This window comes from Anomalospiza imberbis, chromosome 3, assembly GCF_031753505.1.
Source record: "Anomalospiza imberbis isolate Cuckoo-Finch-1a 21T00152 chromosome 3, ASM3175350v1, whole genome shotgun sequence".
Lineage (NCBI taxonomy): Eukaryota > Metazoa > Chordata > Aves > Passeriformes > Viduidae > Anomalospiza > Anomalospiza imberbis.
The window spans coordinates 6,832,157-6,976,335 of NC_089683.1; the positions used below are offsets into that span (position 1 = coordinate 6,832,157).

Here is a 144,179-nt window from a genome sequence, read left to right on the forward strand (position 1 = left end):
ATTTAATGCTCAGTGGTAACTAATATTGGGAAATGCTGGAGCACAGGAACAGAAAACGAGGAATTTTCTGTTTGAAATGTACACTAGACATCACCCTTTGCAATGCATTTGCTGAGAAAGCAGAACCTTTCACTGATTCATACTGTATATTTGCATCTGCACAGACCATGAACTAAACTCTGGGTCATGAGCTAGTAAAATTTATCATTTGATTACAAACATTTTTTTAATGTATTACACACACATAAATTAATAATTTATTTACATTTAGCAATAAAACATGAGGTTGATCATCCATTATTTATCCCTGCAGTGGAAAACAAGAATGGGGATGCAAAATTTCACTGAAACTTTTTTTGCTTGTGCTGTACAACATTTTGTTCTGAACTAGAATCTCTTGAGTCTCTTCTTCCTTAAATTTGGATCCAGAGCAATAAGCAAAACTTCTGCACAGATGGGGAAACACATGGGACTCCTTGCCCAGCCTTTCAAGCAGAGAAGAAATGGCATTTTGCTCCTTTATTTTTGCTATCTTTTTGGGTGTTCTTTGTTTTATTTTTATTGAGAATAATCTAATTTCACCTGCCACAAGAGAAAATCTAAGATAATTATGAAAGTAAGAGGAAGATATGAGGGCTGAATCCCTGCTTATTTTTGGCACAATACATCCATTGCTCTTAAATCCAAAACTGTTAAATTTTACCAAGAGCAGAGCAATATCACATAAGTAAGATAGTGTAGGAATTTTCATAGGCAGCTATTATCAGGACTTTCTCATTGGTTTTCTGACCTAAATTTGTGTGTCTTTTCCCACCTCCTCTCCCAAGAGCTTTAACTGCCTTGGTGCAATCTTTGAGTATTTTTGTTTCAAGAGACCCCTGTGAGTTCTGCCCTGTCCTTGTCCTTGGAAAGTGCTGTTTTATCAACACTCGCTTTTCTTACAAATGGCATGAAAAGTTGGGTTTTACTATTGGTTTTGACTATTTAGTAATTATTATCATTCATTATTAATTTTATTCCTAAATCCTGAAAGAGATGGATTTTTAAATTATTCATTTCCATGTGTTTGAAATGGAATCAAGTATATCAATATTTTTCCTGCAAATATTATGTTTTGTTTGTTGAACTTAAATTCCTTCAGTCCTTGTCCTTGGGACATAAAACTATATTTCCCTGTCATTGCCTCACTGTCTCCTCTTAGGCATTATAGTTTCAGCATCCTGACTTCCTCAAAGCTGGGCTACCTCTCAATGCCAATGCAATTTCCATGGGATTCAATGCTCCCACGGCCCCTTTCTTAGGGAGATTTATAAATTCCCCTACCTTGGCAGCCCATGGGAGGAGCTATTTGGCTGTAGAGCCTGACCAATACATGGTGCAGAGATAGAACATTGTACAACAGCTCCTCAAAGTACTGAAAGTCATCAGCAGCTGGGGTTTAACGAGCTGATGCTGAGGAGTCAGTTTATGGCACGTGATTTGGGAAATCTTGCCAGCTCATGGTTAACAGCCTCGAGGGGTGCAGAAACTCCACTGCTGCCTTGAGAACTTGACATCTCAACCACTTTTTCCACCTTTGGTTACTCAGCTGCTTGAAATTTTTTTCAAAATTTACATATAGAAAACTTGATAGGTTTTGTTGCCGAGTGCAAATGGGATCCTAGAATGGCTTGGGTTGGAAGGGACATGATAATAACCCTATCATACACAAAAACTTTAGCTCTCAGCACCTCTTTACACAAAGAATTGACTTTGATCATGTGCAAACACACATGCAAAACATTTACATGCCCCTCTCAGGACAAGAGATATCCACACTGCCAGCAGGTAAATAACTGCATCTTTCTATGCAGGAAAAGAATTTTCCATGGGTACCGAAGCAAACATGCTTTGTCCAGGAGAAGCTTGTTTCAGAGTTAGGCAGAGTATTCATGTACTTACAGCCATGCAAAAGCTTTCACACAAAGATAACACCATGGGCAAGGTGTAAGAGCAGAGGGATGTGCACTCTGAGGAGCACATGAATATCTTTCAGTCATAATCTCTGACAGGACAAAATATTTCTGTGTGCTTTAGCACAACAACTTACAGCCCCTTCAAGAAGCTGTTCATGCAGATTAACACATTAACATTGTCCTCTTATTCTATTCTTATCTACTGTATCTCCCTTCACCTCCTCAATACACTCTTCACTGTGTTATCTTGCATTTCACACTTTATCTCTCTCTCTCTCTTGTCAAGGAATTATGTTTCTAGGAATATCAGTCTGACAGCTACTAAGATGACATAAAAAGGAATTTCTGATATGCTGTTATTTAAAGCCTCAGATCTGGCTCCTCACACACTCTAGAAATTTTGAAATATTGTGTTCTTGTTGATCTTAGAGAAATTAATTGTGTCTGGACATAGTAATCCAAGAGTAATATGCCACATAGCAAGTTTTCTCTCTGTCACTCCTGACGACACCATGAATGTATTTATTGTGGCACCAAATTTCTCTGTTCCATGTGGTCTGCACAGTCCCCTCATTTTTCAAAGGCTTTCATTTAGGATGTTAATTATACCAGAGATGCCAGTAAAAATATCTTCTTGACAATGGCCCTTGGTATAAAAATATTTTGTCTCTTCTGCCTGCTTTATCTAATTAAAAAGTTCCCATTTTGCTTTGCTCTACTTAAAGTTTATTGAGTTTTGGGTCACAGTGAAAAACTTGCTCCATTTCTTGGCTTATCAGCTAAAAGGTACTCAGTGACTTGACAATCATTGTTCTGCTCTTATTTATGTAGTTTTCAGCTCCTGATGAAAAGTGTTCAGGTACAGCTGTTCCCAAACCTCCAAACAGAAGGCAGAGGTACAAACCATATGAGGGCATGATTTTACACCAAATCCCAAATGCTGGGAGTGAAACCAAATTCCCGGGTCCAGACTGTGTCCACTTGGGAATGACCTAAAATGACAGTATGTCCACAAATAATTTCTCAGATAACGAACTTTGTAATTTCAAGGTGCAATCCAAAGATTATGGCTCATGCTGAATGCTCTCAAGTCAGCAGTGAGATCTTTGAAACAATTCCAGATGACCTGAGACACATCAGGACAGTGCTGGCCACCTGCAGAACAGCGGGGAGGAGGGCAATATGCTGCCTCAATGTTAAAAATCTCTTGTCTGTAAAGGTTCTCTGCTTCATTTACAGCTGTGCATTGTCCCTTGCCTCTGTTCCACCTACATCCAATTTCCACAGAACTGTCCAGCACTTTTCCCAAAATGTTTTCTTTTTGAGCACTTAAACTGTGATGTAATTAGGATTTATTTTTGGTTGGATTTATCTCCCAGAATGTAGACTTATTGTTTTTGAGGAGCTGATCATGCAAGTGGGTCAGCTTGGGGAGGGCTCTATGCAATGTGACTGATTTCACTGAGTCTCTGTCTGGATCTAGGGAACAGAATTGAGCTTTTCCTTCCTGTTGATGAAAGTTGATGGTTGAGACATCAAAGGGATTCTGTCAGGATTTTGGCAAAAGCTGCTTCAAGTTGACTTTACCTGCATGAATAATGGAAACTATACCTTACATTATTAAAATTTAATGACTTTTAAAATGATTAATGCATTTTAACTGGCTTTGGTTCCCATTTCCTTCTGCAATACACTCTTCAAAAGCAGTGAAATTTATATGCTCTATTTCAGTTTTATTTCTAGGCAATTTCACATTTTTGGGTTCTCCCATTAACACTAGGATGGACAGGATATTTGATCACATCTAAGGTTTTTTGAGTCCTTGATTAGATATCCCTTACTGGGTACAAAAGTGATGAAAGTACAAGCTCAGAAAAATGGGCTTAAAGTTCTCTGTCTGGGGAGCTCCACTAACAAGGCAATCTCAAAGCTGCTGTACAGCCAGGCTTTTCAAAGCCTTTGCAATGATAAAAGTACATCTCAACCAGATTAAAAAAAACACCTAAGCACTGAGTCTCAATGGGAGCCAGGCACCAGCTTTAGGAATCTCTTAAAAATTCTACCTTGTTTCCTGACTTTTGTAGACATTGGCCACCCTGGGTCATTAATGCTTTGTGGAAGCTGCTTATATTTTTGGCAGTGTTTCAAGGGGGTTTCTGTTACATTGGAACTTTTATTTTGGTTCAGCCATATCTATTTTTAGCAAGTCAGCACATGAATCACATTTTTCAGGAGCCAGCTGTCAAGGGACTTCTTGTTAGATTTTATGAGCAGGAGATCCCTTACAGTTCTGAGGTCTTAAAAGAGCTATTCCTCTGGGAATTCCTCTGAACAATTAAAAATAGAAAGTTGTCTGATTGAGAACATAAGTGCAAATTTATGCTGAGGAGCTATTTATAACAGGATGGCCAAACTGATGTGGTAAAACTATTTAGAGAACTTGCTGTATAATGTCATAATGAAATCTCAGGGGAAAACACCATTGTTTGAATGTCAGGGATTGAATTAAATGCTTGAAAAAAGAAAGAATAATAACATACAGAAATACACAAAATTTATATGCTGCCAAGCTGTCAGTTGCTACCAACTACATTTCTTTAAACTGAAGCTTTTCCATTATAGGGATGTCAAAAAAGTGATGATGAGATAACCTGATTTGTATTCCATCCAAATACTAATTCATTTGGGGAAGAGTTTTAATGTTACAGTGCAGAAATGGATAAATTTCTATTTAGAAAGGTGTCTGTCATCTCTGTGGCTGAATATAGATAGAGAATTTGTGCCAGTGTAGCTGCATTTTCATGATCATAGTTATAATCTTAATTTACAGCAAAGGCTGAAACATTGCTGATAGCAGGAAAAAGGGTTTCAGTGAATGACTAATTATTTTGCTCAGTGGATGTAGCACAATACTTGGTCTGAACTGCCTGCAAATATAAAAACATGAATTTAGCTTCATTTGGAGCTCTCAGAGATCAAACCCTGCTGTCCATTGATTTAAAAGACAAGGGCAGTGTGGCTGAGCACAAGCATCACTGATGACAGCATTGGAAGTGCTGTCTGCCATTGGATCTGCTGCTGGTGCTGCCTTTCTTACCCCCAGTCATATTTCAGAACTGTCTTTAGAAAGAAATTCTTGGCAGGGAGGATGGTGAGGCCCTGGCTTACCCTCAGGTTGCCCAGAGAAGCTGTGGCTGCCCCATCCCTGGAATGTTCAAGGCTGGGTTGGATGGGGCTTGGAGCAGCCTGGGATAGTAGAAGATGTCCCTGATGATGGCAGGAGACTGGAACTGGGTGATCTTTAAGGTCCCTTCCAACACAAACCGTTTCTCTCACTTTCACTTGGAGAGAAAGTGCCCTTTCTCTCCAAGGCACTCCAGGAGGTGCCTTGGGAGAAAGGGAAAAAGAAGAGTGAGAGAGGTAAATATGCAGCTTCACCTCTCCCTCCATCACAGGCCTGTGGTGTTATCCAGAGCGTGTGGGGTCCATGTGGGAAAGGGTGACTCGATAAGTTTGGGGTGCTTGAACCTCTGAGTCAGAAGGAGCGGTAAGAAGGATGTAGAAGACACCAGGAAAGTGGAGATGTAAAAATCCACACTACAGCCAGAGTGGGAACATAGTTCTGAAAATTCCTGTGGGAGAATTTTGGTTTGAACCTAGGGAGAAGAGGGGACTTTCTTTAGCCAGAGAAGCTGCTCCCTCCTGCCTGGAGGCTGTGCTTCGTAGGTGAAAGAAGAGGATGCTGAAGAAATAGCTGAATTCTTTATTGATTTCTCCTGCCAACAGAAATTACTGCAACCTCCAAAATATGGATATGTGCCAGGAAGGGAAAGAAAAAAAAATTAAGCTCTAAAAATAGATCTATTCCTATCTCAATTTCTATTAGCCTTTTTTTTTTTTTTTTTTTTTTTTTGACTGGTGTTAGACAATATAAATGTAGTAGGGGAGTGAATTTTCCCTTGCCTTCTGTTGCTGCAGATTTACTTGTAATCCAAGGGCTGCGGACTCCTTCAGAAATGCTCTCTTTTAAGATGTACTCTGAGAAAATGAGTAGGACTGCGAACTTCCCATTATTTATTAAGAAATATATGCAAGTATCTTTGAAAAAAATTCTGTATAACTCTGAAACTATTCTGAAAACACTGGAGCCTGGAGAGGTTTTCTAGAATAGAATTCTGTATCGCCACAGGTGCACAGTTTATTGGGTAGTCCTAAAAAACATATGTTTAGCAGTATTTTTCAGGGCTGTGTTTCAAAGCTGTTTCTGCTTACCTCTGCTGACACCATTACCTTCCCAAAATCTCATGCTGCTTTGACCAAAAACTAAAGAAATCAGGAAAAATTTCAGCTGGTCCACACACACTCAAGGGACTATATTTTGTCAGCTACTTAGAAGAGACTATGATCTGTACAGCACAACAGAGCAGAGAGATATGAGCCATATTTACCTTATCTGAAGATAGAAGAAATAACAGCCTTATCTATATAATCAGTCATAAATCATAAGCTTCAAATTTACAGTCACCAAGACTCATTCATTATATCGGACATTATTTCTGAAGCAAAAAAACCACCATAGATACAAATTTTCAAGTCTATTTGAAGTTCTGGTAAAACAGGCTACAGAATCATGTGGGCTGAAAAGATGGAACTTTAACAAACAGAAACATTTAGTCTTCTGACAAGAAGCCAAGAAGAAGTAACAGCATGGTTATGTTATGGCAGCTTCTCTGCACCACCAAATTTAATTTTTAGCTTTGTAGTTTCTTTTCCTCAACCAAGAACAAAGAAAATCCCATTTGCAACTGGTCTTTCTTCCTGCCTTAGAAGGGATTAAACACCCAGCTAATTACAGTTCAATAAAGTCTTCAAATCCTGTGTGAACAAAATGAGCAAAGCTCATGAGCACACGTTCTCTCCACAGACACCAGTGGGATGGGAGGATGTGCCTGGAAGTTTTGGGTGAAAGTGGGAATATCTGTGCTTGTAAAGCTATTCCAGGCTATGGATAGCAGGGTTAGTTGCAGAGGATCTGAGCAAAGGTGCTGGTGTGATTTTGAAAATGCTATGGTTGTGCTGGTGTATGTTACTTGACAGCCTTGTTTCAACACAGGAAGGACAAGCTCCAGCACGGGGCTGTGCTGACACAGCTCTGCATCTGTGCTTGCAAACTGCTGTCTCCTCACCACCACAGCACTACTCAGTGTAGAAAATCCCTCTGCAAGGCTGTAGGTTGGCACAGATTGGTAATTCAGTAAGTAAATTCCCTTGCACACTATAGAATGAATCCAAGTAAACTATGCTTATGTCAATCAGTGAAGTTTCTTCTGCTTTATGCCCTGATTTTTCTATTTACAGCATTTTCAAACTTGCACCAAAAGCCAAGGGACTGCAACTAGAGTGATAAGTAGCAAACCCATGGCCATGAAGCAAAGAGGATGTTTTGGGACTTTGCTGTCAAGCCTTGAACTGTTCAGAGTTACTCCAGGGAAGTGTCAGCTCTGGAAAGCCCCTGAGAACATCTGCAGAAACCTTCACCTTCACAAAGTGGTGGGGAAAAGCTGCTGTGGGCTGTGATAGAGCACTGACTGCAAGCAGCAGTGACTGTTTGATGAGACTGAGCTCTTCTTGCTCCTCCAGCTCAAGGGAGCCTTGAAAATCTCAGGGGAAGACTTTCCACTCTGCATCAGTGATTATGCTCTTAAAATGCCATGGATTTGGACACAGAGAAGCAATGATGAGAGGAATGTGGTGCCTTGGCTTCTTTCTTCCTGCACCTCAGTTCCTGCATATCCAGTTCTCCCAAATCACACAGAGCAAGGGCATCTCTAGGATGAAAGAAAAAGGATTGTGCCCTGGATCCTGAACTCAGTATTTCTGTCTTCCTTTGGAATCAGATGGATGCTGAATGTCTTCAGTTGAAGAGTAGAAGAAATTGCAATTGTTCTGAATGAAAATGGCCAATGACAGCACAGTATCACACAGTGGATAACTTCCAGAATAGAGATGACCTCCTTGTCTATCATAGAGCAAGAAGGATTATGGGATTCCAATTTAATGTGATAAAATGTCATCACAAACATGAAATTTTAAAACCATCATTCAATAATTATAATTAGCCTATGTCAAACTGCTCTGAATACTAAAGCAACTATAAAAGGTGAAAATTGTCTTAATTAGCAAAGATGCAGAAAATGTGTGAGACTGACTCACGTCAGGGAAGGCTCCAATTAACCTGGCCCAGATTGAGATAATTAAGAGGGCAGCTCTGATTGTGTAAAGAATGAAAAACTTCTGGTGTGGTATGAGGTCTTGTATTTTTCCATTCCTGGGCTTGTTCTTCAGTGATACCTTCAGGCACATCATCTGTTTACATAAAATTGTTTCCTGAGCTGGCTGCTGAAAACCAGACCTACATCCAGCAAGCCCTGAGGATACTCTTCAAACCCTTTTGGTTATTAACTCTTTCAGAGAGTATTATCTGTTCAGCAAGCTTTCTGCCTGGATACCACACACACCCGTTGAAGCTCTTGTTCAATACTTTTGGGGAAGTCTAGACCAGAAGGATTGGTAAAATTACTACCCCAGACTAACAAAAAGCAAGAAACCATTTCATTCTATATAGGGGAATCTTGTGGACACACCACCTCACAGTGGGGCTCTGGTCATTGCATTGCAACAGAAAAACTGCTCAGCCTGGACTCATCTACACCTAAAAAATTCTGTGGCTTCTTCTCATTGAAGAAGTGAATGGTCTTTGAACTGTCAGTCGTGGTTAAACTGTCAATTGCCAAAGGAAGATCGTGCAAACGCCTTCAGGTCCAGATCACAGGAATTCTGTTCTGACCTGTCCTGCTGATCACTGTACAAACCCAGGGTGCTGCAATGGATCTGGGAAACAAAGGTTCATTTAGTTTTAAGAGAAATAGAAAAGCTACCACTGATAATGAGGGCAACAGGGGTTTCTGCACAAGCCATTCACTCAGGCACTTAGCTTCTCATAAATATTTTGCTTGTATCCCATACTCTAAAACTCAGAAATGTCTGTGTGACCTGCAGCCATATATCTGAGATACATGCTAGAAAAAGCACAAAGTAAAGGAGAAACAGAGAAAAAGCAACCAGCACCGCTGCATCATTCCCAAGTGAAATGTAAATTGCAGCTAGAAATCCAAAAGTGGTCATGAATGCAATGGCAGAGAAAAATATGCTCAAACTTTTCCACTCTCTCATATTTCTACAGGTTGTGCAATCAGCCAAAATACAGGTCAGTTCTTGGCAGGTGATGGGTTCTTACAGCACCAATAATACCTCTGCAACACTCAATTTGCTGTGAGAAGCTGTGCCAATCCTTTGAGTTGAGGAACATACATTTCTTTTGTTGCACCATGAGCTCATAGAAGCTTCAATGCTACCAGTCCTTTGTCTGCCTTTGTGCTGCCAGGAAGGTGCCACCTGACTTTCACACTATTCAGGGATTTCAGACATGCATGGGAGAGAACCAGGAACTCAGAACAGATCTAAGATCCATCCATCAAAACACCACCAAAAGTCAGTACTGAGAGTACAAGGGAGATGTTTGCATAATAAAAGCAATGAACATGGAGTTTTTTTGGCAGAACTAAAACTAAAATGTCAATCTGTATTAAAAAAAATGACTTAATTGAAACCCTTAACTGTGATACTTTAGTAGGTCCAAAGTTATATATTTGTGTGTTTTTTTCATATTTAAATCCATGCTACTTATTTTATTTCTCACATGAAACTGATCTACATTTGCTTTTAGTTTTAAAGAAAACTACAAATAAAATTAACTGGAACTATACTATTATTACTTTTAGACAAGAATTTGCTAAAATTCTGGAATGAGAACTGCAGTTTTAAGTGTAAATTGAGCAGACCAGAAATAAAATGCTACAGAAATCTGGAATACAGGCTGGAACAACTGTCTTTATCACTGGAGGGCAGCACAAGTACCAATATAAGCTGAAATAGTAAAACCCCAGTATTTTCAGCAGTTACTTTGTATGCCAGAACAGTAATTGCTGCTTCTTTATAGTGGCTAGTGACAAACAAGAGATGCTGCAGCCAGCAGGTCCGACCTTCCTCTGAAAGACAGATTTGTTGTCATTAATTTTACTTTATTGTTGTAATTTCCTAGACCAAACCCAGGTTGGGGGGGAAAGAGAAATTTGTTTGCAAAACTCATATTAAAGCTTTTCCCCCACTCCTAATTTTAATAGCAAATATATTTGCCAAAGCTCTCATATTATGGCTGCTACCAAACCTGCATTCAGTGTCAACCCTTTGGGATCTCTCTCTTACAGCCAGACATAGATTACCCTGTTTCTAGGAGCTCAGCAGGTTTAGGGCCTTGCTGGTTGAAATGAGTTTCTAATTGTTTTATTTGCAACATGCACAGAAAACTTGGTCAATGTTTTCTGTGTCCTTGGCAACGAAGAGGAGAAATTCATGCCACAGTTCTAAGCTATCTTTTCTTATTCATAACAATTTAGGGAGTTTTTGAGCTATTCCTTAGAATACAGTGAAATAACCCTTTTCCTTCTTTAGGGTACTTCTGTAACTTTGGATCAAATCTGCATCCTCTCTCATGAAAATGAAACTAGCACAGAATCAACACAAGGAGAAATGGCAGGACCTAGCTCAGGCAAGAAGAAATAGAATTACTGAATCACGGAATGGTTTGGGTGGGAGTGACCTTAAAAATCACCTAGTTCCACCCTCCCTGCCATGGTCAGGGACACCTTTCACTAGAACAGGCTGCTTCAAGCCCCATCTAATCTGGCCTTGAGGCATCACTGCCTCTCTGCTTCATTCACCTTGGCAGGCGTCAACACCTTCTCCCAAATAAAGCTTAGTAGCTATGATGTAATAGGGGAAAATTCTTTTTCCCCTTGAAATAAATCTATTAGAAGAAGAATAGAGATTTTCTACTTCTTACCCACCTAGCTAAATGAAACAAAAATGGTTCAGGTTGGAAAGGACAACTGGAGGGTATCTAGTCCAACTCCCCTCAATCAGGGTCCCGTAAAGCATATTAGTCAGGATTGTGTTCAGATGACTTTGAAGTATCTCCAGACAAAGAGATTCCAAAACCTCTCTTGGCAGTCTGTTCCAGTGCCCAATCACCCTTACAGCTAATAAGTTCTTCCTCACATTCAGGTGAAAATTGCTGTGTTGTGTTTTCTGCCTGTTTTCATTTGAAAGGAAACCAGTCACATAATCTTAGTCCAGTATGTTCCCTCTAGATGGGGTGCCACAGACCAGGACTTCAGGATGCAGACAGAGACTTGAAGGCAAAGCCCAAATATTCCCATCTGCACTGGATGGAGGAATGTGAGTGAATGTGTGAATGATTTAAAGAAGCTTGCTGTAAACTGCGGGGTCTGAGGGATGCTCATGCTGGTGCCTGCACTATTGAGAGCAAGAGAAGAGGTAGCCCAGAGGCAGGGACAGATCTCTGAGCCATGGGGCAGCCCTGGGTGCAATGTGGGCAGATCTCCTTGGTCTTCCCAGAGATGGTCAAGAAATCCTGGGAAGGATTGCTCCATGCCTTTGACTTGGAAGGTCTTGAAATTCCAACTCTAGCACTGTGGGAAGAGGAGCTGAGAGCTGCTGGGGGTGTGAGGAGAGGGGAGAAGGCTGAACGAGAAAGCAGGAGGAAACTTGGTGAGCAAGGATCCACTGGCAGGAGTGTTTGGTGAGGAATGGAACTGGCTTGTGTTCTGTGGATGCCATTGTGTAGCCAGCTCTGTCTGGGAAATTGAAACATTTGGTTGCATTTCACACAGCTCCAGGGCACCTGTAAATTGCCTATCTGCAGATAATCAGTGAGGGACCATATGCCAGCTCAGGGCTGCCAATTCCCTGGCTCTGACCCACTCTTCCCAAGTCCTGAAATGCCCTGTAACTCTTGTGAGGACAGAGGTGCCAGTTCCTGCTGCTGCCCAACATCTTAGCTCCACATTTGCTCTTAAAAGAGCCCTGTTCGTTTCCTCTAAATCTAAATGTAAGGCAACAGGCACCTGACAAAACGGTACTGTAATATGGATTAATACTGAATATCTTTCTGTTGAAGAAAGGGGAAATCCTAATACTTATGAGTAACATATTTTATTGAAGATTTCAGTCTTTAAAAGACAGAAGTATTTTAAGCTCAGTAAAAGGCTGTTATACAAATATGGTCATGGTTGAATCTTGAAAAATGTTAACAGTTTTTGGCAACAAGGGAGCTTTACAAGGGAGGAAAATCAATATTGACTTATGCTATTTATCCGTAGCATAGTAAAGTTGCCTACACCTGAGAAATCCCAGTAATTAAACATCTAATTTACATTCATACAGGAAAAAAAAAAAAGGTTAAGCACATTCTGCAACTTAAAGGGAGGTAGAAAATCTGACCATTATGGACTTAAAAAAAACCCAAAAAACAAGCTTTGTGTTAAAAGAAGGGGCAAATGGAAATAAACAATGGAAAAAATGTCCTGTATTTTCCTTACAGAACCTGCTTAATTCAGCCCCTGTTTTAGTAACTCTTGGCTGCTCACAGCTGCCTTGTTTGTGCTGCTCCAGTCTCTGAGCTGCCCTCATGGAGCCCTAATGGCCCACCCTAACCCCCACCAAAGAAAGAGAACAGTCAAACTGGTTACTGCCCATCACCCCAAAGCTCCTTCTCAGCGTTTTCATTGCAGTTACAATGAACAGAGATGCCTCAGAGGCATTAGCCTGACCCCATTTTATGCATGCGCCCTCAAGTTTATGAACTGCTTATCCCAGACTATTCCCCAGCTCTGGCAGCTGCTGCCAGACTCATGCAGGGGCCCTCATCCTAAAGGATCCATCTGAGCTCAAGGACTTGCAGTGCATGTTTCTCTCCTTTGACTGTAGCCTGGGAGGAGACACCTCTAATATCTGATTTTTGCACGTTCCTTTCCATCTGGTCACATGCTTCCACAAAGAATCGTCTACAGGCATCCCAGGGGAGGAGTTACTTCATGGTTTTCATTACACTCTTAAATGCTTATGGAGCCTGTGTACTGACTGAGTTTATGTTTTCAGGCAAAGATTTTCCAAAAGCTTTGCTCCTGGAAGAGACAGAGAATAGTTACACTGAACCTTTCTAAGGGTTTTGAGGAAATGTCTGGCCCAAGGAGTTCTGTTTCCTTTTCAGATTAGAATATCAGTTTACCCCAGTCCTCAGACTGACAAAGACTTATGTGCATATCTTCATATGCATCCTGGTGGCTCCACTGAAGCCAATGGGATTATTTACCATGCTTATAGCTTGGCAGTTGCATTTGCTTTTCCACAAATGGGGACTTGATTTCTCTTCTCAGTGTATATAAGTGCTCCTTACCAGATGCAGCCCTAGGACATGTGATTCTCCACTTCTGTCCTATTTATGTCACCTTTCATATTTAATTTAATTAAAAAGCAATAGATGATGCCATGACAAATTTTACACTAGGCACAAAACCAGCAGTCTTTTTTTTTTTTTTTTTTTTTTTTTAATGGGGGGTGTTATTATAATTTTATTGGCAACAATGAATTTAACTTCATTGAGCAATCCTTGTCTTATTCATAATAAAGGCATATCCAGCACTTCTCTAGTGTATTACTTGAAAGAAATAATGAATTACATTAAATGAAAAGTTTCATTTTTTCTTTTAGAAATGAGCTTTAACATCACAAGATACTGTATTCTCACACTGAGTCAAATATCTTGCTATTTTTTTTCCAGAAAAAGTGCTCAGCAAGGCTTTGTTCTTGCTTGAGTGTTGTATGACTGTAACAAATCACTAAAATGTCCCTGAGATGTCTTACATCAGGGAAATTGAAACCCTGAAAAATATATGTGCTTGGCACGATTTTTCTACATATTGAGAAATTGCTACTATAATTGTAGAATTTAGGATGTTATGGGAAAAAAAGCCTTTTCTTTTAAAGCCTCTATTTCTGCAAAGCTCCTATTTAACTTGAAGCACAGAGATAAGTGCATCCTTATTTACCTCAGTATTTAAACATATGCTTAAATTTAAAGATGTCCCAGTCCATGAGACTTTATAATTTGATTAAACTAAATCATTGACTTGAGTACTTTACCAGATGAAGATCTTCAGATGTAAAAATACCACTATGAACATAGGCTGCATTGCTGTCTAAAGTTATAAACTTTGAGAATCAGTCAAGCAATGTCAGGATTGCTCAGCAGCCGTGAAGGAGGCTGATGTGGTCTGTCATTGTCCATACTATGAAACAGTCTTGTAGTCTAAAAACTCGGTGTCTGTAACTAAATTGTCTGGTGGGACTTGTCCCCGGGCCATGCCAGCAACCCAGACTGTGCCAGGGTTGCTGCGGAGAGAGCTAGTTTTCTGGAGCAAAGCTGTGCCAGGGAATTCTCTAGATATTTAGTAGCTTTGAAGATTGCATTCCAACACCTGTGTCATAACAAAACCTGGGATGACCTGGTATTAAGAAGATGCACCCTAAGTTCTGTGCTTCAACTTTATCATACCTGGGACTTAGGACAGGCTCCATGATGCTGTTGAGGAGCAGTGTGGCTCTCTGAGGTAGTGAGTAAAGAACAAATTCTTGTTCAGGGCATGATACTGTCCCTATTTAAGCTTTCACAGCTGGATGAGCCCTCTTTGAAATTTTCACACAGGTACAGTAATAGCAAGGCTGACTCCTTGACCACTCTTTGCTTTTCCACCGATGGTGAATTCAGAGCTGAATTTTGCAATGACCTCTTCTTTTTCTGTAGAGGCAAAATCACACATCCTACTAATCCTACATATTTAGTATTTGGATCTGCATGTTGGGAATGAGGGCTTATGCCTGGGGAGGTACATACTAACCACTGCTGTCCAAATCCTGCAAAATCTCCCTTGACATGGAGCTGAAGCCAATGGGATTTCCTCCAAGAGAATGTCTGCTTCTGGCATACAGGATGTTTTTGTAGGTCAGGGGTTATCTTCAATGTGGTAAGTGGGCAAAAGTTCAGTCCTTATTGATGAAAGAAAATAAGATCAGAGAAATATCAAGTCAGGACTGCAAGATGTTGTGGACTCAGATTTCTCTATTTCATTGACAACTCTTTTCAAATTCTCATGTAAAAAATGTTTATCCATGACTAAATCTAAAATATTTCACATGCTCTTCTCAAACAGCTTGTGTAAAGAAAAGTGATTCTTCTTGTCCTTTACAGAGGAGCTCAGCCCAATATCCAACACACAGATGTGAAACTGAGAAGCAGTCTCAGAGTAGAGGCCTGCCACTCTGCCTTACCCTGGGATATTTCCCTTCTCCAGAAAAAGCTGGGCTGATCTGTTCATGATTTTGCTGTGTAAGCAGGATAGACTTTGATGTGCTGATCTTGCCCCCATGGTGAAGGAGATGATTATCAATCCATGTAAGGAATACTGCCTGGAGTATCCAGCAGGCTGATGCAGTGGGGTTGGAATTAAGCAGGACACTGTTGAAGTACCAGTCATTTTTCTGTAGTTAAGGCTATATCAACATTTCCACTAGAATACTTGTTTCCAGTGTTGTTTACAATTAAACCTGGAAAGTGTGCTCTGGACAGAAATTTGATGAAAAGGTTGTTCCATGCAGGGGCAATAATTTCTTTTAGAGGTCATGAAGAAATGTCCATTTATTTTTCTTGCTGAGACAGAAAAGCAGAGAAAAACTAGGCATTTCTATGATAAAAGTGTGCTGAAAAATAAATGCCTAAAGTAAAGGAATTGAAAGTAGAAGTTTATGACATAAAAACCTCATAAAAATGGAAATTTAGACTTAATTTTTTCTCGAGTTTTCTTACAGACATTTTTCTGTCTGAAGAAAGTATTTTGCTGTTTGGGCTTTATTGTAAATTAGTTAGGTCTGTATCATAGGCTATACTTTGAAGCATAGAAACATCTATTTATTTCAACAGAGTTATGCTCTCAGACTTTTCAAAAATACATAGGGAAATTTTGAAGAGGTTGAGAGCACCCAGAGAAGAATAAAGTGTGAAATAAGTTGACCTGCAAAAAGAAGATAGCTTTAGGGAGCAGGAAAGAGAAACTCTGTTTTAATGAGGAAGCAGGAAAAAAATGAGTTAGTTTTGTGGACACACTGGTATGTCAGAGAGGAAATAAAGAGAGCTAGGAAAGATGAACTGCTTCACATTTACTTGTTTTCAGCAGGATTTCGACTGCCAGTGTGGTCAAGAAAGCCTGATCCTTGTGTTTGACCTGAACATCCATAGCCCACCTCAAATTTGAGCAAAATGATGTTTTTTGTGGCTATGGGTAGGATGAGCATCCAAATTTCACATTGGATCCTTTGCTTTTAAACCATGAAGGAGGTAGAAAGAGATGAGGAAATGGTTGTATTTGGGAAAAGCCTCTAGGATTAAAAAGAAAAGCTTCCAGAAAATTCTTTTACCTGACTGCCATATCAGAAGAAGGATTTACACCACCCCAGTGTTGGGCAAGTGAGGTGTTGTATGGGGCTCTGTAGTACACAACTGGGAATCTCTCAAAGAACATCTCTAAAAAAAGTCCTTAAAGTCTTCTTGGTCAGAGATGTATCAGCTTGTGTCAGCCTGTGAGCTGCTGTGGTCACAAATTCCAAGTTACTTCTGGGGAAGTTATGAATTCCTGCACTCAGCATTGGGTTGGTACCAGGGGTTGATGGTATTGCTGCTCTTGAGAAGGCAAAGAGAGAGCAAGTGGAGCATGAAATACCTCTGCTTGCATCTTTCAGCTCTCACCCACACACAGCTCTGTCAGGTAAGGAAGCAGTTCTCAATCTCCTCCCCAAAGGTTTGTGAAAACAAACATGGAATCCCTCCTTTGCTGTCCATGGAAAACAGGCCATGGAGAGGCCCATGCTGAGGTGGAACAACCAGTACTAACCTGGTATGTGACATTGTTTATACAAGACTTCGGTGAAAAGAATCATTTTAGGTGATGGACGAGGTGCTTTCCATATCCAATTTCCTTTCCTGTTCAAATGCCTTTTGCCTATGTAAGAAGTTATGAAAGAAGAATCAAAGCTTTATCTGTCTATAATAATTTGGTTACATTCCAAACAATGTTTCATTTGGTTTCCACTTCACCTTAATTTTCTCAGATATCCTGAGTATCACTGTTTGTTTAAAGCCTTGTTGGAGGAGACGCTGCCTCTTTGAGAAGAGTCCCATTTCCCCAACACCACAACATGTCTCTTGCTCACTGACTGCCTAACTTTGCTTCCTTACAGTGTTTCCTAGGAGATCAAATGGGAGCTTGAAGTACTCAAAAACCTAGTGTTGCAATGAAAAATAACTTATTAAAGTTTATAATTACTGAAAAATTAATCAGAGACTTAGCATGGTACTTGCATAAAGACAATAAGCCAAGCTCTTGTCATAGTGAAATATGGAATAACTACGTTGAAATAAATCTTAATTATGCTAGAGTTGCTACTCAGTGTGACTTAATTAGGAGTAGAGCAGTGAAAGCCTTTGGGGAAAAAAAGAATGCTGATTACACAACCACTTAACTGCATATTCTTCCTTCCCCCCTGGTTCTTTTCCTTCCCATCAGAGAAAATTTCAAAACTAGAGTTGTTCAAGGAACTTGAATAGACTTTGACATGTGGCAGGTTACATTCTAAATAGGAATTGTTTGAAGTAAAAAGTTGAGAATAATAACCCTGAAGATAAACTCTTTAAATTATGCATGCAAGGTGCCATGCATCCATATCTACCTTGACCTTAAAAAGTGCATTGCTTTGTTAGGCAATAAATTTATGAGACATAGAATGGTTTAAGTTGGAAGGGACCTTAAAGGCCATCTAGTCCTGCAATGGGCAGCACTCCTCCAAGCCCTGTCCAGCTTGGCCTGGAACACAACCAGGGATGGGGCAGCCACAGCTTCTCTGGGCAACCTGTGCCAAGGCCTCCCTACCTTCACAGTAATTAATTTATTCCTAAAATCTAATTTAAAACTACATCAAGTACTGGACTACAGAGGTGAAGATTTAACTCTAATTAAAAAAAAAAAAAAAAAAAAAAAAGAAGATTAAAATACCCCACAGAGCAAAGTGTAAAGAAATAGATCTTCACTGCAGCCCCCGAGTGCAGCATGCAACTATGGCTATAGAGTATAGACAGATATATTGTTCAACAAGCACACCAACAATGTAAGAGGCTTATTTGTCATGGTATCACTTCTTACCAGATAGAAGACATGCAAAGTCAAATATATCATGGCAATAAATCTGTTGACTTCAACAGAGTTATCTCAACAATGAATTCAAAGCAATTTACTTTGAGGGAACGAAACCAAACCAAGCAGGAGATGCACACAGGGTTTTTGGAAGATTATCTAGACCATATATGAAATCAGACATTAAAGAAATATGCACAGTATTGCAGGGGATTTATGGTGACTGGGGAAAAAGCTGTGTAATGAAGATCCAGTATGCAGCATGTTATCAGAGTGTCAAATTGCTTGGCATGAGCTATGTGCTTTCTTCACAGGTGCTTATGCAGCTTCAGTTAAGCTGAAAAGGTGCTGTAGAAAAAGGTATAAAGTACTGAAAAATGGAAAGAAAAATAAGCAAAAACAAGTAGAAAGAATTAAAAAATACAAACTCTGCATCCCAAAATTATTCCAGTTTTCCTTGTTCCACAGAGACTGATGTCTTTGCAGAAGTAATGGCTGCACTGGTATTTTTTTTGGTGGATGTGGAAATTGGTTGGAAAAAATAACAAAATTACATCTATAGAAGGTGTGGTTTGTTTTTTGCTCATTCCTGCATTGACAGAGAAATAAAAACCTTCTAGTCCCAGTGGGTGATCTATATATTTGGTACCTGTCATACAAGTGCTCCTGCACATGCAATACACTGAGAGGAGATGGTTTGACACCTCATCAAATTCTTTTTCATTTGTGTGAGCCCACCTTTAATGTCAACATTTTCTGGTGTCTTGGCTTACTATACTCTGCTATGGGAATTCCAGTTTTTCAAAGAATTTGTTGTGCATAAAACTTCATAAGCAAAACATAAAATTTGGGCTGAGTTACTCCTGGGATTTATCCATAAAATTGAACCTTGGGAGGCATGTTTATATATTTTCTCTTTCTCTTGATATTTTGTCATTTAAATGGGGGTTAATCTTCCCAAGCCTGGATGAGTCTGCATTGCTGATGTCTGTGTTTGAACCAATTGCTGAGCTTCCTTGATCACCAATGGACAGAAATCTGCATTTTAAAAAATGTGATTCATTTACTCCTAATATACAGCTGTAAAATGGATCAGAAGTGTCTGTCACTCTCTTATGGCCATAAAGGAAGTTCTGATATAAATATCTACATTGCTAATATCTGAAGTTAGATGAGATGAATCCTGGATTTGATGGCTTTGGAAAGTGCTATTTCCCTCAACACAATGCATGACAGACATCCCTGGGATACATCTGGCCAGTACAAGAAAAGACCAGGAATTTCCCAGGTGACACCTCCAGAAGTGATAACCAAGGGTCACAGTGCTGCAACAATCTAGGTTTTGTGTGGGCAATGGAGAAAATCTAAAAAGATTGGGAAGCTTGACATTCACAATGGACTGTTCAAAATAGGATGGATATTGCACAATGTCATCAAGATGCAAATCAAGGTCAGTAAAAACTTCCCAATTATAGACACATCTGACCCATAACCCAACATTAAAACATCCCCTGCAAACCTTACTGAACTATTTAGATCTCAGTTCTGTGTCTGACCCTTGAATATTTTGGGTCAAACCACTAACCTTGATCTAGCTACCTCTGAAGTTTAGATCTAGATTCAATCTTTGGAAGCTTTGCCTGTCTAGAAAGTTTCTCCCTCTCTAAGACATGTTGCACTCAAAAGTTTCCTTGAACAATCAAGAGCTGTGACCACTCCTAAAACACAGAGGTCATTTTTGGCAAATGATAATGGCAAAGTACAGAAAATATAGAGAAGGGGTGAAATTGCATTCCTCGGAAACAGAAGCAGCTCATGAACATTAGAACTGGCATTCAAATGGCTTTTTTTTTTTTTTTTTTTTTTTTTTTTTTTTTTTTTGTGTACTGCAGGTGATTTTTTCTGTCTCTCCCTAACCATAAAACAGTAGGAAGAGGTGAGACATGTCACATAGCACATAGCAAAGAATTAACATCTTGCAGAGAGCTTTTTAGTAAGACATATGTACACTTCCTCATTAGCAAACTCTGCAGGTCTGAGACTGAGTTATCAGCCATAAATAGACATGTATACATATTTTGGAAGGCAAACAGCTTCCATATTATCTTTTAAAGGTACCCACAAGTAATACAAAGTAGACATAGACACTTCATATAGAGTTATCTTTACATAGTGTCCTCATGGATACTATAGGTTCAGGAAGACATTGCTCATGGAGGTGATGCTATACCATATTCCAGAAAGTAAAAAGCAAGCCCTTTTAAAATACTGAAAGGAGAGATTGACATGTCAAGCTCCAGTACAGAACTGGGCTGAGAGCAAACTGAAATGGCTAGATCTCTTTTCATCCCTTCCCTTGGGCTACTATGCTGAATAGTTTACAAAGCAGAAAAAGTCATTCATAGTCCTTTACAGTACAATTTCTAGTGCCGCATAGTAACTGAGGATTTACTGCACTCTCCTGTGAAATTTCAACTGCCATAACAAAGCTTTATGTTGCAGATGATCAACACTCAAATATTTAGGAATAATAATAACAGTAAAAAAGACATTTCACACTCCCCTCCCCTTCCCACAGGGGACCAATCTGTCTTCTTACAACTAGGGGTTGATCCAGCCCCATGCAAACGTTTACAAGGTGTTTTTTTCAGCGTGGCAAGTATTTTGTAAAATGATTTGCTTAAAGAAGGGGAAAATCCCACTTCCTGCAGCATATTGCAGGGACCAGCAAACATATCCCTTCGTTCCTTGGACCAAATATATAATGATAAGACTGTGCAGGTGCTCCAGAGCTGACTCAGCTGCCACATGGTCACATTGTGCCTGTGAAATGCAATCCATCATTACATTTGTAGCGCCTGCTTGATTAATATTCAGTATTTAATGTCAACACTGATAAATTAGGATTCAGAAGTGTTACACTGCAGGAACTGCAAACAGTGCTGCAGTGAAGATGGCCTGGGTTAGTTTTGTGAGATCTGTTATTTCAAGGGGAAATTCATAATTACCAAAATAGGTGTATGGTATTAACTACCAGCTGTGAGCTCTTGGGATAACAGTGATATGTCACATTTAAAGGAACTACGTGTTAGATTTCCAAATGGCTATGATTATTTCTTCTCCGGGATGAATAGTACCTTTATCCCGTTGCCATCCATTTTTGCAATAATGCTCTAATTGTGGTGTTACAGATATACAAGGTATATTGGATTTGGGAAGTACTTTGGCTTAGATAGTTTTAAACATTTACTTCCCAAGTGCATAGGTTTCATCTTAACTAACTTGCTCAAGAAAATAAAAAATTACCATGGCATTTTCAATCTCTCCTGGTCTTGTAACCTTTTCTCATTTGAAATATTGTTTAATTCTCTTCCATGGACAATTTTTTCAAACAAATCTGCCTTTTTCCCTAGTGTTTACTTAATGGTAACTCTTTTTTTCACCTTAGCTTTAGTTCTACATATGACATATTAAGCAATTCCCATTAGAGCTACAGTTTGAGACTCAGGAACACTTAATGGCCAACAGACTCTTTCCTGGTGGAGAATGAGGATTCAAAGGAAACATTTGAGACTATTTCACTTTCATTATTTTTGTTTAAAAAAGTTTGCACCTTGAGGTGTCATGAATACCCCTTCTTGATCTTCCTTTGCTTTGTCAGACCTGGCCAGCACAAGCAGCTGAGATCTTTGCTCTATTTTCTCTGCATCTCTGTGCAACGCTTTTTTAAAAAGAGAATATACTATTATATTTTTCTAAGCCTTTCAGACTGCTGTAACATGATCAGGATTCTCCTGAATCTCTATGCATTCGATCTCTTCTCGTTCCTTCCTTTTGGCCCGTTTCTTTTTCTTGTGGTGCTTTTTGGAAGGTGGGAAAAAGGTTAGAAAGACGGGCAAAATAACAAAACAGTGCAGAAGTGTGCAACTGCCGGCAAGCAGCAAGCATTTGAACAGTGTGAAGGTCAAGTTTGAAGGCACAAAGAGAAGGGGGACCAACCCGATAAGAAAGGAAGAAACGTTCTGCAAAATGGCTGTCCCATGCTCTTGGAGGGAGTTCTTTATACACTGAGTTCGGGTGTGCTCAGTAGCTAATACAAATGTATAAAGCAGGGGTGCACAGTGATCTATGGCAAAATTCAAAGTGTAGATAAGGCACAGTATAGAAATGCAATCCATGTCTACATTCCATAAGGTCATCAAGCCAAGGACACCCAGTTCTATTGAGGTGACACTGAGGATTAACCAGAAATTTCCCAGAGGGTGGATAACCAGAAAAAAGGTCAGTATTAACACCAGCAGGATGCCAAAACCAGAAATCAGGACAGGCATAGTTACTGATAAACCATAGTGGTCCATGAAAACAAAAGTCGGGTTGAACACAATGAACTTGATGCTCTGTATAAGAGAAAGTGGCCTCAGCTTCTCCAGCAGTTCCACCGCTTCCCTCTGTGTGTTTTCACTAGTCCTGGCCACAAGGTACAGACGAGAAGCAATTATGTTGTTCTCATCTCCAGCTTTGGAGAAAATGATGTCATTTTTGAAGTGCTGGAATTCTGGCTTTTTTAAAAAGGAGCTCTGCAGGATGCTGATAAAGTCACTTTTGTTGGTTGCACTGATGTTACCCACTCGAAGGTATTGGTAATACTGTTCAATCCAGGACACGGTGTTGAACCCCTGGCTGAGTGTTTTTAGGTCTTCTTGCACAGTACCATTCCAGTACTCCAGAGGTTCGTAGATGTAGAAGCCTATCACAGGGCTGTAGTTGCTGAAATACTTTTGCTGTATGAGGGCATAGGAGACGCTTGGGGACTCACTGGCAAGAAGGTTGATGATGTTGGCTCCGTCATTAATCTGTAAGCACCCCATAAAGGAGAAAGACGCATAGATGAGATACAGTATCACCACAAATGGCTTGACGTAGATGTTGGTAATCCACTCATTGTAGTGCTCTCGGAGGAAATGCTGGATAAAGTGGTGCTGGTACGGGTTGGTCTCGTGGTGGGAACTGTGCTGATGGCCATCGTTCATCATGGTCTGGAACCACACAGGCTTCCGGTCCAGATATTCTGCCGAGGGGATTTTACAGCAGAAGATGCTGTGGTACCGGTTCTGCTCCAGCTGGCCAGCAAAGACCAGGCAGGAGCCAAAGAAAGAGAAGATGTAGAAGTAGTTCAACAGGATGGAGACACACATGTTCTGGCAGAAGACTTTTACAGCTTCGATGTTGGTGAAGGGGCTTGCCCCCATGCCGAAGGCTATGAAATACAAGGAGCTTGTCATCGTGTAGGAGACCATGACATCTGAGTAGGCATCTGCTACTCGGTCCTTGAATGGCAGATTCTCCCTGGTCCGACGCCATCCTGAAAGGAGTTCAAACACTCCCTTGGTTCCGTGACCTGCAATGAGAAAAAAAAGTTTATATTTATGCGTGTATATAGGGGGTCCAATCATCCCCCTGGTGTTTTATCCTCCAGCATTAAAAAAAATTTGTCAGATAAATTTTGTTATGTTCTTGTCACCAGTGAAACAAATGGAAAACTCTTAAATGCCTGTCTAAAGCTAAATACCATGTTCACCTGCAGGTGCTTAAATTAACAGCCCTGACATTCTAAGACTCTTCATCCTCAGAAAAAAATGAAGACACAAATTGATTTAATGGACATTGAATTACTTCCCAATGGACTGCAAATACAGGTGAATGTGAAGTTTGATTCAAGTCTGGGGTTCATTTTAAAAATTCCTCTTGTCATCCTATTACATCGTTCAAGGTTTAAGGGATTCAGCTTGAAAAACTTAAAAAATACAAGTAACATTTTCTTCTGAAGAGTACAAATTAAAGAGATTATTTGAGAAATAAGTGGTTGTGACCAAGAATGGGATACCTTGTTTCTTTATACATGATAAAGGAAAATGATGCTGTAAGTACAAATAACCAGAGTAATTTGTATAATGATTCTCTGCATACTGAGTGAAATTGGAACTCTCAATGATAGCACACAAGTTTGCAGACAAAATTGACATGCTGGTAGTATTGATGGAGAGTAGTGTACTGGCTAAGCCATTGGTCCACATTAATTGTCTAGAAAACAAATGGGTTTATTTTCTGTGATTATATCTGTGTCTCTCTGCTATCCAGAGCTCCTCCTGGTGACAAGGAGTTCTCTTAGCTCATGTGAGAGGACATTCAGAAAAGTCAGATATGGTCAGTATTCCATGACCAGGTTTTGACTTTGCATTCCATTTCTAATGTTTTAGGGGTATGATATTTTAATAAACTAAAATTTAATACAGACTAACTTTACTTGTCACAGTCACAGTCTAGGAAGTCTACAGCTATTAAATTTTGTGACAGAATGGTAAAGCTGAAGCTGATCTTATGGAAAAGTTTAACAAATAAATTATGCATCATATATTTATATTCATATAATGTATATGTTGAAAAGAATGTATACACACATACACATTCTTTTTTTTTTTTGCCTTTAGAGAATTTCAACTTGAGGGAAAATGCAAAAGCCAATATTCAAAAAACCCATCCAAAATGGTTTGGCTTTCAAATAACAATTACATTTGGCTTTCAAATAATAATTAAAACAATTAAAACAATTTAAAAATAATTATAACCACAGATTTGAATTTTGATTAGAAACTGGAAAGTTCTAAACTTTGAATGTAGCCCTGAGAAAATTCTGGCCAATGTAAGGAGACACACTACTGAGCAAAAAAAGAAGTAGGACTACATTGCAGATGTTTCTGCCTCTGTTTGTGGACCTTCACTCTCTGTAGCAGAAGAATTGCATGAACCAAAGCAGGCACAAATGAAATTTTCTTGTTTCAAGCCCAGAAATATGACAACAGGAGATTTGCAAATAACCAAGTGTGTACCACGAAAGCTCTGTTGAGTTTGTCTTTAGATTTAAATTGTTTGGATTCATACAGCTGCTTATGTTGTCCAAAGCAGACTCCTGACAGCCATTCTAGACAGGGAAAATTACAGCATAAACTGTCAGGTTCTGTGAATGTTACCTGCTCATCTGCAGATCAGTGTCCCCAGTGAAAGATAAACATACAGTAGTACAGAAGTCTTGCAGTTAGCAAAAAGCCTGTGTGGAAATGCTGCTCTCTTATGAACCAGCATCTCAGTTCAGGAGGGACCTTGAATTCCCTGGTAAGTTTAGGGTGAGTTGTTCAAATTCTCAAGGCATGGCTGCCTTTCTGACTGTCATTTTTGGGCCATCAAGCAGAAAGGATTTCTCCTTCAGCTGAATAAATCTGCAGAATCAAGTGACCTGAATGCAATTGTTATATGACTGTAGCAACAGTTTAAGTCTCCTGCAGGTTGTGGACCAGGCTGGCTGGTCACCACTTCAAGGTCCCATGTTCTGGAGTTGCTTATTTAATGGTACAGAAACCACAGAAGCATTTAGGTTGAAAGTGACTTTTAAAATCATCAAGTCCAACCATTAACCCAGTACTGTCAAGCCCAGCACTAAACCATGGCCCTCAGTGCCCCATCTGCATCTTCTAAAAGCCTTCAGGGATGGTGATTCCACCACTTCCCTGGGCACTCTGTTCCAATGCTTGACAACCCTTTCAGTGAAGGAAAATTTTCCTAATATTCAACCTAAACTTCCCCTGGAGCAACTCCAGGCCATTTCCCCTGCTCCTATTGCTTATCACCTGAGAGAAGAAAGAAACCTCCCACCTGTCTGTGCCCTCCAGTCAGGGAGTTGTGCAGAGCCAGAATATTCTCCCTGAGCCTTCTTTTTTCCAGGATGAGCCCCTTTCCCAGCTCCCTCAGCTCCTCCTCATCAGACCTGTGCTCCAGACCCTTCCACAACTGTACTGTCTTTCTCTGGATGCACTCCAACACTGGAATGAGTGAAGCAATGCTCTACCAGCTCTATCAGCAATTAAAAATAATATGGACTTTTCTCTCCTTATTCCAAAATGTCACTTACCTGCCCCCCTGCAAATTTGTGTTCACAGTTGCATCTTTACCATGTTTTTATTGTTATTAATTTATAAGTGTTAACATATCAGATTCTCAGAGATGAGTACATGGATGCATGTAACCTTGGGGTAGCTACACAATAAATAATAGAGAGGGGTTTTATTGTCAAACACATGTGAAGAACTATGCAAGAGTATGCACTAATGAGTGTGCCAAACTTGTGATAATGTTCAAAATTACAACACTGCAATTAAACTCTAGGCTTTTTTTGCAAATAGAACAAATATTATCTTAAGGAAAAAAAAAAGTATTGATATTTGTAGCTTCTTTAAGTATCAAAATTGGCACTGATTTTCTTATGATTCTTATTGTACAAAAGTTAAATTTCCACTTATTCCCCTTTTACAAGTATCTTCAGTTCTAGCACACAAACACAGGTACTGGGGAATACAGAGCAGTAATTCCCTTGCTGACACAGGAGGAAATCTTTGCCTGACTGGTTTGCCCATGTCATTACTCGGATACCAAGCTTTCCAGACAGCCTCTGTTGCTCTCCCCAGACAAGCTGGCCTATTCCCTTCTCCCAACAAGGATACAAATCCATTTTTCCTGAACATTTTCTGACAGTTCTCAAGATTCAGACAACGTAGTCACTCTATAAAATTCTGTTCCTTCAGCTTCATTCCTAATGCCACAACAACTGAGACAGTGGACTGAAGTTCACGGAACAGTTCTAAGAAGGTTCAGAGGGTCTCTGGCTCTGGGTCAAAACTGCCAAATTTCTCTGGTGCTAACATGACATGAATGAAGTACAGCAATTTTTTATTTGCTGGACAGGCAATGGCCTGTTACTTCTTTAAAGGAAAGAAGACAAGAAATTTTTATTCCATTATTTGTGAGGGTAGGAGAGCAAGAAACGGAGGCCACAAAGAAGATGACAATAAATAATGCATTCTCTGCCTGAAATTTAAAAGGAAAATATTAATTATGAACAGATATTTAAATATGTTGGAAGAGAATAGGGATAGAAACAAAAAGAGTGAAATGAGAGATTAAAGACCACTTGATTGAGTTAAATTCAATCAACCTGGAGAAATGAATCAGTTAAAAGTTAAGCCAAAGCAATCCCTGAACAATTAGAAATCATCTCAGGGGATAAATGTAGATGGGATTGTCCAAGAAGGATGGAAAGAAGAAGCAAAGTATCCACCTTCAAAAAGAAGGACTGGAGCGCTGTTTTGAAATGAGGCATGATTTTTTTTTTTATTGAATCATAGAAAGATTTGGTTTGGAAAGGACCTTTAAAATCACCTAGTTCTAGACCTCTGCTGTGGATGGCATTTTAAAAAAAATTGAAAAAATGGGCTGCATGTCCTGGAGAATAAAACCAGCAAACAGTAGCCTGTTATTTATACATGAAAATCAAAGAGAAACTGAGTGAGTTGGATTTTTTTTCCCCCTCATAGACTGGATTGCCAGTGAGGACTCAACAACATTCGACATAAAAAAGGTATAAGGACAACAATAAAGTCTTTCTAATTTCTACTTGGAGAAGGAGAAGAAGTCATTGGTTTCATCTGGGAAAAAATCCCCGAAAACCATTAAATTAGATATCAGAAAAAACAAAGCTTTCTTTCTTTAAGCTTCATTAAACTCTGGAACACACAATATAAGGAGGTGATAAAGTCTTCTTCGTTGCAAGTCTAAAGGTTAGATTAATAAATGTTAATGTAGGTGCTGGGTACATCTTGTCAGTGCTGGGAGGCAGATTCTGTTCACATTTCTGAGGTCTCTTACTATTGTACCATCATACCTAACTCTGCCTTGACATGCTTAAGATTTTTAAGCATGAAAAACAATCTGTCTTCAGTGTTTTCTTAACCAAAGCATGCCCATTCAGCATTTAGCTGTTGCTTCTGCCACAATCAGTCAGCTTCTTTGGACAGGAGTTTGATCTGCATTTATCACTCCTCAAAATAGCCACTGATACCCCAGTCTGAGGCCATGAGGCTCTGCTGCAAGGAGAACTGCTGGCTGCTGCCGGCATTTGAAAACTTTCTAGGAAGGGAGATCAGGGTGACTCTGCACTTTTTACGGAACCAAGGCATAAAGAAGATTATTTGCTGCAATAGGTGACAGCAGTCAGTGTGGTGATAACCTTGGTTCCTACATTCTATTTCAAACAAACAAACAAACAAACAAACAAAAAAGCAAAAGTCTTAGAAGGGCCATGGCACAGATTACTCTGCATTTCTGCACTGAGAAATCCAAGTATTGTACTCACTTTTCATTAACAGCCACACATGTAACTTGTAATGTATACAAAGGATGAGGAGGCAGCTTTCTTTGAAATCATAGTGGTGAGTAAGAAACATATTTTTGCATTATAATTCTTTGCTGTGATCCAATGGAAATAAACTTTACATTATTTTATCTGGGGGGAAACACCCTTTTTTTTTTTTTTTTTTTCCCAGGGGATAGGCAATTCATGTCCTAGAAAAACTTGTCTAGTTTTACCTAATATATGCCCCATAATAGCAGGGGCCATGATCATTAGGAGCATATTGAAGTGCAGAATCACTGAATCATCAAATGGCTTGGGTTGAACGGGACATGAAATACCATTTAATTCCAGCTCTATGCCATGGACAGGGACACCTTCTACTAGATCAGGTTGCTGGCTCTTTGGACTCTCCTGTCCAGGTTTATTGATTCGAAAATACACCCCATTTACTGAGTTTAGGTTCACATCATCATTTTTTCTACAGAGGAATAACTTTGCATCTCAAAATATTGCAGTGTAGGATGCATTTGTTCTTCTGCTAAATCACTAATATTAGTATCATTAATATTGGTGTCCCCACTTACATTTAAAAACTGAAACACAGAGATCAAGAAAATTAATCACAGTCACCAAGGACTCTCAGCATCGCTGGGAGGGAAGAAGGAATAGAAAAAATTATTAAACCACTTTTTTATGAAGAATCACTAAATCCTTAGGGATTTTGATGTAGAAGGCAGAGAAAATTTGAAGCTTGGTCATACTTTAGGTAGCAGTAGGAAATGTGTACCTTAATCTAGATCCCATTCCTAAAGGTAAATCTCAGCACAATGCATCCAGCTAAGTGGACCCTAACCACAACACTGAGTAAAGTAATTCCCAGCTTGATTAAGGAGAAGGAAAAGATAGAGAATATGTTTTCAAACTAATCTAAAATGTAACTAGGAAAAAAATGGTTTTAATTTTACATCTCTCTAGGTACTTGTGAAGTGATTGTAATTGATTTGTTCACATAGTTGGGTTGTTGACCATTTCTTCTTTCCTTTGTTTTGCCTTGGCTGTTGTGCTGCTTTAGTGGTAACTGGGAGGGTGTGATGAGGCAGCTGAGGAACTAAGCCACTCTCACCATAGTTACTGGTTTACCTTTCCTCCAGAATCTCCGACTAGAGGTGAAGTCAGACCTCATCCTGCCCGTAAAATGCCTGGGATGGTTCAGACTTTAGGGATAGAGGGTCTAACTGCGGCAGTGATGGACTGTTGAGTAGCACAGTCCAAAGCAAGGAGTGTCCTTGAGCAATAGGAGTTTTCTGTGGTATCACAGTATTTACATCTTCTGGATGTCACAGAGCTTACAGCAACTGCAGCAAAATATGAAGTTCAATCAAGATCTCCTGCTGAAGCTCCTGCAGAAATTTTGTTTTCACTAAACCTGTACTTCTTTATTTCATTTACAGTACGTGGCATTTGATGATATTTAAAAGCATTTAAAGAGAGAAATTAAATCCTTTCTAGGTCCATTCTCCTGTGAGGTCACTACATGCACAATTTCTTCTCTAACGAGATTATGTAGAAATGCTGACAGAGAGGTTGTACACTCTGCTGTGACTTTGTCTTGAAAAGTATTCAGGGTAGAATTCTTCTTTTAAATAACAGATCTCTATCATAATAAATTGTCTAATTTAAAAAGCTGGTTTTATAGAAAGAATATTTAACCAAGTGCAACGAAACCTCAGCCAGCTGAGCCATCATCTTTAGTGACAGGGACCTCATGGAAATCTCCAGTGCTTCACAAGAAATTTCATTATTGCTACATTTTAGCACATCTGATAAACACAGAAAATGCACTTAAATCCACAACAAATATCAACAGCAAAGTCAGTTATATATAATAGATAATTTGATTTCCTTAAAAATATTTCTGCCAGACTACAGCCACTTTGCCATAGGCCTGAACGTATCAATACTTCCTGCTCCCAAGTTTTGGTATATTCCCATTACAATATGAACCTCATTTGAAAAGTACCAGTGCATCATAGGGCACTCCTGTTAAATATACACACTATTCCTTCATGTCTACTCAGTGATTGCATTTGTTTCTGCTTGCATGAGCACTTCTGAAAGCCTTTTAAATAATTCTGAGGTATTTTGGGGGAGACTGGCAGACAGAAACTCCATGATTGTTTGAGGCTGAGGAGCAGTGAGGAGAGAGGAAAACATTTGATTCTGTCTGCAGTTAGCTGTATAATTGCATTTCAGAAAAGATCAGTATCAGCCTAACACTTATCCCATGAAATTCTGCCAACTTCTCAACCACAGCCGCAGCTGTAGACACCTGTACAGGAAGAAAATTGTGTAAGGATGTAGCAGTCACAGCTGTAGTTCCTCCCTTGCCTTCCAACCTCCTAAGAAACACCAACCTATAAATTAGATTAACACCAGTCTGTTGGAAATACAGATTACAAGTGGTGGTTCATGCTCTTTTAGTCTTCTTTCTGATATGTTCCTTCTTCAAGTAATTCATTCCACAGGCCTTGACAGCCCCCTCATTCTACCCTTTCCAATCCAAATCAAAATAAATGTCCCAGACTACACACAGAAGCCCAAACATAAGAAAGCAACTATGGGAACTGAGCTAAATCACATGGAGATAATTTACTTACACATCACATCTCTCTGGCACATCCTTGATCTTTCATCAATTTCTGTCTCTCATTTTGGAGGCTCTCAAGGCAAACACTGTTATCCCTGTTTACACAGAGACCACCACAGTGGGACCTTGATCTTGATTTAAATTAGGAATAATTAATGCTAACAAGAAATTGGCATCTCTGATTTTGAATCTTATCCAGTTTTGGATCTTTCTTATTCAAAAGACATTTCCAGAGCTTCTCCATAAGCATCCCTGGGTAGGAGCCCAGGATAAGCCCTGGAGATAAGCCAAAGACCTGCTAGTCCAGACACAAACATGTTTCTAACTAAACTGCAATGATGCTTCTTTGTATTCAAGGTTGCTACAGTTAATTTTAAGGTAGAATTTTATGAGTTTTCATGCCTAGATTCTTCTTTTTCGAAGGAACAGAAATATTAAATAGCACCCTCCTGGACTGAAATAGAGCTGAACATGGGGAATGTTTCAGTGGATGTGATTAATAATCGGGCTGCACACCTCATTAAGGGAAATTTACGTTTGAGAGCAAATGCATATGTCTTGCAAATTGTACATAAAGTTGGAATCCTGCTTAGTTTTCTGCTGTGCTTAGCAATGAATTAAAATGCTTTTCCTGTTTTTCATTTAAGCCTTTTAATGAACATTGTAGGCAAGAACTGCACATATGGAAACTGTTATTTATTGATGAGAGTTTAAGTGACATATAGAAGACAAGATAATGAATTTAGATCAAGTCTTAAATGGATTTATTATACACTTATTTAGGCTAAAAGCATTGGATGAATTTATGACACTAATCAGAAGATTTTATCACCTGGATTTGATAATACAGTAACATCCAAGAGAATAAGGTACTAGTGAGACTCAAGAAAGGAAAATGTTTCAATCAAGTGTAGATTCTGGCATCCAGCAAAAATAATTTGTACTTGAATCATTATAGGAACAATGTTTGGTCATTTTCTGCTTTCTGGCAAAGACAGAGCAATAATAGATTCTTCAAAGGAAAAATTATTAAATAGCTGGAGAAGTAAATAGACGTAAAAGAATAAATGTCCAAAAAATGACCAGTGTCTTTGTAAGTTCGAGCAAATGAAGAGAGTGAAGCACTGTTTGAAGGGAGTGGGACAAATTCCTGGAGTTTTATCCATGAGGCAAGTGTATAATGTTTCAGTGGTGGGACCCAATTGTGAAAGGAGAAAACTTTTACCTTTCAGTGACAAGATCAATTTGCCTGCACAATCTGAAGTCTCTGAACTGCAAGATTCCAGACATAACAAGCAATGAGCAGAAAAGGTTCATTCTTCAACTTTCCCCAGTGAAATTATTCATAGTAACAACCAACGTCCCCTTCCTGGAACAGATGGAAAATCACCTGGGAAAAGCTTTGTGGGGATTTACCCCCTTTTCAAAGGGATACGGTCACTCTGATCACGAGTGATTTTCCATATATCCCCAAAATCTAAAGGGGCACCATCTTTTCACTGACTGTAGAGCTGGTGCTGGGGTTAGTTTGGTTTGAAACACACTAAAGAGAGTGAGTGCTGCATCTTGGCTGAAGTACCTCATTTTCAATTGCTACCCTAGGGACAAATTCCAGCTGAGTAAAGCAGGGCTAGTCTCTACCTTGATAGTTACTGGGTCAAATCCTGTCAAATTCCTACACTAATAATTCCTACTTGGAAATTACTCCAGGTGGAGACACTGTGGTGCAGAGCACATTTCTGAACACTGAGATTTCCACCTAGACTGCTTATCTTGATGTAACACCACACCTTTACTGCAATGAAGAGAGAACTTCAGACAAAGAGAATGAACCTGTCTGCTGACAGGGTGGTATTTCTAACAGTGTTGTTAGTGCAGGATTTGCTGACATTTGTTTACTCCAGAAAAGGGATAGGAAGGCAGAGTGGAAAGCAACACAGGCCTTTTGCTTCTCTTTGCTGGGAGTGAAGGAAATACAGGGACTGACTCAGCAACTTGAAAAATAGGTATTAAATCTCCCTTTCCCTTCCTAAAAAGCCCCATTCCTGCACTGCACAGGAACATGGGAGAAGGCGGCTCCACTGCCCTTGTCAAGACTGGGACAGCATTGGGATCACTGCAGCACCAGGGCTCTGGCTCAGGACGTCCCACCAGTGGGACTGCTCAGGCTGGGAAGCATCCTCACATCCCCACATCCTCACATCCCCACATCCTCACATCCCCACATCCTCACCTCCCCACCTCCCCACATCCTCACCTCTGTCTGCTCCAGATCACAGGCAGCTGCCAAGCAGCTGATGCAGCAACGTGGCTGCTGCCCTGCTCTGTGAAACACGAACTGAGCTGCTCATACAGCAACGCTCCGGGGCAGCAGCAGCCCTCTCCCATATTCCCAGTGTGTCCCTATAAATTTGGCCAGGTTGCCAATACAGGATGTGTAAGTTACATATATACTATTTATCAGACAGCAGTGACAGGCAAAGCTGTAGATGCAGGAATTCATTCAGACAAGCTACCAAACGGTTATAGAGGTGCTCAGCATGCCTCTTCACAGCCAAAAACCTTTCCTTGGACCAAAGGGTTTCCTCTCATTAGACAGGGGGTTAAAAGCAAAGACAGAAGAAATGGCTTATCTGATGACTGGAATAAAATCATTCTCCTTAAATTTCTTTATGCAGTTTTATTGAAAAATGAAAACTGCAAGACATATTGATGCTCTGCCTGCTGCTCCACAGCTTGCAGCTACTCTTGTATCAAATTGGTTCAAACCCTTGTAACACTAATATGGACCATTCAGCAAGTTAAAAGAACTTGCACACATTCATGGAGGAAAATTGCACAGAAAGGGTCATTAAAGTCAGAGATAACACATTTGGATGCACAAGTCAATGAGCCAAGAAGCAGCAGGAGCCTTGGGAGTGTTTTGGGAGACTATGCCTTGATGCCTGACCTGTTGAAATCCCCATTTTTAAAGCACTTGCCATTGGTTGCTATCAGAAATAGGATGCTGAGCTAGATAAACCCTTTGGCCTGAGTCAGTCTGAAAGATTTTATTTTCTTTTGTATTCATGGGGCTGACTGCATTAAAATCCAAATGCACAAGAAGCATGACTTAAAGTTGTGCAGCTTATCAGGCCCTTAAATCTGGCATTTAAGTTGTTTACTAATTTTAGTATTGTAGCAATACCATCTAGAAACCTAGCTTTGGACTGATGCAAATACTTGCCTCTTTCAATTCTTGGTCTCAGGTCCCCTTTACCCTTGGCACCTGTGCACAGCAATGATTAAAAATTGATTATTTTGCTGTAGGATGATATAGCAGTGCATGCATTGATTCCCTCATGCACTATATATATGAATGAATATCATGACCTCTGTGAGATTGCTGTGGGTATTACACCATTTCATGGCAGGGAAACTGAGGCAAAAGGAAATCTAGTTTTAATCTATCTAGCTTTAAACTGTCTAGTTTTGAACCATCAGAAGGATCCACCAGCAAGCCCATGGCATTGCTCAGCCTTGCTGTTCTCATGTAGCACAGGATTTTTATTGCTATTTACATGCTTAAAACCTAATATCAATCAATCAATCAATCAATCAATCAATCAATGTATATGTCTTACTTTGGAAATTCATACCTTGGGTGTTAGACCAAAACACAGAAGAAGTAAACCATGCAAACTTATAGACATTTATTAAAATGTGTTGCTTTCCTAATTTTTAAGATAGCATATGACTGCTACTATTCCTGCGAGCCCTTGACTCCTTCCTACGTTGTTTTTTAGCCTTTCCAAGAGTCAGGGCTGTCATCAGTGAAGGACTCCTACCCTACATGGCTCTGATTCATTCCCCAGATCACTCACCAGAGGACTCCATGATGAGATGGAATTAGACCAAAAATGTCTTTCTCAATTTTGTAGGGCATGGTCTCACCTTCAAGATGCTTCTCATAAACTCTGCTGAAATGGTTGTAAATAAAGCACAAGAAGAGCTTTCACTTCATGGCAAGACTCCCACAGCCATCTGATATCTCAGTGTTGCCATCAAAAACATGAGTGGGTTGGCTTGTGCAGGACTTAAAAAAGCCTCTTCCAGTTAGCAGCATTTAGCAGCTCATTAATGTATCTGAAACCTGACCTTTAGCAGAATGGTAACAGGAACTGGGGAGATGATCTCTCTTTCCATCTGATACACTGCTCCAGCTATCCTTCCTCTCTAAAAAGTCTGATTGCCCCTTAAAGGAAGCTCAACACTGTGAAAGAAAAAGGGGGAATGAGGAAATTGCTGGATCAAATTACTTCAAACCCTTATTTTTTAGTGCCTTTGATACATTTCAAATGTTGCATTGTCAGTCATTGCAATGGGAGTAAGGCAGAAATAACCCAAACCCAGACCACAAATCTCTTTTAATAGCTTGGTATGTGTAACTGAGAGATGCAAAAAATCTGGAAAGAAGCAGACTCGTAAGTCTGTTACCAAAAGAAGGTTTTGTTTGCAAAGCTCAGAAGAAAGAAAATTATAATCTATGCCAGGAGCAAGGTGCTGGCTGTTCCCAATGAATCACTGATCTTATGGAATGCTTAGTTTTATTAATTTTATGTCAGCAAAGCATTGTGAGAAGCACTTCACTATGTGCTCTCAGTACCCTGAATTTACTCAGAAAGGAAAATAACAATAAATATAAAATGAACTATATTTGTAAATCACTGCAATTTAAGTATGGGACAGAATGGAAAGTTATGTTTTGTTTTAGAAAGAGATTTTAAGATTGCTTGCCTCCTACAGGAACCTATATATCAGTTTATTTTAGTTGATTGCTTCTGAGAATGTTTCCCATTCATCCCAGCAATGACATAGCAAATTGCTCTTTCCCTTCAGTTTTAAAGAACTAAAAATGATTTTAGATATTGTCATGAGTTATCATTATAAGACTGAGCCAGAAATTTGTACCGTTTCAGACTATATCTCTCAAGCTGATAAATGGTTGTTATAATGGTCCTTTCATTCATAAGGCTCCAACTGCAAGCTTAAAAGATTGCTAAATACAAACCAGAACACTCTGGCAAAATACAAAAATGTATCAGCAAGGAATATTAAAATTCCATTTCTTAAAACAGTTTTAGCTGTGGTCTGTAAAATATCTCCTGGGTGGAAAGTAGAAGGTGCCCCTGCCCATGTCAGGGGGTTGGAACTAGCTGATCTTTAAGGTTCCTTCTATCCCAAACCATTCCATGTTTCTACAATTTTGAAATTTATTTTTTCAAGAAAATCAGTAATGAAGACAGAAAATGTTCCCATAAAGTGTTCCTACTAAAAAATTGCTGCACAATCTGCATGTTTGTAACCTCATTTTAGATTTAATGTTATTTCATATGAAATGGTAATGATAAGTATCTTTTAATTTTAAATGGGAAGATGAAAGCTTCACATAGCCATGAACATGGAGTTCTGCTGCTCTAGCACCAGATCACTGCAGTCCTGTGCTGTTTCCTCAGGCAGAAATGCTGCTGAGTACCTCAGTCTTCTCCTGGCCTGGTGTTACCAGTTTGCCAGCATTTTTTGTCAGGGGGTTATGCCTTCTTTGACCTTCTTTTTCTGGCCAACATGTTTCTGGAAGCCTTTCCTGTTAGTCTTTGTGTCACTAGCCAAGTTCAGCACCAGGTGTCCCTTGGTCTTCCTCACCCCATCCTTACACAACTGAGTGTGTCCTATAATCTTTCCAGGATTCTTGTCCCTGCTCCCACTGCCCATACATTTTCTTCTTGCTTTTTAGTTTGACCCCACTCAGCCATGCAGGTCTCTTGCTTTCCTTTTCTAATTTCTTGATCCTGGGGATTGCCAGGTCTTTTGCTCTGTGGCAGATATCCTTAAAGACCTTCCAGCTCTGTTCTGCTTCCTAAGGATGGTTTCCTGTGGGGTTGTATGGACTAGCTTCTTGAAGAGCTGGAAGTTTATTTGCCTAAACTTTAGGGGCTTATCTTGTCTCTTCACCTGACCCACATCTCCTCCATCTCTGCTTCCTCCCCTGTCTCTTCTAAACAACCTTTAGCCACTGAGAGACATGCTCTGGTCATGGGATTCATCCCACCAAGTTTCAGGAATGGCTTCTAGGTCACAGCTTTCTGACAGCTTCCAATTTCTCTGTTTTGTTACTTATGTTGGATGTAAAGGCATTCATGTAGAGGCACTTCAGCTGGGCTTCCTAAGGGAACACCTCTTAATTCCTTAGAAATATTTCCCTGGTGTTTCCCTTTTTGGCATCTGTTAACTCAGGAGACACTGGCTTGTTTCTGTAAGATTTCAGATTTCTGTAAGTGTTCTCCAGTGTACTCAGCTTATCTCAGAGCAAGAAGCTGAGGGTCCTGGATAGCACTGAATCCCTCTAATCCTGGAGTACCATCCCTTGTCATGTGCAGGGCAGGTATTATCCCCCTTGCCCTTCAAATCTAGAACAACCTTAGATAGCTTGTCTATCTGGAAATCTACAGGTGTCTGTCTCCTTCCACTGACCCAGAGGAAGCTCAAGGAGACAGAGCTTCAGATGGTGACAACTCATTTATGCCAGGTGGGATCAATCCAGGTGTGTGTAAATAAAGACCACAATTATCTTTGAGGAACTGGCTCCTTTGGTGAGGTAGGGATTTGTACTGCATCCAAGGAAGTGGTTGGCAAAGCTGAATTTCCACATCATGAAGTGATCAAGCAGATGGTCACATTTTGGCTGCACTGTGTTGGGATTGTCTCCATGGAGTGTTCTGAGACAATATGTGCCCATATAGACAGAAAGATGTTGTGGAATTATTACTGTTACGAGGTCTGCCTTCTGCATGCCAACAACAGCTACAAGAGATGCCCTTGCACAGTAGAGAGAGCAATATCTGATTAGCAGGGAATAAAACTGTGGCATCAGCAGATCATACAAATGTTATGGTTGCAAACTGCCAAGAAGCCTGCTGTCAATTAATTTTCTCACAAACAATTTGCAGAAAATTCTTCTTTGCCATTATCACTAACAGAACGATGATGATGGCAGATTTTATTACTTCTGGAACAGCAGACTGGGAGGTGGTGTGTCCAGGCAGACTTGTCAGCAGCCCAGATGTAGGCAGGATGGGTTCATATATCTCCTCTCTGTTTTCTGAGCTCCCAGGTATGAACTAAATAGACCAAGACCCAAAATGCTCGTTCTCCTATATTGACTTTTTTTCTCCTTTTTTTCCTTTAGCACAGGTGGTTAACAGACCTTTCTCAATTTCTTTTTGCAGATTTGTTTTTTCAGGTGTAATTTGCTTCTTCTCCAGGGTCCAATCCCTAGTTGAAGGGTGGCCCCTGGCACTTGGTGACTTCCCCTGGTTCTTGAAGCTTGTCAGAAAACCCAATCCAGCTTTGCTGTGAATGATCTTACTTCTTCTGTGACCCCTATTTGCCTCCAAGAGCAAAATAATTAATACTGGTCAATTAGTCCAGAGCTTACTTTAAACAGAAGGCAAGCTTCTATGGAAATCACGTTTTCATTCAAATAAAGTAGTGATTTTAAGATCTTGGACCACAAGAATGAAGAATCTAAACTAAAAAATAAGGATACAGAAGATACTTAAGTCAAGGATCCTTTTTAGCCTGTTCTCTCAGGTTACTTAGCTAGGGTGCTTGTTCACACTTTCACACCACAAACACTATACCTTGAAAAAAGTCTCTTTGGAGAGACTCTAACCTGCACAGGCACCATTTGACTTGAATATTGACTCAAAGAAGCAGATAATCAAAATTATATAACTGCAAACCTTTTTATTGTAGTTATATGCATCAATTTCTATCACTGCTGGTCATGCCTCCTTCCCACCTACCTGTCTTTTTATATTAAAGTGAAAGAATTTCTTTAGCCTTGTTGGTAAGTATTCAGTATTAAAAAGACTGTCTTACTCTTACGTGAGAGTAGATAATAGAACAATGAAAAATCTTGGTGGGATTTTCTTTTATCTTTGTTCTTTCAGGACTGAATTGTTGCCTTTACATCTGACTCTGGAATAACAGAATTGTTAAGGTTGGGAAAGACATCTCAAATCATCCAACCATTAAATCAGCACTGCAATATCTTCCATTAAACCATATCTCTAACACTGCATCCATACACTTTTGTACACTTCTAGGGAACGTGACCCCCATCATTTCCTTTGGCAGCCTGTTCCAATGCCTGAACATCCTTTCAGTAAAGAAATTTTTCCTAATATCCAATCTAAACTTCCCCTGGTGAAACTCGAAGCCATTTTCTCTTGCCTTATTGCCGACCTCCACCTGGCTCCTCCTTCCTATCAGAGAGTTGTAGAGGGTGATGAGGTCCCTCCTGAGCCTCCTTTTCTCCAGGCTGAGCCTCCCCAGCTCCCTCAGCTTCTCCTCATCAGACCTGTGCTCCAGAACCTTCCCCAGCTCTGTATCCTTCTCTGGACACACACCAGCCCCTCAATGTCTTTCTTGTCATGAGGTCCCCAGAACTGAACACAGGATTTGAGGTGTAGCCTCACCAGTGCCCAGGGGACAGTTGCAGGGGACAGTCACTGACCTGGTCATGCTGGTCATGCTATTGCTAGTTCAAGTTCCTGTATTGCACCATAAGTTTGGTTTGCATCATATTTACAGAGTCCAAATGTGGCAGGTAATTTTTTTTTTTGTAGAAATACATAATTCTTTTCTTTCCTATTATTAGGAGTTGGCTTTAAAAGTGTCGTTAAATGCCTAAATCAAGGCAGATGAGACAAAGTAAGAGAGCAGAGAATGTCTCATTTGAGGACTATGTCACTCACCTGGGACTAAATCCAGTGACGTCTCAAATCAGTGACTGATTTAAGGAATATTGCCAGGACAGAATAACAGTGCCTGGATAGGCACAGCCTCCCCTAGAATGCTTCTGCTGCATGGTGAAGAAGCGACTGTGCTGGATTGTGAACCAAGTGGGCACTAATTCTCTCAGGCAGACAGGGAATTAACACTGAATTGGATCTAAGCAAGGGTAGGTTCTCTTTCCATTGATCTACTGACAGGAAGGAGATACTTTTCATCATTTGTTATTGTAGGGCTTTTTTTTCATTTCCTTTGCTGTTTTTTTTCCTCCAAGACTCTAAAAAAGGGATTCAGGCCAAATTGAACATTTTATGTCAAAACCATTCTCTTCTTTTTTCCCTTGTCTTTTTCTGGCAAGAATGGTCTCGAGAGTTGGATGCAAATTTTGCAAACTTGAGATGCTCCAACTTGAGCCTAAATTTTACAAATGCATGAAGAACTTCTATAGAAAGTCCCTGGGTGATTAAATGTAAGTTGGTAGACTTCAAAAACTGAAAACAACATCAAAGAAATATTGAGAGAATTGTGAGAAGAACCTAAACATTTCTCTGTAAGAGAGCAGCCTCAGTAAACCCTTCCAAATGAATTCTAGGTACTTTAGTACACACACTCCTACTCCAACATCTGACACGCTCATCTTGTTCTTGTTCATTTTTCAGTCCGCAATTAAGTAAAACAGGAAGGACCCAGCTCGATGGTCCCTCAGTTCCTACCCCCAGCTGATTTCTCTGCAAGGCTGAACATGGTATGTCCTGATATTTGTTGTTTAGTCTTCAAAGGTGCCAAGACAAGGATAGGCACCTGAGCTTCTTCTTTAGACAAAGAAATTATTAACTGGATCTTAAAATAGGTGGGATGGATTGTCTGGGCACACCCACTTCACATCATCGACTGTTGAGGGAGTCTAGAAGTTTAATTTTAAGGCTGGTAACTCTAGGTGAGATGACATTTTAGTCACTCTTAACATTAAAGAGATAATTAAAAATGTATGTAGACATCTAAACTGACTGATAGGCATCTAAGTAATTTCTTCTACCTCAAAGGCAATTTTGAAAATTCCACTATGTATGCATGTGTAGACATATTGACATTTGACAGTTTTCCCTCAGAAACTTTTGAAAATTTATTGCAATCAACTTCACAAATGTCACCTTAACAATTTTCTTGAGAATTTCTTTAAACTGAAACTGCTGAGGAAGCACTGACAGGCTATATGCAGAGAAAGATGAGTGCACCAAGCTAATTTAATATTTAAGCATCTTTTTATCTGCTTAAAAATTTACTGCAAGCCAACCTATAATTTGCTGCAGGTTTCATGTAGTAGAATAAGATTAGAAGCCCATACTGAAAAATCCACCAAGAAAATTCTGAGGTGGGAAAAAACACTGAATATTGTAGACATTTATCTTATAATACCTTTAACAGAAAAGCACTAAGAGCGAGGCTTTGGGCTTTCACAAATTCTAGTCAATAACTTTCATATTAAATCCTCAGGATTTTGGTTCTTCATGAGTCATTTTACTGAACAGTTCTTTTTGCTCTAAATGGGGCTTTTGAATGTTGTGGATTCTTTCTGTAAATCAAGAATTTTTTTCTTCTGTACCTCTTTGACATCAGTGTAGTTTAATGATCACATCATTCGGAATACCAGAGTAGGTATTGGGGAAACCCGGCTGATAACATCAATGATTGACTGCAGCAGTTTCCTATTACTTGAGAAATATTACCCATGATAGACACAGGTGTAGAACTGTGATTCAAGAAGGGGGAATGCCTCAAGGATGTGAGCAATTTCTTATGGTGGCAATACTTCCATCACAAGTTCTGATATAATTGTTGTTTTGTTCTTGCCAAACTATGGCAATTACTGCAGGGTGTCAATTAAAAATATGACATTTTCCTGGGAAATGTGCCACATATTAAACAGAGGCATTTGACACATGCAAGACATAAAAAGCACATTGAGATGGACTAATGATCTGGCATCCGTTATTTATGGGAAAATGAAAATATAAGAATCATTAAAATAAATCAGCTTGGGTGTCCTTACAGTCAACTTTGTGCTGCTTCATCAGGGAAGGATATCAAATTAATTGCATGTGACCTGTTCTTGACAAATTAATGTTAACTCTTTCTTATCACTTTATTATCCCACTGGAGTTTGCAAACTGATTGTTCAACAACCTTCCTCTCTGTCTTTGTGGCTTTCACAGTTAGGCTGGCCAGTCTTAAAGTTTCTGGATCCTTCTTTTTATGCTGCTATTTAAAGGTAAGTACTGTGTTTTCTTAGTCCCATCCTCTGGGGCCTGCCTCCACCAGTTCTAAGGGAATAATTGCTAATGTTTCCAAGATTATTTGGGGTAGCCTTTCAAACCTTTGGAAATTAATTTTCAGCAGGCTGTGCTGGGTTGCAGACATTTTCTTACTTGGCAACATATGGTTACCCAAAATCAGCAGGGATTCCGTTCATATGCCCAACTATAGGTATTTGACGTATTCAAACATGACTCTTAGATTCATACTCTTAGAAAATTCATACTCTTGGAAAATTGCACTGAGTCCTGAAAATGGAATGCATTTGTGGAAAAGTGTCATACATTTGATCAACTGAAAATCTGTGTTTGACTGTGTTTGTTTACTAGTGATGAAATCCAGTGGTGGAAATGCAGATGGTCACTAATACTTTAGATACTTTGATACATGTTTCTTCATGTCCTTTTCTTTTGGCAGATGAAGGCCAGACAGAATATATCCCAGGGCTTCTTAAACGGCACAAGACATCTGCAATAAGCAGCTGAATCCCAGCTTTGACCTCTGTTGATACAAAGGGAACCAAGAAAGCCTTATCTTGAATCAAGTTGTTTAAGTAGCTGAAATAAATTCTGTCACACACACACACAAACACATCTAGAGTACCAGAGTAAAATTAATTTTTCCTTTTTTTTAATTTTAAAATGTAATTTCTACTCTAATGCTATTACTCCATAAAGAAAGCTTATATTATTGCAATACTCCTACTGTATGATTAAAAATCTTGATGGTGTTAGGGAAAGATGGGTGATAATAATGCAGGTCTTTTCCATTGTTCCCCAATCTGGATTTTAATCTCTTTGGCACTCTCCTTGAAAGTCTCTTTTTCCAGATTGATCAAGATATTTAGTTCGTGTTATGGTTGGTGACATTCTTATTACACCTATTCCTAGTGAGACTGGGCCTGAGTTGTCAGGACACACCCATTGCTGGACTGGACCCTTCACTGCTCATCTACCATTGTGCAATACAGTAGAACTCCAGATTTATCCTCTTCTTGACATAAAAAACAAACTGTAAATGTAGCTCTGTGTTGTTGTGATTGATTCATGTCTTATATAAAGAGATCAGAAATAAATCATATAGTCATTTTCTGTTCTTCCAGCCTGCTTTGAGTTCAGTTTTTTGACAGTGATCACTTTAATGCCCATTTCCCATTGATTGTATCTCCTATATTCGTATATACTTGGGTTATCCAGCACATACTCCCCTTTATCAGCACCAGCTGTCTGTCATTCTCACTATATTATCAGCTTCCCTTGTAGCTCCCAACTATCTTCTTATATTTTATTGAAAATGGAGACAAGATAACACAGAGCTGAATCCAACATGCACCAAGGTAATTTTTTGCCACTGTCTGTACTGAAATGTGCTGCAGGTTATTGCAGCCTGGGTTTCCAAAGCTGTGCTATGCAGTCATTTTCAGTGGGTACCTCTATATAATAATATTAGAAAATGCCCTGGAATGGACGCCCCAAAACTATTTGCCATATTTCTGATTGACAGAGAGGTTTCATCTGGGCCAAGTAACATTCTCATAAATTGTTCCCAGGCACAGTTGAGGATGTATTATAGGCCAGGAACTGTTCCCAATAGGAAATTTGGATATGACCACTCTCTTTTGAAGGCTAGGAGAATTGAAACATATGGATGTTGTCAGATAATGCCAGCTGGCCTCCAGGATAAAGAATAAACAGTAGCACAGTCTTGCTAACTGCTATGGATACAGCCATTGCTTCCAGAGATGCAAGATACAAGATGAATAAAACTAAGAGAATGGCAATCCAAGCTACAAATTATTGTGGGTTTGTGGGTTTTTTTTGTTTGTTTGTTTGTTTTTTTTTTTTTTTTTGTTTTTTTTTTTGTTTTTTTTGTTTTTTTTTCCTCCTTGCTACATATAGATTCCATATAGGATTGAATTAACTCCATTTTCTTCCCTGGAATTTCATACATTTACAAAACATGGAGTTCATCTGAACACAGGTAACTGTGAGCTGTTTAGACACTTTCTGTCCACAAAAGAGGATTGCTTTTATTTCAGTGCAGTAAGGCTTCTAAATCAGGACAGATGAATTATGACTCAGTAGTGCATATTTCGTCCCATTGACTACAGAGAGAACCTACAATGACCTGCTGAGGGAACCACCTCAGACTGCTGTACTGTGTATAGCTCATCCTTTATTTCCTTGGCCTTCTGTGAATTTCAGAATTTCAATATGCCTACTAGTTTTTTTTTTTTTACAAAGCGTTTGCTGCTCAGCAAGAATTAGTTGGCATCATAATACTGAAACGAAGAGACAAAAACAGAATGAAACAAGCTCAGGATAAGTCTGCTGTCTTTCAGGTTTTCTGTGATAATAAATTATTTATGCTGTGTAATTATTTTTTAGTCTTCATTAAAAAAAGTTCCTTTATCCAGTTACCTTATTTCTTTTCTGTTTTTTCTAGTTTGTACTTTTTATAGGAATTATGATCAATGTACATGTTATCTATTTGCCTTCAGGAGCTTCCCACTAACTTTTTACTATCTTAATGCTTTTCTGTTTCAGAGCCTGTGCAACAATTCTAAGGCCTTCCCAAATTATTCTTTTCTGTAGATGAGAACCAAAGAGCTGTAACATAAACTTCTCCTTGGAGTAGTAAATTCAACCATGTATTAATAAACACTCACTCTCAACTCACTCCTTGCCTTTAAACTCTGGAATATTTCTCCCCTATTAGTCAACAGAGACACCCAAGCTATCTCAATTAAATTGCTTGTTCAGACTGCCAGAATAAATAATTAATGCAGTTCAGTAGTCCTGTGCTTTTTTCTCCCTGTAACTGACTGGTAGATGTGTCTTATGAACAAAAAAAGCCTCTGATTTTTCCTAAATCTTCAGAGAAACTTAACTCTCACCTATTAGTAGGCTAAAATATCCAAACTCATTTGAGGTTTTGTGGTTTTATTATGTCCAATTACATTTCCTGGGCTGAGCGTCGTTTCCTCTCTTACTTGAAGGTCCAGAGAAGATGTTTTTTTTTTATTCATGGGTTTTGCTTTCATGTTGCTGGATGGGCAAACCATGAACATCTTTGCTGATACATTACCCCTTGGCAGAATTTAAGAAAAAGAACAATGAACATTTTTCAGGGGGGCTGCAATATCCTGTAATTGATGGAGTCGTCTGTTATCCTTTAAAATAGAGGGGGGAGATGCAAATCTTGTTTAATACCACACTTTCTTTCCTCTGGTTCATTAATCCGACTTTCTCACCTTTTTCTCCTCCCTTGTCGGTCATGATTCTCTTTAATTGGTTGCAAATGGACTTTGTCAATTATTTCATACAGATATCATGGTCTGGCAATGATGTCCTGTGCAACTCTTGCATGGGGTGCCAGACAGCCCCACAGGCCTTCTCCAATCACCCAACATCAGGTACTCTTCTGGAGCAGAAGCCCCATATGATGTTCTCTCCCTGTCAGGTGAGATTTCCAACTTACACTCATGCATTCCAATGCTTACCAGCTTGGTGTTAAGAGTCCTGGAATGTTTTCATTCCCATGCCTGGCACCAGGCTGAATTGTTTCAAATTGCTGAACTGTTTGAATTGTTCAACTATTGGAAACCATTCACAGAAATAAAAGCTTTTTTCTTGGAAGAGCCTACTTGGAGTGTGAGCTTCCTTGTCAGGGCTGCCATGACAGTTTTGACGTAGGAGAGGGGCTCAGATGCTCTCCATGTGTAGATTTACTACTTAGGAAGTGGAAAATATGCAAGATGAATATTTGACAATGACTAGCAGAAGCAGATAAAGTAGATAAGAAGTTAATATTGGCAGCAATAGTTTTCAAGTAGGAAATATAAGTGTGTTTGGGTTTTTCATCTTGTCTTTTTTATATCACATTAAAAAGTTGTCGAGGCAAGAACTGGATCTTCTGTTCCAGAAGACTGGAATAATCCAAAGGCTCGCTGGTTTGTGAGACTACCTGATATTGTTTGGAAGTCACTTTTAGCAGCTTGAAAAGGCACCGGGTACCATAAGTGATGTTTGTTTATCCTATCGATTTCTGGGTGATGTTCCCCTCTGCTGCCTGCCTCTCTCCACTATTGTAGTTCAGAGAAAATTAACACATTCAGCCTGTTTCCTCAAAGGTAAGAAGGTTCTCCTTCTCTTTCCTCCTGCATCTTGCACATCACATTGCCTAATTTATTTCCTTACTGCAACATATTCTTAGGAAGAACAAGCTATCATTACAGCAGAAAGTTCTTGGTTCAAGATGACACTGCCCCAAGGTGATTTTTTTCCCTAAAGTAGTGTATGCCTTATAATAAAAGCAGCATCCATCTTAACTAAAATGTGTGGAAGTCAAGTTTTCAATCAATATTCAGCAAAGCATTTCTGTCAGGTCAGCAAATGTTGGCAGAGTCTTGTATACATCAGCAAGAACAAAAAAAGTAAATATAAATTGAAAAGTTTAATTCAGAAAACTCCAACTTTGTTTGAGTTGTAGCCATGGAAAAGAAGACATCAAAGAATGCTTTTTCCTCCTTTCAATCTTTCCAAAGATGAGGTGGAGATGTGAAGGAACATAATTTTTCATATTTTCTGCAAGTCTTTACTTTGATCTAAACCTGAATTTCATCTTGGAGACAAATTTACAGCATCTTAGAGTGGTTGTGTGCTGAAGATCAGTTCAAATCATAAAAGGTCGCACATTTACTGGAGGGGTTGGCATCTGAGAGAAGCAGAGGTGACAAAGGACGTCCTGCCAATACCAAGGTACAAATCCTGTATGCCTGGTGCCACGTGAGGCAAGCAATCCTTTGGGGCCTCTCTTGTGCTTTTCCCTTTTCCCATTCTATTGGATCAGACTGCCAACATTTGTTTTTAAAAGATGAGACAGAGAAACCCCAAAGCTTTTCTCTTTCAGATATAATGCCAGTAAAACACATTGCAAGTTTTAATAAAAATGGGTTTGGGAAACACTCAGATTTAATCAACATTTGTTTCACTATATGTTTCTCCTGCAAAACAGATCAAGCTGTATTGAGCAAGCAGGTGGAAAATGGAAACTAAAGCAGGATACTACTCACAGCAATTCATTTTTCTTTCTGATGAGGTTATATTCTTTCATGGTGAAGTGTCCTAAATTCAGAAAGAATTCAAATTACCATGAAATACCATTTTAAACAATGGACCATTACCTTTGAAAAGCCATTTGGCGGTAAATATATTTAACTGAAATATTGTCCTGAGACATCTGTCAGTATTAGAGATACATTAGCATAGGTTTTTTATAGCTCAAAGACTATAATGTATGTTTTCTGAAGAGAATCAAATGCGGGGGAAGGAAGAAATGCTCTTCTCTGATGTTAAGCTAAACAAAAATCTAATTTGAAAAAATAGCCAGGAGTATTCAGCTGCAGTGTTGTGGTAGTGGCACCAGCAGTGCCATCAGCTCAGAAATATGAGGGTGTAGAAGAGCCTGAAGCATGAAGAAATATCATCACACTTCCTTTTCTTACGCAACTTATCTCTAAACACATGTAGGTGAACACAGCTGATGTGTTTTTACAAAATCAGCTGCACACCCACAGCAAATCTCATTCAAAATAAAACTGCACAGTATTTCAAGAAGCTGTGCTTAAAAATAACAGCTCCGACTATCAGAGTCAGTGAGAAAAGAAAAAGTTATTTTCCATCACAAAATTCTTATTTTGGTTTAAGCTTTTCAAGGAAAACCTTAATTCTTTTATGGTTTACAGTTTTGGGTAGCTGGAACTTTTAACTAATCTCAGATTGGTTAAAATTTCAGATGTCTAGCAATCAAAATGGGGTTTTGTTTTTGTTTTTTTTTTTTTTTTTTTTTTTTTTTTTTTTTTGTTTTTTTTTTTTTTTTTTTGTTTGCCTAGAAACAAGTGTTTGCTGAAAAGCAGAGTCTATTGTTTTCTTTAGTTTTTGTCAAACAAGCATTACCCTCGGGGGGAAAAGCATGTGCTCTCATGTAGAAATTCTTTAGCTGAGAATGTCTTGAACAAGTTATTTTCTGACCAATGAGGCTTTTGAAAGAAAAAAGTGAGGGAACTTAAAAGCAAATTCCCCAAACTGCTTTGCATAAGTGCTATAATGAAGCCTGACTTCATGTCACACTTTCTTAGTCGGAAATGGAGATGCCTCTACTGCTGTAATGGATCAGTCCATAGCAAAGATAACATCAGGGGTGGTTGGGTCATCTTCCCTATCTTCAGTAAAGGAAAGAGGAATCTAGTTCCAAATGGTAACCTCTGCTCTCTTTGGGCATTGGTGAAAAAAGGAGACCCTCCAAATTGCAGATACAAGGACACCTTTTTATTGATAAGTGATTTTGATATTGATTTATTAGGAAGCGAGCTCATAATTATTATGGCTCAGTTACTTCAAAATAATACCCAAAGCCTGAATCATGCTAGACAGTACACAGAGTATAGATTATTCTTCCACATTGTCTTTCCTGTAATGGGTGATCTTAAAGAGCTTAATCTCTTAAAAGAGTTATTGTGGAGACTGATGTGTAGGCAAGATCTGAAATTTAAAATGATCACAAATCTTGTGCTTCAGAGGCTGAGAAAAAATAAATTGACATAGTATGTGTTTCAAGAAAGACCTTTGTAAATGCTTTGATGTGGAACAAAAGTAGCTAATCTCAAGAGATAACACTTTGGACTAGAAAAGGTATTCCAACAGAGCCTTGAAATTCCATGTACATTGTTTGCCATGCAGCATAATTTGGGTTGGATGGAAACTTTAAGGGTTATCTAATCCACCCCCCCTGTCATAAGCAGGGATATCTTCAACTCCATCAAGCTGTTCAGAGCCCCATCCAACCTGACCTTGAATGCTTGCAGGAATGGAGCATCCACCACCTCTCTGTGCAACCTGTTCTAATGTTTTACCGGTCTCACTGTAATAAAACATCTTTGTTATATCTAATCTAAATCTGTCCTCTTTCGATTCAAAACCATTACTTCTTTTCCAATCATAAAATACCTGCCCTCATCTTTTTTACAGACCCTGATTTTCCTCACTGTCTTTCATGATGCTGTTCAGAGCTATTGACCTAAGAGTTCAAAACACAGTGTGGAAGTAACTGAAACTGTCTGAAAGAAAATAAGGAATTTGAATTATATTTTAGTAGAAAAGTTAAAATGGTCTTAATCACAGAGACACAAGTCAAGTCTGCATAATAAACAGGAAGGTTGTTCTAAAATATCACTAACTAGTTTAAGTTTCCCATTCTGAATGCCTGTGAAGTGTGACATTACTTAAATATACTGCACATCATAAACTGTGAACATTGCTTCGGAGTCTAGGATGTGATTCAAGAAAGAATCCTGTAGGGAAATATTTAAGCATGTGTTTAAGTGATTGGATTTTAATGCATGTTTAAAGCTAAGCATGAACAGAGATGGAGTTATGTCTGTGCCTAAATACTTTTCTGAATTGTCATTTCATTTACACTGTCTTAAACCCAAGTACATCTGCTACAATTTCTTAAATTACTTTGGATTCGCTCCTGTGCAAAAGACCCCCATTGGTTCAGCTTCATTTTATTCAAAGTTGGTCTCTAGTCATATATAAAGTTGCACCAAGGATGAGTCTGTCCTGATGGAAATTAGGGAACGGGTGATTTTCTTCTTCACATCCCTTAGGCAATATAAATAAACTACCATTTTTAGTAATTCTGTACAACGAGTGAAAAACAACATAGAGGACAGCAAAAAGCACATTTAAAATGGTTGGGATTTGTTTTGTTTTAAAAACCTCTGAGAATAAAAGCATTCAGTATATAGGTTGGCTACTAGGAAAAGTCTTCCTTTGTTTTTAAATATATTGAATTTAGCTTCCTTATGAAACCTTCTTTATGTTCTCAGTTCTTCTTTTGAGCCCATGGGGATTTTTCAACCTTGTTAAAATGTGCCACCTGCCAGAGACATCCGTTATAAAATTACAACAGCATAAATTCATGTCCCTGCTTCATTCTTAGGAGAAACACCAACACCTTGAAGTTAAAAGAAATTAGCAGGATTTTACAGACCAGCTTTCTTAAATTAGGTTTCCTCAATCAACACAATACAATCAAATAAGGCAAGTTCTCAGTAGCACTAAATAGAGAGAAGATAATTTCCCTTGTGAAGCCAGCTGAGGTTATGTGATTACTCCCATCACAATTTTCAGCTCAAAAAAAGGAAAATTTTTGCCTGGGCCCTCAAAGTATGGCATAAATAAATAAAAATCATAATAAAAAAGAAATTGGATATAAATATTATCAATTACATAAAGGATTGTACCTTTGCTAATATTGTTTTTTGACTGTATGGCAGTCAAAAACCTGCATTGTTTTGCAAGACCACAGATGTTTTGAGGTATTTTTTAGTCCATTGTATTTACATGTTCTTCCATGAGAAATAAATAGCACCAGATACCTCACAGGGTGCTACAGAACTGAACCCTACAGAGTTGACTAGAAGTATTCCAATTTAAGCAAGCCAAATAAATAATCCACAGTTTTTTTTTTTTTCTTTTTGGCAAAAAATGTCAACAAAGAAATAGACTAAAGTGATAAATTATGGAATATTCCCTGGTAGTGGTGAATGATGCTGAGTGCAATTATCACAGAATTCTACAGAAAAGCTTAGATGACCCTTTTCTCTCATATTTTAGTCTCACAGGTACAGAAAAGCTTAGATAACCCTTTTCTCTCATATTTTAGTCTCACAGGTTCCAGCTTCATTGCTCAGAGTTGTACACAATTCATTAACTCAAAAGTAGAGGAAAAAATATTTTAGAGACCAAAGAATAAGAAATTACCTTCAGTTTGCCAGGAGTGGTAGGGGCTCTGTCTCACTGTAAAGGAGATAATTTATTTTCTGCCTGTTGTCTCCTACCCTGAGCTGATTGTCTCTCAAAAATGTCACCAACAAAACTCGACAGAATTATTTGCATGGACAGAAGAAGTCACAGTGTAAATTGTTATGAAAATAGGAATCCCATAGCAAAAAGGAAGACAAGATCCAGACACTTGTGTGACTAGTGATGGAGTAACAAGTGATGCTTAATGCTGGAAGAGACATATCTAGCAGATTAGTGTTGTATTTGATGATTTCAAAGAAAGGCTGATCCAGTGTAGGTCAGCACCAGCCCAGAGATGGGGAGGGGCAGTATCTATATAACCTCAGCATGGAGTGTGATGTTCAGTTTACATGCTGCTTCCTGGCTTCACCCCACACTGTTTTAGGCAATTAAGAGACACCTATATTAGTATTTTCTTGCGCTGGTCTTCCTTGTAATCGCTGGGAAGAGTGGTTACTGAGATCAGGAACACCTGCTGGGGATCCCTCTTTGCTTTGGCTGTAGGGAGCCTTGGGCAAGCAGGAATCCCAGATGAGTGTCCGAAGGTAGGAGAGAGCAGGTGGAGCCTCAGGGTGCACCAGAGGAAGGTGTTGAATACATATGAAACATTTCCATCTCATGGAAACCATCCATGAGCTGAAAAAAGGGGTCTGACTTGGAGGCTGTTGCTACTGACTTTCTGTCTTCAAAACCCAGTGAAGGAGGAAGTTTCTGTATTATGCTCTGAGAAAAATAAAAAATTGAGGCAAAGGGAATGCAATATCAAATATCAGAAGAGTATGTGCATCAAGGAAGGAATATTATTTGGTCACACCGACTTTATATTATTTTTTTTTCCGCTGTGTAGGGATGGAGTACTTAGGAGCTGCCTTTCTGTTTGAGAATGACAGGGATGTTCTACAGCTTAAGGCCTGCAGGGGGATTGGTTGTACCTACAGGTGCTGGGAGTGGGGAAGCATCCAAGCAGAGATGACAACAGTGGGGTTTTGGTTTTCAGCATGTGTCTGCTGATTGTCAGTGTTACAGGCTCTGAGGTGGTAAGAAGCCTGGAATGTGTTTTCCTCATTGTCATCACCTCCACCTCTATCTGTTCAAGCATCATAGCCTGTTCTTAGATAAACTCTTCCTTTCCCTTTGGCTTACTGCTTCTCCTCTTTATGCAAGTTTCTTCTCTATTTTGTTTTGCTTTGTTTTTTTTTTCCCCTCTTTGCAAGAACCACGTTTCCTTTGGAGTGTCATTTCTGACAAACTCACAGGAACTCTACCTGCTGCCAGGGCTTCTCCTTGCTCCCATCCCCTCCTAAGGAGTGTGTTTATTCATCATGGTCACTTTCCTTCCCAGCTACTACCTGCCTGTTTACTGTTTTCCTTCTCTTGGACCCAATGCAGTGTCCTTGGGGAATAATAAGATTGCAGTCTACATTTTCAGATGTTTTCACTTATTTTTGGGTACCATCTTGGAAAAAATATTAATCTATGCTTTTGGAAAGGGCTGTGAATTGAGGGCTCACACCAGATTCAATGGAGTTAAGGTAAGAAATGGCACAAGGAGGATGAGAAAATTCTGTCTTTCATTCTTTTCCTGCTTTATTCACTTGGTTCCAGAAATGCAAGAACTTGTCAGTCCTCGTAGGGAGGTCACATCAGAAAAACACAATGATGCTTTTGGTATTCTGCCCTACAAAGAGTTTTCCTTGAAAACTGCCAGTGTCAGCTGCTTTTCCTCACGGAGGAAGGATCTCTCAGCACACAACAATGCAATGTGGCATTAAAAACCTTCATAAAACACCCAGCTTCCAGCAAAAATGAAATAGTACTCTTCTACCTCTTGGGAGTGGAGCAAACACCATTACTGCATCAGGAGACCTTCAGCCCCACTCTGCCAATGCTGTGAAATTTGCTGGGTTTAATCAGCCCACAGAGCAAGTTCCTACTTTGCCAGAGCTCAGATTCAGCTGCAGAAAAAAAATTGCAAAGCTCTCACAAATGAAATAAAACTCCTTAATTCTATCCTGAGAAATACAAACATACATTTTGATAGTTAGTTCTATTTTGAGATTGTTTTTGCCATCTTATTGGTTAAAGTAACTAAATGCCAGTCTGATTAGGGAATTTAAAATTTTGACATCTAGTTCCACTAAGGGTGCTGTCCATGGCAATTAAAGATGAATCCCAATGTTTTGCTCTTGATCAGAGCTTAAGCTCTGGAATGCCTGGGCTTTTATTCCTAGAGGTGATTTTTACAGTGATTTCTAAGATAACAGAGAAAAATGTTTGGGAAAAAAATGAGGAGAGGAGAGGAGAGGAGAGGAGAGGAGAGGAGAGGAGAGGAGAGGAGAGGAGAGGAGAGGAGAGGAGAGGAGAGGAGAGGAGAGGAGAGGAGAGGAGAGGAGAGGAGAGGAGAGGAGAGGAGAGGAGAGGAGAGGAGAGGAGAGGAGAGGAGGTTTAAGGGATTAATTTCTGTTCTTATATATCTGTTTCCTGAAAGTAAGTTTCTTAGATCACCAGCTGACTCCTTACTAAATTCTAGAACAGACAGTTTCTCTATGATCTGTGTTTTCCAGTGTATTTTTCCAGCATTGTGGTTATAAAATTGAGCCCACCAAACTTGGTAGTGTTGCTATCCTGGTGCATATATGGACACAGTGCTGACATATGTGATCAGATCCATGAACCTGTGCTTTGTGAGGAAATGGGCTCCATCAGAGCATCACCCAGGGCTGAAAATAATGCTCCAGGAAAAATACTTGGGTAAAACAGCAGAGATGAATTCATGGTAAGCTTTGTCAAACCAAGAGTGATTGATATTAACTTCCCCCCCTCCCCCCCATTTCTGTGCTACTTTGAGCTGGAAATTTCAGCGTAATAGAACTGGAAATTTTTGTGTTGCTCTTCAAGAGCATTGGAATTTAAAATAAGAAGTATGGAAGCATTACTGCATAATTTTATTTCTCTATGTTGTGTTATTCATTCTATGTAATTATAATAGTAGTTAAGCTGATAGTGAAATTCTTTGGATTACATTTTCCTTTTTGTCATGATCTAGCCCTGCTTCATTGTCTGTCTGGCAACTAGGAAATTTGGATCAAAATATCAAAAGTGCCCACAGGCAATAATTGGACTAAGCTCAGGAAGGCATTTAGAAAATAGAGAAAATTTGCAATTACTCTTAGAATTGAGTTGAGACTTTTATCATCTTGTATTATTTCTTTGTTGTCAGCTGGCACTGTCCTCCCTTGCAAAGTGCAAGGGAGACCAAGGCTGGCAGAACATTTTTCAATGCAGCCAAGATCTATTTAAAGCCTGTATTTGGAAGTATCTTTATCTCTTAAAATGTTTACATGGCATGGCATGAGAGGATGGTATCATGAGCAAGAAAGCTACACAGATCTCACATATTCTCAGAGAAGTTGCAGAACAATGACCTGGTACAAACCGGGTTATTCAGGCAACACACTGCTGGAGGTAAAACCCAGAAAAATGTCCAGGTAAAAATATTGAGGGAGGATCTCTCCATCCAAACAGTAAAGTGAGGCCAGATGTTTATGATAGGGATGTTAACACAAACACTTGCTGGTGGAGGTGTCACTCTGTCCTCCCAGGTACCCCTGGGTGAGATGTCCAAGCTGCGGACAGCCTTCTCCTTTCAGCAAAGGAGCAGCAGATGCTCTGTATCTGCTTGAGACCACAAGAGGGATGACTGACCTTTGTAGCTGTGTCCTTCTCCCCACTGACTGTAAAAGCAAGGCTGCATGGGGGCATTTCAGGCATATGCTTGCTCTATGAGCTCCTCATGAAAATGGTTACTTCATTGTTCCCCTGTCCTCCAGTGTTGTCCAAAAAATCTTAATTCAGCACAACCATTAAAGGTGTGCTGAGCCCATTCTTCTTCAGGAGACTTTTGTCATATTTAACATGAGTATTAAAGACTTTCATTAAGGGAAGCATTTCACTGAACTATGGGTGTCCTGATGTAAATACTAATTGAAGTTAATAGGTTTTCTGCTTGCTTCCACTGGTATTAAACAACACCATTTGCAAGATTTTTCAGGCAGGTGTTATCTTTAAATGACATTTGTGTTTAATATCAACGAGCTAGAAATGTCAATTTCTTGCCAACCTGTGATTTCATAATTCCTCCTCTACAATATTTCAAACAAATCACCCTTCCCTTTCCCCCTCTGCTTTGAATGGAGTGCTTTAGAATATTGGAGTGAAAATATATTCTTTGCCAGCTCTAAACACAATGCAGTTTTAAATTTAGGAGCATGTGGAAATGCATCTACTGCATCAGTCTAGGCAGGAATAATTTCACTGATTTTAAAGATCTGAAAGTTGTGCATCTGGTCTAGATTAATTATCAGAGTCTAATTACAGTCAGTTGATAGAGACAGGTACCTCACCATTAACACTAGCTAGGTAAAATACATGGGATTTATCACTTTCTAGGGCAACTGATTGTCACTAGCAATTATAAAAAGAGTTAAGACAATTAATTGGTCTATAAAATTAAGATTTGAATAGCTAAGATGAACTTTTATGAAGGCATTTACCACTCTCCACTGGGTCTACAATCTTTCTGTCCTGAATAATAAGGCCTCAAATTGCTCTTTGAGCTTCAATCCTCATATTAGTTGTTAAAATTCATCTTAGACACAAAGGTAAAAAAAATCTGAATAAAACTCCAAAAGTATTTTTAAAATGGTGGATTAAAATTAAGCAAAATTGCATTGATTTGATCGAAAGCAAATGTACTTTTATTTATCTTATTCCCAATGATTGCTTAAAACCAGAAAACACAGACTTCATCCATTTTTTTTTAATAGTAAAAATTTCTTTTTCCTCAGCAGTCTTAGTGGCTCAGCACTCAAATTACCATATTTTGATATATGATCCAGTGTAATTAGGACAATATTTTTTTAGCTGGTTGTAACTTTTATGCTGTAGCTGAGTCTCCAGAATGAGCAATTTATCTCATAGAGCATGTGAGAGTATTTCAGAAACCCCGAGGATGAAATTAATCTCTATCAACTTCAGCCATGCAGAGTTTAGTTTATACACAAAACTTGTCCTTAGCTCCCTCTCTTGTCCAAAACAGAGAGAAGAGAACATCAATGAGGACTCAAAACTATTTCCAGCTCTCACCTGGGTGTGGGAAGAAGCATTCACTCCCTGGGGGTACTGCTCTGCCTGGCCATGGCAGGCTCAGCCTGGACAGCCAGCTGGTTTAGAACCAAATGCTTTAATTTTAAATTGTTAATGTCAGAGAAGATGCATTCTTGTACAAATCTGCTTTACATGGCAAATCAGACCCTCTGCTGCACAGGGCTTGGGAAGGCCTCAGGGAAAATTGTGTAAGTCTTTTTCCTTGAGGCAGCAGCTCCTGACAGACACATGGGATGCAGCAACAGCAAGCGCACGATCGTGGGGGACAGATAGGTTAAAAGAGTAGGGACAGACAAAGAGTGGGGAGAAACACCCCAGAGCATGAAGGTGGGATGTAAAAAGGGTGCAAAAGCAGCAGACCTCCACTTTCTACCTTGATTTGAGTGACTCTGGCTGGCAGTTTCCAGGGTCTGCCCTGCCTCAGAGCAATGGGGCGGAGGAGCAGGCAGGGAAGAAGGTGAGAGGCAGGAATCTACAAGCTACAATATTCTCCTCACTTAAGGCCATGGGACAAGAGTGTGGGACATCAAGCAGGTTCCTGATTCACAGATCCAGTGCAATAACAGGATCTGTGACCTGGAGAAGGAAAGGTCTTGCCTTCCTCAGCTCACAAGCTCATTTGATCTGCACCTTGATCAGTTCAGCAAAAGAAAAACATCCAGTGATTTGATCTGCAGTGTCAGCCTGGCCAACTTCATTAGCTTATTAAAAATGGATTGATGCAAAACCTCTCCCCAGTGCTCATCCCAGCATATATGTGGATACAAAATATCATGCAAATAAGGTAATTAACTGGGTTTTGCTTCATTAATAGATAAAACAGAGCAATGAGTCTTCCTAAATACTAGCTATGTATTTTTCCAAAAATAGGACATCTAATGCAATTATTTATATTAGATGTTTTGTATGTGATCACAGAGCATAAAAATAAATTAGTTCCATGTTTATTGTTATTAGAGGCTCCCCCTAACCTCTTTATTTCATTTAGCTTAAAACAGATAGCAATGTTTCTATTGTAATTCATTAATTATCAGACTCAAATTTTAAATCATAAGTCAGATTCCTACTTTGAGCTTGTTCCTTTTTATACTGGAATTAAGGGTATGTTGGAAGGACAGAAATCTAAAGCTGAAATTATAATAAACCCTCAGATGAGCAAAGCAGCAAGATGCCATATACTAATCTGTATTTTTTAATATTTTATTTAGAATAAATAAGAATGAGTGAACTGCAGCTTTTGAGCACAGGCCCTCCCATGGAGCTGAAATTCCATCTGAAGGAAGACCCACTAATACTTAAGATATCTAGCTTTGGTTTCCCATCAGATATGCCAGTATATGTGACCACTTCGTAACCATGACCACTTCAAAAGTTTCCAAATATAAATTCATGGTTGTACACTTCATTATATATAACTGCTTGTAGAGGGTAATAGCATTTCAATTATATTGTAATTTTTAAGCTGTTTCCATATACCTGTATTTTAGACTAAAGTACTTTTGTTACTTCTTCTATGCCACAATGGGCTTACTAAGCATGAAATAAATAATAAAACATGTGATAACTCCAGGATGTAGGTGAACTGCCGGTTATGTGAAAAATGGGCATGAAAATTGTCTTAAAGTTAATTGCAATGTTATGGTCTCATCATTACTACATTGTCAGCATAGTAGCTGCTCCTGAGTATATATTACTTTTGCCTTTTCTTATGTCAGAGTAGGAATTTATTTCTATAGAAAGATATTTAAAATATTTTTGCTAACACAAAGAAGAAATTTAAGACATTAAAACTTCATCAGAATAGATAAAAGCTTCAAGTTGTCTCTTTTGGGATGGTTTCTTTTTCTTTTTTTTTTTTTTTTTTCTATCCTGAGCTTCATCTTCAATATTTTCACCCATTCAATGACACAATTACAACTTTCTCCCTATTAGGTAGATGCTTCATTTTCATATAAGGAGGTTTTAATAGCAGAGGAGCATAGAAAACCTTATAGTTTCTTGCTCTGTGTCTCAGGCTCAGTTCTCAGATCAAAAACCCAGAAGTTTCAACCTCCTTATCTACTCAAAAAAACATGCTTAAAGGAGCAAATCTGGATTTAATCCATATTTAAGTGGTAACTTTGGAGGCTTTTCTTACTTAAATACATTGCAATGCTGGGGGATGAAACAGGATAAAGCCTTATCAATAGTCTTGTGATGATGGCTGCTGTTTGCCCGTCCCAGATGTGCTGGCAGCCACTAAGCCAAAAAATGAGAGTCTCTTCATAAAATCACTCCATGAGGGGCAGGAACAGCTGTGCAAAACTGCCTGCTGGTGTTTCCTGGGGGAGCAGTGCCTGGCCTGGTGTCAAGGCACATGGCAGTGGAATTGTGTATTTTAAGGTAAAATACAACAAATCTGTGGTACCTGGATAGACAGAGTTCCATAGCATGCTACTCCCTTGGGGACCTCATCCCCCTGGTGACTCTGGATGCACTTTGCACCTATCCCTGAGATGAAAAAGAGAGTTCTCTTACAAAGGCTCAGCCTTTTTATCTCACCTTTAGCATATTTCATTCCTATAAATGCTCATTTTTCTGTGAAATGCCATATGTCAACTTTCTAGTAAGAATTTGATGTGATTTTCCTACCCACATAAGTGACAGTAAATATTCCTTCAGTGCAAGTCTCTTCAGGACATTGCTGATCTTATAACCCAGCCAAGGTTAATTATTCTGTGACTTCAGTTAGAGACTTGAACAGAAGGATGCTGATATCAGCTAGGGATTTTAAACTATTTGCCATTGCTGTTGATACTTTCTGGTGAAACTGGTCCCTTTAGCAGTTCTGCTGGCACCAGGGCTGATCTCTTGCTCATTTAACTTTTCATTGAGCAAAAGAATTTTCCTCTACTTTCCTTTATCAGCCAATGTCTAGTGTATCTGAGGTATTTCCAGCAAGACTCTGACTTTCCAATATCATTGTGGCTCTCCAAAGTGAATATGGTTATTCTTTCTTGCTTGTAGCTCTTTGGGTGAGCGTGTCGGTGTAGACCAGCAGATGAGCCAGCTGCTATCCTTCGTTATCTTTTTTAAATGTTAATCTGCCCTTGAATGGAGGTCCCAGAGTGCATAGTAGAGACATATATAGCATTAGAGCAGCTGTCTCAGTCCTCCTGTCAGAGTTTTGGTGGTGGCTTGCAGCCAGACATGAAGGAAACAGCTCTACCTCAGTGGTGCAATGCACCTCCACCTCTGCAGCAACAGCCTCCTCAGCCAAGTAACCCATGGCCTCATTACAGCCAAATTCAGCTGCATCTATTGCAAACAAACACTTTGTAGTGAGAGAAAATATTTCAGCCACAAGTAAATCAAACTAGAAAGTAGCTTTAGTGGCTTCTTCTCTCAGTTTATGCAGTGGTGGCAGGCCCTGGGCACCTTCCCAAGCTGACATCTGGCCTCCTCTGTGGCTACTCCTACCTGGGTTCTGTGACACTTGGGTGGCGTGGTCCCAATCCAGACCACGCAAGGGAGCCACAAGGGACACGTTAAATTTCTAAAGCCTGGTCTCTGCTGTGGTATTGATGAAATCTTTCTGTTTTCCGTTCTCTCAGTATCTGGAATGATTTTATGTTGCAGGGTCCTCAGAGCCTGGAAAGGATCTTACACAATAGGGCCATGCTACAAGCACAACAATTATAAAAGCAGAAGCCAATAGCACATCTGTCACAAGATATCCCAGACAAATTAATTTCTGAGGCAATTCCACTGACTTTGATGGACTTATCCTGTGGACTCAACCATAACAATGAGAAGCCAGAGCAAAACCAGCATGATTTCTGCCATTTCCACACTGATTTATTGAGAAGAGTTTTGGGAAGGTGGAAGATTGATGAAGGGTGAAGTAGAGGAGCCTCTTCTCAGGCACACCATATAAATATTTTGCTTGACTACAAAACCAGAAATATATATATTTTTCTAACACAAAAAATACAGATACATTTTAGTCAAGTATTTTGAAGTCTCTTGTACAAGGAGCTCTCCTATTTCATGACCCTCCCATTTCTCTGCTCTTACCAGGACCAAACTAGCAAGTCCTTTCTGACACAGCCATCGTGGAGCTCTTCAGAGCTCAGTCCAGCCAACAGAGTACCTTCCTTTAGACACTTGCCTGTGATCAGATGAGATGGGAGCCTGAGAGACAGGTAAAACCTACGAGCTGGACTTTGCCTGAAGGAGCAGGAACAGACTCCACTTAAGCAATCAGGAACACGACTACTGCAGCCCATGGCAGGTTTTCACCCCTCTAGGCCCAAAAACTAAAGTGCAGATGAAAGGCATAGCCAGGCTCATTTTACCAACTACATCATCTGAAGAGCAATGAGGAAATTTCAAAAGATGTAGGAAAGGGAGTGATGATGTTGAGAGCCAAGTACCTTCTGGCCAGTCAGGTCCTTCAGTGCTCCTCACAATGGTCCTACTCCCACTCCTCACATGAAACTGAGTTTTCCCAGACCATGGTAGCTGGTGTGGGCAGACACCACAAACCAGCCCCTGGGTGAGCAAGCAGCACATATCCCAGGATTGCTGGGATGGGGCTGGAAGCAAATTCCCCTTCTAGCCTTACTGACTGCTAGGATCCTCTGCTGCTCCACGCAGATAAGCTGAGGCCTTAGTTGTCACTTGGAAGATTATTGTGTTTGACTATTAAAAGAACAGTGTTAGCAAATAGGAAGAGGCAACAAGGAGACTGTGGATTATGGTTTGACAATGTCACCTCGTGTGGGGATTACCAGTGCAGGCAGCAGGCATCTGGCACAGATGGATTTACAAGGATGCTGCCTGTAAGAAGTGGGGAAACACTGTTATTCTGAATTCCTTAGGAACCAAAGAAGAGATTTGCAGAGCAGTTTGAGGAGGCTCATGGTCACATGCCATACACTTAATGCAAATAGGAATCAAATACAGTAACTGAAAACAGAGAAAAAAATAAAGACCACAGTTTCATTCTGAAAAGTCAAGAGCATATAAGGTTGTGGGAAGAAAGGATAAAGGAAGAATATTTAATGAACTACATTGACCAGGGGAAGCCTGGAGGATAGAAGGCAAAAATAAAGTGTAGAAAAAAAGGTATAACTAAATGAACCTGTGAAAGGAGGAAAATAATGTGACTATATCTCTAGGAGGTGATCAGCAGCAAGTAAAATTGCCATAACAGGGATAAAAAGTAAAAAAAAAAAAAAAGCAATATTACTGCTTTATTTCTATTTCCCTTTAAAATTGCTCCCTGCTGCTAGTAGTTCTAAAGATAGACTGCACTATGAAGCAGTTTCTGATTTCCAGAAAGTACTAGGTTCCCAAATGGTTTGGATATTGACTTAATCTATTATCCTGTAAATTCAGTACCCAGCACTGATCTGAAGAATGCAAGCTACTAAAAGAAAGCCAGAAAGGGAGAGCTGTGATGAGAGAAAATGTTTAGCAGCCTAATCCTGCCCTGTGTTAGAATCTGAGCCTCCGTATATGGGCTCCAATCTGTTGTGAAATCCAGGTTGTGATGATCATAGAACCAGCAAGTGCTACAATTCCCATGAAGAAGAGTTTGAATTTGAACTTTTACTGAGACTTAGTCCTTCACTGTGTTTCATAAATCCAAAACACTCAGCCTTCTCATGTACCATACCAGTGTGAAGTTAATGTTGTGACCAGCTTCACTGACTCACTGCCGTTTTGTACTGGAAAGACATTAAAAGGTTGTCAAAGAACTGAAGATATGAAGAACTAATCCTGCTGCTGACCCTAAGAGATAAGTGTAGCAATTACTAACCACAAAAAACAGTTTTCATGTCTATGAAAAAGCAAATATTATGGTATTAAAGAGCAATATCATTAACAAGGTACAAGTTAAGGGAAGTAGCTGAGATTAATCTCTGTGTTGAGAGCCAACACATGGTTTATTAGACACATGAGCATTCACCAGCTCTCTGTTGGGACAGCCACAAGGTAGAAACACTGAAAGGGTTTATGGAAGAGCAAAATTTTTAAGACCAGTGTGTAGCAGGAAGTGATTTGAAAACAGAAACCAATAGAAGAGATGGAGTATGCCTTCATTAGAGAAAATCCTTGTGATGCAACCTCTCATGTAGTCCTACTGTTGTATGAGTTCAGGCAAAATGTGATCAAAAGCCATATGAACAATAACAGCTTTCCAGTATTTTCTGCACATGTTGAATTCATATGAGCAAAAAACATATAGGCCTGGAAGAGTTTGTTGTGTGAGTCACAGCTGCTCTGAAGAGCCTAAAAGCTAGAAATTTTTGAGAAAAAATGAAGCAAAACACCAAAACAGCTTTGTATACCGAGTGGCCAGATGACCTTGTGCACGTATCAAAATTTTCTAAGAAGAAAGGTTTTGGAAGTTAATTTAGATTTTGGTTGTAATGTGACAGTCATACAAAATACCATTAAATAGCAGAGTGGTTTTTATTATCAGTCTCACAGAATAATGGATATGCAACAGAGATATGAGTGTAAGATTATTCTGAAACAATATTTGTAGGAGTCTGGTGACTAAAGACAATTATCCAAAGTTCCCTAAAGGCAAGCATAAAATGGGAATAGTGTGAGAAAGTGGAGTAGCTGAAAATTTAGGTTGAACATTAGCAAATCTGATTTGTTACACAGACAGAAGACAAAATTTATGTTCTTCTGTAACAGAAACTTCATGCATTTTGAGACAAGGGGAAACTACTTCCATCAAATGCCAAATCACTGCAACCATTCATTTCTGCATCAAAATCACAGTTCTGAGGTCTAGCCTCTAGACAAATGAACAAAATGAAATCTTAGTCTTAATTTTTTTAATCACATGGTCCATCAAGCCCTGAAGAACTGGCCCAGTGATGAATTGCTTTCCGTGTAAAAGAATTGTGTCTTCATTCTCATATCAAGAGGTTTTCCTACAGATTCCAGACATGGGGGTTCTGTTTTGCCATCTCCACCTGCCCTGAACACGTGTTGAGTGCTACATGAACATCCCATTCCTCCCAGTGGACTCCAGTTTTCCAGGCTGTTTTGAAATGGACGCTAGGAACAGCTCAGCAGTCCCACAGAGATGCTGCATATGTAATAGATGTCTGCATATTATTGGGTGAGTCCATCCCATATGCTAACCAACATCTTCCTAAAGTCGTTCTGCTAACTGATGTCACCTCCCCATTCTTTCCCCAACAGACTTTTCCCATTTCTTCCTCCCATGTTAACAGCAGCAGCACACTGGGAATTCAAATTCATTGCGTTATCTACTGTGATGTCATTGTTTTTTGTTCTGGGGATACAATTGCTCATCTTGCAAATGTGAATACATTCTTTGTTTCTAGATGCATATTCCAGCACTTAACTGTGATGGAGCACATGTTGACAAAATGAGCTGCTTAACGATGTGCTTGGGCTGTGTTTTCATTATTTTTTATCTGCCAAACCTTGCATTATCCAAGGAGTTTACTACTATTGATTTCTTTTTCATTCCAGAACCTGGGGAAAGATGTTGAGTACCATAGAAGAATTTTTTTCCAGTTATTTATGTCTTTCCAGCAGGAAGAGTATGCATTTATGATTTAATATTTCATTATTATATTTAATATAAGCTACAATGATTTAATGTAGTACAAATATGTGCATGTATCAAAATGTTGTGCAAGAGTGAATCAAATTGCCATTATTTAAATAGACTATACCAGCATGGTTTCTTTTCTCCTGTAAGCATGGAGATTAATTTTTAAAAATCAGGTTTATCTAATAAGACATATTTTCCATAATATCATGCACATTTAAAAATCATTTTATAGCATAAAAGGCATTGATTTTTTATGAGATAGATGCTTGATTTATGGTGTTAAAACATCTGTTACCATCATATTTTACATTAGGTTTTTTGAAAATGTTGTTGGAATTTTTGTTTTTAAATTTCTTATCTATCAAAATGTGAGGTTTTTTTTCCTTTGTGTTTACAATTTAAAAAGTGAAAGGGTGTTTCCCTTTATTTCCTCGCACCCTGTTTTTTTTTTTCCTTTTTTCTTAGTTTTTTTTTTTTTTCTCAGAGGAAAAGTAAAATGAGATTTTAGATTGGAAAATAAATAATTTGAAAATTATAAAAACTTGAAAGTTATCACTTTTTTTTCCTCAAGAAATAAACATTTCCTGCTCATGAACTACTGACATAATTCTTCACCATTTCTTTTCAATTGAATTTGTGAGAAATAACTGTCTAATTTTGCTGGAACGTGGTGATATTTGAATTGAAAACTTTAAGGTACTTGAATTAATTCGGAGGAGATGGTTGAAAAAGCTTCTGGAAAAGCTGGAAGGCACCTCTTTTGAGGAGCACCTGAGGCTGAGGGCTTGCCAATATGAGCGGTGTACTCCATTTGCCTATTTAAGCTAATAGGGGATCAGTTCACTGCTCCACACACTGTGGAGGGAAAAGTGAAAGAACCTGATCTGCAAGTTAAAATCAGTCTCTATTTTTCAACAATTTCCATAATGCTTTCACTTTTCCTTACTCATATCAGGTAAAACAATCTCCTCTGGGAATTAAAAACCTTGCAATGTGCTCCAGGAAAAGACAATGAAAGTGATATTTTTGTCACTGATTGAAGAAATTAAATGTGTGTTCACCTTTTCAAATAAACTTTGAGTGAAGTCCATGGAGACTTTCTCAATAGCTAAAATATAAGATTTCCTAAAGAATGCATTATTTGTTATGCATTGGGCAATACAGTGTCAGGTTCTAGGGAAGTGGAATGCAAACGTGACAGGGTCAGGTAGAGGAGGTCATGAAAGACAAGAAAAGGTCTCCTGGATCACTGACAATGTTCTAGAAATTTAAGAGTTGACAAGTTTTTTTTTCAACTTGTGAACAAAGCTCCCAAGTGGTTATCAATTTCATTGCTATAAAACTGAACCACATATACAGTTTTTTACTTTAAAAAATATTAAATAAATTGATTGACACTTTTGCCTTGTGTTGCCCATTTTATGCATTTGGTCTTGTTTGTCCATCCTTGACCACCAATTACTTTAACACCTCCTGACCAATTTTAAAATAATCATAAATTTCTACAGCTTTTTTAAAAAAAAATATTCCATAAAGGGATTCTATTACTTTCCCTTCAGGGAAAGTATCAGTATATTAGAGGTCAAAATCCACGTAAGAGGATTTTGAAGCTTGCTTCATTAACTGCGTTGTCTGACTCCAAATACCCTAAGAAAGTGTTAGAACATCTCCATCTATGATTATTAAAGCCTTCCTTTCTTCAATATCCTACCAAGGTTATTCATTTAAAAGCAGGCTAACTGCATGATAAAGTTCTTGCTGTTTCTCAGCTCTGATGGGAGAGGCATTGAAAGTTCACTTTAAGGAATACAAAAGGCACTGAGCTGCTCAGAGAGGGACTTTGACAAGGACAAAGGGGAATGGCTTTAAACTGGAACAGGGTGGGGTTAGCTTAGATTCCTTTCAATCCAAGCCATTCTGTGAGTCTATGATTCTACTTTTGCAGTAGAAGATGAGGTGAGCCCAGAACTTACCACTCCAAAAAATGGCATATTGAAATTGACTGGGAGTGTGATGGGAGGGATATTTGCACTGGTGGGTTGTTTTCCAAAATACTCAGCTTTTGTACAGCTCCAACATGGCACTTTCTGGTAATACTTTCAAGAGAGCAGCCAGCATCTCTCTTTTGGAGCCTTCTCTTTCATCTGCTTCTGTAAGAAGAGTGTGCTTTAGATGGGTTTGGGTTTTGCTCTTTGTACAATTTCCTTTTCCAGTCATATCTACTCTAAGCACAAACAGGCTTTTTGTTCCGAAGTCTCCCAGCCTAGTTTTAGAAGGTTTAAATTGCATTAGCAGAGAGCTTTGTGTTAAAATGTTTCCAGTTACGGTAGAAGGACAAGTTTCATTGCTCTGCACCCAGTATGCAGAGCACCTCCTCATCTTCAGCTTCTTGCAACTCTATGTCTTCCCTGCAGGATAATAATTTCTCAAGAGTAACAGCAAAAATATCAGCTAGAAACTTAAGGAAATACAGAATTTTTCACCCTCTAGGGCATCACCAGGTGCACTAATCTGCCATTAGGTCCCCCTTTATAAAACAATGCAAGTGCTCCCTCTAGGTTGTACCTGCAGTTTTGAGTTTCGGCATAGTTTGCAAAATGCTGTAATACTGAATGGTTTCATGGCAATGCTAGCACAATAATTTTCTTTAAAAGCAGGATATCAACAGCAATGGAGTTCATAACACCAGGAAAAGCTATGGTATTTAACATTTCCATGGGAAATTGCATTTTAATAGAGATTGGGATATGTGTATAGGGCAGGTCTAAGTGTCATATCAGGCTGTAAAGGAATGCTTTTCCTCCTTGGACTTTAGGAATATAGAGTATGAGCAAAAAATTTCCTAGTGCTGAAATGCCAGGGATGACTGCAGGAAAATGCAAGGACAACATATCCAGGCACAGCTACGAGTTGTCAGGGAACTCAGAAGGATTTTAGAGACTGCTGAGCCATGAAATGTGGCCATTGCATTCACCACTGAAATTCAGCCACATCTGGGTAAAAACAAGCATCTGTTTCCCAGAGCAGCACCTGCACAGTGCTTGGAGCCAGGCAGTGCTCACCAGCACTGCGTCTGACCTGCACAGCAGCGGGAATCGGAGGAAGAGACAAATGCAATTATCCTCACTGAAAACCAGCCAAGACAGTGAGGACAGTGTGCTCACTCTTGCAGAACAAAAACCAAAGAGCATTTTTTGTGATCCACAGCTGCAAAGGCCTGAGGTTTTTAGCTCATTCAGCCCTGAGTCTGAATCTTCAGCTGCAGAGGCTCTCCCTGCCATTTAGGGCATCCAAAATAGCATCTCTTTCCTCATCTCACCATGACACAAGTGTGGATGGAACATGACCTGTTTGTACACCAAACAGGTTAGTCCAGCAGGACTAACACATGGAAAGTCAGCTGTCATACCTGGGAATACCTTCCCTGAAGGCCAGGAACACAGGCACATGATGGTGGCATGAATAGCATGAGCTACTGCTGTCATTTGTTGCTGCTTATAGAGCAGTGAGCCCTGAGCCAGTGTGGGTCCTGCATGCTGGATGGGACTGCAGGCAGCCATCCCACAAGAGAGGTAAAGTCACTTCATGAGAAGGAAATGGAAAAGTGAAAAGTGATCAGGAATGGAAGGATAAAACTGAATTATTTAAAGCTCAACTACCTAGTGGCTGCACAAGGGACATATAAACGATACAATACTGAGTAAAATCTTTTTAGTTCATTTGGTATTTGCAATAGACTCCTTAAGACTTTGATTCTATGCAAGGTTTTTAACATTGCAGATGAATATAGCAGATAAATATTGATTTAGAGCATTTGACAAATGGTCTATTGAGTATCCCTTTTCTTCAGGGAAAAATCATCAGACTAAAAGAAGGCAGCTATGGGAAAATTTCTTTACAAGTGAAATTTCTTTGTACCAATTTTTGAACCAGGTTTTTAGCATGGTCATTAATTTTTATGCATTTTCCTTATGGTTATGGTTTAAAGTTACAATATTATTCAAAATAATGAAGATGTTTTAGCTAGCTGTGTAAAAATCCAAGCTTTTCTTCATCATGCTAAATTTTGAGCCACAACCATATCTCACAGCAGTGAATTCCAGGGATGATTTGCACACAAAATGTACTACAGGAGAAAAACAAATACATTTACTGGCTTTAGTTTTTGCTCAAAACCCAGAGGCACAATTTTGGATTTCCCTGCAGAGGATCATGATATCTAAGGCAAGTAGACAGCCTGCTTGATGGAGCCTAGAATATTCACTCTGTGCTGCCTTGAGTAATAGAGCCCACCTTTCCTTTCCAGATCAAAAGAAGCAGCAGGGCAAGGCTGAATATTTCCCCAACATACCAAAGAACATAGGACACATCCTCAGCCTACCCCACATCTGCTCTTTCCTGCAGATCCCCTGTTCTCCTGCAGAGACCAGAAGCCATCATCAATCTTCCTGTGGGTATGGAGCTCACAGGAAAGTGTGAACTAATAGTAAAATATCTGTGAGAAAAAGATCTGGCAGGAAATTACATCCAAATTGAAATAAGCACAGCCCTACACATAAAATATCATAAAAGTATTTGCATATACATAATTACTGTGAAAAATTACACTCCACAGCTGAGCCAGACAGACCCTGGAGTTTATAGGTGCAAACTTCAGCAGTGGAAAGTTAAGAAATACCTTTATAAATGCATGGCTTTTTAAGCCCTGGAACAAGCTGTTGAGGCAGGTTGTGGAATTGCTATTGGTGCTATTCGAGGCTGTATTTGTCAGTGCTCTATTAAGGATGATATACATGGAGCTAAATAGTTTTTGCCATGAGGCAGCTCCTTTCCATCCCAAATTAGCCAAAGGTAAATGTGATGTGCATTGATACATACTAAGCAGAAGGAATGAAACTCCTGCTTTAATGAGATCAACACACAGAAAATGTGCATCCAATAAAGAACCTTAAATAACCCAGTCGCAGGAATGAGCATTGCCATGAAAAGATAGAAAAATGAAAGCAAGAATTGTTCACAAAAACGTGTGAAGCATTTAAAGAGGAAATATCCTTCTCTATCAGAACTGAACTGGTGTATTGATTGAGTAGTAATCATATATTTGAAGTGCAAAAGCAAATAATTCTTTTCAGCCTTTGACATTTTAGCTTAAATCATGGTCTCTTATCAATTCACTTTTCCCAAAGATTTTGGAAATGCTTGCAGTAAATTAGAAGCAGTTCAAATGACAGATACCAGCCTGTTAGCTGCAGGTGGAGAGCCAAGGTAAATGTTTTAATAACGCTAACAATAATAACAGACAACATTTTTTGGAGACTTATCTTGGGACAAATGGGTTAATTGAGTTCCAACTAGATACAGAAGAAGCCAGATTTTACTTGCCTTTTCTCAAGCAACAAACACAGAAAATGTATTTTGTATTTGCTCTGTCATTACAGAACTGGCAGTGATGGTCTGTGCTTCAGCAGTGATCCACGGGTGAATCCTTCAACCTGTGCTGAGCCTCAGAACCACTGACCTGCAGCCCTGCAGCCCCACCATCCCTGAAGGATGACATTTGGGTTGATAAGAGACCTTCTGAAGAGTCTCTACAGGAAAAGAAGGGCTAGAATTCCATCTCTAAGGGATTCAAGGCACTCTGTGCATATCTGCTGTATCCACGTATCTATGTCTTAGAACTTATGAATATAACAGAATCACAGAATCACAGAGTCAGTTAGGTTGGAAAAGACCTCTGAGATTATTGGGTCCAGCCTGTGACTCAACACCACCATGTCGAGTAGACCTGAGCGCCTCATCCAGTTATTCCTTAAACACCTCCAGGATGGTGACTCTGCCACCTCCTTGTGCAGCCTGTTCCAATGTTCAATCACCCTTTCTGTGAAGAAATTTGTTCTCGTGTCCAAACCAAATGTCCCCCCTAAATGAGATCAACACTCAGAAAAAGTGCATCTAATAAAGAGCCTTAAATAACCCACTCTAGGAATGAGCCTATTTTACTACCCAAAAACCACAAAACCTCAGGTGCCAAAGCCTAGGAAGTCAACCTTTTTCAGAGATGGATAAAACCTTCCAGAGATTAACACAGCTCATCCTTAACATCTACTAAGCAATTTTCCAAATAGCTCTGGGCTTTCATATTTCTCTCTATTGCCTGCAAAGGAAATTGAGATTAAGGGGGGAACATTTGGGACACCTGGATTGGATGCTACAAACCCTGCTCTGGGACTGAGGCTGGCTGGGCTGCTTTGTGCATCCTTTCTGTTGGGTGTGAGAAGGCCCAAAGGACTGGCTCAGAGATAATCTCCCCTCATGTGTTTGAAGAAAGGACAGTCTCAGTCCAGTTGCCTCTCACTAGCCATCACCACTTCAGGACATAGTTGCAGGACGAGGCTGCATGGCGAAAGTGCAGCAGATTATCCCAGAAAGGCTTTAGTCTTCTACTCAAATTCCAGGAAGAATTGTTCTTGGATGAAATTTCTTTCCTATAGAAATGAAAAAATCCCACCTACTGCAACAAGAAATAGACTTGTCAAGAAATACACCATGTTATGGGGAAATCAACTTAATAAATATACAAATATGGAAATTTTCTAAACTCATTCATATGAATTATTTGTGTTAGATGCCCATCCAAATAAGTAATCTTAAAAAACACTTTTAATTCTTGCAATTTCTTTCCCTGTTGATCTTTTATTTGTTTTGTTTTGGTTTTGTTTTTTTTGTTTTTTTTTTTTTTAATTCCTATTTTCTTCTGTAAAAGTCAATAACAGAAATTTTATCATTAAGGACAAGGTATTTCCAAGACCTTAAAGATCTGCAGTATGAGTGGAGAAATGAACTGCTGTAACATCTAAACATCAGATTCACTGAATTTCTAAGGCATGGAGGGGTGGGGTTTATGTCAGGAGGTCTCTTTTCTCTAAAGGGTTGCTCTCTTGCTCCTCATCCAAATAGGAGGTGATGGTGCAACATGAGATTCATATGAGATTTGCTTTACTGCTGCATTGAAATGACAAACCCATAGTCTGAGTCACTCTTGAAATGTTTTTGTCACATTTGTAATCAGAAAGTCCATTGCTTGAAGCAAAGGTTAGACTACTGTGATACTTCATGTTCAGGTAAACTAGTGACAGCCTGTACTTTGGCTCTCACATTTGTCTTCTAAGGTTTGAAAAAAAAAATTCTCATCTGAACTAGAACTTTTTTTCTGCAATTTTTCATGACTCTGCTGCTAATATAATACTGTGACATCTGAAATTTACTGAAAGATGATCACCAGTCATTATTTCAACAACTGCTATCTGAAAGAGGTTCGATGGCTTCTATCTGAAATGCTAATAACTGCCTGGAGTCTTGTCTGCTATTGCCTTGATTCCTCCTTCCATTTGAACAACTCTGGGGAAGGAATAATGGGAATTTTTAACAGAATTCTGCACTGAAAGTACAATCTCTGCCATCCATCTTGAGCTCATAAAACAGGCATGGGGCTACTGCTGGATACAGGCAGCCTATTGGTTCTTAAAGTTTTTGTATCTCTTTATTACATCTCTACCAGCAGTGTAGTTACTGGCAGGGCTGGCAGCAATACTGCAGTGTGTGGTAGGGCACTCAGGGAAATTAATGTTCTCCAAAGTGTCAGCCACAAACAGCTGTTCCCACAAATATCTTATGGACTTCATTGTCTGGCCTTACAAATGACAGGAAATATTTCTCACATCCACTGTGGATTCAGCCTTATAAGAAACACGTATACTTTACAGTACAAAAAGCCTAATTACACTATAATTATATTGTAGGTGTTTTTTTTTATCATAAGATTTCCACTGATCTATATAATGAAGTACTTAATGGACTGGCCAAAAATAATTGCAATGTAAAATGATGTAATTGGTACACCTGCATTTAAAAATACACAGTCGGGACCTCAGCTGAGTTAAATCATTATCTCCCCGATGATATCAGTCTGGTTTCTGTGCATTAAAAAGCAGATCATGGGAGCAATAATATCTCAATTATGTAGTTAACCTTCTGGTTATATTAATTAGTGATGATTAGGCATGGGAAACCATAATTATGTCACATACATAACACCCCTTTGAAATTGCATATGAATCTAAACACAAAAGGCAGATGTGAACATCTAACCAGAGCTAGAACAAATCTGAAACTTAATTATATGACCCTCTATCCTCTGTCTGAAACACAGCCATTCATGACAGCTCTGCTGATATTAAATTTGTAGAAGAAACTGCAAGTTTTATTTGTCCCAGAAGAGAAATGCAAGGTAGAACAGTCTCATATTCTAATTTCACATGCAGGTTATTAAATTCTGAGTAAAAAAAAGACAAATAAAACATTTAGGCCCAATTCAGTTAATAAAAAAGGAATCTCTGAAACTAAAGAAGCACCTTTGTATTAACTCACAACACTTATCCTTTTGTCTGGGGTATGAACAGCTAAAAATCAGCCTCCTTTTCTCCTGTTTGCAGGAGATCCTGGCAGCCAGAGAATTATTTGCAGGAGAACTTCCCAAAGAGTTTCTCCTGAATGGCTGCACAAATGTGGTGGGAGACACTGTACTGAGAAATCTTCTTCTACAGGAGCTGTCTGAGGAAACTGTGGTTGAGAAGAGGCAGTCAGAGTAAACAGGACTTTCCACCACTGTCCTCATGCCTAACTTAAGATTGACATTTTTCGCCTTCAAGGATAAAGAAAAGCCAATCTGAGCTAACATTCTTCCCCCAGTACAGCAGAGATGTGCTTTATCCCAGCAGACCAGTCCCTCACAGCAGGACTACTGTAAATAATTATGGTGGAGGTCACTCAAGTCTAAATTTAGGAAAATATTAAACATTCCACTTTTCTATAGGCTTCTGTCACATACTGAAACCTACAGAAGCTCTGCACGCAAGAGGAATTGTGGATCTAAACATCCAGGCTTATTCAGATTGGTAGCATCCTGCCACCCTTGCAGGGAAAAGGACAAGCCCAAAATATCACAAAATTTCCATTAAAATTAATCCTTTGAAAAGTGAATGCTAGAAGAAACTGCATATTTTTGACCAAACAAATGTACTTTAAATGGATGGTTTGCAAATGTCAGGTTGAAGTGTTCCAAAGTTGGGAGCTGTCAGAATTAATGCTGCCTGTGTACTCTGCATTGTACTTGCAGGGTTTTTGTCACTGTTATTGCCTGGTTTTATTTTTTTAAATCTAAGTAACTTGACTTTGAAAGTTTGACTTGCAAATCTGGCATTTGCAGTTCAGGGAAATCCCACCTTGCACACTTTTTGTTCTATATTCACTCAATTACTATTTGATGTGCTGTTTGCTTTCTGCTGTGCCAGCAGCAAGGGACACTGGTACAACGTGGGCCAGGGTGATTTATTAACTCACAGAATCAATAGTCTTGGGGTCTTCACTGTTTCTGCTCTGGGCTGTCAGATGAGTCCATGACAGCCCAGTCCAGCAGAAAACCCTGCCCAGTAAGAGCCCAGATGAGTGAGGTCCTGGGTATATTCTGGGCAGAGCAAGGTCTCTTTAGGTGGCAGTGTCCCTTAAGGGACTAAAGGCACATGGTACTTTGCAGATTGTAACCCAGTTAGACTTTGGTAAGACATTCTGCCCATCTTTTCCTCCACTAAACTGTAAAAGTGTTCTCTAATATTTATAAGCAGCAGTTCCCAAGCATGCAAGCTGTTCTGTAATGATATTTTCAATTCAGTCTGAGACTCCTGAATGAAATTTCTGAAAAAGTTACATAAATGTTTTCTTATTCAACCTGAATTTCATACAATATAATATTATAGAAACAATCCTTGCTAACATCTCAAATCAAGAGAAGTTGTTTTTTTTCTTTTTCTTTTGCTCTTGGCAGTGGCTGTGACAAGAATGACAGAGCAAAACACAACAGAAAGTTATAAATGTTACTTTTCCTAAGACAGCAAACAAAGTCATGAACTACCGAGGTGGGAAACTAAGGCACTCTGCTTTCAGAAACTCTGACCTGTGTCTCACCCTGGGGCTGCACAGAAGGTTTAAATTGAGGAGCTCCTTTGGGAGTGACAAGTCTGGGACCTGTCAAGCTACCTATCTCTCCAACCATCTAAAAAGAGACGCCAACAGAGGAATGCACAGTTTAGGGAAGGTGCTTTTCATCACTTCAGGGTTTTTTCATCTTTACTTCAACTTGCTGCACAAGCAAGGCAGTGCCTTTTGATTCCTCCTTTGATATGCACCTCCTGACACATAAGGAAAAGGTTGCCAAAATCTGATAACAAGCATGACCCCCTCTTCATCCCTTTCTCCATTCTTTGTTTCCTAAACCCACACCCCTCGCACAGGTCAGGATCATCTGTCGCAACCTGGCACATTCTCTGCTGGCTTTCTTCCCTTTCCCCATCTCAGCGCTTTCTTGCTTTCTTTCCATCAACTCCTCTGGCACCACAGAGCCATGCACAACATCTGAAGAGCTGGCACAGGGCAATCCATGTCAGGGGCCATTGCCACAGTACAGATGACTGAATTAGAGGCTTTGGCACAACCTTGTTTATCACTATTAATGAGGCTGAACCAAACATGCAATTCCTTGGGATCTTTTGCCTCACTCCTCTGTTTCCTTTCTGGAGTCTTGATCAATCCCTCCATTCCACTCCTTCCCACCTCAAGTAGGTGCTCCAGAGATTCTGAGAGCAGGACTGATGAGGCCACAGCTCAGCCCTTTTGTTTAGTGACACAGATGCATTATTAGGGGCTAGATTAAATAGGAGGTTGGGATTGGGGATACATATACTCACAGGAATTTTCTTAGGGGAAGATAAGAAAATCTGGTCTTTTGGGAGATTGAGGTTTTAAGGAAAGTATAAGACCCTTTTTCAAACCTAGACTTTGGCTTGTGACTTTGCATATTTAGTTGACTCTTACCATAACACAGTCCTTGGTTTGAGGACTAGAAGCATGAGCAGCGCTTAAGAAATTAGCTGTAAAAATGCAGAGCTCTGGCCACAGGTAAGATTCTCTGCCACCAGAAATTGAGCATGAAAACCTTTAGTTCTAGGCTGTCACCACCAAGATTTTGCAGAGTTGTTACTGGGGTTCAGACTCATGGTATGGCAAAACTCTGACAAACTTGGATGTGAGGGCACCAAACAACGCTGAGCTGGGCACCTTTCCCTCTGCCTTTCCAATGCAACTGTCCAGCAAACTCATCAACCACATGGATGCACTGGAAGTGCTTGGACCCAAACAGTACCAGAAAGCAGTTGATTAAAAGCAATTCTTCTGCCTAAGGAGCTGGGTATTGCATTTGTTCTTCTTCCACACCTTCCCTTGTCTGGGTGCAACGCAAAGGAAATCTGTGCAGCTGATCTGGGATTTCACAAACTAAGGGATTATGTGCCACGGATCCTGACAGGCCTCTGTGCTCACAGCCTGGCAAACACCACAACTGTAATCTCCTCTCTGAGATAAAGTCCATCAATCTTATTACACCAACTTGTCCCATTCTGCCCTTCAGGCAGAGCTCAAAGAAAAGCCCTTCTTGGGAAGGATGTTAAAATCTGCCCTTCCTTGGTACCCTCCTGTTTAACTTACTCTTTTGGCTGGCCTCCCATCAAAGTTGGGTCAACACATATCCATTTTGTCTGCTGAACTGACTAGTTTTCAATAGCAATTTCTCCATTCTGTAACAGAGATCAATAGAACTGCCCCTCCCTCATGTTGGCTAAGATTCCAGGAATGTAATTTGCTTTTTATTGTTGCTACTGCTTTGTTTTGTTTCCATTTTTCTTTCTTTTTTTTTTTTTCACATTTCTTTTTTTTTTTTTTTGGCAAGGCATAGATCAATTTAGAAAGATGAAAATGACTTAGACTTTCACCCAAAGTAAAATCTGCACATTAAAACCCAGGATGTAATTTACAATTCTGTCATTAAACTCTGTTAATCCTATTATTATGAAGATAAATAATTACCCATAGCGAAGAAAGGGATTCCCAACAGAGTAGAATTATATTTTCCATCAGTAATGAAAAATATCCCTGCCGCAGTGACACTGGAAATACAGATAGTGAGCACTCCCAGGAGTCCCAGGAAAGGTTTGCTACGCAGGCAGTCCTTCATGGAGCTTGAGAGGGTAGCAGTCAGGAGAATCAGCATCAGGCTCACCAAAATCTTGCCCCTGGCCAAGAGACTGGTCTGGTGGAAGTCTTTCCAGAGGCTAAAGGATGCTAGTGAGTAGAGCTGCAGATCCTGGTGATCCAGCTGCATCTTGTGCATCAGTTTACAGAATTCGCTCTCCCACTTCTCCCCAATGAGGTCCTGGGTGACAGAGCCATATGTTTGGAGGTAGTAAGTGATTTGGATGGCTCTGGCTGATTTGACTCTCTGGTCCTTGCTGTTTGGCACTTCCATTACCCCTCCAAGCTGGTGGCCAATGAAACTGCTCCTTCCATCCTGGGAGAGAAAGCAGAAAAATGAGCGTGTGGTTATCGTGCTTATGACATGATGCAGAGATAGACTCTGTCTCCTCTCACAGACAAGCCAAGAGCTCTGCTCAGACACCACTGCACTCAACAGGAGCCTTGCCATTCACCTCGCTTGCCTTTGGGATCTGTCCCTGCTCCCTGCCACAACTCTGTCTTACTCATTATAGGCTCATTTGCATTTCTGTGCTGCAGTTCAGGGACTACTTAGATACTCGTTGCAGTCTCAGGGATTCCCAGATATCCAGGACCAAAATGTTGCATGCAAGTTCCTCACCCCATGGGAGAGCATGACCTTCCACATTTAACTAATGGACAATGACAAATCTCCAATTACTACAAAAAGTTTGAGATGAAGATTAATTTCTGGATGATTTGTGATTTTTTGACACTTTGAAAATGATTTTTAGAAGCTGGAAATGTACAGTAAATTAATCCTGATTCCTCAGGATACAGACAGATCCACAAAGTTTAATAGCTATTCTATCTCCAGAAACATATAATTAAAATCAGACTTTTTGAATTGTTAATTTGAGATTTCACTGATTTATATCAGTGGCACAGAGAAAATAATCTACCCTAAACCTAAATTTAACCAGGATTTGGGTTTTTTATACATTTCAAGAGTATAAACCTTACTCTGGTCTCACTTATTTCGGTAAATGCTAGGACATATAAAACTCCATGACAATCAGCAAAGGACACATCAAGTCCGCTCAGCCTCTGTCTGTTAACAAGACCAGACCTTTTTTTTTTCTGTAAAGTTATCTGGCCCCATTTAAATATTTGTTTTGGGTTATTTTTCTTTTATTGTTGGAAGGATTTAATAAGAAAAGTCCTGTAAGAAAGGTCCTCTCTCTTTAGCCACTGGTTGTAGGATAATTGTATGTGCCCATTCCAAAACAGGGGAAGCCTGTGTGGGTTTAGAAGATCAAATCCAGTTGCAAACTGAGGAATAAGTCTCAATGATGAAATTGTCCCAGCACAAGTTATCTCTTTGATCAAATAAGTCAAAATCCAGAGACTGTCTTTAGCACACCAAATAATATTTTGCTTTCTCCCCAACATAAATTGGATTATAAGTTTTTAAATTTATTCCTCTTGTATTTAATAAAAACATAGAATTATCAAGGCAGTTGATGTCTAAGCTACCTTGCAGCAGTGAGTTCATATGAGATAACATTCTTTGCCTAGGCACAATACTGGAATGAGCTGACAGCTTGGATTTGGGAGAGGCTCTGCCCTCCACACATACACATGGAAGCAGTCATCTGCAAAAGGCCAGAACCATTTTGGGGGAGACATTTTAACATTGCTGTATTGCATCCAGCATTACCTATTGCACCTGCGCTGCATGCAGGTCATTATCTGAAATTGCCAGACCTGCTCATAGCAATGATTCCCATTCTAAGGAAAAGTCAGTGAAATGAGGGTTTATAAAATTTAGATGTCTTCCAGCATGTTGACTCATAGAGCAAATAAATATCAGAAATTGGGAGACAGTGTTTAAAATGTTTTATATACTCACCTTGCCTTTAATCAGGTATGTAAAGGAGGTAATCCTCCCACAGAGAAATTTCTACCTACGCCTACTTTCAGGCAGGAGCTCACACTGTTCCCAGCTTTGCCTGCCACAGCCCAGGGAACGTGTCAAAGTGCTTTTCAGAAGTTCATTTTTTTCCCTATTCCCAGTTGTTATTTCTCACCAAAATAGCGGCTTCTGGCAAGGGTGTCCTGGCACGAGCTGACACAAAAGGTGAACTGCAGTTAAGTGCCAGCTTCCCAAATCACCTGGAGCCACATTGCAAATGTCACGTAAGCAGAGACAGCTATCACAGAGGGGAAGCTGCTGCTGTTCAGACTCCAAAAAGTCCTCATCCCCAGCATTTCATGCTCCAATCCTGTTTGGATTTTTTATTTCTAGTCTTTCTAAGGAGAGGTCACACCTAACACTTGAATGCTCACAAAATGTGCATTTCCAAGCTGGTAATTAAGACTTGAGCAATGCAGTCCTGGCTCACATTGGATGCAACTTTGCAGCTTAAAATCCCCACTTGGCACCGCTTTGAAATTTTGGAAAGAAATTTCACATTTCCTCAGTGTCTGGGCAGAGCTGACATTCAGAGGCTTGCAGGCACTGCAGGATTCTGTAGCAGCGCAGCTCCCAGCCAGGCAGAGCACTGTAATTCAGGTTTCATTGATTCACTATGCAGCAGGCACGGCAAGGTTATAGGAAACTTTGTGATGACCATCTGCCTTCCCCTGCGAAGGGTGCAGCGAGCGACGGCAGCATTTCAAAGGAGGCAGCAGAGCAGGCACAAATAAGTCATGTTCTGCTGTATCTCCTGTGAAACAGCAGATAACAGCTATTTTTTACATTGATGTACAATAGGGCACCCAGCTCATATGTCAGCAAAATGGAGAGTAAGCTTTCAGATGGAATCGAGGAAATCACAGGCACCAGATTGCTGTGAGGACATTTTGTCTGTTCCCTTCTTTCTGGAGGCAAGCTCTTTCCTATCTAAGCAAGGGGTTTGCCTTTGCTGCAGTTAAATATGAATGTGGCACCACACCACCTGTGGCATCACAGGGCTTTTCTCTGATAGAGCTCTTGGAGAATAATAGGATCATAGAACAGCTTGGATTGGAAGGGACCTTAAAAATCATCTCTTTCCAAGCCCCTGACATGGGCAGGGACACCTTCCACTAGTCCAGATTGCTACAGACCCTGTCCTACCTGTCCTTCAACATGTCCAGGGTTGGGGCAGCCACAGCTTCTCTGCAGTGGTTACAATCTTAGAGAGGAAAGCAAAAGAAATATGGGGGGAAACAGACTTTCATTCACCCCATTTTATGGATGACAACTGATGTGTAGGAAAATGGAGACCCAGTGCTGCCAGCATGAATTTCAACACCTCCCAGAGTCCAAGACAGGTACCTACCTGTTCTTGGAGTCTCATGGGAGCTTCAGAGGAGTTATTCACTGCCCCAAGTTCTCTCCAGGACCAACTTAGTGAAAGAGCAAGCCATGGAGGGCTAAACTCCTTTACTAAGCCTAAGGTCTGGGAAACAAAATGTGGCCACAATGACTTGTGCAAGTGATGCCTGAGGAGCCAGGCAGGTTTTGAATAAAATTCCACATATTTCTTGATGAAAAAAGGTGCTTTCTGCTGATAATTAGTGCCTCCTTCCTGGCATATGCCTACACACTGCTGTTTTTAATTTCATAACATATTTTTATGTTTCAGACTACAGACCCCTTACACTTTTTAACCTACATCTGCTGCTACTCTCTGATACCACATATGGAAAAACAAACCCCCCATAATAAGTAATAATAATAGTTATTGATTGTACATGATTTTATACCCATGTATCTCCAGAGAATGTACAACAGAAGATGCTACTTGACTTTAGCAAGGTCACTTGCATGGTTGGAATCTTGTTCCAAATTCCCAGGCTGTGTCTCTGTGTCTTTCCCTTTCTTTTATATATATATGTATATTTTTAATGTCTGATGAAGTCTTAACAGTGTCTGTTCTTCCAGATTCTGATGGCAGGTAATTCTCTCCAGACCTGAGCATCTTTAAAGATGCAATAAAATATAGATCACCTTCTGGGGCATGTGATATTTCATCTAAAACAGGGGGCAAGCAAAATTCTTTTCTTCAATGGACATTATTAAATTGTTTTTTGTGTTCTTCCTTCTCTTTTTCTAGTTGCCCCAAAGCCATGTGATATATTTAGGCTCTTGAAGGGAGGAGAGTGAGAACTAAGAAGACAGGCATGAACAGCTTCACCTTCCTTTTCCCCCAGCATGATGGACTTTGCCACCTGTGTCTATGCAGACCTGACCTTGCTTGTGGTTGAAAATCCAAACTCCTTGTTTCTTCAGCAGTAAGATGCACCAATTGTGAATGAATGGGTACAGAATAAACCCCTTCTATGTTTCAGGCTGGAAACTTATCTGTAAAGGATGCTTGGACCCTTAATTTCCTAAGAAGATATGTAAGTGGCATGGGAAGTTTGACTTGAGAGCTGAGGGCCTCTCAGGTTAAAGGAAACTAGCTGCTCCTCCAGAGCTAAATATCTTCTGCTAGTGATAATAGTAGTAGGCACAGATCCTCTCAGCATGCAGCCCAGAGGGACACTAGAAACAGGACACTAGAAACACTTCCTCACTACTAAAATTACCTGTGGCTTTTTTTTTTTTTTTTTTTTTTTTTTTTTTTTTTTTTTTTGTTTCCTGAGTATTCTCAGTGCAGCTGCTGCAGACCCATCTCCCACTGGGTTCTGTGCGGTCACTGGAGCAGCAGCCCCCGGCAGGGCCTTCCCCTCTGCTGGGGTGTTTTCTTTGTCCAAAATCACTCTAAGTTAGGAAGAAAGCAGGGCTGTAGTCAGTGCAGAGAATGGCAGGGAGGGCCAGCTGTGGGGACTGGCACTGAGGGACAGGGATTAGTGGTGGGCCGGGCCATGGTAACTCAATGGCTGGGCTCGGTGATCTTTGAGGTCTTTTTGAACATAAATTATTTTATCATTCATCTCTGCTCTGAATGGCATCAGCCTCCTCTGGCTTTCCTCTCACAGGAAAAAGGGAGGGTTTGAAGTATTTTTGAGAGGGCATGGGTCCTGCCTTCTTAGCACCTCACTCAGCAGAGGTTGGGCTGGCAAGGGTTTTAAAACACTTTTCAGATCCCTGGCAATGAGGAAAGGAGCCCTTATTCCCAACTGCTTGATCACTCTCATTCAAGTACACCTACAGGACCTTAGCCAGCAAACTTATCTCTATTTTTATTTTTCTTTAACTGCTTCCTCTCATCAGCTGGACTGATAGATCATTATCAAGCTGCATTATAGAAAAGTTAGGATAAAGCATGCCATCATGCTTGCATGCTATTTTATCTTAAAAGCTTAAGCTGTTTGACAGAGGGCAACCAGGAATGTCTGCTGAAATACATTGTCTGATAAACATCCTAATGAAATCAATGCAGTTGTTTCTCCCTCTGATAAGGACATTCCTACTCCACTGTAGGTCACAGAAAGTATTATGCTAAAAACCACAGAAGTTAGGATGAAGCAAGTTGCTTTTCAGCCAGCTGCCAGTTTTCAAGGTAAAAAAAGTAATAAAAATTTAAATCCCCTTTCATTTAGGGTTTAACATATTGGGCTGCTCATGTTCCTTTCAGCTTCCCTGTAAAACTTTGGAGAAAGGTTTTTTCTCCTCAATCAAACTGATTTTTCTGTCCCTGTCCCTAGCACAGTTATGCATAGAGATCTTGTACCAGTCAATCCCTGTTACACAGCCACCCATTACCAAAAATTCTTGCAGCATTCCTTTCCAGAGCAAAGCACATAATGCTGATTCATGTCAGCATTTTCCCCCACATTTTTATGTAGCAGTTTTCCTGCCCTTGCAGCTGTGTAGGTGCTCCTGCACTGTTTGCTGTGCAGCTGTTCTGTATGGATGAAGGATGGAGGGAGCATCCAGAGCAGGTGAACACTGAGGGCAGCACATTTGAGGTAGAGCTGCACCTTGTCTGGCTGGGAACAGCAAAAACTAATTCTAAGAAAGTGGCCATGAGAAGTTATCCAGGAAATAATTGTCTAACTCTCTGCTGCAATAAAGAAGAATTCTTTAATTTCCAGCTAACTAGCAATGTTGAGGCTCAGCTAACCAAGCAAATTTGGTTTATCGTCACTGTGAAGAGTCAGGCACATCTAAAAGACAATCTACTCCATCCTGAGGCACAGGTCAAAAGAAGATTTGCTCTCTGCAGTTGTCTGCCTCTCTGGCCTTAAAGCAGAGGCTTGAGATTACTTAAGACTTGACCCCAGATTTTATCGTGCTAAAAACTGCCTGGTCTGCCTTGTCATTCCTGGCTCATGCCAGCCCCTTCACAGATGTGTCCTGCTGATTAACAAAACCACAGCCCTTCGGCCTCTTCCCAGGGAAATCATGGACTTCTAGGACGATTTGTAAGTGAAAGAAAGAAGTACACAGAGCACTCAAAAGGGAACCAGAACCATCTGACACCTCTTTCTGATGACTCTGGGCCTGTACCCCTACCCTCAACAGCTTTGGGTTTCTAGATTTTGATAAAATAAGCAAGAACAGATTAAAAGTGTTTCAAAGGACATATATTGTAGTATTAGTAACAGAGAATAAGATAAATGTCCCTAGAATTAAATCAAATTATGGAAGAATTCAGAAGAGTGCAATAACAAAGTGTGAGAGCCCTTAGAGATCTCTTCTCTTTTGAAGAGCGTCTGGCAGTGCACAGGCTGTTTCTGAGTGGTGCTCCTCACTTTGTTTCTTCAGCATCACCCTGTCAGGTTTTCTGAGAATCATAGTGTGGTCAGGGTTGGAAGGGACCTTTGAAGGTCACCTGGTCCAACCCCTAGAAATGAGCAGGAGCATCTTCATCTAGATCAGGTTGCTCAGTCACATCTAACCTGGACATGAACGTTTCCAGGGATGGGGCTTTTTGGACAAGCTGTCCCTGTGTCCCATCACCCTCAATGGGCATCTCTGTCAAGGCAAGGGAAGGACAGAAAGGAAGGAATAAAGGCTCTAACTTCATCTTCTGCTTCCCTTGAACATCTCTCTGGGAAGAAAATGCAAGATAAGCTCTATCCCTCCTACACCAGCCTCACTCCACTTCCCTCCTGGACTATATTTCACATTTACATTCTTTGCAACCCCTCTTCATTCTTTGTCCTATCTTCAAGCTCTTTGTTTCTCAACTGATCCTTTCACCCAAGGTCAGATTCCCATTCAGTCCATCTCAGATCCCATCCCAGTTCCTTTTGGAAAAGAGGAATAGATTAACTGTCCAGCAGAGCTTTGTCCCCAGCTGTCCTGAACAGCACCCGTGCACCCAAGGACACAGTGATGTCCTTGAAGCTGACGAGCAATACCCACGTGGGCTGTGATCATTCACCTCCCTAGGTGGGAAGGTTGCTGGAAGATGGGAGAGTCACAAACAGCACAAAGAGAACTGCAAGCCCTGGGGGATAATTTTGGGATACAGCTGGTCTCTCTGCCTTTTTCTTCTCTGCCCTCCATCAGGAGCAGGACACTGGCACAGCAGTGAAACAGCTTTGGCACAGACTGTTCAGGCAGGTGAGCTGTTGTCAGCACCCCAGTCCCATGAGATGGGTGCAAGGGTGACAGGCACAGCTTTCTTTGGATGCCCAGCAGCCTGGGGAAGCTGGGATAGCTCACTCAGGAGGAAGGTGGGTGGCTCAGGAAAGCTTGTAGGTGACACAAGTTTACCTTCCAAAGGTGATCCATGTCAGCAGGACCTCTGAAATTGTAGGTTACCCTGGGTGTGTAAATCTACCAGGTCAGGTATTAAAACATGACTGTCCTCTTGTTTCCAGCAGGCACAGAGCTCCTGCTCCCTCCTCACCATTCATTGTCCTTTGGAGGGATCCTGCCCTGCGCAGGATCACAGAGCCTTGGCACCAGCCTCAGCTTTTCACAGCCTGTCCCTGCCAGTGGAGGAATCACAGAGCAAAGGTATGGCTGCACTGACCCCTAAATCCTCCAGGAAGAAGGATGATGGTAAAAGTAGCCAGTGCAGGGCAGAACTTTTTCAAGGAGATGCCAGGTGGGGGGAAATCCAAGCTCCTGCATTGCCTGCTAGAGCTGTGACTCTCCACCTATGCAAACTGGGAAAACATTTAAGTCTCTGCCAGTTGCTAAGCCATGAAAACTGCCCAGGTAAAATTGAAAAAAAGAAAAAGGTGCTGGTCTCTGTGGTCTTGCCCACAGCTACTCTTCATCCCAAAGGATTTTGTTTGTGCCAAGGAGAAACACAGGAATGAATAATTGACAGCAGTGCCTCGAGGGAATTGTGTAAAACACCAATATATGGATATATACAGTTAAACACTCTCCCTGACTGATGTAGGAATGTGTTTGAAGAATGCATTTACTGTCTCTCATGTTTGGCAGTCTCTGTGAATCTATATCATGAGTACTTTTAATCAATGAATACTCTATATTCATTCTGATTTCCTCCACAGCTTAAGCGCAATTTTAAAAATGTTCAAAAGAAAGGAAGAAAATAGCAACGAGTTTTAAAAAAAAATAAGAAATGATTTTTCACTGCAGACCAGTGGCCCATCTAGCCCAATTTTCACTCTCTGTCCATTTCTAAACTATGGTGCACCATGACAGTGTCGTCCATGGCACAGATGGGAGATACCTTTGAAGTCTCAGAGTATTGTTGATTTTCTAGCTCTTCAACAAAAAAAAAAAAAAAAAAAAAGAACCAAAACAAAAAAAAAAACCCACCAAAAAAAAAACCAATCAAAAAAAACCCCCAAAAAATTAGCTACTTGGAAGGAGGAGGAAGAATAGAACTGTTCAATTTTTTTAATAGATAAATCCTTCTCCAAAATGCAGTGATTTGAATTATATTAGCAACAAAAAGCAAGTGAATTAATGAATTAAAGCTATCTTTGTAGCCCAGTGAAATACAACAGTATGTTATCTCAAGAGGGTCATGCTTTTCTCCAAATGGAGTAGACAGGACAACATTCAACCAAAATTCTTTCTATCTCTTGATAATATTTAATCTTAAGATTTCTTGAGGTCCATGGAGATATAGGTTAAACAAGGTCCTAATTACTAAATTTAAAAAGACAGCAGAATACACCAAAAATTATAGAAAGTCTTCTTTCCATATCAGCAAAAGCAAAATACATAAAACTGCTTGGAAAACTTCATCCCATACTCCATAAGCCCAGGCTAAAGAGATTTGGGTGGATGGGAATGGGATCCAGTGACTGTTCCTAACAGGAGATTCTAAAGAGGGGACAAAGATTTTCACTGACATATATGTGGGCCCTCTTGCTTTGTGAGCATCCCACTGTGTGCCTCTTCTAATTGCTTTCCTTACACCACTTGAAATCCAATACACAGAAGAAATAGGAAGGAAATCTGCCAGAAAGTGAAAGGGATTGGATTTGCCTGGTTTTATTACTTCATTTAAAGGAAATGTTAAAAAACAAACAACAGAGAATAAAAAGTGAGCAGTAAAGCAGATCCACAGGAATCATTTAAGCTTTTACAATCTGAAGTTTCAATAATGACACAGAAAAGGGTGTTTTTTTTCTTTTTAAATTATGTTTTACGTTGGCAAACATCTCTTTAATTTTATCTGTCTCTGCTCATCTTGTTTTCTCCGGGGACCAGCAGCCAAAGTACTGAAACACTGCGAAAATGTTCTATCAAAGGCAGGAAGAAAAGAAGTAACTGAGAATCAGAAAGAGCCAAGTGTGATGTGGCAAGATTTTGAGGCTGGAATGGTTTTGAGGTTAATTTACAGGTAACTGGATTAGCTAAGCCCAGGCTTTGAATACAAGATGCTGCTGTGCTCTTATCCAAGTCCTAGCAGGGACTTGTGCTCTCACAATGCTCAGTAAGATATAACAAGGCACTGCACAAAGCAGATACAGTTGAGGACATTTAACACTTCTAGCTGAAAATTCCTCTTTTCTAAGAGATAATTAATCAGTTTTCCCTCTTTTTTTATTATTCTCAAATTTGGCATTGTGCAGCAATTTCTCTACCGTGAAGCGTGCCTCCCTTCTCTCCAGCACACACTGGGTTTTAATGAGTTTGGCCATTTGTTAGCTGGAGAGAGCCAAGAAAATGTCTACTTTCAGACGCTTTCCTTTTTTATTCTTTTTTTTTTTTTTTTTCATGGTGCTGGACAAGGCTCTGGGAAGAGGAAGTGGGAATGAGGCATTTAAGTAAGCCTGTGTTTATGCACTAAAATCTAACTAAACCTGGGGCTCTGCTAACTCCCACCCAGGGTACTTTTAATTCAGTACATTCATAGAGATTTTTGACACCCACATTTGAACATCAGCAGGTAGCTTTTATATTTGTAAATTCTGTCTCAAGATCACCTTGTAATGTGTTCCCTTCATGGTAAAATCTTGTGTTCTTAGTAGCCCAAAGAGATGAAGGTGTTGTCATGTGCAATCCTCTCACAAGTCTTCTTTAATTCTTAACCCAGTTAAAAAATGTTAAAGTTAAAGCCCATGGCATCATGGCATGGAATACCACATCATGCCATGGCATCATGTGGAATTGTTCAAAAACATGTATGTGTGGTGTTTGGGGACATGGTTTAGTGGTGGACTTGGCAGTGTTGGGTTAATTGTTGGACTTGATGTTCTTTCCAACCTAAATGATTCTATGATTCTCTGGGCTTCCCATTGCCTCTCATCACTGCAGAGCTCTTACACTGGAAGTTCACTGACACTAGGAGGGTTGGATTTCTGTATTTTCTCAGTCATACTCTGTGGGAGAGGGCGTCTTGCACTGTCTCAGCACAGGGCACATTGTAGTGATATAGTGTTATACAACAGTGTGAGGCAATCAGGAAATTTTACATCATCCCAAACCCTTCACCTAGAGATTGCAGGGGGTGCCACTGAACAAGGTCTGCATGCCTGGAAAATTATCTCAATGCAGCCTTTGTGCTGTGGAGGACTGGGAGGACACAAACAAAGCCCAGCAGATGCTGAGATCTCGGTTCAGACTGTAATCACTGGTCACCAGTGAGGTTCTGGCAGGGCCCAGGACCCTGCTGTGCAAGGTACTGTGCAAACACACAGCTGGAGAAGCTGCCCATGCTCCACAAATCTTCCCATTCCGGTGCTGGACTTTCTTTAGTAGCTGTATTTCTTAGTGTGAACTGGTGATGCCAGAGGAGAGGTCCCTTTCCTCTGTGTCCTAGCTTGCATCTCCTCCCTGCCAAGCTTGGGAGCAGGCGATCATGTGGTGTGTGGTGAAATGGACTGGAGAAATAATCCAGGCTTATGCAAAATGAACAGGAGGGGAAAAAGAAAAAAAAAAAAAAAAGAAAAGAAAAGAAAAAGGAAAAACAAAGATTTAATCCCCTTATCCTCTCCTTGCTGCCATCTGCTCAGACCCCCCAGTCTGGTGGTGATATCAGCTGTGCCACACCTGAAAGGCTCCATCCTAAAAGTGGCTGTATTTCACAGCTGAGTATTTGTCCTTATTGTGGATACACAATCCCTATTATCTTCAAGGAGAGTTTCTGATTTGGATGTGCCTCTTCAGCCAGAACAAAGCTCAAAGCATGAGAAGCCACAACTGAGGCTCTGAGGTCCTGAGTCAGGCTGCCTAACCAAGGTGTCAGGGTGAAAATGTCAGGACTACTGTGAAAATGTTAGGACAATTTCACTGCCTGCTGCAGGAAAAGAGGAAGACAGGGCACATTTGGAGGGCAATTTTTATCTTAAATGGACAGTATCTCGTTCTTAGGGATTTTAGTCCTCCTAAAGCCTACGATGCCCCAAAGCCTAGTTTATGTACCTTCATAAAATGCTTGAAATTAGGTTATATGTGTTCCTGGATGTATACATTAATGTAGTGCTGCTGTTAAGAATGAACTCAAGATACCAAGTGAGATTAATATTTAATTTCTGTATATAAGCATTTCTGGATAAATGCAGAAATTCCCTGTAAACAATATTAGTATTAACAACCATCTTTTCAACTTATTTCAGATGTTTCCTTCCAATACATCAAAGCTTTTCTCCCCAGATATACATTTTGCAATTACTGTAAAGCAATAGGTGTTAAAAAACTAAAAAAGGTTTTTCAAAATCATCTGCTGCGCAAAGTGATTTTTTTAAATTTTATATTAACATAGTCTATTTGGAAAGGTTTTGGTTCTAGCAGAACAGGAAGGATTGGACTTTTAATTCTACAACAAAAATGTTGCAGATGGTGAAACCTTGTGGTATCTAGCCACCTTTGCATTTCAAGCAAATATTTAGGGAAAAATTCTGATAGAGAAGCCAAAGAGTAATCAGATGGTAAAGCTCTTCCAGATGATGGAATTTCAGCATTTGTCTTCTGAGCACTCTGCAAAATTTCTGCCTTCCTGCTGGAATAAACTGCCAATATCTGGCAATCTATTTTGGATGAGGATGGCATTTAATTCTATTTCCTTCAGTGGGAGCTAATTCCTTATTCAGATTAATGTATTTTAGTTCTTTTGCAACTGTCTAATAATAATTTCCAAAAAGAGTTTTTCAAAGCCCTGTCAGAGATTTGGAGTGAAAACAAGTTGCAATGGACTTGAGAAGGAACCTAGATTTTCCATGTGAAATTATTCTGGGAGCTTTTTTTCTCATGTCAGTGCACACACAGATTATTCCCTAGGATTTTTTGGAAAATCTTCACCTGACATGAGCCTTTTCTGTAAAGATCTCTAGATTTAGCATATCCTCATGCTTACAGAAATTTCATGGAACTTTTTTTGGGGTAATTTGAAATAAAAGTATAGTGGCATTCACCTTACCTAATTTTAACCATCTGAATGGTTAATGCAGAATATGAATATTATTGCTCTGGTCCATGATGTCGCCGAATGGCAAGCTTCTCCTGTCCTAATGTAGATGCTTAGAAACACTGAAATCAATTACTCCTGCAGGTTCACCCTTCTATCCTCTGGTTGCACATTGGCCTCACTTTAGATTAAATGCTGAATAGAAAATGGCTCTTAGAGGAAACGTGTTGCTATCGTGACTCTCTGCATGAGCATCCACAAATTTCTCCACCACAGACCCTCACTGGAAGGGTCACAGCCTGACTCTGAAGACCAGACCAGATCCCATCCACTGCAGCAAAGGCCCTGACATTGTGGACAAAAAGAGAAGAAATGGCCTGACTCCACAATTCTTTCCACAAACATAACCAGCCATTTCCTAGACAACTGTTCTGCAATCATACTCAAGTTGGACAAGAAATAGGATGTTATCCAGCTGAATATTTCATAACTATCCTTTCAACTAAGTTTTAGGACTGTCTGCTACCATAATTTTTTCCTAGCACAACCAGAATATAGTTAAGAAATGACGAAATTCAACAGGGACAAAATGGAGCCAATTTTTGACATTAGAGGTATGAGGATTTTCAAATTTGAAGTGCTGTGGAACAATCAAACAATGCACAACATGGCAAAAAGACTTTTACAAATCATCCAAATCCAAATCAAATCACCATAAAAAATCCACAGTCAGCACAAAATTCCAGAACAGGACTTGTTTCATTCTAGAAAGGAACAAAACAAAAAGAACAAAGAGAAGCAAAATTCCTTCAAGGCCTCCCTAACAATTCCTCTGCAGCCTCCAAAGCCCTGTTCAAGCTCTACACAGGGAACTGTGTGTGTCCTGCTGAGCTTGATCTGCAAGAAGGTGAAGGAGGAAGGAGAACATCGAGTACAGAAATGTCTGTACTTGCAAAGCAGCGTCAGAGTCAGAGGTAAACTAAGTGCCTTTTCTCTGGGGGCTGCAAAACTCCAACATCAACTTTGTTTTTCACCTTGGTCATGTCATTTAAGTGCTGCAACTTCACTTTGAGATTGGCAGAACTCAGCTAACATGAATCAGTTCCAAGGGAGGATCCTATGTTGCCCTTTGGGCACCAGAATGCCAACAAAGCTCTTCAGAAAATGCTATTATTTTCTGCTCAGCTTTCTAACTGCTCTGGATCTATCTGTGTAAATTCTGTGACTCAGCTGCTGCTGACATGTCCTTCGTGCTTAATATTATCTGTGAAGTTCACTCCTGTGCAATTCAATTCCATTTCCTGATAATTAATAGAGATGTTAGATGAGACCAGACCTAACACAAATTCTCCAGATACCCTGCAAGATACCGTCCATAAACTTGTTACATTATCATTTATCATGATTCCTCGTTTACAGTCTTTCATCCAGTTTCCAGCTCAAATGACTGATTTCCCATCCAACCAATCTGAATTAATTTCTCTATTAGGGTTTCCTCATAATCCTGTATCAGTCAGGGAATGGGTTAGACTGACCTTATAAACCTTTTATGTGTTTGACCTCTTGATGTTACATGGAAGAGTCTCATAAAACTCCAGCAGCTCTTTGAATTTCTCTAGTGGCACCACAGCCCTCCTTTATGGGAAAAATCAATGTAAAGGAGAAGTCACAGCAGAATATGAATTCTTGAATGCGTAGCCCTGCACCAAAACCACCATCACACACCCCAAACAGCTCCTTTACCAAACATCTGGAATGTTGTCCTTTGTGTTTGCTGTATTGTCATTGAAGAGGCTGTGGGAAAAGCCAATTCAAATGGTTTAGGCATGAACCTGAGTTTTTTTAACTTCATCCTGGGCTATTCCCTATCCTGGTTATCTTTTCTTTAGCTGCTCTAAAGGAAATGAAATCACATCTCATTCTGCCTTATTTTTCTTGGTTATTTTAACTATTTTAAAATGTAATCAGGTTTTCACAACAGAAGTATCAGAATAGCTCCTAAAGGACCTTTGTTCAGATCTGGTTAGTAGTGACAAATAATCATTTTTAACTTGCCTTTTGAGATGAATATTGTGATGAAAAAAACATGGATCGTATGTAATTACAGCATTTGATATTTATATAAGACAAATTTCCCTTCAAGGATGTCCTCCTTCTCCCACTTCCAAAATCTGATAGTTAAGTCAAGAAGATGGTAAAAGTCATAAGGATACAGGCTTTATTCTTTTAGGACTATAAAAAAAAGCCACCCTTTTCTTTAAAACTGAATTCCCAAAACCAAAAATGAAATGCTTTATGAGACCAGGGGAGCTCTTAAGCTTGTCAAGCTTGTGAAATTTATTTTAGAGTATATACCTAAAGCCTAATGCTTGTACTAATCTTAAAGCCTGGTGATAGAAAAGAGTGGAGAGACATTTGTAAATCTTCAGAAATGTTTGCATTTCTCTGCTGGTGTCCCAAATTTCTATGCCATTTACCATGACAAATCTGTTGTGCACCAGCTGGGTGACCAATGTTTTCTACATGCAGTTGGGAAATCAGTTATGGACAGGAAAATTAAGGTTAGTTAAAAAAGAAACACCACTGTAAGAATATTTATTACCACATATTTCAGCCACTCCTGAAGAGAAGTGGGTTTGTCATCTGGATGCAAAGGTCTACACGGTGAAATCTCTTTTGGGGGAAGTTTTATGCTTATCTGTGAATAAAACCTCACTAAAAGACTCAAGAACGTGAACAAACTGAACTGTGAATTTTAGAAGGAAAATGCACATGAATATTTCCGTGTTGCATCTGCTCGGCACTGAATTTGTTAATGTATTTGTTTAATGTATTAAAATCTGCACTAAGAAATCATCCTGGAAAATGTTTAGGAAAAAGGTGATTTATATTTAAGTCACAGATTCTGTCAAAGAGATGGAATTGCATAATGAAATACTGCTAACAACATCTTTCTTCTTAATGAACTGCACAATTTTTTACAAACTAGACTGGCTTGGAAAACTGGAGGCCAGGATCATTTGTCCCATTGATACAGTGCCTTGGTCTCCAGTGTAAAACCGCATTAACGAGAGCCAGAGCACCCTCCTGGTGGGTAAATTTGTCTGTAGGGGCACTGGACTGTGTCCTCAGGCAGCTGGGCGAGTTTATTTTGCTGTGATTTTCCTTTCCTAAAGTTTGAATACAGGAAAAAATTTCCTCTTAATGTGACTTTGTTTTTTTTTTTCCTCCTTTATTTTCTAATCTAAAGTATAATGTGACAGAAAAATATTTTTGGAAAAATTTTGAAAGACTACCTAGAATGACTCCTTTTAATACAAAAAAACCAGGAACTTTTTTTAGGGGCATGTCAAAATGAAACTGTGGGAACCTTCCCTTAATCCTTCCATAATTCAAAATGAAATTAGGGGCAGGGTGGACATTGTTTCAAAAGTGCTTTTGGTTTCAAGAGTACTGAATTTCAGATAGAAAAAGATGGAGCTGAAGATTTTTGGGCCAGCCAGGTCATGCATTATTTAGTCCAGGTAATTCAGCATTTAGAACAGAAGCAGCAAAACCCTCCGTGGCCACTGCTGAATCGTAGCACCCTTTAGGAAGATGTTGACACGTGTGCAAAAATGCACCATGCATGTGGAAAGAATAACACCTGCCCATCAGGCTGACAACACTCGTGTAACACTGGTGGAAACAATTGCACAAAGTGTAAGAGAAGCAAGACCCTGTCTTACACAAGTGCAGCTTTTCTGTCTTGTTTCACTGCCAAACTTGATCACGAGGGTTCGGTGCCTCAGAACCAGCCCTGTACATGGTGTTTATCCTTACATATTGTGAGAGATACATGTCAAATGTTTGGACTTCCCTGGAACTATTGTGGAACTACTTAATGGGGCCTCCCAGGTGTCCCACCATTAGCACAAGGAAAATAACTGTGGCAGGCTGGAGATGAATCTTTAATCCCCCTTGCTTACATTGCATTGCACTAGGAGTCTCAGTGGTGTGTGTTGCCTTCAAAGGTGTGGGGCAGGAAGGCATGACTGCCCTTTACCTTCTCAGATGCCCTCAGCACAGACAAGCAGGCTTTAGGGCCTGTGTAATTTTTAAAGAAGAATTGTTCTGCAAGACACCAAAATATTTGCCATCATACATACTCAGGAAATTTTACACACATGTAGTGCCAACTAATTTTTTAGCTATAGATCATTATTAGACCAAAACTTTCTGCATATTAGCCAGCTAGTGACATGCCAGTCTCACAACCCATGCTTACCCAGCAGTTCCCTGTCTGTGCTGCCAGTTTGCTGGCAAGAGTGGACTGGAGGAGGATGTGTTTGGTGGCAAAACATAAAACCAGGGAGAAAAGCTGATCTGGCCAACTCACAGCTGTGAAGGCTGTCAGGTGTCTTGCAGAGCTGCTGGGCATGCAGGAATGCTGCTGTGTCGGAACTGCCTATCGATGTATGAGTGGTGCTAAGGAGAAGAAAAAAAACTTAAGCAAAATTTCATACCAGAGCTGCCACTAGAAATGATTGCCAGTTTGCCCTTGAGCTGATCCCACAATAAATCTTTTTAGATGGAAATCTTCCCACTGCCACCAGCTCACCCTTGCTAGTGTCATCAGAGATCTCCAGCACTTCACCTTAAGCTCCTGCTCTTGACTGGCCTGATCAGTGTAAAAGTGAGGCCAATTCACCCCCAGTGAGTCCAGGGCTAGGGCAATGACATGTGCCACTGCATGTGATCATCTCTGCAAAGCTCAGGAGCTTGGTCACTGCCCTCTCCCTTTGTAGGATGCTTCACAGCCTCACTTCCAAGAACTTCCTTTACTGCCTATTCCCCACATGAGCACCTCACCCCTTGGTAGGTAGAGAGCAGGACAAATGCAGTGAGAAAAAGAGGTATAAAAGATTTAAAAATAAAGGCTTTTTCCTTCGGCCTCTCGTTGTCTTCCCCTCTCCTTTCCATCACTCAGAGTATCTGCTTTCCTATATTGTTGGAGACTTTCTTTTGTATTTAAAGCTGTTTTACAGCTCAAGTCTTAGCCATGTCTCACTGTTTGCAGTATGAAGAGGCAGTGGATGTGGGGCCTGCATAAATTAAAAGCTTTCAATACAAATGCGAGATCACGGTCTCCCCAACTCAATTGACTTCTCTTGGAAAACCAGTCAGCGGGTTCTTTTGTAATAACCACTGCAGAGAGGTCTTTTATCTCAATGTCTGAAGAGTTTTAATATGGGTTTTGCTCTTAGATTACTGTTTTCTAAACACCTACCCCAGCCTTACCCACATCATTGTTTGCTGACTAAGATATGCCTGTAAATGCATACCCACATATGCATAAAGGATGCTAAATAATTTAATAACTTCACTTTGGCCATATTTATCAATCTAATTTTGTCCTTACAAGATTCCTCTCACTTCTACCATAGAACAGAAGTGGTATATCTTATAATAGAATATATAAGATCTCCTCTCCTCTCCTCTCCTCTCCTCTCCTCTCCTCTCCTCTCCTCTCCTCTCCTCTCCTCTCGGAATATGTCATGTCTTCTTTTCTAATGCTAATAAACTTTATTTTACTACCTTGCTTGGTGGTACTTGAATTTGTTTAATTCTTGTTACAGATACCAAGAATACCCATCTGTTGTAAATCTGAAGACAGAAGTTCAGATCCCTCCAAGAGCTCACACAGCCAGTAGAGCAGGGGGCTACAAAGACCTTTTGGGAAAACATAGGGATGACTGTTATAAAAAGATACCCTGCCAGTGTAGAAACATTGGCAAGCCTTAACCAAATATTTATTAAAGGAAATAAATGGGTTTTTATGTCCACTAAGTCTTTTTTAGGAAAATGGCAAAGTTCTACTGGGCTTTCTCCCTTTGGCAAGCGGATGACATCTACCCCAGATCCCCAGGGATGAGCCATAATTACTAGCAGAAGGGCTTTGTAATTGCATCTTGCTCTTCTCTCCTCCTAAACAACCTTCCAGTTGCTTCTTTATTATTCACATCAAGGCCTGGCACTGCACAAAAGGCCGTGTCCCCCTTTAAGTGCTGACAAAACTAAAAGTGGAATAGCTGGGAGGGAAAGGCAACCAAGGTCACCCAAAAGGTCAATGGAGAATATTTTCATTGCAGTCTCCTATATGGCCGGAACTCTCAGCTGCTGGATGGGAAGAAATGAGTCCCACACCCAAGGAACTTGCTCTCTACACTCCCGGTCAGCTGAAGGTGGAATGTCCCTCAGAGATTGACAAGGAACGTTAAGTTCTGAACTGAAGAATGGCAATTCATAAACAGCACCCAAACACTCATTCTTGCTTTGCTTGGTCTCTGCTGCCTTTCTGCTGTTTGTTTACATTGGAATGGCTTATCCTGGTACATGTTAACCCAGTTTCATGTTCCTGGTGCAGTCAGGGCTCATAGTCTGGCCTTGCATTACAGGAGAGTGTTATCTTAATGCTTGGCCTGTCAGAGCCAACACAGAGACCTTTCCTAATGTACTAAGCAAAGGGAGGAGTAGAGAATTCTCCTAAAACCACTTAATTTCTTGCCCAAACTGAGCAGACAGGCTGCCTGATCACATCTTCAAAAGCTAATATCTGCAGAGACATCTCCCAGCAAAGGCACAGCTCCACCAGCCCATCCAGGTGAGGAGGGTCAGGAGCCCTCCCCAGTGCTGCTGGACAGTATGGAAACACAGTTGGAAGAGTAGAAGTGTCTTTTTTTCCCCCCAGATTAGTTTCCCAATCTGTGAGCCACAAGATGCTCCTATGCTTCAAATATTTTCCACTTGCTTTCATGCTACTGAGCAGCTATTCTGAGCTCAGCGTGCCCCATCCTGTCTTCATCTGTGAGGCTGAGATGAAAACTATCTGCAGCTCCAGCCTCCCTTTTCTGATCTTCTCCCTGCACATGTTTTATTATTTTACTTTGACTTGGTAGCTTTTTCCAGCCACAGAGCACTTCACAAAATCCTGAACCACTTGCTTGGGTTGGGACAGGTGGTATCACAAATGGGTGCAGAGCCACACTGCTTCTGAAGAAGCATCTGCTTGTTTGAGTTAGGGCAATCTTACACTCTAACTGATTTTACTGCAGGGATAATCAGTTTGTGGATATTATCGGTGCATAGATGCCTATCCTGATGGAAGTGGGTTCTGGTTTCATATCTTCTCTGTCCCATAGAGGTATCCCCCTCAGGGACATCTAAGGAGGGATTAATCCTAGAGCAGTCAGAAAGACTCCACAAATGCAAATGGAGTGAGACTCATTTGAAAGTACAGCTGTTAATGTGAGAAAAATTGAGAATCTGGCCAGTAGCAAAACTGCAATTAGACGTTTCAAGACGTTAAGCGAATGCAAGTAATGCTTCAGTTTAAGCAAGAGCAGACTCAATATCCAGCTGGTGTGTTTATCACAAATGTGGTAATAGAGATTTCTGTTTTATTGGCTGCTATTTTGCCTAGTGTTCATAAATGACTGATACTTAATTAATTGAAGGCAATATTACAGGAACCAATCTGCTGACAAAGGGTTCTTTAAACCAGCAGTTGTCATATTTATTTTGAACTCAGACAGGCAAGTTCTCAGTTATTATCTTTTCTGAGACAAACTAGCAAATAAACATGAAAAGCAACAAAGAAACAATAAAGATGCAATACCAAAAAAATGTTTTTATGCATTTCTTTTTTTCCCTTCCATATAAAGACTGTGTTCAGAAATAACTTCCATTATTTTTATTTGGGGTTTTTTTGGCTTTTTCTGGAATAGGACAGAAAATTTTCTGTGCTTATAGGTGAATCAGAGTCAAAAAGCAATCTCTTCCCTCATATTTCATGGTACACAAGAAGTAATCCTCAAGTAATCAATAATTCTGTTTATACCAACAAATAAACTGTGCCTCAGACCATATTCTGGCCCTGGAGGCAGAGGCACAATGTGCTCACTTCTAAGAACACTACACACCGTTATCAGCAGGATGGAGCGGATTTACCGATCTGGAGTGGACTCTTTCCCATGCTGTCTCCCAGCTCATGCCCAGTCACTGTTCTGGAAGTCTCAACTGACAAAAACAATGCTGATATTTACCAGAACTTGAGATTTAACAGGTTGCTGACTAACGGTGAGTGCTCAGTGTAGATTTGTCCAGTCTGTGCAAGTTAGGGCACAGTCCAGACCCCAAGCACAGGAACATCTTTATATGTCCTGAACGGAGGAAAGCACGAGCAATGTTCTCCAGGAAGTATCTCAAAAGTCTTCATCAAGACTATGTATATCCAGCTTTGTTTTCCTGCTCTGCCACGGTCTGTCTGCATGACCTTGGGCAAGTCACTCTCTGGCTGGGCTGCAGACTGCAGTGAGCAGGCTACTGTGCTCCGAAAGCAACGAGAGCTGGCATTTTCCTTCAGCCCAGTTCACCTGCACTTGCCTACAATCACCCCTAAATAGCCAGAGTGGATTTTTAACCCATCTCAGGTGTTTGAAACCACCCTGCAATCTATGCTCCGAATGTGAATGTTGTGTCTCTGCTCCTTCTCTGTTGAGTGGAGAGACCAAGTTCCTGACTTATGGAGGGATAGTGAAAGTAGAAGTATTTAGGGCTATAAGTTCTTCCAACACTACAGCAAGTAATGGTTATACAATTATCCTTCACATCCAGATTTCCCCAGGAAAAGCCAAGCAGTTTCATCAGATTTTGCAGCCCGATAACAGCTGCTTCAAAACTGGAGCACTTTGCTGAAACCTGCTTGAGTGGTTCCCACAAAGTTCCTGTGGGAAACCTGCCAAGAGTTCACCCCCTGCCACCCTTCAGGCAGCCTCACCTGAGAGGTTTGAACTGATTTGGCCTCCATCAGGAGATGAGGAGTGAAAAAAATTAAAAGCTTCTCACAAGGCTTGAGGGAAATAATAGACTACAAGATGTTTTTGCAGCTCCCAGATGGAGCAGGAGTGGAACAACAGCTCAACACTGTCATTGTGTTCCAGACCAGCACAGTTTGACACTTGACCCATGTAAGCTGTAAACTAAACACATATGGGGCATCTTCATGACTTCTAAATCCCCATATTGTTTTTAGAAGAATTTTGTTTAATTTGAGTCCATTATTAAAATAGCAAAACTCACCAGTATTAACCAAGGAACATGACCTTTGGGAAAGTGAGGCAACCTAGAAGATCCTGGTGGGTCCTAATGGTGCAGGAAAGTTTAGCTGAGAATAATCCCAAGAGCATGGACCAGTGAACGCAATGAGTGCTGGCTCACACTGAATAAGAGCAGGCATATTTGGCCCTCTTGTTTGCAGTCCCATAAGGTTTAGCCACAACTTTTCCTTAATGTCACAATTCAAGTATGAAGAAATACAAAACCTCACAGCTACAGCCACAGGGGTTGTTTCCCTTTGCTGAACATCCAGAAACTCATCTACCCAAATGGGTGCAGCATCGGAGATGTTTCTGTTTAAACAAAAAATACAAAACAAAGATACAGGCCTGAGTTTCCACAGCCTTTGCTCAGAAGTGCAAAGAGAGGGAGGTCAGTAAACAGCCTGAGAGCTGAGATTAAACCAAGATTTTGCCCATGGTTTGAAGGAGATCGTGAGATGTCGCCCTTCAACTTCCTAACCCCTGGTAGATGGGACAACAAAGATGACAGAGATAAACTAGTGAATTAGTTTATACAAAACAGTAATTTAATCCCAGCAGCTGGAGCCAAAGAGACCAGAGGTGAGTCTCTGCAGACACACCATCGCTGAAGATCAGCTCCAGTTCAGGGCTGACCACAGATCCATAATAGAGTCCTTAACATAAAAGAAGAAGGAAAATTGTGGCAAAGTGTGTTTCTCTTTCTCAGTAAAAGCAGGACCCACAGAAATGGGTTGTAATTGCTGGCTTTTCTCTGAAGTGCAGTCATAGGCTTTGGTGGCTTCTTTCACTGACAAGAGGGCAGAAAGCTCCCTGCTCTGTCCAGCTTTAAACTGAGTTATCTAAGGGTGTTTGTTCCCTCACCCAGAAAATGAAACACAACAACTCTTTGGGGGATTGAAGGTGCTGGGATGGTGTTTGATAGTGCTCAGAGTTAGAATTCTATGTTTTGGGAAAACCTTTCTCCGTGTGTGAGTTATCTGGCAATCCAATATGTAGCTAATCCAGACCACATTATCTTTTCCTTTGCTTTTATCTTTAAAAAAAAAGGAGAAGCTGTAGGCAATCTTCTAATGAAAAAAAAAACCAAACAACCCTAAAAAAACCAAAAAAACACATTGCAAGTGACTGCATCCTAGTTTTGATAAGATCAGTTAGGGTTTGTCTAGAGAAGAAAATTAACCTGGATTGAGAGAGTAGGACTACTACCAGGACTATTTCTGTATAAAGCAGTTTTACAACACTGTTAGTCTAGATTATCAGTGTTCTTCACTGAACTACCTTAATTTTAATTCTAAAAATAAGCAAAATGTAAAGAATTCACTTTAATTCTGCAGTAACGGCATTGTCTTTGCAGCACACTAGAAGATAAAATTTGTTCAGGGATATTTAATCCAGAATAACTTGTTTTTCTGAGCACTCTTTGCACTCAGGACTTTCCAGCAGTAGCAAGGACACCTTTTCATTCCCACACACTCCACTCAGGCAGCCACAACTCTGTTCAAAGCAATTACTGCAACATCTACAGCCATGGGACCAAATCCAAGCTGTTCCACCTGGCACTTTTACTGAAGGAAAAAGACAATCAAATAAAATCAATCCATGTCTCTGCTTCAGATTTTGGAACAGGGACTGACTTTATGGGATCTTTTTCTGGTAAATGTACAGTAAGAAACAAATTGTAACTTCAGGATCTTAGTGCTGGTACTTGCAAGAGTATGTCCCTTACCCCTGAGGAACTCTTTGAAAAAGGGGGAGAGATAACCCCAGAGATCTCTGGTTTACAAGGAGGAGCATGTCCTCTCCCCTGTGACCTGAGCCATGAGTAAATAGCATCCTAGGGAGTTTGTTACACTCTGTTAAATCAATCCTGCCTCTAGTGCAATGCCCAGGGGAGCATGCAGGTATACTATAATCCACAAAAACTTCTTTCATTAGCTACATGCAAACTTTGTACCTTATTTACTCACAGCAGGTTAGTCCTGGTGAACAGAATTGCTCCAGATGGGAAAGAAAGCAGATGGGTGCTTGTGTGCCAGGGAAATAGTCCTGAGATAATTTGTGCCAAATTCTTTAATCTTTTAACTGGGAGGACTGACACTTCTTTCACCTTTTACCTTGTTTCAACTTTGCTGGTGGGATCCATCCCAAAACTCCAGCCCATCCATCAGCGACAGAGTTAATAATTTTTACACTGAGAGAGGAAAAAAAAATCCCACTTTCCTTCACCTTCTTTGCATGCAGGTAAAGAAGGCAGGACACCTGAAAATGCTTCTGGCCCAAACCTCCTGCTGCTTTTACAGCACTGGCAGGGGCAGGGAGACACAGGACCTCATTGTGCCTTTGAGGAAAGCTTTTCCTGACCACATTAAAGACAAATTATTCCACCACAGCAGTGAGGCTGGAAAAGGTGATAGTGCAAACCAGCTCTGAACCCCCCACCGACCTCCTGTCCCTTTCCCCCCATGAATTGAACCTTCGAGGCATTGCAAGGTCTGCCAATGCTCAGGCTCTTCTCCGCTCCCTTCTTCTCCTGCTCCGGCAGCTTCCAGTTCCCCACCCTCCCTCCTTGCCCAGAACAAATGCAAGGCACCGGATTCAGCTGCTTCACGAGGAAAGCCCAGATCACACACATTTCCATAGAGAGAGATAGATATGATTATATTTCTTTTTGCTGTTTAGGACAAGAAATGAAGTGCTGCCTCTTTAATTGGCAAAAGCATGCAGTAAGAGCATACCTTTAATTTAGTGTTGGGATAGCTCACTTGCACCCTGGCTGTTGTCTTATTGGAGAGGGCAGCCTGCCTCAGATCCTCTAGCACTGAAATAATATCATCCAGCACGCATTTCTTATCCTGATTTCTCAACACACACAGATGGGAAAAAGTATAATTATAGCCTTTGTAGTTCACCTTCATTTCCAGCACGGCTCGGTGGATCTGCAGGATCACATCAGCCTGATGCAAAATATTGCCTCCGGGTTTGGAGAGGAGAATCACCCTGCCATACCTCCCCGGGGTGTGCAAGTCCGAATACAGCTGGCTTTTGGATTGATCGAGGGAGAAAAGGCTGCTGGCTAAGCTCCTCTCGATCTTGGCCAGGCTGTGGCTGGGGGCTACCAGGCTCTCCAGGTCAGTGTCAGGCTGGAAGCGGTTGAGCAGGCTGAAGCCGAAGATGATGGTCAGGACTGCGGGCACAGTGAGGAAAAACACCGGATGCCTGCTCACGAATAAGCCCAGCTTGTAGAAAAACGACTGGAGCCCTCTGTGTATCACCTGCCGCAGCATCCTCCACCAGATCCAGCCTGCAGATGCTCCTGGCCGTCTTAGAAAGCACATGTGACATGTGTAGCTCCTTACCCCTTCCTGCCAGTTTCCCTTTCTCTCTCCCTCTCTCTCTACTACTCCTTTAAAAGACTGCAGCAAGTTGCAGCAAGACAGCCAAATATTGATCAATGGGGTGTGTGTGTGCGTGCGGGTGTGTGTGTGTGTGCCGGAGATGGAAGGGACCGGGCAGGGGAGGGAGGAAGGGGGGGGTTCCTTGCCTTTTTTTCCCTCTTTCTCTCCTTTTTTTCCCCCCGCTCTCCTCCCTCCCCCAAGCCAGGCAGCATCGCCGCCCCCTTCCCCTCCCTCCCCTCCCGCCCCGTGCCCCCCTTTCTCCGGCGAGGCTCGGGCGTTGCACCGGGAGCGCTGCCGGCTCCGCAGTGCCCGCTCCGCTCCGCGCCCCGCACACCCCGCGCCCGGCCCCGCTGCTCCGGGAGCTGCGGGCAGTGCTGCCGCTTTCCCCCCTCCGCCCCTTCACACACACACACACACACACACGGAATTCGCCGGGGCCGGAGGATGATGCTGCATTTTAACGTCCCCCGATCCCTCCGTGCCCCTCCCTCGCTCCCCCTCCCCATCCCCGCCGGTTGCCGGAGGAGAGAGAGCTCGGCCCGGAGACTTGGCGATCCGCTTCCCACAGCAGCAGCAGCAGCAGCAGCAGCCGCGCTCCACTCTCGTCCCGCGGTCCCGCGGCTGCAGCATCCCCGCGCCGCACTCCTCTCTCCATCCCCCGGTCCCGCGGCTGCTGCATCTCCTGGCCGCGCTCCGCTCTCGCCCCGCTGTCCCACCGCTTCCCCGCGCCGCGCTCCGCTCGCGTCCCGCTGTCCCACCGCATCCCCTCCGCACTCGGCTCTGCCCCATCCGCGCTGTGGCTCTCGGGGGCGGGGGTACACGCGACACACGGTACACACTGCTCCAGGCAAGGCTCCCAGACCAGATTTCCCCTTTCCCCCATTTGCTGCCCGGAGTCGCCCAGACGGAGCTGCCCCATGCTCCTGTGAGGAACAGGGCGATCCCGGGAAATGCTGGACATGAGGGGAAGAAGGGGAGAGGAGCTGCTCCTTTCTGCTGCCCACACCCTGGCACATCTCCCTCGGCCAGCTGCTCTCTCAGCAGTGACCCAAGAGAGGTAGGACACAGCTCCTGACACCCTCCAGCTGAAAAAGAGGTTTTCCAAGCAAAGACACCAGCAGACCATTACATAAGAGGAGGAGAATTCTGCAGCTCCTTCGGACCAAAGGAGAGCAGCAGAGAAATGCATTTGCAGCAGGCAAGCTGCCCACCAACTCTCCAGGCAGCAAGCTCTGCTCCTCTGGGAGCCTAAGCCAGGAGTGCCTGGGAAAGCTGGTCCAGCCCCAGCAGAGCTGTCAGTCCCTTGCAGGAAAGGCAGGAGGAAAGGCAGGCTGGCTTTGCAGGAGCTTTCTACTTAACTTGTAATTCTAAATCGCAGAAGCGTAATTAAAAAGCAAAACCCAAAAAATGCAGATCTCTGCTTGGTGTCTCCCCTTTCACCAAATTTCTGCTATGTTTTAGTGAGTTTTGTCAAGCAGAAATTTTTTATCTTGAGAGGGGACCAAGGACACTGCAAAGTCTGAGAGAGCAAGGCTCTTCCATAATAAACCCCTACGGAAACAAGAAGGTGAATGGAAACTGGGGAGCCCAAAAAATGTCAGTTAGCAGCCTCTGTCCAGTTCAGTACTAGACAAACAGCAGGCTGCACTCAGCTTGAAGTATTTATCAGTGTTTTGGAGAAGAAACAGCATATTCAGCAACTCCTTTCATGCTGACTCCCCTTCTACACATGCTTCTACTGCTACTAGCAGTTGGACTTGATGACCTTTGAGGTCTTTTCCAACTTAATCATCCTATGGCTCTATGACTCTGTGTGGATGAACAGGACTGGTGGAGAAGGAGCCAAACTGAGATGGTTTTGGAGGGCCTGTGTTAGGTTGCAAAGGCGGTGATTCAGTTTGGGTGCCGGAAGCCTTTCGGAAGTGTGGAAACATCTTCATTGGTAAAGCTGCCTAATGTTTAGGTAGTTGATTGGGTGCTGCAAGTACATTATGACTTTCAAATCCAGGCTGTTTTTATTTAGTGGTGTAGATATAGTTGATCTGCAAATGCGGGTTGGAGTTCTTACAGGCAACAAGGAGAGGTCTAAGGCGGGAAGTTCTGCAGAAAAGACCCTGTCAGCCATCTATCTGCACATCTTCAGGTACTGCCTTCCTCAATAACCCCAGGAAATGCTAAGCTCCATTGGTACATATTACAGCTCTTTGTCTATTTTATGATGTACTTATGGCAGTGGTTGAGTGCTCCCAGAGAATAAAGTCTAAATGCAAAGGCTTTATGGAGCCTTTGTACTTTCACACAGATGGGAGACCTTGAGTGGGAAGCCAGAGCCCGATTCCTAATTTCTACATGTGCAGGCTTGTAACAACCCTTGACAAAGTATTGTGACCATGTCTAAGCTGTGGGTGGCAGAGATAACTGGGTGCTGTGGGCCTGGAGCTTTTGGATCCTTGGCACATATTGCTCCTGCGACTGAGATGGTGTTGGGAGCTGGTTTGGCAGGGAGAAACTTGGAGTCACTTCTCTTGGTTGCTGTGGCCTTGCCCAGTGGGTTCTTCATAGACCTGAGAAGCTCAGGAGCTTGGCCAGATCATAAAATGACAGAATGGTTTGGGTTCTAAAGGACATTAAAAAACATCCAGTTCCAACCCCTTGCCATGGCAGGGACATCTTCCTCTAGATCAGGTTTCTCAAAGTCCCATCCAACCTGGCCTTGAACTTCCAGGGACAGGGATCCACAACATCTCTGAACAACTTGATCCAGTGACTCATCACGCTCATAGTAAAGAATTCCTCCCTAATATCTAATCTAAACCTGCACCTTTTTAAGCTTAAAGCCATTCCCCATTGACCTGTTAAGTTGCAGACAGTAATTGAGATGATTCATTACAGGCAGTGACCACCGGAATAGCTCAGGAACACAGCACAAATTGACTGAACCACCCTGGGACAGGCATGTCCCCCTAGTGCCTGAATAAAATATGGCAAAGGATGATTTTTTACTGCAGCTTCTTGAGGTCTTGGACCACACCAGGAGTACACCAGGAAAACAAGGGCCAGGATGCTGCAGTGGAGCATTCCAGCATGGCATGGCTGAAACACAGAGCAGAAAAAAAGGGGGCAAAGAAAGCTGTGCAGTGACAGGTGGGACTGTGCTGCTTCCTTCCTGAGCAGGAAGATAAAGAATAGCTCCAAAGGGCACTGCCAGCTGGTCCTGCCTGTCCCTGGGAGTACACAGTAACAACGTGTAATCCGGCATTAGTGCCCATAAAACTGGCTTAATTTTTAGATACTTGAATGGGTGCTGCGAGGCACATTGTGCCTTTCAAATTCAGGTTGGTTTTAAGCCCAGATACTGCTGATCTGAAGGTGCCTGCAAGTGTTACCCCGCAGGTAATGTGGATGATAAAGTGAGCAGTGCATTATATTGGTCATCCCAAATGGCAAAATCCATGGAGGATCTAAAAAGTCAGCTTGAAGTGCGTCTCAGAAACAAGCAAGGCATCAAAACCTTTTCTGAGAACAGTGCTGGGATATGCTGATATTTATATCCTCCCTGGTGTCATCCAATGAATCCTCTTTAAAGTGGAATAACAGACATGTCAGGGATGTTAGCTGGGGGAGCTGAGTGATGGTTCACAGAGTCTGGAGCTCAGAGAAACAGCAAACCACAGAGAGAAACTAAAACACTCCAAAATATTTGAGACGATTCAGCTTGGAAAAAGTGCAGGTCTGTCTGAGGAAAATAATTGAAGTTGCCTATTCCCAGAAAGGAGACAACTTTGGAAACAAATGATTCAGCACAAAGAAAATAATGGGATTACAGCCCAAGGCAAAGTAGACATGGTTTTAGAAAAAGCTTTGGAAAAAGAGCAGAAAGTCAAAGCAAACCAAATTTATTTGCAGGGTAACCTATAGCAAGGAAGTCTGAACAGTCCCTCTGATTCTCTGATGAGGCAGCACTGGTGGACTGTGTTCAGATCAAAGAGCTACTGAGACACAGTAGTTTAAATCAGAATTATCAACAGGTTTGAGGGGTTGGCATAGGTGCACTTATTAGGTACTGTAGAAAGGTATATTGGGTGCCCAGGAGCCAGATTGCCATATGTAGATTCAAAAAAGAATAAAGGCACAAAAGGTCCTATTGACATAGTGATTTTAAGTAGTTATGGTTTAATTGCTGGGTGGATATAGTAAAAATTAATGGTATAAAAAGACATTAAATAGTGAAAAAATAATGCAGAGGGATAATTCAGAATAGCAACAGAGGCTGTGTACATTAGAGCAAGTAAAACAAACTTCAGACCAACTAGCAGTTGATGTTCATACACTTTTATGATTTTCTACTTCAAACTGGGAAAGAAAAACTCTTATGTGCTATAGACTTTAGTTTTAGAAATATGGATCATAAGAAAAAATCCCTTTGGAATCCTTGTTTCAGTTCTGAACTTCACTGAACAACAGCAGGGCCAGCACTGCACAGAGAGAGCAGGGATGGGAAGGGAGAGACGGAGGAGGTTTGTTTATCCTACTGGGGTATGAGAGCAGAGGAGAAAGGATGTAAGAACTGGGGTGACCCTTCAGGGAAAAAAATACAAAGCAAAACCTGTTGTTACTGTGGTTGAATTGACTGTTTTGTTCCTGTGCTCTGTGGTGGTCTTGAAAATAGTTGAGAAAACCCTTCAGGCTGAAGAAGGGGAGGGAACGAAACACTGAGGTGCCTTTAGGGAAAATGTCAGGCCCTGCAGACCAGAAACCTGCACCCATTGGCACTGGAGATTTTATACAGAAACACCAGACACTGCTGAAAAGTCTGGACAGCCAGGCTGTCAGAAGAGGCACAGGAGGCTGTAGTGGTAATAGGTAAGAGTAAAAGCTAAAGAGCCTTTGAATCTCTGGTCTGGGAGGAAAAAGTATTGGATTACATATTGATATATTTTCAAATATTCAGCTTTATTGTGAAAGTTTCATTTCCCTAGTTGGATTTTATTTCCTTAAGCATCTTCAGAGCAGTTGGAAAAGTTGCTAAAGTACTGCTCACATAAGTAAAGAATGCCAAGTTAGAGTTTTCAAAGGGTTAATATTTGTTGGATAAACTTGGCCAATTCTTTCACATATGAAAAGCAGATTTTGAAAAATATTGTGTGTAAACACAGTGCTTTATACTACATTGAGAGGATTGTTTTGTCTCTCCTACAACAAGTTTAGTTTTGAAATGAAAAACTTGTCAATCCAGCTTTTGGGAGCATGTTTTAAGTAATTTTTTTCCTCTGATTTATTCTGACAATCTTATAAAATTTGAGAGTTTTTAAACAACAAATTAGAAGCTTTCTTGGAAATTTATTAGAAAGATATAGACAGGTTTTTCTGTTGTTTGTGGTTTTTTTGGTTGCAAATCCATTCTTGCAATTTTCTAAGCTTTTACAGCTAATTCACACTGTTACCTGATAAAAGCTCCCAGTGTTAGAAAAGAAATGCAAGATCTGTAACAAGTAAGAGCATCATAAAATGCATAATGTTACTGTTATTATATTTCTTGAGAGGACTGAAAAATTAAAATGCTGCAAGAACACATCTTGTGAAGATAGCTGGGAGCAGCAGGCAGTTAAGTAATATGTTCTGTGTGGGTGGGAAGGTTAAGTTGTGGTTTTGTTTTCTTTTGTTAGAGAGAAAATATTGATTCATCTGGAGAAAATGGAAATGACTGAGGAAGCTACTTCATAGGAGTGAAAAAATCAAATGAATGCATTCCCACGTGTGTTCCTTATCACTTCTGCAACAATTAAACCCCGTTTTTTTCAGCTCTTGCTGCTGTGCTTCCTACTATCATAAAAGGCAAACAATGAATATTCATTTCTTCTGTCACCATATGACTTGATTCTCATGTCTCTGCCTATTTGGAAAAGTACTTTGAAGACAAAGGTGTCTGCTACAACCCATCCCTGTATGGAGATCTGTGGCCCTGTCAATTACTCCTGCTCCCCACGTCCTCTGTGAAGGCTTTACACAGACACCAAATGTGTGCTGTGAGTTTTCCAACTGGCTGGGGAAAGTACCGCAATGTATTTTTAATGTTGCAGTTCCAGAGGAAGGCGGAAATCCTCTCCTAAGCACAGGAATCCCAGTAAGAAAATAGATGTTTTTAATTCTTGGTCTGACAACATCTTGGATGCTTGCCTTGTGCTATTTCACCTCCTTATGGAGGATGGAGGGCAGTGTTGTCCTTAGCCCAGATCAGAGGGTGATGCCCTGATCACAGCAGTGTTATTTTCTGTTTACAGTGGTGGGCTCAGGATTGAAAGACAATATGATAGATCTTGTAGGAGAGACCACCTTCATAAAACATCCTCTAAGAGACTTCTTGCTTCTCCTTTACTGCAGCTGCCTCTGTTAATTCTGTCCCCCTTAGTCTGCTGCTTTGGAGGTGGCCTGAGATGGCCTTTGCTGTGAGTCCTGTGAGGACAGAGATGAGCGTGGTGAGAGAAACTGATGAGGAGGAGCAAAGAGCAGCCAGATCCAGGATTTTACTCCTTTAGACGGACACAACATCAAGAGCTATGCAATAACTCTCCTAGTGATATTTTTGGCTGTTAAACATCATAAGGGCATGGTTGTTTCAATAAGAGGTAAAAAATAAAATGAAAATTAATTAATTGATTACCTAGGAAAGGAGGCTGAAGATAAAGTGCTTTATTACTCCTAAAAGCTGTATTGCTTTAAGATATTTATAACTGGGAGCCAGAGAAATTGTTTTATGAAGAGCAAACCTACATCGCCATGAGTCCATGCAAAATGTATCAGCACAGCTTCTTTCTTTGTCTTTTACAGAATAATGCAACGTTTGAAAAATGTTGCCAGATCAACAAACCCATACCAAAACAAACCATACAAAACCACACAAAAACTAACAAAGAGAAAATAAATAAACAATCTTAAAGCAGCAACAACAACAACAAACAAAACCCTGGGAACACAAACAGGAAAAAGAACCAATCAAAAAACCAAGCCAAACCCAGCGTGACTGTGGTTGCAGAGCATGAAGCGTTTGAAAACTGCCTGCAGGGAATGTGGTCTTGTTCCTGCCTTTGCCACATTGTTCCCATGGAATGGTACTGAAAAGGCTCTGATCCATTAGAGCTGTAAATGTTCCATCAACTTTGGACATCAGCACACAATTTTGTGAACCACTGAATGTTCCCAGTCACAGTTGTGATGGGTGTCGAGCTGTGGGTGTGACTCCCCTGGTAAAGCAAGCAGTGCCAGGGTCCAGTTTCTAGCTCTGAGTCCAGCTGGCACAGCCTATCAATGTCTATAGCCATGAAACATCCCTGTCTGTGGAATAGGGTAGCTGCATCCAAACCAGCCACTTGGAATGGCACCTGGCTGGTGCTGGATCCTGAGCCACTGTCAGGAATGCATTGGGAAATTGTTGGTTGTTTCAAGCCAGAATAATTCCAGGCACCATTCTAAAACTGAAGAATATACATGATTTCATTCCAGTGCTTGGGAATGTTTCCTGGCAGTGTTCAATCTACTGACAGAGGTAATTACAGGATGGAATTTGCCTAATCAAATGTAGCTGCCAACATCTGGGACAGTGGTCTGGGTCTGCCCCAGACAATGTACAGTCGATGACAAGAAACACTTGGCCATATTTTGTGTCATCATATGAAACCTACTTGTCACTAAGTGAATGTCTAACCACAGTCATGAGGATTGCTTCATAAAAGCTGTATTAGATTACACCAGTAATAATAGAAACACAGTAATAATATTCCAAAAGCAGGTATTGAGGACAGTGCTAGGAGCAAAATAGAGCAAAAATCTGTGACAGAACAGTGATTCAGTCTTGAACTCATAAACAATTCCTGAACAACCCTTTCCTATGTTTTATTAAACTTTTATCCTTTTATGCTTCCTCACCTTGTATCTTCTGAGGCTTTCACAGGTGTGACTAAGTCTGTGTATATCTGAATATATGGGGACCTGATTCTGTTTGCGGGTCCCTTGACGGCAATGTAAGAGCAATAGCAACAATTTGCATTTATACACTTCCTTCCATCTGATAGCCTCAAAGTGCTTTACAAATACTGATTGGTCATATTTCACATTATTCCTGTGGGATGACTATAAAATAGAAAAATAGAAGAGCAGATTATGAATGACTGGAACTAAGACATAGGCAAAGAAAAAAGAAAAACAGAGTATTATAAAAAGGAAAGACTCTTATTTTATCATAAAACCAGGAACTCTGTGATTTTGTCTCCACTTACACCAGCTGGAAATTCAATTTTCATGCCCTAAATTCCTGGCAAAGCAAGAATTTAATTCAGGTCATATTTTGTCCTTAATGAAAACTCTGGATGCTCTTAACACAGCACATGCACTACATGCACTCTTGACACAGCACATGCACTACAGAGAGTAAAGGTGATTCCCATGTATGGTATCAGGTTTTTGTTGCATTGGACTAATTGAATGAACTTAAAAGCAAGAAAGGCTGAGTGAATGATACAGATTTCCCTATCAGTTTGGATTGTAAATTTATATAGGCCAAGTGATCCAAGGGGACATGATCCAGTTTATCTGACTCAGTGTAAAGTTCCTCCCAAAAGAAGAGCTGAAATTCCTGACATGGTCAGTGGAGATAGACAGGGTGCTCTGGAGGCCTCCAAGGAGAAATCTTGCCTGCCTAAATTCAATCACTTAAATTAGAAAATGTGGATCATTACAAGGGTTTCAAGTCACCTGTCATCACTTCTTGACTGGGACCTTGGGTGCTTACTGTAGGACTGCTCTGATAGGAGCCAAAAATACAGCTGTTAGAGAGATAACCCAGGAAAACTGGATCCCTCCTAAGGAAAAGATATAAAAACAATCAGAGAATCATTAAGACTGAAAAAGAACCACTAAGATAATTGAGTCCAACTAATGGCAATTGCAACCAGCCTTCCAGAAACATGGAATAGCACCAGACCTAGCAAGTCTAGAACCCTACTAAGAGCATCTTCTCTCCACTATAATTTCCCATCTTGACAAATCCTCTTGTAGATTTGTGCATTACCCTCTTCTTAATCTCCTATGATTTGACTTATAAATATGATGTGGAGCCAATTTTTTAATCTAAATGTTATGCAGCAAAAAGTCAAACATCAGACTGAATTCTAAATAGATTATAGCTTTGTTATTACCTTAATTAGCTACCCTTGGAAAATCATCAAAAATTTAAATTGCATTTGTTTTATGTTTTCTGTAAAATTTTGGTGACTAGTATTAATTAATTACATTCCCTCTTACTTATTTAATCTTCATTAATTTTGCCTTCCCCTCCCCCCCCCAATCAGTTCAGTTATTGATGCTGCTGTGGCTTTCCCAGGAGATGTCATTTGTTGTTTATTATTGACACATATTATTGACAAGGCTTCCCACCCTTTGGAACACCCCCTGGATTCTGTTTTTTTTGGAAAACATTCCTCTAGAAAGTCTTGGGCACTCAAGATTGGCCTGTATGTAAATTTTCCTGTGTTTTACAGAACCTCTCGTTTTTTTTGTGATTGTATTCAGTAACTGAACACAATCAGAGGTGTAATTTCAGACAACTTTCATGAGAGGAATGGGGGAAATACAGAGGAAAGGAGAGAGGTAGCAACTGCAGAATGAAAAAGCCCCAGTCCCAAATGAACCTGTTAATCCTGAGATGTCAGAATTAGTACAGAGTGGGGAGATCAACAGGCAATTCTGACCTGACACAAACCTCACCTCTTCATTGAAAGTTTGACACTGTCACTTCAGCCTCGCCCATTACACAAATGCATCTCACCCATCTTCTCCATTTGCATTTAGTGGTTCTCTAAAACTGTCTCCTTTTAGCAATTTCTTCTGCCTTTGATGGATCCCCACCAAAGACCTCAGGTGTGTGATCGTTTAGATCATTCCATGAGGGAATGGACACTGTGGTACATCATATTAATTAACATTTTTTAGACTGGATCCTCTTGACTCTTCATCATATAAATATTTGATAAAAATTTTGCTTCTATTTTCAACAAGAGGGTGAGGTGTGATCAAATCAGGTGGCTAAAAAAGTGATGTCAGAAACAGAGGAATGCAAATTAAAGCAGAACAAAAGTAGAAGAGGTTCTGAGAACACTTTGTTGAATTTAAATTGGATTCTCAGGTAACAAATTGAAAATATCTTGGAATTTTTTTCTGATGTCTGTGAACTCCTAGACGTCAGGAAAGGTCCCATAAAATAGGATAAAGCAAATAAAATGAAGATTTTTAAAAAGAAAGAGGAAGAATAGTAAGCCAAAGGCCACTAACCAGTCAACCAGAGGTAATGAAACAATATCTGAAAGCTCATAGAAGGAAATGAGCAGAAATATAGTTTTGTAAAGAAAAGTGTTAGTTGCTTCTGCAGCAGACTTCAATATAGCTAAAAGCAGTTGAGACCTATTACACTGTAGGGTGTCTGCTAATATTATTTAATGCTATTTTATCACAAATAACAAACTGGAGAAATATGGTCATGCTAATTCTAAAGTAAGATGGATGGAAATGTTAGAAAATGACTGCCTGAAAGTAATTATCATGCATGGCTTCATTTTCCAAATGGATGTACTGTGGCAGATTTGTCAAGACTCTCTCTTTGGTCTAGTATCACCAAGTAGTTTGAGTTATGATTATGATCAAATAGGGAGAATGAGTTTTAATTTCATCACAATCTGAGCACATTTCAAAAAAAACCCACAAACCAGGGTATTTTCCAAAATATTCCACATCACATGGAATGTGTCTCTAAGTCATGTCACTTAATCCTGCTGCTTACACCTTAAGGCCTGATTTGGTTTAACATCAGTGCTGCTGGAAATTATAAAGAGATGAGCCAGAAACAGACCTGATTTGGGCAAGTGCAGTCCAGAGTTGAAAATTTAATTCTGAGTGAACAGCTCAAGGATAAGTTGCTGTTTAAAAGATCCTTTCTCAATGCTGTATTATGGTGTACTCTAAACTTTGATTTCTGTTTTTGGCCTAAAAAGGTCACCACTGTTTCATTTGTTGAAGGACTATTTCCATTGCTTCTTCATGAGAAGCCATAAGGACACAAGATAAGTCAGGGTTGGTGTGATGTGACTGTCATCTTCTACTGCCATCCCAAAGGGGGCATTAATCATCACAGCCTCTGCACTTTCCCCAGGCTGTAGAGAACTCGGTCATTGCAGTCCTCTTTCTATCTCCCTTGCAAACTCATCTCTGCCAGACAGCAAGTTTCAGGAATCAGTGCCCACTTCCCTCATGCCATTTATCCAAGAAACATTCTCAAAATGCATCAGACAGACTTCACAACAGGCAGGTTCTGTCATGAGATGTCATACCTCAACAAACCATGAATTGATGCCTCAGTAAATAATTTTCCTCTGATGTTCTTTGCTGAGTTTAATTTTTGGATTTGATTTCAATATTCTTTTATCATCAGCATGAAAACGATTGCCTGAGCAACTTGTTGCAGCAGAAACCTCATCATTTGCTATCAATGGCTTTTAATTAAATTGCCATAAATGATAAACAAAACTTTTCAAAAGCAAATTTACCTCTGTTCAAATATTTCTGTTTCTATCTCCCACAAAGTTAAGTTGCCCTGCTGAATTGGTTATGAAACCCATGAAGAACCTCTTTTATCTTTGCTGAGCTGATTTCAGAGACACACTCTCCCATGGGGAGGGATTATGAAGTGGAAATTCAGTAAACTAATTGCACAGAGCTCTGCTATAAGTCAACCTGATTGCCCTGTCTTTTTTGTGAATGGCTCTGTCTTGCCAAAAGGAGATGAATTAATTTGTCTTTGAGGAATGCCATGCCAAGATCATGAAACACTTGCATATTAGGACCAAATTAATGAGCATGATGTGATACTCTGAGAATCACGGAATCATCACAGAACCACAGAATAGTTTTGATTGGAAGTGACCTTAAAGATCATCCAGTTCCACCTTCCTGCCATGGGCAGGGACACCTTCCACTATCCCAGGCTGCTTCAAGCCCTGTTCAGCCTGGCCTTGAACACTCTCAGGGATGAGGCATCCCCAGCTTCCCTGGGCAGCCTGTGTCAGTGTCTCACCACCAATATCACACTCCTTCCTCTTCCCAAGTGTTTACGAGATTTGTCCCTAATACAAAACCATCCTGCAAACTTTCAGTTCTTCATGCTTTACCTATTTTCTATCCTCCTGGGACAGCACTGGTCCCTCTGAGGATATTCCTTGCAGAATGTGTATGCAAAGGCAATGAACAAAGGGGACACAACGGTCTTTTTTGAATATATGGAAAGCAGATATAAAGAAGAAAGAATTAATGTGTTTTACATGACCTTGGCGACTGGGATAACACAAAACTTCTTTAAGCAGGCTGTTGGACATTGCACCATGACCTTCTAACACAGAACAGGCAAATGCTGGCACCAACCACATGGAGAAAGGGTCCAACCTCTGTCATCAGAAGGTTTTAGGAGCCCTCTATGATTTTCCTAATATTCCTTGTCTTGAGCTATGGATACAAAACTCATCAGCTTTGGAGCAGATCATATTTCTCCAACCTTAGCCTCCTCAGACATGAAAAAAAGTGAAAACATGGATGGTGAGTTTTTTTCCTAAAGCACAAGGAGAAAGTAAAAAACACTTTTAATATATATATATGTGTGTGTGTGTGTGTGTGTATATATATTCTTATGTTCACCTTCAGTGGTCGTCAGAATCTAGGACACACTTTTTCAAATATTGGATATTTTTTATCTGTATGCATTTACGTAACAAAATCTACAAAATAACATAGAATATCCTTATTTGGGTTTTCTGGTTTTTCATGTCTCTTTTGCTTAAAAAAGTGTGAATGATAAATTTCTTATTTTCTAAAGACGTAATTAACTTCCCCTCCCCCTGCACAGTAGGTGCCAAATGACTTTAACATGGATCCAGGAATTTAATTAAAGTACAGAAACCAAGGGTTTTAAAAATAATTTTTATTAGTTAAATAAAATTATCTTATGTGTCCTAGATGCATAAGCAGGGTTGGAGAGCTTTTAATGACATGATTTGCATCTGTGATGGAGCCAAACTTTAATATGTACAAATAAATTGAACAGATAGTTTTAGAACTCCATAAGATTTTATCACAGCATCACCATAGTAAATGTCATCCTTCCAGACAGAAATAAAGAATTTCCCACCTTTTTGATTCCTAAATTCCAACTTCCTGCTACTTGCTCAGTGCTTTTCACAGTTTAAATGATTTCACATTTTTATAACTTTGGTAAGAACCCTAAACTTCTTGAAATTAGTTTAAATTATTTATATAAATGGAAGTAATATCTCAGTCCTAGCTTATTTTAAGTAGATTAACAGAGGTGCCAGAATTTAAAATTAAATATTAAGGCCTGCTAATATTGAAATAAAAACATAATTGAAAATCCCATCATTTCATCTGATATAATTAAATTTCATAATTTTATCACCTATTCCTTTTTTCTCTGATTTCAGTTTGCAGACTGTATTTTGTATTGCAATATTGAAATAATTTGCAATAGGAAGTAATGAAATTCATTTATGGGATGGGCTACAGCTCACATAACTCTGTCTGTTAAAAATATGTGCCTAGTCTTATCAGTTTAGGTAGGTCCCTTAATTATCATCAAAAAGACACCTTCACCGTGAGGTTCATCTTAGAATTTTAACTCTTTTTAGATGGCGACGAAGCAGCCTTTGGACATGACTGTCTGCCCCCAGGTACTATTGATGGCTCCTGGATGGTTTGTTTAGACCAGACCCCTGACCTTCAGATCAGAGAATCACAGAATGGTTTGGGTTGGAAAGGATCTTAGAGTTCATTCCACCTCCTGCCATGGGCAGGGACACCTTCCACTATCCCAGATTGCTCCAAGCCCCATCCATCCCAGCCTTGGACACTTCCAGGGATCCAGGGGCAGCCACAGCTTCTCTGGGCAGCATGTGAGAGGGCCTCACCATCCTAAACAGTTAGAGGTTTTTTCTAAAATATAATCTAAATCTGCCCTCTTAGTTTAAAACTGTTCCCTCTTGTCCTGTCACTATCTGCCTGTGTAAAGGTGGTTGAATCAGGTGAGATGACCTCACTCTTAGAGAGTGTAAGTGTCACTTGTGTTGCCATCATTCATCCAGGTTGTTTACCAAAGACATCACTCCCTGCAACTGGAAAGATCAACCCAGTCAGAAAGGGCATGGAAGTATCCCTATGGGCAGAAATTGTGGAATGTTTCAGTAAATCTGTTCCCTTTCTGTATCAACGTTAATTAACAAGGCTCTGTGGACAGATGAAATTAAGAGTCACAGCAAACACAAATAACTGCATCACTCTACCATGAGATAATCCTGAAACAGCCTTACCACAGCACTCTGGCCTTTCCCTTGGTGCCCAGATTGCTGTTTTCAAATGCTGATCCCTGGATGTTCAGTCATTCCTAGGCAATACATGTGCTAAGTCCAGACTGCTGTCCATGGAATATTAGGGCTTATGTCCAGACCACTCCTCTGTGGAGGGGCTTTGTCTTGGATGTTTTTATTTCAGCCATAAAGAAAGAAAGAGAGTAAAAAAATCTTAATGCAGTGCCATTCCCCCAAGAGAAGGTGGAGCAATCTCAGGAAAACCAGTGAAGGAAGAGAAAGGGACCAGAGTGAAGTCTGAAGGTTAATATTGTCCCCCTGGCATTCTCTGTGCAGGAAAGCTGCCAAGAGTTCCCTTAGTCATGCTGCTTTTTTTTTTTTTCTGGAGACCTTTTGACTTAGATGGTGAACGGAAAGCTGCACATAAAATAAATAATGTTTGTGAGATCAAATGTCACCACAGCATTCTTCTCACATGATGGTGTTTACCTCAGTGTATTTTCCATTGGAAACACCCTTTTCACCCCATTTCAGGTACTCCTGCTTTCTTCCCTTTTTAACCACTCTGCAGACCCATGCTGGCAAGGCTTGTTCATGACACCCTGCCCACTACAGCAGCTCTGAGTTTTGTTATATGCAGCAGCAAATAAAAGCGCAACCAGCTCCTCTTCTCCTTTTTTTTTGTTCAGTAACAGACTGTGCCATCTTTTGGGGCACAGATTTCTCTACCAGTACCATACTTCTTGATTAATACTAATAAAATGTAATAGTAATGTAGTGTGGCAGCAGCTCTCTGGCCACAGAGAGAAGGCACAGACTTTCCCAGGCATTTTCCCAGGGAAGGCTGTGAGAAGATCAGAGAAAAGAGTGAGAAACAATTCTTGTCTCCACTTGTTGCACCTGCTGTTGTGTGCATGTGGAATGTGTCATGGAGATTTGTTTACCAAAGGGTGATTTCTTAATTGGACACTGGATGGTGTTTGGATGGATGACCAATTAGGTCAAAGCTGTATTGGACTGGCTGGAAGGGTTACTGAGTTTTTTAATAAGTATAGTATGATATAGTATAAAATGGTATAATAAAGCAATTGATCAGCCTTCTGCAATCATGGAGTCAATGCTAATTATTACCTGGCTGGGGCCCTGTGGCAACAATGTGATTATTTAATTGGTAAACACCAATATAAAATATTAATATATATATAATTAAAAATTAATAAATACTGTCACCACCAATGAAAACAAAAACAAAAAAGCAAAATGCTCATCCAAGGGAGCATATGTCAAAAGAATTCTTTACTGTGAGGGTGGTGAGGCCCTGGCACAGGTTGCCCAGAGTTGTGAATGCCCCACCCCTGGAAGTGTTCAAGGTCAGGATGGATGGTGCTTGGAGCAACCTGGTCTAGTGGAAGGTGTCCCTGCCTCCAGGGGATTTGGAACTTTAAGGTCTCTTCCAACTCAGACCATTCTGTGATTTCTGTGATTCTATGATAAAAGATTACTTTGGATTTACTCTACCCACATCTACTTGCAATATGGACGTGAATGGAGATAGCTGTTATCCACTTCTAGAAACTCAGGGTGATCATGCCCACATAAACACGCCCTGTTTGACTCTGCCCATGACTCTCATCAAGCCCCTCTAAAGACCATTTAATGCTCATCTCTGCCAAGCTGATTCAGATGCCAGCAGTGTGACATATTTTCTCCTTGTTTCTCCTCTATGTGCCCCCCTCCACTGGAATGAAGATTAACAGGACTAAAACTTTTAACAGAAGCAAGAGCTACAAGACTGGAACACAAACATCCCCTGGAAGAGGTGGGGGGATTCCTGTCTGACTGAAGCTCACGTGTCAGTGAACCAGAGCAAGGCAGCTGCTCAAAAAAATGTTGAAGTAAACAAATGCCTTACTGGAGCCTTCAGGCTGCACGAGCTTGTGACTGGCCTGCAGGACGCCTCATTCCTTACTTTTCTTTATTCATTTACCATAACAGAAATAAAGAAATCAAAACAGGAGGGTCTGACAGGATAATAGGCTTGTGATGGTCTGAAAATAAACATCTACCTCCATTTGACATTTATTATCCATAAACTGCTTGGCTTCTTTTTGGCAGTTTTATTGTGCCAGGAGACCATTATCCTGTCACAGCACTGTATTGCACTGACATGATCCCTTAGGCAAATTTTGGTACTGAATTTACAGTTCTGTGGGTATTCCCAGCTTCACACCACTGAAGGCTCCGAGCAAAGTAGGGCAGGTCTTAGAGCACACAGGTGATGGGGCTGCATCAAAGTTAATGGATGGATCAGAGTGGGTAAAGAAGTGGGAAAAGTCCTGGCAGCTGGATGGACAGGACACCTATTTCCTTCTTTGCTCTGGAGCAGGGCCTCCTACATGCATGAAAGGCATGGAGCAAGATGTCACTGCAGAATTTCAGCCTCTCTGTGGATGCTAATAATTCATCTGCTGTGCTGGGAACAAATAAGAGAGCAACCCAGTAGTACCAAGTATCTTATGGGGAATTATCACCCTAGCCATGTGCCCAGTAATGAAATTTTTAAGTAGAATGTAAACAAAACACATTGTTAATTCGCATCAATTTATTTCTGCGTGAAGATACAAGATTCTGAGATTGGCCAGATATGGTTCCTGACAAAACCGACCCAGTGCAACAGGAAAATTATGCTCATTCTTGCCATAATGTTTTGTAGTGCTTCCAATGCCAAAAAAATTGTTAAAACTTTTTAGCAAGCATTTCTTAAATTTTGGATCTAATGAAAAGTCACTGTCTCTGGTTTGCTAATGCCTCAAGAAATATGTGCTTCCTGGAGGAAACTACAGAGATTTTCCAGTATCTCAAGTGTGTATAGTTTTAGAAGAATTGATAATTTCTCTGTGCAGAGACCCCTGAAGTTCATCCCTCTCATTAGCCTAACAGGTGATTTCTCATGTTGTAAGAAGCAGGACCATATGAAAAGCAGAGACCATAGCCTTTTGTAGCCAATTAATAACATTCACAGACTCAGTTCCCAGGATAGAAAGCTGATAAATTTTCAAGTGCTGAGAGTCTGTATCAGCATTTTGACCATCTTGTTCAATTTCATTTATAAAATGCACGGTAGTGTCTATACAGAAATTCCTTCCTCCTTCATCATCTGACATCAACCTTTGCAAAGCTGCTCCTTCTCCAGTTTGACCACTTTCATTTAAATTTTACCTTCAGCCTAAGTTTCCTTCTTCTGTTACCCCTCATAGAGGCTTCCTGTGAGCCTTCACCCACAGAACATTAGCTCTACCTTGGCTCTACCTTTAGGATTTTGATGTTCATTAGAAGCAGAGGCAATATTTTTAGTTTTAACAAGAAGACTTCACTTCCCACTGAGGGACTGAATTTCTAGCGTAAGATATGCAGCCTTGGTAAGGAGGCTGTGAATATTAATTTGGCAGCTTTACAGTCTCTTCTCTTTAGGATTTCATGCTGCTTCCTGCTTGCAGAGATGCCGATCTTGCCATGTTGCCTCCATAATTTCTATTTTCCAGTCCCTCAGGGTATTTGACGACTTCCAAATTGCTTAACTGTACCTTCAGAAGAGGAAAGTTTGGCACTAAGGGCACCGTTGTCCTGCCTGACTCTGGCGGGTGTGCACAGCTCCTGATGGATATCAGACAACACTTATGTATAGGCACCAAAAGAGACATAAATATCTGTCCTGTTTTCCAATGACAAGGTAAGCATTTATCTAATTTACATTTTTCCTTATCTGCAGTTCTAAATGCACAGCTTTTTTACACTACATCCCTGTCATTTTCTAGTTTGTGAATGCTAGACTCCTGGAATTGCCTTTCTCACAGTAGCCTTTACTTATAAAAATATTATTTTTTTCAAGCTGTAATGTCCTATTTTTAATAGCTTCCCTATTTTTAAAACAGCAATGATTCTATTTTCAGCCACCTTCCCTTCTGAAGCACACTAACAATTCATGCCTAAGTAGGAGTCAGACGTTAAAAAAAAGTCTCATGCCAAGAGGGGTAAATGCATTAAGACATATTTTTTATGCAGAAGGCATAATGTTACATGGTGATTGTGCTGCTCAAGGCTGGTATAAACATTCAAGTGTATTTCCTCCTCAGAAATTTCAAGCACCTTATTGATCCCAAAGTTTAATTGCCACTAGTTTTCTGACTTTTTCTTTCCTAGCCAGAAATTTTTCCCTGGGCTATTACCCCATCACCATCCTCTGTCTGCCAAGAAGCTCCTGGAGTCAAGTAGATGTCTATAATTGATTAGGGATCAATTTTATTGACACGCCAGCCTGCCATAAAGGTTTGCAAAAGCCCTTCTGTTACAAGATTCTTTTATTTGAAAGACAATTCAGAGGTCTAAGCTCAATTATTTTTATTTTCTGGGCCCCCTCTGTGATCATTGAGGAGTCAAATGGTCTGTAGGGGAGCACAGTCCATCTTGTCTGAAAATCAGTGGGATAAGTTTCCCTCCAGAGGTGCAGCTTTCCTCCCTGAGTGACTGGGAACAGCATCATGACACTGAGTGCAGCATGAGTTAAATTGCTTTGCAGGTTGCTTGACCAGCATCCCTCTGATCCTAATAGCAATTTAAACACTTTCAGGAACCCACCCAGTTGTGGCTGCCAGCATGGAGATGTCTGAAGCTGCAGCTGAATCTCAGCCTTGACAAACTCAGAGAAGAGGCCTGAGTTAGGAGAACAATTGGGTGAGTCTAATTTTGTTCTTCACAGTAAACCCTGCCTGACTTGATATTTGGTATCTTTCAGGATAAGACTTTTTTCTTCAGTGGGCTGTTGAAGATTGAGACATCCCTCATCATTCAATTGATTGTTCCTTGTCCAAATTAGATCATCTGCAATTACTTCTATCAGCCAAAATCTTCCAAGATCAGAGAGTTTACAACAAATACTTTTGTCTCATTGAAACAAGTTGGAGTTTTGCCAGGGATTTCAATGAAGTCAAGATTTAATCCCTAAAATTTTTTGTGTTTTTTAATATGCTAAGGCAATTTAATTTTTTTCCCTTTTTTAAGTAAAGATCTCTCTTTAAAGGAGGTTTCTGAAAACTTCATTGTTTCTTTTTTCACTCAGACCTGCCTAAGAAAGTTTGGCTGGAATCCAACATTGAAACACATTCCCTTTTTTTCCTTCCTAACTTTCCAGTATCCTTAAAGAGTATGTGCATTTTTAAAAAAAGCCCAATACATAATAGAAGATATATCTGGTGGGAGAGGGTGGGGAAGAAAGCAATTTAGCTTTCAGTCACCAGTCTCTGCTTTCTTTAAAATTTTTGGCATGATTGCATTAACACCAAGTTTCACAGATCAGTACATGTCAAAAACCATCAGAAGTAAAATTTGGTGCGTATTTTGGCCAAAAATGTAAACATGATATGTCCTCAAACTTGGTGCTGAGCATAACTGTAACAAATCCCAATGAGTTTGTTTTGTGACAGCAAGTGAAGAGCAGAATGATGTAAGGCAGAAAGAAAACTGAGGAAAGGGAAGATGACTGCTTGAAATAAATGTTGGAGAATGGCTCAAAGAGTGTAAAATGTAATTTTTCTTTACATCTTCTAAAAAATTATCTTATTAAGCTACCACTAAAAGGAAATGGAATTAAAGCAAGAAGTAAATAACTGTGGGGTTTTTTTTTGAGGGGGAGGGGAGGTGTTTGTTTGGGTTATTTTAATAACTAAGCTGCAACATATGTTGATATTCTTGGATGCCACAGCTACTCTTTCTAGATCCAGTATGATTGGGTGGTAGGAAGAATGAACAATTGGACCTGAAAGCTATACAGAAATTAAAAGAAAGATAGATTTTCTTTGGAATATGTGGCTTTGTAAAAATAAATAAAAATATGATCAAATGGAATTAGTCTTAATGCAGATTGTCCCAGGAGTCCATTTCTGTGAAGAAAAGAATTCTTTGTTGAAAATAGCAGGGCTTCAAAACTGCTGAAGAAAACACAAGTTTCCTCTATAAGAGAAAACTTCATCCAAATTTTATCAGCTTTATAGAGTCTACACTTGTCTTTGCATAAGAAAGAAAGGACCTATGGAGCCTGTAAATTCTGCAGCAGCAACTGATGACAGAGATGGCTGAGCATAAACCCTCTGCAGTCCTCTCAGATTAAAGGTGATATAAATTTGTGAAGTGCATTAATTTAGAGTTTCCATCCCATTGAAACATTTCCTTGAGATGACAAGAAAAGCATATTTACACATATTTATTCTTCATTATTAGGATGCTACCAGAAAACTGCATTCCAATGTTTGATTTTAATGATCAGAATTAACACCATTACTGGTTCACAAAGTAGGCTCATGGGAGAAACCCTTGTCAGGGTTACTGGGCACAGGGATCATGGACACAGGTTATTGCAGGAAGAAGCAAGAAATGCTGGGGAACTGGAGATCTGTTTCAGGCATCCACTGAGTGCAGGAAGACCTTGAGCCAAGTGAGAATATTTTCTCTTTTCTCCAATGGAAGATATAGTCTTTGCCAGAATTTGTACAAAATATTTGTGGAGTCTGAAACTCAGTAGCAAATGAGAGGTTCAATCCTGATGGAAACACTGAGATTTGCACAATTAGAAACAATTTTCCAAAATGTTTTCATTCTAAACTAGAATGAAAATGTTAAGAAATATATCACATAATTCATAACTTTTTCTATTTGGAATTGCCATTTCGTAGTGAAATGTTAAACCTATTTTTTTTTAATTTAACTGCTCTGAACTGTAAATTTAATTTCCTTTTCCATGGCAATGAACCATGTACACCTCTGTCTGTTTTTAAAATTTTATTTTAATATTATTAACAATACCGTCTTCTGGTAGACATGAGAGAAAGCTTGAATTCTGTGTGAGTGTATTATGCAGGCAAATTTCATCCAGTAGAGACGCAGTTCCCATATATTGCTATCTTAATATGTTTTCATGATGAAATATTAAGAAATAATGGTAATATATGTATGCTAATGCATTCAAATATAGTTCATATTAAACCTTGTTTTAATGAGGGATAAGCAAAGGCAGTTTCTGAGCATCTTGAGTCCATCTAATGTGCTAATCCTGATGTGCTGTGCCTGCATAAGGAACTCCAACAGCAAAGGTTTTATGCTTCTAATAGGGCCAAGGATCTGATCTATTCACAAATTCGTGGAATATTCTGAATTGGAAGGGACTCACAAGGATCATCATGTCCAACTCTTAAGTAAATGGCCCATACAGGGATTAAAGCTACAGCTTTGGTATTTTTAGCACCAGGCTGTGTCCAGCTGAGCCAATCCTGGGGCTGTGTGCACATCTGAGCTCCTCCAGTGTCCAAGATGAGGAGAAGTTGCAGAGTCACAACTGGTGAAAAGCCAGCTCTGATGCTGCTCAGGCAAAAGGATTTCATAATTCAAAGTCAGCGTCACGCTGCCATTATTAATAGCTTCTAGCCATTGCAGATTGTGGGTTGAGTGAACTCATACCAGGCTGCAAAAGGCCATGAAATCGGCAGATTAAAAGCGGATTAATCAGGTGTATCTCCAATCCAATGTATTTAAAGTAAAGCTCCTAACAACTCTGGTGATATTTGGATTAATCCCTAAAGAGTGTATCACTTTTCTACAATGGTTACTGATAATATTTCAGATGCAACTTAGAACCTAATATTTGGAATATCATGGACTATTTAAGGTAGATGAGCCCTGACATATTAAGATGTGAGTTCTGCTCTGGTACAAAAAGTCCTGATAAGCCTGACAAATCCAGATATCATCATTTAATTGTCCTCTGCCTGTTTTTTCCCTGAAGCACAGATCCCTTTGGGGTTGGTGATTTGAACAGTATTTTGTGCTTCAGAAACGTGCCTGAAACCCAAACTTTGTGGTCAGAACTTAATCCAAAGGCAAGCAAAGTCATCAGGAAAGTTTGGATTGTGTCCTCTGGACTGAGCAAAGGAGCCAGATAAAATGTTACTTTAATTTTTTTGAGTTTTCTTTTTTTCACCTCCTTTAGAAAGTAATTAAGCTTTGTAGCATACATTTTACTTGAAAGGAAAAAAAAAAAAAGAAGAAGCAAACAGAAAATATTTCCAATAATTTAAATATTTCCAAATTTACAAACATGGAAGCATAAAAATTCACATAAGAAATTCTTCTAAGAGACTGTGTGGATGTGGAGGATCCATCTCACTGACTGTATTTATCTAGGTGGTATAACAAGTCCATTCTGTGTAACAGTGGCATAACTCCAGTCCAAGATTAAAAAGTCTGGAGTCAGGATCAATTTTGCAAAAACAATGTTATACCAAGAAGCCATTTACTTATCAACAGTGATCAGTATCATGTATCATACAGCTAAAAAACCCCAAAGCACTGTTGCCCTAACATTGATTTGTTTGATCAGAAAACTCAAATGTGGAGACACCAACTAAAAAAAAAATCACTTTCTGTGAAATTATGAAATACGCATTGATATCAAGGTTGTGTTTGAGAAACAACTGTACTGGGAAGAAAAAGATATTTTGTGAATGACAGCATTTGAAACAAAGCAAAAATGAGTAAGGCTTGAGTGATATGATCCAGAAATACACAGAATATTTCCTGAAACTCCCAAGAGTTGCCAAACTTGCTCTATTTATTATTCCCCATGAAAAGAGAGAAACAACTTCCTTTTACCAAAAGCCCTTCAAAACACCCTTATATGGCCTCATCACATGTTTCTCCCACTAGGCACCTTGAAATCTCCTCTCAGGTCCTTTTGCTCACTCCAGGTCTTTGGAACCTCAGAAAGTCCTCTGAAGTCCTCCAAGTCCTCAACATCAGACCCCACAAACCCTTACTGGCTACTTCCAGCCCACCCTGCTGGCCCTGGGACTACCCTACCACTGCCAAGATCAGAGTTAGCCAGGCATTACTTTGAATTGTTCTCCAAAAAGCTTTGCAACTGCCTCATCCATCCAAAATTTATTTTATTTTTGTGAGTATCCTGAAACTGGGTTCATTTGCCCTCAAAGAAAGGAGCAAAGATTGTCATTGCTGTGTGAGAGATGGAGGGTGCTGCAGGACTGAGGGACAGAAGAAGGGAGACAAGAAAAGGATGGAGAGAATGTCTGGGGAGAAGATTGGTTCAGTAACCTTAAAGACAAGTCAGGAATATTGCAGGGAATATACAAAATATATGAACCTGCTTGCAGGGAATTAATAATTGAAAAATGCAAAGCAATGACTACACAAATGAATTCTCCAGTGAAATTAATTATACAGTGAGGCAGTTATTACAGCAAAAATACCCAGTGATCAAGAAAGGTTAAGAGTCTAAGCCAAGGAAGCTGGCAAACAAAGTATTTTTAGGACATGATGGACTTCATGGCCTTGACATGAAAGTGTTAGTTTTGGTTTTTTCCCCCTTTCATTACCTTCAGATCATTTCATAAGGAGTTGTTCAGCCTGGAGAGGAGAAGATTCCAGAGAAACTTTATTATGGGCTTTTTTGACTTTCAGAGGGCCTGGAAGAAAGATTTTATCAGGGTCTGTTGCAATAGAAAGAGGGGAAGTGCTTTTAAACTAAAAGATAATTGATTTAGATTAGGCATAAAATAGAATTTTTGGACAATGAGGGTGGTAAAACATTGGGACAGGTGCCCAGAGAGGTGGTGGATGTCCCATCCCTGGAAACATTCAAGGGGGTCTGAGCACTGTCCAGACTGGTCCAGTTGAAGATGACCCTGTTCATTGCAGGGGGATTGAGCTGGATGACCTTTAAGGGTCCCTTCCAACAAAAATTACTCTGTAATTCTGTGATAAGACCAGGTGATGTGGGATCATTTTTTTTTATCGGGGGAGGAAGTGAATATTTCAGTTTGAAAAGGAACACTTTCGAGTAAATGTCAATATTTGTAGTCAGAAGCTGTTCTCCAACTTTCTAACTGCTCTAGAGCCTTTGTGCAATGAATCTACAAATCACTGAAAAATTACACCCAGTTCTTCCACAGCACAGATGTGTAATGCTGAGGAGGCAATGAATCATTGGTAAAAGGGGTAAGGAACAAGGCTGGATTAAGGTGAGGGTGGAGAGAGCGCTGAGCAACCTGATGTAGCTGAAGATGTCCCTGCTCATGACAAGAGGACCTTTAAAGGTCCCTTCCAACCCCAGCCTCTGTGTGATTCACTAAATAAGGAAATGGTGCACAGAGGGCTCTGGCTGCACAGGGCTTCAGCTACAGCCCTGAAACTGGCATTGTGAAAGACACAGCTGAAAATATCTTCTGGTCACTGAAATATTTTGCCATGTCAATTTTTATAAGCAGAAGAGGGAAGAAGACCTATTCAGTGCCAGTGATCCAACTCCCTTGTCCTGAACATCTCTCACAGTGGTCAGATTCAGGTGTTTCAGTGCACCAAGGCTCCCTCTGGATCTCATCCAGAAACATCTCCTGTCCAAGACCCTCCCCATCACCTGGAAGTACCCACTGCCTTGGACATGTGTGAACTTAAATCTGTTCTTGCAATATCTATGCAATCCCTAATGATATAGAGAAGAATTTGGATCAGGAAACTGGGGTAACTGGAAATGGAATGTGGCTAATTACCTTTGCCATTTCTATCCAGAATGTGAAAGAATAATGGAAAAAAACCCTCAAAAACCTCTGAGCTTGTCTTCACTGCAGGGTATTTTTTCAAATTTTATTTGAGTTTTATTCTTCTGACTTAAGGAAAGAAAACATACCTAGTGGAAGTATGCATCTGGCACATGGATATAGGCTGAGAAACTGCAACTGCTTCCCTGAAAAAAGTCAGTAACTCAGTGAAGAAAATCATCAATATTTAATCCTTTGCCTTCCATCTGATACATAGCTCTAATTGGGAAGCAACATTCAAGCTTTTGAATGTGACCTTGTATGTTGATTAGGTTACTCCCCCAGCAGTTGAATCTCATCATTTATCCCAGCCCTTTACAGAGAACAATCTGCATAATGTGGAACATCCAGGTGTTTAAGGGAATGCGGCTGCCTGAGGGATCACTGGGAGAAATATAGATATTGCAATCCTGCTCCTTGTGGAAGCAGTAGTCAGAGAATCTCAAACAGGACATTTCCTGTGTTATCCAGAGAGAAAATCGTAACCAAAATGCAAACCCTGGGGAAGGGAACTGCTGCACGCTGCAGTGCAGGCCGTACACCATGTGGAGATTGCATCCACTCCCACATGGTTGTCCCTCCAGGAACAGAGCACACGGGAAGTGTGTAGGTAAGTTGATAAAAAAGCTGGTGGAGACATTATTTGCATTTCATTAGATATACAGCAAGACCTGATTTAGTACTTACCTATGCATGAAAGAGCATAAGGTATGATTTTTATTTATATATATTTATACTCTATCTTGAACAGATAAAATCGTACATGTAATATAGCTATATTATGCATCTATAGTTATATATTATAGTGCATTTAATTGATATGTAATGTTATATTTATATAATTATAACTATATTACAGCTGTAATTATATATATAATCTGGGCACTGAGGCACAGGAGTGTCTGCCACCTTGATTGCTGATGTTTGTGTGGATCCCCTTCACTTCATGGAGGAGGGGCTTTGGTAGGTTTTATATGCAGCACAAGTGGCCATGATAAGCACTAGGGAGTGTTACTCCTGATTTAAACTCAAGGGTGTGATAAACTGTGTAATGAAATCTCAGCTCTGCATGTTGAATGTGATCTCTCAGCTAAAACAAGTTGGAACAGATCACTTTAAATGCAAGGGAAATTAAAGAGAGTCTGTAGATGGGTTAGTTCTTTTTATCTCCTCTTCTCTTTGAGACTTGTGGCCAACCTAGATCCTGCCCCAGGCATATTTCATGTGTGAACTGAAGCTAGAGCTCAAAAAACTTATAGTCATGATGATTTGGTCCACAGGTAGGAAGTGACACTGTGAAATCTATTGATATGAGGGAATCATCTGCTAAAACCTCGCCAGGTCAAAATCTTAGGGTGATGTAAGCTCTGAATGGCTGCAGACATCCTCTCAGTGGCCAGCTGAGAACAGCTCAGCATCCAGCATGGCACTGACTTGCATCCAGGGTGCTCCAGCTCAGGCAGCCACAGGGAGTTGCTCTCAGGCAGCAGTCACAGCAAGCTGCTCAGATAAGACTGGTTTAAAACACTGTTTCTGTTCTCCTAACTACCTGAGTTAATATCATAAGTAGCTTGGGGTGGGGTAGAACTTGGCCCAAGCTCCCATACAATACCCGCTCCATGGCTGACAGCCCTTGACAATCGTTCCAGTGTTTGACAACTCAGAATTAAATTAGCAAAAAGTACTGAGAAATTATTATGTAAGTTCCCCCCACTCCCATGATTCTCACTTCAATCAATGCTACTAATTAAGCCAATTTAAACCTGAGCAATAAGGCTGAATGCAGATGTAGGGGTGTTGAACTGGATGATGGGAATGTGAAAGGTAACCAAAATAAAGGACTTTCTTCCCCTCATAAGGCTGGAATCCCACACCAAGCTAGCCTGTGCACTTTTATGTCACAGGAAGTCTTATTCCTGTGAATCTATCCATATTCCTATGAACCATGTCCTGAAAGCCATCTGGGATCTGGGGGATGTGCCACCTCTCTTATACTGGCTACAAAGAAGCAAACAGACAAACTGAAAATAAAGAAGCAAAAAGCTGTGGAGAATTGGCTATCCTTAGTAAGAACATTTTCCTCTGGAGTGAGTTTAACTGCCTTCCTGGAGCTTGGGTTTGGTTCAGCTGCCAATTCCTGCCGCCTCTTGCTGGGCTCATCCTGGTATTTCGCTCATCCTCGAATTCTGCACATGTAGATTCAGAAATAAATCCCTTCAGGCTGATTTTTCACCTTTTCAGTCTGTCAGGATTTGGTTGTGAGGTGATTATGATTTCTTTTCAACCTCAGTCCCAGTTCTGAGGGACTATCTGCAAGTACATGGTAACAATAAGAATACAGGAATATTATGTTGGGGTTTGGCACATATAGGAATATTTCTAAAACACAACCTCAGACTATTCAGATTGATCTGTACCAACCCTTAGGAGCTATTTCTGCAGCTTGTGTGACAGGGTCAGGTGCTTTCAGTGCTGATGAACCACCCTCTTCAATCCATGTTCTCTGGCAACAGACAGATTTACATTAAGTAAAAATCCTGAGCTCTGGTTCCTTGTTATTTCCTTCTTTTTCATTTTGGGACAGGAATAATTTGCACAAACTTTATAAGTTTAATGTTATGACATTTCTTTAGCCTGGCCAATCGGATGAAATAATCTTCGAGGCATATTCAGGGATCATTTAATTCTCTGTGTCTTAAGCTGAGCTGATTGACTTTCAGGGAACGTCCCTCTCCCCTCTGTTTGTCTGTCAGTCTGTCTGCTAAAAGACATCTCAGGTGTTATTTCAGTCTCGATTCACAGCTATGGCAGGCATCTCCAGGAAGGTTTATATATGACCTAGGCACTCATCACAACTGTCACATCAGACTTTACTCCTTTAGAGATGCACCAGAACATCTGAAATTCCCTCCTGGCTCTGGCAGAGGTGACAGGGATCCTGTGGAACACCTGTGCCTTCCTGCGCCTCCCTCCAGGAGCTCCCCAAAAGTCCCCAGTCAGTTGTACCTGTCTGAATGGGACTGGCACAGGGTTACAGTGACACAGCCCAGAAGAGCAGTGAGTCTGCAGGTGCTTTACACTGACACAGCTCTATTTTGCTGGCAGCTGAATCACAGTTAATACAGCTGGCCACTAGGTTGCAGCTGAAACTAAAATCACAGAAAAAATTACATTTACTTAAGCAACCTGTGCAGATTCTCATTGCGAGCAAGCTATGGCCTTTAAACGGTGCACTTGCAATTCAGTAAGTAATGATAAATATTGCAGTGACAGACACCATTACTTTACTTATTCATTTATGTAAAATTCATGTAAACATGTCCAAGCAGCACAGTATTCTGTTCCAGCCATTATTAGAAGGCATTAGCTTCATTTTGTAGAGTAACCAAGCTGGAATAAAGTAAATTATCAATTCAGTAAAGATGAGAGGTAAACACTGATCCCATTTAAATGTGTGCCTTGGAGTCTTATCGAGAAGGATAGAGCCAAATGTTTTCAGATTTACCTTTATTTCAGGTCATTATTTTCAATAAAGATGGGGATGACTCTCACAAGATTACTCAGATATTTGGCTAGAATTGAGCTAGCTGTTTCAATGTATTTTTTAAAGCCATTCACTTTTAGAAATGGTTTGAATAATTGCATTTAAAGGTAATAGCCACTTTTTTTTTTTTTAATCTTACTGGAATTTCTACAGCTACTATACGTATATAAAAGAAAAAATGATTCCTTCAAAACTCTTTAAGCAGGTAATTTCTAATAGATAAGTAAAATGTCAGTTGTAAAGAAACTGAGGATGCTACAGGGAGTAGTTTGCAAAAGCCACCTAATCTGAATGTTATCATTTTTATAGACATTGCAAAAGAGATGAGAAAAGGAAATGGGAAGAACTGTGTTTATTGAAGCTCTAGACATCAGGTGGCAAGAGCCTGGATATAATTTAACTCCTTACATGGATTAGAATACTTGCAGCTTTTTGTCAGGAAGTGTCAGTGAGATTTAGAAAGAGCTTGATGCAGTGGAGAGAAATCCATCTGTGTAAATATCATACACAAATGATAAGCTGACTGATGAGTGTGAAAGTGTTATTTTTCAGAATGGCTGAAATGGAGAGAATAATGCAAGTTCAGGGAGGGGTGGAGATTAGGAATGTTGTTTTACCAATGTCAAGTTTGAGCAGAGACATAAGTCAGGCAAGACATGTATTGACATCTTAATTGGGCATGGGAGATGGATTAGGGCTCATTTATAGAGGAGTGTTTCATTTTTCTTTGCTTTGCATGAATGGAATTCCTTCTCTCCTAAATGCCACAAACTTCCAAAGTTGCCTTTGATTTTCAGGCTTGCAAAAAAAAACCAAAACGAAAACCAAAGCCAACCTATCACAATAAAACTTGACTGTGAATTGTCAAGAATGGCTCTAAGGTGTTTTTCCTTCTTTTTTGGTGATTAATTACTTTGAAAATTACTCAAAACTACCAGCCTCCTTTAGAGATGTAGTCCATGATATTCTTCCACTGGGATAGTTTTTTGTAGAGCTAGTAATAGATACTAAGTAACAGATGTGAATTCTTCACTCATAGGTTGGTTTTCCTATGGCAGCTTTCTTGTGAAAGGTCTCCACAGGAGACAAATGCATGCACTAAGGGCTAAACTTCTGGGGAGAGAAATCTGCAATTCTGGTTTTTGATTTAGATTTATCTATCACAGAACTTCTTCATTTCCACACACATGAACAAAGCAAAAGAGTAAACAATTCTTAGTGTTGATTTTAGAAGATTTTAGGGGTCAACATCAGACACCCTTTTATTTAAATGCCCCATTTTAGGGAGTGCAAGAGAAATCCTCCTGCCAGCCGTCTCAGAAAACCGCCATCTGCTGCAATACCTGGAATCGCTGTTGTAAGTTCCAGCATCCAGTAAAAAAATTATGAAGATCAGGGAAAAAAAAAAGTGCTTCTGGCTGAGGTTGTTATATAAAAGGAAAGAATATGAAGACATCTCAATAGTCAGCAAAGGAAGACACAAGGTAAACACTAACTTAGAATATTTTATTCATTTACTTCTATTACTTGCTGTAAATTCTCACAAAATACAGTGCCCATCGTTCCCCTCTATCTAATCAGAGAAGAGACACTCTATTTTTCAGGTAATGTAATAGAACACAGTGTAACCACCAGACAATAAAAGAAGATACTATAATGGCTGCGCTTTTAAGAGCACACTTTTTTGTTGTTGTCAGACACCCCTCGTATGGGAACAAATTAAATAGAGCTGAAGGTAATACATAATACTGAAGAATCACCCAGCAAGCAGCACAAAAGGACACTGGCTTTGGGGAATGTTGGAAAATCGTGGCTGTATCAGCCCTACAGATCCAATCCACTCTAATTCAATACAAAGGTTTAATCAAGATACTTCTTTAGATTAATCCCCAGACTTTTTCTTCTGGGCTTTCCTAAATGTGATATTAAACAGTGAAATTAGTTTGCCTTTTCCAAATAATTTAATAGAAGCATTGCCAGTATAAGCAATTAAACAGCTAGCACATATGAAATGTGGCCAACTCCGCCATGAAAATGGTAGGTATAGGGATAAAAACATAGGAAACATGGACTGCAAGACTGTCCTGATATTGCATTTCATGCACAGGAAGCAGGAATTCCTCCTTCACACAAAAAGTACCTAATTTTCAAAACAGTTGATTACTCAGAAATCTGACTGAAGGTGCTGACATCTACAAGTGGTCATCACTTAGTAGTCAACCACTTACTTCAAGTCAGACAGGATTTTCTGGAAATGTAGGACAAATCTGGAAATTGTTCCTGATGGATGGATGAATCTCTAAGGCAAAACAGAAATCAATTATTGTACAAAATAGGTGATTTGCTCATCAACCTCCTTCTTAGAATGGACAGGATTAAAGTAACCAGAGTCTTGTTCACAAATATTTGCTGAGCTATAGAGAAACAAACGGCATGTTCCTTTCAGTTAAGGAACAAGTAATCAAGAAATAATAAATGGCAATATTTTGGTTTCAGGGACTGTGTCTACGTCCTCTAAGGCAGCCAGAGGTCTTCGATTCCTGTCCTGCTTCCACACCTTCAGGTCAGCCCACAGCCTTTCCTTGCAAGGACAGAGACATGGATGGGGGATTCAGCTTGAGCTGAAGACAAATACATCCAACAGTTTACATTTAGGGGCTCCGTGCATTAGGGGATCAGCTCATTTCTCAGTATACAAGTGCCTGGTGGTATATGAGATGCAACAGAACACCTAAAACACTGACACATGGCTGAGATTCATTTTAGGGTATTTTTTCCCCAGTCAGAAGACTTTCCTAACTTCATCAGATGGATCTTTCTGCTGATATGAAATACCAACTTGCAGAGCACTCAGCATAGCAGATAAGAGAGGGAGGGAGGATGAATCCTGCACTTAATGGTTCATCTTTCTAGATAGCCTTGTCAGCATTTTGTAGAAGTGAGGCTTCAATTTTTGCTTAAAATATGGATCCAGTAACACTGCCAGCACACATTTATCTCTGTCATCGAGCTTGTTGGCCACAGCAGGAGAGGACACGATTCAACAGCTACTTCTCTTCACTGGTGTTCAAACCACAGATCCCTTTATTTTAACACAGGATTGCTGTTTATTCCAGCAAATGGCAACAGTCAGACTCAGTGGTTGGACTCAATGATCTTATGGGTCTTTTTTAACCCAAATGGTTTTATGATGAAAGCCATAATAGCAAAATTTGAGGGGAGATATTTTACAGAGTGAAATAGTTCTATGAATTACCTGATGTGCAGTTTCCTACCTGTTAAATATTAGTATCCATTTAGAGGGATTTCTTATTAATGGCCCTGCAAAAAGGCCATGTAAAGGACTTATATCTAATACTCTCCTGACTGTTCATCACCAAGGAAGAGAAATTACTAAGGTCTACAAGGAAAAAGGTTTTGCTCTTAAGAGAGGAATAAATGATCTTGGTCTACACAGTGTAATAAAACAAACTGCAAAAAGAGAGACAGAGAATCCACTAGTCAAAAAATAAACCTGGGAAGCAAGAAGAGCTAATAAGCATAAAGGCCCTGATAATCACAACAAAATGTTTTAAAATCAACTGTGGAAAACGTAAATGACAGGGACACGAGGAGCTTTTCTCTTGGGTGGTGCTTTGTTGTGGTGGCACGGGTACCTTCCAGCTCAGGCTGCATCCCCTTAGGGCTGGCAGAAGTCACAGCTTGACCACATGCTTTATAGAGTTCCAGTGTCAAAAATTGCATGTGGTCCCTGTAGGTCCAGGCATAAACTGTGTGAAGTTTTCAAGTTAACACAAAAGTTGACTGCTGCTCCTCAGAGCACAGAGGCCAAGATCCATAGTGTACTTGGCATGGGGTGTGGTCTGGTGCGAACCACAAAGTCTTGCCCAGGAAGGATGAGAGGGGAAGGGAAAGGTGAAGACAAAACAGAGGATGGAAACAAGACCTGGAGCCTAACAATTATATTTGAGATGGAATTTGTATTGTTGCAAGAGTTTCTGGTCTTTACACTCAGTGAAGAGAAATAAGTATTTAAGGTTTGATCCACCTGAACCTGTTTCAGGCACTAATATTGGGATAAGAAACTAAAAACTAGAGAACTACACAGTGCCAGTGAAATCTTCTTCAGGAAGTTTTGAAGGAAATCAGGTACAACATGTTTCTTCCTGGGACAGGGAGTTGGAGGTTGTAAGATTTTTCTTTATTAATATTAGGCACATGTACATAGATATGAAAGCCTAGCTGAGATTAAGGGAAAATGATGATATATATCTAATGAAGCAAGCAGTTTTGGGGAACATTTCCAGAAGGCATGAGGTAGCTAGTAAATTTTGCTTTCACTGAGAAATAGTTAGGGATTTTTATATAAATATGGGCTTGTTTCAAGGTTGGTGGGTACAAGTAATTATATTTTATGGAGATAACAGATTAAACTTTCAACACCCATATCCAGTCAGCTGCAATGTAAGAGCTAATAATAAATGTCCTTGGGAAGAATCAAAGTAGCATCCAGAAAAATCAGAAAAGGCCAGCACTGACATTCCTGAAATAGCCAAGAAAAAAATAATTGCTATGAATAAACAAACAAAAAGAAAGAATATCTTTGTATTCCAGAAAGACACAAATTATAAGTTCAATTTAAAAAAATCCTTTGTAGGTCACCTTAGAAATGAAAAGCTCACAGGCACCAAAAATAAAATAAGAAGTGCAGTAAGAAGGAAAAAAGTTTGGGAGGAAACAAGTTTAAAAGGAAAACACTGTGAACTACAAACAAAAGCTGCCAAGTTAGAAAAAGAGCAATAATTGCTTTGCATGAGCTTCCAGGCTTCAATATCCAAAAGAGGGAAATAACGATGGCAGAAATTGATAGGAAAAGACAGATTGCTTGAATATGTTTGAAGATGAAGATCTAAAGTGATAGAGAAGCTTCTGGCATAGGAATTAGACAAATAAATGACATTGACAATATACTGCTGAGGATGGCACTTATTTAGAGGTGAAGATCTTGGCAAGAAAGCACTGAATGTTTTTGACTGATTACTTACTTTTTCTTAAATAAACATTCTTAAATGTGACCAGAAACTAGTACTAGCTGGTGTCTGTGACAGGTCAGGCACTTAACACACTAAAATTCATGGATTTTTCGTCTCAGGATAACTTGCAAAACTTTATTCAGCATCACAGGTCAAGAAGATTTTCTCGCTTGAATAAAAACTGCCATAGAGTCATGGAATGCTTTGAGTTAGAAGAGATCTTATAGATCATCTCATTTCAACCCCCTGACATGGGCAGGGACACCTTCCACTAGACCAGGTCACTCAGAGCCCCATCCAACCTGGCCTGGAACACTTCCAGGGATGGGGCAGCCACAGCTTCTCTGGACAACCTGTGCCAGGATCTCACCACACTCTGAGAAAATAATTTCTTTCAAATATCTAATCTAAACTGTTCCGGTTTTATTTTAGTTTAATGATATTGCCCCTTGTCCTATCTCTATGTATCTGTGTAGAAAATTTCTCTCTCTCTTTCTCACATGCTCTCTTTAAGAACTGAAGTCTACAATGAGATGTCCCCAGAGCCTTCTCTTCTGGCTCAATAAGTCAAAGCTCAGCCTGTCTTTGTAGGAGAGATGCTTCAGCCCCCCTGATCATCTCTGGGACCTCCTCTGGACTTTAAAGAAATTAATCATGTAACATCTGTCTTAAAATGCATTTCAGCTTAGAAGCATCTAATCCTTTCTCCATTATTATAGAGGGAATTTGGACAGCTCTGCCACATATTCAAATCATCAATATTTGATGATTGTCAGCTATATTTGTCTTAATATCCCACAAGGGGTCTGACCACAAGATTGTACAGATTACCTTGTCTCAGTGCAAGAAACTGCATGTTCTCTCCCCCATGCACAAAGACAAATTTTAAAATACCATGTCCATGAGATCCTGAGATCCCAAAGCTTCCAGTATGGAAGGCAGAAAAGGGTTTTTCTGTTGTCTCCTATGTTACATCTGGGCCAAGCACATCAAGGAGAACTCAATAGCTCTGAGGGGCCTGCAAATTTGGGCAGAATTGTTGTTTGCATCCAGCATCACCTCAGGATGGGAGAGTAGCACATCACTCCATGCTGACACCATGTTTGCTCTTTGTATTAGCACTTAGACAAGTTTCAGGGCTCTAACATGGTGATCTATCAGTAATTAAGATTAAGGCACATTCTTTGTTGACAATTCACTGATGAATTAACTTGTCTCTGCATTCAGCCCCAGATTCAGAATTTGCTTAATTCCTTGGATAGGACAGAATCCTTGTTATGATTTATTGCAATCCTTATTATATGATTAATAGGGATCTATATTATTCATCCCCCAAGCAATGAAAGCAGGATGCATGTTCAGCCCAGGGAGGACCACGTGGTCTCCCATCAACCAGGCCTCTACATAAAGTATTTTTGAAACCCTGTTTCTCACTGACAGAGAAGAGCTGACTAGTTTTGTGCTTTAGCTCTCTGCTTTTTAAATACACTTAACTACGTGCTACAAGTAACTTTTGTGATGCATCTGCAGTGTATCAAGCCTATAATTTAAACATTTTCATTTAGTATACTTCAATATTTCAGCTGCATAACATCTAATAAAACCGTATGAAAACTTGATAAAATGTCAAGGAAGAGCTGCTACTTATTAGGAAATAAAGAGCATGAGAAAATGTGGAAAGAATATTAAAAAGCAAGGGTTGGGTTCTTCCCCACACTGATCAGAAAGTCAGCTTCAATGAGATGCACTTGCTTAAACTATTTACAAAACCAATGTCTGCAGTTACTTACTTTATATGAATTAAAATAATTTAATACAAACCTCACCTGAAACTTGTACAGAAAATCAGAAGATTGTGTACTAGGTGATACACTAATAATAGAAGGTTTCTATGCTGAGTTGCCATTCCCTGGTACTGAGCTTGTGATTAGGCTGAGGCTACTATTCTATTCTTTCAGGTATCCTGAAAGTTCCTAAAATTCATCTCTGAACAGAGGTACACTAGCTAAGATTTCTTCCCAGTGCATTAACTGCCTGCTCAGGTAAACAAGGAATTGTGAATGCAAACTGTCTAAAACTAATTATCCCTGTAAATACTGCTTAAACCATGCCATATGACTAATAATGAATGCCTACTAATACTCTACTATACCCTATTTAAACACAGGTAATGTCCATTCATATTTCTAACAACAGTATTTCCTGACTTCCTTCATTTCTAGCTCATATCTGGAAGTCACTGTGCACAGCCTAAAAAGCTCCACTAATCTTATTGAAGCTGCAGTAAATATAAATAATTAATGTTTGCCCATGCAAATGCTAACTGTCAATAAACTGCCCTGTAATAATTGTCAGTTCCTGAGGTACATCTCTCAGATGGCTCCGTGTGAGCAGTAAATGAGGTGACTGTCATCACTCACTCCCTTCAGCTTCAAGAGCTGTTTCCTACCCTGTGCTGAAAAATGGTTCTTAATTGACTTGAGTGAGACATGGACTGAAAAGACTGAGAGGTTTTCTTTATGAAACCTGTTTCACTTTGCACTGGAATGGATTTAGGACTGCTTTAATGATCATTTATCAGTTCTCAGCTAGAATAGGTAGCAGAGAGCTTGAAGTTCAGTGACCTCTTTAACTATTCTTAGATCCACAAAAGAATGACAGATTTCACACCAAAATCTGCCTTTCAGAGTGGGTATCATTGCATTGATGTGACCTGAGGACCCTGCAGAAGGGTCTCTCAGGATGACCATGGTGCTGTGGTGGCAGGGGTTCTGGGTCCGTGCTTCCAATGCCATCAGTGGTTCTTTCAACAGTTATTCAGTGAGTCTGACAAGAGAAAAAAACCTAATTACAGAGCAGTCCTTTGAATGGGGTTGTGGTTCACATTTCTTGATGCGATTCCTTTTTATCTGCACTGCTGGCACCTTTAGAATGCAGTATCTAAGTTTAAAAGGGTCTAGTTTAAGGAGCATTGTGTTCCTGTTTATTTTTTTCCTTCATCACATCATCTTTTCATGTTTTTTTTAATAGTTTTGGTAAATACTGCCACTATCCTAATATCATATCCAAAAATTTATGCCAAAGTGTAATGAAAAGGAGTTTTATTTTAAGACTTCGGTAGAAGCAGAACAGATCTGCAAAAGACAGTGGAGCCCCATAAGATCAGCATTTTTGTGTCTCTTGAGAGACAGGGCCAAATATTTGGAGCATCACAGAGACCTCAAGAAATGGAAGGAACAGAGGAAAAGCCAAGGGAAAGTAATAAAGGTCATCATAGACTGAATGAAGAATGAAAAACATCTCTCTCAAACTCTCAAAGATATTTGGATGTCTAGAATATCTTGAAACTAATCATGTCTCCTGGATTTCCCTGGGCATTTAGGTGCCTCTTGACACTTAATACTTCAGGCCCATACTGTGGTTGTCCAGGCATTACTATCCATAAATGGTGGGATGCACAGCAGCCACCTTCCTCGGAGACGGGATGGAAATCTTCAAGCTCAAACAAAAAATTCATAAATGGGCCTGGCAATGGGAGCATGGCTCCTGGGAATCCTCTGTGGAAATTGCTGGCAGACACAGACACAGACACAGTTATTGAAAACCAATCCTGAGATTGTTTCACCCAAGGACATTTTGGGGGTGGCAGTTGAAGTTTGCAAGAGTTGTTGTGGTAAGTTTTAGGCTTTTGGTAAGATAGGGAGATGCACTCCTGTGGGTGAGCCAACATCTCTTGGCTCATTAGTGTTAGAGAAGGGTGATTATTTGATTACTGTTCAATGGGGATTAGGCCAAGTTTTGGCAGATCAGTTGCCCAAACCTGAAGTAAAAACCAGCCCCTGCTCACTGCACCAACACAGATCTCCTGAAGGCATGGGAATAAAATAAATTTTCTAGCCAACGCATCAATGATTACAAAATTGTGTGAAGCCTCAAATTCAGAGCACCCAGCAGAACAAAACCCACTCATTTCTTTGTAAAACAGCCCAGGCCTTCTGCCAAAGGTATTAGGGCAGGTCTTCCTGCCACCCTAAAAATGGTGTTTTCGGCTCTTAAAATAGTTCCCAGATCAACAAAAACTCTCAAATGATCTTACACTGAAGAAGAAAAACAGAAACCTGTCCCTTCCAAACATCCAATTTTGAGTGTCAGTTTAGTTTGGTCATGCTGTCCAAAGTATAATAGATAATATATTTTAATTGGACAAATCCTCACCCGAAGAGTTCAATGAGAGAAATAAATCTTTTTCTGGCTCTACTGTGTTTGACATAGGCTCAATTCTAATCTCATTTACAGAAGTCTGACCACGACTGGCTGGATTGAAATCGACTGCATTTTCTAGTGTGAAAATAGGATCAGGCCCCATAGCTACAATTATTAATAAAAATGGTTCTATAAAATAAAGGTTTAGGTTCAAAGGAATCCCACCAGCAGACTTAGATACAAAAACCTTTTTCTGTGAGGGTAAGAAAAAGGCACATTTTTAAAAATACAGATAAGCAATAAATGTCTAGCAAACTTCAGTGTTTGGTCTGTGGATGTGACCATCTTTAAGCTTCACAACACAGCTGGGAGAATAGAATTTGATGCCTCTGCAGACCCCTTTATTTGAATTACTTTCATGCCACACTGAGAAGTTATGACCAAAGCATTGAATTAAATTAAAATACTTACACTAATAGATCTGTGGATACAGGCGGATATAGCTTTGTTTATCCATGAATGGAGTTTATGGGTTTTTTTTCCCTTTTGTTCTTTTTTTTCCCCAGTGTTTTCCTTTAACTCTTATTAGGTGCCTTGGAGACGGGATCATCTGGCTTCTGAAAGGAAGGAAGAAAGGAAGGAAGCAAAAATCTTTTGCACTTTGTACCATGTTCAAGTTACAATGGTTTGCTCACAGCTCTTTTCCCTTTACCCTCTCTTCTGAACCCAGTCCACTACATGAAATGCTGAGGTTTTTTTTCCTTCTCCTCATCTTCATTCTTCTTCTCCCCAGCCCTGCTTACCCACTGCCACCGGTTTCATTATCTTCCATCTCATTGATCAACCACATCACCTGGCCACTGGTAGTGACTCCAGCCTCCTCCCATTTCAAACCACCTGGGTCTTGATATTTCTTACCTTACCAGATCTCTTTTCCAGAAATATCTGTGGAATTTACACTGAATTTTTTTTCACTGAGACTGGATTGCTGATTAAAGCTATTTTTCCCATAAAAGGTTTTTTAAAAATATAAGTCTACAGAGTTGAAAACCCGAATGCCCTGAAACTCAGAGATTTTATTTTTACAGTGTCCTGTGGGAAAAATGGGTCGGTAGCCTCATATTCCTCTTCCCAAGCTCAGCTACATGGCTGGCTTACAATTCCTTTGGGGTATAGCTTGTGCAAGAAAGAACATTGTGTTAGCTCATGAGGATGAAGGTTAAACAAAAGTTCTAGCTGGAAAGGAGAGAAGGATTTAAATCAGTCTCATTATTACTTCTGTAAGGAAGCATAACATTATTTCTCACACAGAAGACTTAACTTTGAGGCAAACATCTGGTGGTATTAGAATTTGTGCTAAAACATTTTTTTTATGGAAAATATAATACAAGGTAGTGTTCTTGCATCAAAACCATTGTAAGAACAAAACCCCAAATCTTCAGTAATCTTCTAATTTCAGCCAAGCCCAATGAGCTCTGTTCTAGCCCCATTTTTTGTAGACCTGCAGCTTTCTGATAGATTTCTCCCATACCTCCCAGCCTCTTCAGAGCACAATTTCTCTGTTCATTCTTCTGAGAGGAAGAATTCTTCTTTTTCACCACATACACATCCAGTCTTCTCTTACTGCATCAAACCACGTCTCAGCCCTCCCTGGTTGTTTACTGGTTTCTGCTGTCATGATGACTTGCACATGGCCTTCTTTCCTCGCTAGCTGCCAAATTCAGCTGCTAATTTTCCCACTCTTTTGACATGCCTTTGTACCTTCTTCTATTCAGAGCAGTCACATACATTAAACAATCTCCATAATTCATGGCATTTAATTTTTTCATTGGCAAAATGTTCTCAGCAGCAGAATCAACTCTTCTGATAAATGCAGAATCTTCAGCTTTTTCTCCTCTCTTTGGTTGTGAGAATGATCCATTTTATCTCTGCTCCTTCTGTAACATCGGAATTTCCATAATTCATTAACAATCCAAGCAAAGTCCCTTTGCTTGTTTCTCTTGCTCTTTGAATCTTGCTGATGCTACAGGATACTGCTGTTCCTCTTTCAGCAACAACACAGAGCAGGCTGCTGTTAACTGAGCTGTCTTTAAACAGACAAGTTTGGGTGCTGAATTAAATCAAGCTACACTGGGTGGTACTGGTCCAGGTATCCATGAGGCCTCCTAAGTTTTTCATCTTGCTCTGTGAAACTGCATCACAGTGTCATCGACTTTCATAAGTAATTTGGAGCACTTCATGAGCTGAGCTCTGGTCCTAATTAATTTGTGCCTAAGTTTGTAAAGCTGTGTGAGCACTCACTGAAATTAGTGGAATCATGCAAATATGGGAAAACATACAGAAGTATGCAAAGTTATTTGCAGACTCATCCAAGTGAATTTTTTTTCTGAGTGCTCAGGTTCAAATTGAAATCACAGGGAGGTGGCAAGAAATCAGGTCATCAGAGCTGTCAAAAACAACGTGTGAAAAGAAAGTTTAAAATCTGATTCTTACAGCTTTCTCATTTCTCATAAATTTGTGAAGTGATGAGCTCTAAAACATGGAAGATACTAAATGAGTGAAGAGCCCATAACAACTCATATTTATTCATACAGATTTTTCAATATATATTTACTAATAAAGGTGAACATGCATTTTGTGTTTCTGTGACACTGGGTGTCAGGTGAAGGAATTGTGAGTGACATTGCATCACACCATTCAGCCCACCTCCAACCTTCTCATTTCATCATGCCTCAAAAGCAAAATCAATATTTCCACCTTGGGAATATTTGACAGATGATTCTCCAAAAGCATACAAGCCTGTTCCATGTCTTTCAGTGCATCATGCAAGAAAGAGGAAAAGAAAGAGCTTTGTCTATGCCAGAAGGAAAACTATGGCCTTGTGGGGCATCATAATCCTGTGCCACTGCTCCCATACCTTAACTTGAGCAAATTCCTGTATTATGTCAAAGCCATTTGGGCTTTTTTCTTGTGAAGTATTCAGCAACACTTTCCAACATTTTGGGATTAAATACCCACATTTATACTATCCAATAAAATTAGCCAATGATCTTTTTCTAATGCTGAGGTCAAAGAGGGTGAATCACCTTCCATATCCATGTGTCCACATTCCCAGTCCAAAGTGCTTACTGGGAAGAGTCCCTGGCTGATGCTGTTCCCTGCTCCAGGTCGAGGAGAATTTTGTTTGCCATGGGCTGTGCTTGGCATGGATATTGCACTAAGCAGCATGGACACTCATAGGCAGGACTTGATCCCAAGTCACAGTCCCAATTTATTTACTTATATAGGCAAAGTCTTCCAGATCTCTTAACTATAGGAAAACAAAACAAAACAAACAAACAAACAAAAAAACCCAAACAAAATTAAAAAAAAAAACAAAACCAAAAAAAACCCACAAAAAACCCACCCAAAAATGTTTAAAGATAAATAAAAACCCCTAAAAATATAAAATGAAAAATATGTATTTATTGTGGACAATGTGTTCATGATTACTTCCAGCACAGTACTAGGCTTTAGCAATTGTACTTCAAGGAGCATTTATCTGACAACACTGGTTGTCTCCAATGCCTACCTTTGACTAGCCCACCTCTGTTCCTCAGTGAAGAGAAGTCTGGCCTTTTTGGATGGGTTCATGTCACCCTAAAATGAATATGTAAAGGATGTCAGAGACATTGCAAATTCATTGAAAGTGTCTGGTTTTAAATGCATGTGCACAGACACTGAAAGGGTATTAGATATCTAAAATTAATGTCTCCAAGAGCAAGTGCAAAATTAACTATGCCCTAAACTGTATGATCTCTCAACTGTTGGAACTCTAATTTTCTCAACAATCCAGCAGGTATGTATTTAGTGAACATCTACAAGGTATGTAATGGCTAAGCCATTGCCTCATTGGCTTTTGTCTAGCAATCTTTTCTATTGTGATTTGGGAAGTGTCTATGAGCAGAATTTTATTGCATAAATCTCTCTGGCTTTGAATGAATATTAGCTGCATGCTCTGAGGATGAAAAGCATTATGAGCTACAAGAACTACCCAGTATCATTTATCTTCTCTGAGATCTGGGAAAACCTGGCAGCCCCCGTGATTTAGTTAGTGCTTCCACTGTCTGCAAGTGTTGCCTGTGAGAAATTGGGCTGACAGGAGGAAAAGGTGAGGCACAGATGGACACCGAGGAGCTCTCCAGTACTTTAGGGGTTTTTAAAATAAAATTTAGAGTCAATTGAGGAGTTTAGGAAGATGCAGGTATAATTTCATAACATCTAGATGGAGGCAGGTACAAAAGTTCAAAATTCCATCCCTGGAAGTGTTCATGGCAAGGCTGGATGGGGATTTCTTTGAGCACCCTGGTGTCCCTGCCAATGGCAGGGGATTTGGGAAAAGATGTCTTTAAGGTCCTTTCTAACCCAAACCATTCTGTGATTCCATGAATATTTACAACCAAAAAATCCTCCCTTCACCAAGGGAGACACTTGGATTTAGAAGAAGTCACCCTGTTTGCCAGGCAGGTTCACTAGGTTATCTTTCTAAGAGCAAAATGGATCCAGTTCTTGCCCTCAGACAACTGGTTTGATTAAGCTCAATGAGCATTAAGAATTTGACATTACTGTATGTTGGTCAATAAAACGAACAAAGTCTATGTTGACTTTGAAAAATGAACAAGTCTATTCACAGCTCTATGGTTAAAATGTTCACAAAAGTCAAGTGATGATTCTTTATATATTTCTTAAATTCTAGCTCCTCTATCTTCTACCTGAAAACTAAATAAGGACTTCATCCAGAAGTGGAAAATTAGATGCAAGCTAGTCCTGTCTTCATTTCTCCCATCAAACAGGTTCCAGGAGGCCCATAACTTCAGAAAATAGGGTAGAAGAACTCAAAATCTATGAGGAAGAACTCAAAATCTATGAGACAGAATTTCCTACCAGGTGGGAAAAGGGAGTTCTAAATCCTTGAAGTGTTTCACAGGAAAAAAAAATAGTCACTACATTAAAAATGCATAAAATAATACATTAATAAAATAAAAGTCAGAAATAATTCTGGCCATCTAAATCTAGGGCAGTTTTTCACCTCATCTGTATACTGAAATAATAGGAATTGCCTACACAGGATTATTATAAGTAAAAAAGT

General features: G+C 40.1%; 1 protein-coding gene and 1 long non-coding RNA gene across 5 annotated transcripts; one reads left to right on the forward strand and one right to left on the reverse strand.

Moving 5' to 3' along the window:
• Positions 1-20,054: 20,054 nt before the first annotated feature.
• On the reverse strand, positions 20,055-101,374 carry PTCHD4 (patched domain containing 4). Of its 4 annotated transcripts, none has more exons than XM_068183305.1 (3): positions 100,717-101,374; positions 75,814-76,294; positions 20,055-23,573 (listed from the first exon to the last, which is right to left on the reverse strand). In XM_068183305.1, exons 1-3 carry the CDS (start codon positions 101,140-101,142, stop codon positions 21,940-21,942), a joined length of 2,541 nt encoding a protein of 846 aa, XP_068039406.1. In that variant the 5' UTR covers positions 101,143-101,374; the 3' UTR covers positions 20,055-21,939. The 4 variants fall into 4 exon arrangements, with proteins under 4 accessions (XP_068039406.1, XP_068039405.1, XP_068039407.1 ...); XM_068183304.1 differs by having other exon boundaries at positions 100,543-101,374; XM_068183306.1 differs by lacking the exon at positions 100,717-101,374 and adding an exon at positions 100,281-100,461.
• LOC137470211 (uncharacterized) lies at positions 83,778-96,332 on the forward strand. Its single transcript, XR_010996948.1, has 2 exons — positions 83,778-83,845; positions 94,286-96,332. It is a non-coding gene; the product is annotated as an uncharacterized lncRNA (long non-coding RNA).
• Positions 101,375-144,179: the final 42,805 nt, after the last annotated feature.

What these genes read in the sequence shown, in the direction of transcription:
- PTCHD4 (XM_068183304.1), bottom strand. Translation starts at nt 101,142, where the DNA reads ATGTGCTTTCTAAGACGGCCAGGAGCATCTGCAGGCTGGATCTGGTGG. An exon ending in ATCCCAACACTAAATTAAAG is followed by an intron (nt 76,295 to 100,542) that starts GTATGCTCTTAC and finishes TTTCTCTCCCAG; the next exon opens with GATGGAAGGAGCAGTTTCAT. An exon ending in AATCCCTTTCTTCGCTATGG is followed by an intron (nt 23,574 to 75,813) that starts GTAATTATTTAT and finishes TTCTCATTGCAG; the next exon opens with GTCACGGAACCAAGGGAGTG.